The sequence below is a fragment of the Momordica charantia genome, assembly GCF_013281855.1.
Source record: "Momordica charantia cultivar OHB3-1 chromosome 3 unlocalized genomic scaffold, Mcharantia_2.0 BLBB01000003.1, whole genome shotgun sequence".
NCBI lineage: Eukaryota > Viridiplantae > Streptophyta > Magnoliopsida > Cucurbitales > Cucurbitaceae > Momordica > Momordica charantia.
This window is the reverse complement of record NW_028275161.1, coordinates 18,743,948-18,869,462: the sequence shown is the minus strand read 5'-3', so window position 1 is coordinate 18,869,462 and position 125,515 is coordinate 18,743,948. Positions and strand designations below refer to the sequence as shown.

Genomic DNA, 125,515 nt, shown 5'->3' with positions numbered 1-125,515 from the left:
ATTAAAAAAAAAAACAATCACCAAAAAACTTGTATCTCAAGATAGATTTCTTTTGGAATCTAAAAAAGAAAATATATATATATATATATATATAGAATTATTGGTAGAAGTTAGTACTACAATGACTCGAAATTGGTATCTATTAAAGAAGCCTCGGACTTCCCATATCGCTCGAGATTTGCTCGAGTGCTTCTGGCATCCGATTGTCTTGAAGTTGTGAAGCTGGTATCATAATGGAGGTGGAAATTTTGTGAGAGGCAGAAGGTCTTGATCTCTAAAACTCGAGGACTTTAGAGTTTCTTTAGGAAAATTTTCTTCATTCACTAAGAGAACTTAAATGGAGTGGCACATTGTTCGGCCAAATATGCTATTTTTTTTCAGGTCAAGTACTCTTCAAATATGCATGGCCTCACCTGTCAACCTTGATACCAATGGTTTTTTATCCCATCATAACAGGGTTATTTGTAAACCTATTTTTGTCTTTCGAAATTAAGTCAAAATTTTTTATTTTCCTAAATTGAAAGGAAAAAAAAAAGGATAAAAAACAATCACCCAAAAATTTGTCTATCAATAAATTTCCTTTGGTATTTGAAAAAAGAAAAAAAAAATTACTGGGAGCGTCAAGTGCACCATAAATTAAAAAAAAACAAATTAAATTAACAATCAAAATCTACGGCGGGAAGGCAGCGAAAGTGGATTAGATTACAAGGAGATGATACCAGGGCACATGATAAAACATTGGTTAAATATATTAATTTATTTACTTATCTAAACTCAAAAAAATTTATTGATCTATTAAATTATTGTTAAAAGAGTGATAAAGTGTTTTATTTTCTTTTAATTTCGTCAAGGTATTAGAAATATTGCAAAAACGAGTCTAATTTAACGATAATTGACATATACCTCCAACCACGAAGTTGTGAGTTCGATCCCTACCCCCACATGTTAGTATATAAAAAAAGGTATTAGAAATATTTTTAAAGTTCGTAATCCTACGAGGGAAGAGAAATAATGAAACAAGAAAATCGAAAAAAAATCATAATGTGCAGTAACAGCGTCGATTTTCAAGGAAAAAAAATATATGTATGCATGACCTTTACCTCCAACATCGCTGGTGGTTATTTATCCCATCATAACCGTCTAATCTATTACGATTTGTTAATAACGTATCTCTCAAGATAGATTTCCTTTGGTATTTAAAAATGAAAAAAGAAAATATATTTTTTAGAATTATTGATAGAAGTTAGTATTATTACGACCTTATAGAGTATCTTATAACAAAAACAACTTCGATTATGATACATATACCTACATATATGTATCATACATATACATACATACATATATACATACATACATATACCTTTTTGAAATTAGTGGTAGAGGTTAGTGTATTGTTATGAACTTACCCATAAAAGAGAGTATCTTGTAAAAAAACAACTTGAATTATTTTATTGTGCACAGTAATTTTTGTCAGGTAGTTATTTATCACCGCAATAATAGCATATACTAAAGTCGTATCAATTATCATTTAGACCACCGAGAATTATCTTATATGGAAGAGAGAAAAAACAAGAAAAACTAAAAAACAATTTATGTGCAAATAGCAACATCAGTTTTCAAGGAAACAATAAACGAATTATGTATGGCCTCCACTTGTCAACCTTGCTACCACGTGGTTATTATCCCACCATAACGGCTAGACTTGTGTTAACCTATTTTTGTCTTTCAAAATTAAGCCTTTTCTATTCTCCTAAATTGAAAGGAAAAAAGAAAACAATTACCCAAAAATTTGTCTATCAATAGATTTCCTTTTGTTTTTGGAAAAGGTAAAAAAATATATCTTTTTGGAATTATAGATAAAGGCTAGTGTTATTATGATCTTACTCGTAAAATGGAGTATCCTATAACAAAAACAACTTTAATTATTTTAAAGTGTAATGTATTGCCTTATATAATAAAATAAAAAAAATAAAAATACATTGTAATGTATCAAAATATGAAAAAAAAGGAAAAAAAACTTAGAAAAGGTAATTAAATTTTTGTCCAAAGAAAGAAATAAAAAAAATCTCATGGAAAATAGGTTGTATCTTACCTTCTTTCAATTGAAAAAGAAAAATATTCTAACAATAAGAATTAAATATAGAGTTTGTATTAAAAATTTAAAATTTAAATAGAGTGCGAGTAAAAATGATGTATAAATTAAAACCATATTTCTTTGTTAAAAATAAATAAATAGAGGAAGTAGATTACTCATCTGCCCATAGTAGCAATAATATATTGGAGCCTAACTACCAATCCAAGACACTTGAAAAAGTCTTTTAAGCGTAATTCAATGCCAACATAAAAAAGCAAAAAGAATTGTGTACCTTATAATTTGCGACTCTCCAATATTGTATACTTAAAAATGGAATATCCGTTCTAAAAAGAGAGAAAAAAAAAGGGGAAGAGGGAGAGACAAAAAGGAGAGGAGAAACTTCAAATGGTTTGTAAAAAAAACTAAAAAGATATTTGGTTAGATATATGAGTCTTAATAAAATAATAAAATAAAAGCCAAAAGCAATATTTATTTACATGTTATTAGGTCACGTCAGAGTGAGGAACATAATGATCTTGATCGTTCAGAGACATTTTATTTGAACATTTTATTTCTTCTAGGTGGCAATCTTAGAAATAGAATATGTACCATTCTGAAAAAAAAGTTTAAATGCTCTTTTGGTCCCTATCGTTTATGATATTCAATTATCGTACTAAAGTTGTATCAATTATTAAAAACAAGATTGTGAGGAAAAAAAGAAATACCTTACTCGTGAATTGTGACCTGTGAGAATATAAATTTGAAGAAAATCTGGATATACAGTGTGCAAGCAGTATGATCAGTTTCCAAGGAAGAAAAAATATATGCATGGTCTCCATCTGGCAACCTTTCTGTCAGGTGGTTATTTATCTCATTTATAACCGCCTCATATAAAGCAATTCATCAATTTATTTTTGTAGTCAATTTTGTTTTATTTTTCTAAAACTATATTATTCCTAAAAATCCAACGATAAAATAAAAACTTTAAAAATATTACGATAAAAAAAACCTCACACAAAAACTTACCTCAAGATAGCTTAATAGCTTTCCTTTGGTATTTAAAAAGAGTTTTTTTTTTTTTTTTTTTTTTTTTGGAATTATTGATACACAGAAAGCAGTGAGCATCCCGTGGGCCGTGGGTCATTAAATCAACAAATCAAACTCTACGGTGCGCACCTCATGGAGTATTGGGGAAAACCCATTTATCATATTTATAAAATAATTAAGAAAAACATTGGTTGATTTTATTAAGTTAATTACTTATTTCAACTAAAAAATATATATTAATCTATTCAATCAATCTTAAAAGAATGATCATTTTGTTTTTGAGTTGGTCAAGGTATTAATAATTTTAAATCTAGTAAGTTCAAATGTATTTGAATGGTAAGAGTTAAAAAGTGATGTTTTCCTTTTAATTTATAAATGAGGCTATCAATTTAGTACAATAACTCTTTTTTAATGAGTTTAATTTGTTTTCTATCACACTATATTATTTTATAGGTTGTGGGAGTGGGCAAGTAATATGAAGTTCATGAGTTTTTTATTTCATGGAATCTATTTTTGTCTTTCAAAATTAAAAAAAGAAAAATCTTTATGTGCAGTAGCAACGTCAGTTTTCAAGAAAAAAAAGTAAAAGAAATATGCATGATCTCCATCTGTCAATCTTGCTGTCAGGTGGTTATTTATCCCATCATAACCACTAGACTCGTAAATCTATTTTTTTTATTTCAAAATTAAGTCCTATTTTATTATCCTAAATTGAAATGAAAAAACATTTACCCAAAAACTTGTCTCTCAATAGATTTCCTTTGGTATGTGAAAAAAGTAAAAAAAAATATATATTTTTTGTAATTATAGGTAGAGCTTAGTGTTATTATGACCCGAGAGTATCTTATAACAAAAACAACTTCAATTACTTTGAAGTGTAATGTATTGCCTTATACAATAAAATTAAAAAATTAAAAAATCCTGTAATGCATCCAAAAGCATATAATAAAATAAAAAAATTAAGATATTTTGTTAGACCTGTGAGTCTTAATAAAATAATTATAAAAAAGGCCAAAAGCATCATTTATTTAAATATTATTGGGTCACGTCAGAGTGACGAACACAATGGTCTTGATCGTTCAAGAGACATTTTTTTTTCTATTGGGTCGTGTTAGAAATAGAATAAGTACCGTTCTAAAAAAAGTTTAAATACTCTTTTGGTTCCATGGTTTATGATATTCAATTATACTAAAATCATATCCATTATTTGTGATTTACTTTTATTAATTAACCAGTGGGTGGAGAAGGGAATAATATGGTGCAAACAATTATCGGAGGTTGGAAAAATCTCTATCGAACACAGTAAGATCAATTTTCAAGAAAGTTATTTAACCCATCATAACCATGTGATATAATACCATTTGTCAATCTATTTCTGCCTTTCAAAATTAAGTCAGTTTTTGTTTCATTTTTTTAAAACTACATCATTTTCAAAAAAGAAAACAAAATCCAACGATGAAATGAGAAGTTTTAAAATATTACTAATAAAATTAAAAGAAAAAAGAATCACCCAAACGAAAAGCTTTTCTTTGGTATTTAAAAAAAGAAAAAAAGAAAGAAATCTCTTTTTGAAATTATTGGTAGTGTTATTATATTATGACCTTACCCATAAAAAGAGTATCTTATATCCTCTTAAATGGATGTGTTTTCTCCCACGTTCTCCCATGTCTTGAAATATTCACAAAAACAACTCCAATTAATTTAACTTGGTAATGTAACAAAATATGCTAAAAAAATAAACAAATAAACCTTAGAAAAATTGATTCATGTTTTGTTCAAAGAAAGAAGTAAAGAATCGTATTGGAAACAGGTTTCAAACCACCTAGATCTTACCTTCTCTCCATTCAAAAAGACAAATATTCTAAAATAAAAAACTAAATAGAATTTAAATAGAGATGAAGTAAAAATTTACAAATTAAAACCATATTTCATTCCTAAAAATAAATAAATAGAGGAACTAAATTACTCCTCTGCACAAAGCAATAATATTTCCGAGCCTAGCTACCAATCCAAAACACTCGAAAAAGTCTAAGGTTTCAAACCAGCTAGTAAAGAATCTTAGAAAAAGTAGAGACCGAGAGAAATAAACAAGGAAAATAAAAAATCTTGATGTTGCTAAAAAAAAAAAACTGCATGGTCTTGGTTATTTAATCCAATTTTGTTTTATTTTCCTAAATTGAAACAAAAAATCACCCAAAAACACTTATCTATATATCTGTTTTTGAATTATTGGTGGAGATTAGTACTCAACTTATCCATAAAAGAGAATATCTTATAACAAAAACAAAATCAATTACTTTATCATGCACTCTCATGTTTTAAGGAAAAAAATAAAGAATATGTATGACCTCCACGTAGCAACTACGTGTCATATGCATATATTATAATCGTATCAATTATCTTCTAGGGAAGGGAGAGAAGAGATAGAGAAAGAAAAAAAATAAAAAAATCTAGATGTGGAGTAGCAGCTTTCAAGAAAAAAACTGCACGACCTCCACCTGACAACTCTGCTGTCAAAACGGAAAGGAAAAAAAATTCACCCAAAACTTTATATCTAAAAAAAATGAAAAATATATATATTGGTAGAGGTTAGTACTATTATGACCTTACCCTTAAAAAGATATTATCTTGTAACAAAAACAAGATCAATTATTTTATTGTTCAAATCTTTATGTGCAGTAGCATCATCAGTTTTCAAGGAAAATAATAAAAGAAATATGCATGGTCTCCATCTGTCAACCTTGCTACCAGGTGGTTATTTATCCCATCGTAACATCACCATTTGTAAATCTATTTTTAATTCTCCTAATTGAAGAGGAAAAAAAAACAATCATAAAAAAAAAAGAAATATATATATATATCATTTTGGAGGTTAGTGTTATTATAACCTTACCCATAAAAGAGAGTATCTTACGATAAAAACAGCACCTTCAATTAAAGTGTAATGTACTACCTTATATAATAAAATATATATAAAAAAAAAACCTTTTAATGTATCAAAATATGGACAAAAAAGGAAAAGAAGAACCTAGAAAATGTAATTCAATTTCTGTTCAAAGAAAGAAATAAAAAAAAGATCTGATTGAAAACAGATTTCAAACAACCTAGATCTCATGATTCTTATCTTCTTTCGATTCAAAAAGAGAAGTATTCTAACAAGAGGAATTAAATATAGAGTTTCTAGTACTTGAAGTTTTAAAAATTCAAAATTTAAATAGATTGTGAGTAAAAGTTTATAAATTAAAACGATATTTCATTCCTAAAAATAAATAAATAAAGGAACTAGATTAATCCTCTGCTCATAGTAGCAATAATATTTTGGAGCCTAGCTATCGATTCAAGACACTTGAAAAATTCTTTTAAACGTAACTCATTGCCAACATAAAATGCAAAAATAATTGTGTACCTTAGAATTTGTGACTCTCCAATATTAGTGTATGCGTAAAAATGGGAGATCCATTCCAAACGAGAGAAAAAGGGAGAGGAGAAACTTCAAATAGATTGTGAAAAAAACTAAAATATATTTGGTTAGCTCTATGTCTTAATAAAATAATTATAAAAAAACCAATTTAAATATTATTCGTCACATCAGAGTGAGGAGCATAATGGTCTAGATCGTTCAGAGACATTTTTTTTTTCTAGATGGGAATGCTAAAAATTGAATAACTAACGTTCTAAAAAAAGTTTAAATACTTTTTGGTAAAAAAAAAAAAAAAATACCTTACTCATGAATCGTGAGTCCGTGACTCAAAATTTCGATGTACAGTGTGCAAGCAGCATGATCAGCTTTCAAAGCAAAAAAATATATGCATGGTCTCCATCTGGCAACCTTTTTGTCAGGTGGTTATTTATCTCATTATAACCGCGTGATGTAACGCGATTTATCAATTTATTTTTATCTTTTAAAATTAAGCCAATTTTGTTATATTTTTCTAAAACTACATAATTTCCTAAAAGTATCCAACGATGAAATAAAAACTTTAAAAATATTAAAAAAAAAACCCTCACACAAAAACTTACCTCAACATAGCTTAATAGCTTTCCTTTGGTATTTAAAAAGAGAGGGAAAAAAAAATCTCTTTTGGAATTATTGATAGACACGGAAAGCAGTGAGCGTCCTGTGGGCCGTGGGCCGTTAAATCAACAAATCAAACTCTACGGTGCGCACCTCATGAAGTATTGAGGAAAACCCATTTATCATATTTATAAAATAATTAAGAAAAACATTGGTTGATTTTATTAAGTTAATTACTTATTTCAACTAAAAAATATATATTAATCTATTCAATCAATCTTAAAAGAATGATCATTTTTATTTTTAACTTGGTCTAAGGTATTAATAATTTTAAAGGTAGTAAGTTCAAATGTATTTGAACGGTAAGAGTTACAAAATGATGTTTCCTTTTAAGTTTATAAATGTATTCGATTAATTCTTTTTTAATTTCTTTTGTATTTTAATTTATTAAGTTCATTAGATTAAATGATTTCATTTTTATAGGTAATTGATAGTACTATTCATATTAAAAGATTATATTATTATTAATATAACGTCCTACAAAATTACAATGGCGTAGCAGTAAAATGTTAAAAAATGTTAATAATGATATGAAATTTATTTGGTTCCAAACCATTTTTTTTTTAAGAAAACAGTTTTATTAAGAGGCAGGTGAGAAGCATACATACTGTTTGATCACAAAAATGACAAAGCCCGCGAATCTTGGATTCGAACTGAAAAAAAAAAAAACACTTTGACGCCCAAGTCAGGAAGAATTTGAGGAGTATTTAGAGAGAAATATTGTATTTGCGTACTTGTAATTGGAGCAAATTATCGTTATCTTCTCCGATAGGTTCAGAATTTAAATAGTCGTGGAGTAAACCATATATTTAATTCCTAAAAATAAATAAACAGAAGAACTAGATTAGTCCTGTACCTACAGTAACAATAATGTTGGAAGGGTCGCTACCAGTCCAAGACACTGAAAAAAGTCGCATATAAAAATTGTCTACCTTTAAATTACTGTGATTCTGTAGGCTTGGATGAGTTTTTGGGAGAGAGAAAAAGGAGGTGAGAGATTGTAGGCAGGGACAGAAAGGGGTGGAGAAATTTCAAATAGTTTGTGAAAAAAACAAAGATATTTTTTTTATGAGTTTGTTTAAGTATTATTGGGCAAGAAGTACAATGACCCTAATGGTTCAGTAGCAATTTTTTTGCCCTCTAAATGGTATATATATAATCCATTTGGAATTATTGGTAGAGGTTAGTATTAACTATTGCGACCTTACCTAAAAGAGAGTATCTTATGACAAAAACAACGTCTCACATAGTAACTATGTTGTCATGTAGTTATTTATCATCACAATAATCACATGTGGTAGCGGCATTAATTTTCAAGAAAAACTTGAAAAAAAATGCATCGCCTCCCCCGACCATCTGGTTATTTGTCCTATCATAACGGCGTGATAACACGATTCGTCAACCTATTTCTTTCTTTCAAAATTAAGTCAATTTTGTTTTGTTTTCCTAAATTGAAAGAAAAAGGACAATCACCCAATGATTTGTCTCTCAAGATAAATTTCCTTTGGTATGAACGGAGGTGGAAATTTTGGGAGAGACAGAGATCTTGATCTCTGAAATTTGAGGGCTCGAGAGTTTTCTTTTAGAAGGTTGTCTTCATTCGCGAAACAAGGAACTTAAATGAAGTGTGAAAGGCCAAATATGCTGTTTTTTCCAAGTCAAGTACTCTTTGAATGCTGAGGGCCATGTGTGGATCCAATTTTAAAATGGCCCATTAATTTCTTTTTTTAGCCTATGTGGCAAGTTTTCATTTAATGAAAGCTTTCTTTTGAATTAAAAGAAAAGGAAAGTACTTTGTTCGATCCGTAACAAAAACAACTTCAATTACTTTTTTTGTGTACGATCATTTTTTATGGAAAAATAAATAAAGAATAGACATGTTATGCAGCAACTATGTTGTTAAGTAGTTATTTACTTAAAATGTATCAGTTATTTTATAGAAAAGAGAGAAGAGAGAGAATTATCTTAGATGCAAAAATAAATGAGATAAGGAACAAGAAAAACGAAAAAAAAAAAAATCTCGTGGGCATGCAACAACAACATCAATTTTCAAGAAAAAAGTAAAATAAATATGCATGGCTTCCACCTGTCAACTTGGTTGTCAGGTAGTTATTTATCTCATCACAACATAGTCATTTGTAAATCTATTTCTGTTTTTCAAAATTAAGTCAATTTTTTCTTTTATTTTCCTAGATTGAAAGGAAAAAGAAATCACCCAAAAAGCTTTTTTATAAATTCGAAATAATTCGATTAATTTTTTTAAATATTTAAATTGATTACTCGGTTTAGATGTATTTGAATGTTAATGATTTTTTTTTTCTAATTTATCAATTCAGTTTAATATAACTTTTTTTTTTTATGCGTTCAAGTGGGACTATTGTTCAAGTACATTTTGAGCGAACAAATTTTCACCTGCAAGAAAAGATAAATAAATATATGCATGACCTCTCCTTAGTAACTGTATTGTCACATGGTTTATTTATGACTACAATAATAGCATATACTAAAATCCTATCAATTATCTTCTAGGGAAGAAAGAAGAGAGAAGAAAAAAAAAAAAAACTAAAAAATCTCAATGTACAACAGCAGCATCAATTTTCTAGCAAAAAAATAAAAAATATATCCCAACAACATTGTTGTCAGGTGGTTATTTATCCCATCTTAATGTAATGCGATTTGTTAACCTACTTTTGTCTTTCAAAATTAAGCCATTTTTGTTTTGTTTTCTTAATTTGAAAGAAAAACAATCACCAAAAAACCTGTCTCTCAAGATAGATTTCCTTTGGTATCTAAAAAAGGAAAAAAAAAATCTTTTTAGAATTATGGGTAGAGATTACTATTATTATGTCCTTATTTATAAAAGAGAGTATCTTATGACAAAAGGAACTTCGACTACTTTAACTTGTCATGTATTGCCTTACCAAAAGAAGAAGAAAAAACTTGTAATTATCAAAATATGCTAAAAAATCTTAGAAAAGGTAATTCAATTTTTATTCAAAGAAGAAATAAACAAATCTTATTGAAAGCAGGTTCCAAACAACCTAGATCTTATCTTCTTTCCATGCAAAAGGAAAAATATTCTAACAATAAGAACTAATATAGAGTTTCTAGGATTTGAAGTTTTAAAAAGTCAAAATTTGAAGAAAGAAAAGAAAGTGAAAATTTTGATATCCAATCTGCAATGTATTTGTGCATGATCATTTAAAAAAAAAAACCAAATAAAGAATAATATACGTATGATAAGTAACTATTTTGTTGCGTGATTATTTATTCACCACAATAAATAAATAAATAAATATATATATATATATATATATATATATATATATATATATATATATATATATTTTATAGCTATCACCCATTGCCTATACTAAAATTGTATCAATCATCTTCTAGAGGAGAGAAAGAAACAAGAGGAAAAAAAAATCTTGAAATACATCAATTTTCAAAAAAGAAAAAAATATGCATGGCCTCCACCTGACAATTTTGTTGTTAGGTGGTTATGATTTATCAACCTATTTTTTGTCTTTTAAAATTAAGTAAAAACACGCATAAAATCTTTTTAGAATTATTGGCAGAAATTAGTATTATTATGGTCTCACCGATAAAAGAGAATACCTTATAAAAAACAACTATAATTACTTTAACTTGTATTGTAGTGCCTTAAATTTGAATGGGTATGTTAAAAAAAATAAAGGGATATAAAATACGATATTCATCCTTAGCAAAAAAAAAAAAAAAAAAACAACCTTACTCATGAATCTTTATTTGTGAGTACATAAATTTGAAGAAGACGATCAGTTTTGAAGAAAAAACAAATATATGTATGCGATTTGTCAAATCTATTTTTGTCTTTCAAAATTAAGTATTTTTTTTTTAAACTACGTTATTTAAAAGAAAAATCCAACAATCAAATGAAAACTTGAAAAAGAAGAAAGAAAAAAAAAACAAATTGAATCAACAATCAAACTCTACGGCGGAAGGCAGCGAAAGTGGATTAGATTACTAAGTACATTATACCAGGGCACCTGATAAAACATTGGTTTGATATATTAATTTAATTTAATTACTTATCTAAACTCAAAAAAATTATTAACCTATTAAATTCATGTTAAAATAGCTGGTGATAAAGTGTTTTTTCTTTAATTTGGTCCAAGGTATGAGTAATATTTTTAAAGGTGGTAAGTTAAAATGTATTTGAATAGTAGCAGAACAGATCTCCACGTCCAACCTACTTGTGCGAAGAAAAATAAATAAATAATATGTATGATTGTGTTATCAAATGGTTATTTATCACTGCAATAATAGCATATACTAAAATCGTATCAATTATCTTCCGTAATTATCTACTATTTACTAAAATCGTATAAATTATCTGGGATTTATTGAAATCATGTCATTTACTAAAATTGTATCACTTATTGTGATTTATTGAAAATTTGTATTAGGTGGAGGAAGAAGGGAATATGGTGACCACATTTGATCGACAATGGTAGTTGGCGTGGCAAAGTGGAAAAGAAGAAGAATGTGAGAACGGAGAAGGGAACAGAGAAGAAAAATAAAATTAAAATCAAGGAATAAAGAAGAAGAGAGGGAAGAAAAGAAAAGAAAATAAAGAAAATAAATTCTGGATACCCAACGTGCAATGTACATGTGCACAGTTATTTTTTTAAGAAAAAAACATAAAAAAAATAGGCATAATCTCCACGTAGCGTAGCGACTATGTTCGCAGATCATATACTAAAATTGAGGAGAGAAGAGAGAGAGAAACAAACAAGCTACAGCAGCATCATCAGTTTTCAAGAAAAAAAATGAAATGAAATACTGCATGCGTTCCACCCTATAATTTTGCTGTCAAGTGGTTATTTATCTCATCATAACCGTTTGATATAACGTGATCTATCAACCTATTTTTGTCTTTTAAAATTAGGTCAATTTTGTTTTATTTTCCTAAATTGAAAAGAGATAAACAATCATAAAAAAAACTTGGTGCATATATACGTATAAATTATCTTCTAGGGAGAGAGAGAAAGAAACAAGAAAAGTAAAAAGTCTCTTGATGGGTAGCAGCATCTGTTTTCAATGAAAAAAAAATTCATTGCTCCCACCTGGAAACTTTGCCGCGGTGGGATTTTTATCTTTCAACATTAAGTCAATTTTGTTTTATTTTCCTAAATTAAAAGAAAAAAACAATCATTCAAAAAGTTACTCTCAAGATATATTTTTTTGGTATCTCAAAAAAGGAAAATATATATATTTGGAATTATTGGTAGAGGTTAGTACTATTACGAACTTATCCGTAAAAGAAGATATCTTGTAACAAAAACAACTTCGATCATTTTATTGTGCACGATCATTTTTAAAAGAAAAAAATAAAGACTATGTATGATCTCCACGTAACAATCACATTCTCATATAAATATATTAAAATGAGTATCAATTATCCTCCACAAAAATGAGAGAGAGAAACAAAAAACAAAAAATAAAAAAATCTCTATGCGCAATAGTAACATCAGTTTTAAATGAAAAAAGAAATTGCATGGCTTCCACCTGGCAACTAACTTGCTACCAAATGGTTATTTATCTCATCATAACCCCCTCATATAACAACGTCATTTGTCAACCTATTTTTGTCTATTAAGTCATTTTTGTTTTATTTTCCTAAATTGAAAGAAAAACAATCCGTCAAAAAAAAAAAATATATATATATATATATATATATATATGGAATTATTGGTAGAGGTTAGTACTATTTGTGAAATTTCACGTAAAAGAGAGCATCTTATAAGAAGCAACTTTAATTATTTTATTGTGCACCATCATTTTTTAAAGAAAAAAGATAAAAGAATATGCATGATTTTCACGTAGTAACTACCTTAGCATGTAGATGAATATATTAAAATCGTATCAATTATCTCATAGGGGAGAGAGAGAGAAAGAAACTAGAAAAACAAAAAATCTCTATGTGCAGTAGTAGCAACAGTTTTCGAGGAAAAAAAACAATAAAAAATAAAAATAAACTGCATGGCTTCCACCTTACAACTTTGCTGCCAAGTGGTTATTTATCTTAACGTCTGATATACCGTGATCTGTCAACCTATTTTTGTCTTTCAAAATTAAGTCAGTTTTATTTTATTTTCTTAAACGGAAAGGAAAAACAACCACCAAAAGCTTGTCTCTCGGATAGATTTTCTTTTGGTATCTAAAAAAAGAATATATATATATATATATATATATACACACACACACACATACATGTATATAGTACTATTATCAACCTACCCATAAAAGATAGTATCTTATCACAAAAACAACTTCAATTATTTTATTGTGTAGGGTCACTTTTTAAAGAAAAATAAAGAATATGCATGATCTCCATGTAGCAACTACATTGTCACATGAATATATTAAAATAGTATCAATTATCTTCTACGGAGGAGGAAGAGAGAGAGAAAGAAACAAGAAAAATAAAAAATCTTCTATGTATAGTAGCAGCATCAGTTTTCAAGGAAAAAATGAAAAATAAAAAATAAAAATGGCATGGCTTCCATCGGGAAGCTTTACTACCAAGTAGTTATTTATCTCATTATAACAACCTGATCTTAATCTGTCAACCTATTTTTGTCTTTCAAAATTAAGTCAATTTTGTTTTATTTTCCTAAATTGAAAAAAAAAATTAAAAAACTATCACCAAAAGCTTGTCTCTCAGGATACATCTCCTTTTGGTATCTAAAAGACATATATATACATATATTTTTGGAATTATCGGTAGAAGTTAGTACTATTATCAACTTATTCATAAAATAGAGTATTTTATAACATAAACAACTTCAATTTTATTGTGCACAATCATTTTTTAAAGAAAAAAATAAAGAATATGCATGAGCTACTGGTAGTAACTATGTTGTTTACTAGTTGTTTATCACCACAATAATAGCATATACTAAAATCGTATAATTATGGCAAAAGAGAATTAGAGAGAAGAAATAAGGAAAACTAAAAAATCTCTATGTGCAGTGACAACATCAATTTTCGAAGAAAAATAAGTAAAAGAAATATGTATGGCCTCTACCTGTCAACCTTGCTGCCGAGGGTTATTTATTCCATTATAGCCACTAGATTTGTAAACCTATTTTTGTCTTTTAAAATTAAGTATTTTTTTATTCTTCTAAATTGAAAGAAAAAAAAATAATTACCCAAAAACTTGTCTATCAATAGACTTCCTTTGGTATTTGAAAAAGGTAAAAAAAAAAATATATTTTTGGAATCATAGGTAGATGTTAGTGTTATTACAACTTTGCCAGTTAAGAGAGTATCTTATCACAAAACAATTACTTCAATTACTTCAAAATGTAATGTATTATCCTATATAATAAAATAAAATAAAACTTGTAATGTATCAAAATATGGGAAAAAAAATCTTATGGAAAACAAAACTCATTTCCAACAGAAAAAGCAAAAAGAATTGTGTACCTTATATTTGTGACTCTCCAAGATTGTATACTTAAAAATGGAATATCCATTCCAAAAGAGAGAAAAAGGGAAGGTGAAAGGTCGTAGGGAGAGACAAAAAGGACAGGAGAAACTTCTAAAAGATATTTTGTTAGATGTATGGGTCTTAATAAAATAATAACAAAAAAAAAACCAAAAGCAACATTTATTATTGGATCACGTGAGAGTGAGGAGCATAATGATCTTGATCCGTCAGAGACAAATTATTTTTTTTCTTGGTGGTAGTGCTAAAAATAGAATATTATTATAAAAAAAAAAAGGGTCTAAATACTCTTTTAATTCCTATATTCAATGATATTCAATTATCCTACTAAAATTGTATGAGTTATTTGTGATGTATTTTTATCAATTAACGAGTGGGTGAAAGAGGGAATATGGTGCAAACAATTGTTGGTTGGAATAATCTCTATTGCACACATTATTATAAGTTTTCAAAAAGATTATTTATCACATCATAACGGTGATATAATACCATTTGCCCAACCTATTCTTGTCTTTCAAAATTGAGTCAGTTTCGTTTCATTTTTAAAAAACTACATTTTTTTTATAAATAAAAAGAAAAATCCAACGGTGAAACGAAAAGTTTGAGAATATTACTAATAAAATTGAAACAAAAAAAAAATACACAAAAACTTGTCTCAAGTCAAGATAGCTTCCGTTTGGTACTTAAAGATAAAAATCTATTTTTGGAATTATTGGTAGTGTTATTATATTTTGACCTTACCCATAAAATAGTATCTTATACCCTCTCAAATGGATGAGTTTTCTCCCATGTTCTCCCATATCTTGAAATATTAACAAAAACAACTCCAATTAATTTAACTTACAATCATATAATGTAACCAAATATGCTAAAAAAATATAAATAAATAAATAAACCTTAAAAAAAAAGTAATTACTGTTCAAAGAAAGAATTAAAGAATCTTATTCGAAACAGGTTTGAAACCACCTAGATCTCAAATTCTTTCAATTTAAAAAGACAAATATTAACATAAAAGAATTAAATATAGAGTTTCTAGGATTTGAAGTTTTAAAGATTCAGAATTTAAATAGAGATTGATTAAAAATTTATGAACTAAAACCATATTTCATTCCTAGAAATAAATAAATAGAGGAACTAGATTAGTCCTTGCCCATAGTAGCGAGCCTAACTATGAATCCAAAACACTCATGGCGACACCTTTAAATGATAAGGAAAAATAAAAACCGAAAAAATTGTGTATATTTTTGGAATTATTGGTAGAAGTTAGTACTATTATGAACTTACTTATAAAAGATAGTATCTTATCACAAAAACAACTTCAATTATTTTATTGTGTACAATCATTTTTTAAGAAAAATATAAAGAATATACATGATCTCCAATGTAGCAACTACATTATCAGATGAATATATTAGAATCGTATCAATTGTCTTCTAGGGGAAGAGAGAGAGAAAGAAATAAAATAAAAATAAAAAATCTCTATGCAACTTTGCTGCCAAGTGGTTATTTATCTCATCATAACCCCTGATATAATGTGATCTGTCAACCTATTTTTATTTTTCGAAATTAAATAAATTTTGTTTTATTTTCCTAAATTAAAAGAAAAAAACTATCACCAAAAACTTGTCTCTCAAGATAGATCTCCTTTTGGTATCTAAAAAAGAAAAAATATAAATATCTTTTTGGAATCATTGGTAGAGCTAGGTTAGTATTATTTTGAACTTATCCATAAAAGATATTATCTTATGACAAAATTTAAATAGAGCGGGAGTAAAAATCTATAAATTAAAACCATATTTAGGAACTAGATTAGTCCTCTGCCCATAGTAGCAATAATATTTCCCAGCCTAATTATGAATCCAAAACACTCATCGCCATCACCTTTAAATGATAAGGAAAAATAAAAACCAAACAAAAATTGTGTACATTTTAAGTTATGGATAGATATATATTTGTGATTTGTAAGTTGGATACATAAAAATAGGGACGATCCATTTTAGGGAGAGAAAAAAAATAGGCGAGAGATTATAGGGAGAGGAAATTGCAAATGGTTTGTGAAAGAAATTAAACTAAAAGATATTTTGATGGAATCAATAATAAAAAAGAGCCAAAAGCCAAATGGTAGCTCTAGAAATATAATAAATACTATTTTAAAAAATAGGTTTAAATACTATTTGCAATTATGGAAAGAGAGAAGAGAAAAGGAAAACAGAACGAAAATTTCGATGTGCACTATAGAAGCTGCACGATAAAAATATATATATATATATATATGCATGTCCTTCGTGTGGCAAATTTGGATTTACTAAATTTACTAAAACCATATAAATTATTAGCTACGATTTACTAAAGCCATATGAATTATTTGGATTTACTGAAATTTTATCACTTATTTGTGATTGATTAAAATTTGTGGAAGAGAAGAAGAATGTGGGAAGGAGAAGGGAACGGAGAGGAAAAGAAAAAGAAAGAGGAAGGAAGAAAGAAGAAGAGTGGGAAGAAAAGAAATTTGTGTTTGATCATTTTTTTTTAAGTTAAAAAGTAAGAATATGCATGATCTCCACGTAGCAAATAGGTTGTTAGGTGTGTATATACTAAAATCAAGAAACAAGAAAAATATAAAATCTTGATGTGCAGTAGTAGCATCAGTTTTCAAGAAAAAAAACAAAACTGCATGGCTTCCATCTGGCAACTTTGTTGTCAAGTGGTTATTTATCTCATCATAACCGCTTGATATAACGTGATTTTAGCAACCTACTTTTGTGTTTCAAACTTAGTCAATTTTGTTTTATTTCCCTAAATTGAAAGAAAAACAATCATCCAAAAACTTGGTGTGCATATGCTAAAATAGTATCAGTTATCTTCTAGGGAAAAGAGAAGTGAGAGAATGAAACAAGAAAAACGGTAAAAAAGTCTTCGAGTATAGAAGGAGCTTCAGTTTTAAAAAATTACAGGGTACAACTGCAGTTTTGCTGCGAGTGATTATTTATCTCATCATAATCGTCTGATATAATGTGATTTCTTAACCTATTTTTGTCTTTTAAAATGAAGTCAATTTTGTTTTATTTTCCTAAATTGAAAGAAAAAAATCACTCAAAAACTTATACCTCAAGATATATTTCCTTTGGAATCTAATAAAAACTATTTCAATTACTCAATTGTGCATGATCATTTTTAAAAGAAAAAAAATAAAGTATATGCATGATCTCCACGTAGCAACTACATTTTCAGGTGCGCCAGATATTAAAATAGTATCAATTATCTCATTGGAGAGAGGGAGAGAAAGAAACAAGAAAAATAAAAAATATCAGGGAACTGACAGCATCAGTTTTCGAAGAAAAATAAAAACGAAAATTGCATGGCTTCCACCTGGCAACTTTGCTATCCAGTGGTTATTTATCCTATCATATAATGTGATTTGTCAACCTATATTTGTCCTTCAAAATGAAGTCAATTTTGTTTTGGTTTCCTAAATTGAAAGAGGAAAAAACAATCACCCAAAAAACTTCTCTCAAGATAGATTTCTTTTGATATAAAAAAAGGAATATATATATATATATATATATATTCTTAAAATTATTGGTAGAGGTTAGTACTATTAAGAACTTACCCATAAAAGAGAGTATTTTGTAACAAAAACAACTTCAATTACTTTATTATGCATGGTCATTTTTTAAGGAAAAAATAAAGAAAATATGTATGATCTACACGTAGCAGTTATTTTGTCAGGTAGCTATTTATCACCACAATAATAGAGTACACTAAAATGGTATCAATTATCTTTCAGGGAGAGAATAGAGAGAATTATCTAATAGAAAAGAGACAGAGGAGAAAAAAAAATCTATATACAATAGCAGAATCAGTTTTCAAGGAAAAAAAAAGTAAAAGAAGTATGCATGGCTTCCACCTGTTAACATTGCTGTCAGGTGGTTATTTATCTCATCATAATCATAACAGTTTTTACTTGTAAACCTATTTTTCTCTTTTAAAATTAAGTATTTTTTTTATTCTCGTAAATTGAAAGGAAAAAAAAACAATCATCCAAGAAACTATATATATATATATATATATATATATATATATATCGTTTTGGAATTATTGGTAGAGGTTAGATGTTAGCGTTATTTCGAACTTTCCTATAAAAGTATCTTCTAACAAAAACAACTTCAATTACTTTGAAGTGTGATGCATTACCTTATATAATAAAATATAAAATAAAAAAAAACCCCTTGTCATGTATCATAACATGCTAGAAAAGGTAATTAAAAAAAATATCATTGAAAACAGGTTTCGAACAAACCTAGATCTTACCTTCTTTCAATTGAAAAAGAAAAATATTCTAACAATAAGAATTAAATATAGAGTTTGTATTAAAAATTTAAAATTTAAATAGAGTGCGAGTAAAAATGATGTATAAATTAAAACCATATTTCTTTGTTAAAAATAAATAAATAGAGGAAGTAGATTACTCATCTGCCCATAGTAGCAATAATATATTGGAGCCTAACTACCAATCCAAGACACTTGAAAAAGTCTTTTAAGCGTAATTCAATGCCAACGTAAAAAAGCAAAAAGAATTGTGTACCTTATAATTTGCGACTCTCCAATATTGTATACTTAAAAATGGAATATCCGTTCTAAAAAGAGAGAAAAAAAAAAGGGAAGAGGGAGAGACAAAAAGGAGAGGAGAAACTTCAAAATGGTTTGTAAAAAAAACTAAAAAGATATTTGGTTAGATCTATGAGTCTTAATAAAATAATAAAAATAAGAAAAAAAGTTACAATGATTTCCCGCGTGGCGAATCTTTCACTCTGCCTTCTTTCGAACATTTATTTCCATATTATGGAGCCACGTCAGAGTGAGAAAGAATAATGGTCTTAATCCTTTAGAAACAATTTATTTCCAAGTGGTAGTCTAGAAATAGAATAAGCATCGTTTTTTTAATGTTTAAATACTCTTTTGGTTCTTATAGTTCATGATATTCAATTATCATACTAAAATTGTATCAATTATTTGTGTTATAATTTTATCAATTAACAAGTGGGTGAATTTGGGAATATGGTGCAAACAATTGGAGGTTGGAAAAATCTCTATTGGATACACGACGATCAATTTTAAAGAAGGTTATTTATCACATCATACCGTGTGATATAATACCAATTGTCAACTTATTTTTGTCTTTTAAAATTAAGCCAGTTTTGTTTCATTCCTCTAAAAACTACACTATTTAAAAAAACTACGCTATTTAAAATAAAAATTCCAACGATGAAACGAAAAGTTTTAAAATGTTACTATTGGATGAAAAAAATCACCCAAAAACTTGTCTCAAGATAGCTTTCCTTTGATATTTGAAAAGGTGAAAAAAAAAATAAAAAACTCTCTTTTTGAAATTATTGGTAGTGTTATTATATTATGACCTTACCCTGAAAAAGTGTATCTTGTACCCTCTCAAATGGATTAGTTTTCTCCCATGTCTTGAAATATTAACAAGAACAACTCCAATTACTTTAAAATGTAATCATATATGCTAAAAAAATAAATAAATAAACCTTAGAAAAAGTAATTCAATTTTTGTTCAAAGAAAGAAATAAAGAATCTTATTGGAAACAGGTTTCGAACAACCTGGATCTTACTTCTTCCAATTCAAAAAGACAAATATTCTAACATAAAGAACTAAATATAGGGTTTCTAGGATTTGAAGGTCTAAAAATCCAGAATTTAAATAGGGATTGAGTAAAAGATTCACAAACTAAAATCATATATTAGTCCTAAAAATATATAAAATAGAGAAATTAAAGTTGAAAGTAGAAGGACCACCGTACGATGTTGTGAAATTAGAAATTAGAAATTACAGGAAAAACAAAAACACATTTAAACCTAAAACTTTTTACAATGTCCAGAACCAAACAAAAAACAAAACAAAACCGCATGTTTCATCTTACATTGCCACACTGCTGAAACATGCACCAGCAGCGGCAAACCACAAAGACAAAGCTGTAAATCCGACCCATCTCTTTGGCTAAGTTTAAGATAAACGTTATTTATAAACATAGCATACAATTTTCACATCAAACCCAGCTACCGAACATCGTCAAAAAGACCTTTAGCATGGCAACGAGCGAGCAACCAAAGAACAATGGCCTCGTTGTATGATTTCAAGCATCAGGTCACACGAATGATCGGTCTTGGTGCTGTTCTCGAGATGATTTGTACAAGTATGGATTAGCTCAAGCGGATAAATTCAAGTCCTTTGGCTTGTAGTAGCTTCCATCGACCCCCTCGGGCGCCTTAACTTGAGTTCGATATCAATGAGGAAGTAGCATTTAGTTTGCTCTCTAACATACAGAACGCTACCGTTCAATTTATTGAGAAGTCTACGTGACAGGTTTAACGCAAGGCCTTCCTGCGAGGTCCACTGCTGTCCTCCTCCAACCATATCTTGGATTAAATCAGGAGGCAGACCTTGACCTGGATGTGACATTCTAAATACAAACAAACCAAAACACATCATTCTCCCAATAGTTCTTATGCCTTTCACAAGTCGTCGCAAGATTATGAAGGAATACAGATTAAACAAGTGACCACTATTGCTACACATTATTCGATCGCGATCGAATAGGTAGCATACATGAAAAAAATCATGCCATAAATCAAAGAACAATTCTTTCACTATTGCTCACTATTAAAATTTTTTACAAATATCCTTTTAGAAAAAACAAATCTCCTCTCTCCGTCTATGCATGTTTCTCTTTCCTATCCGTCAAAAATTTTATGGTAGACCAATGGCCCAATAGAGAGTATTGTCCTGGATTAAAAGATTCGTACCCTCTTTTATCTTGGATATTTTTTTTATAACGGGGAGTCGAAGTTTTACTCCCCTATATCCAAGAGCAACTTGTGCCCGCACCAAGGCCCAGGAGATATCAAGGGTTTTTGGTATTAAGTTCACCGGAAAGTTCAAACTTGAGAACTATAACCAATATGATCAAGAGACCCCAAACCTAACCACTTCTCGATTTTTTATCTTAGATTTTCTTTTTCTAAGCAAATAAAGATGATGAAGATGATGAACAAAAAAGGGTGTATGCTAGTATGGCTTAGGAATAATGTTGCTTTGGATGACCTAACATTGCTATTTGGACAACTGTTTGTCCAAAGACAACAACAATTTCCATGATTATAGTACTAAGGACCCCTTGCCTAAATTAGATGTCGTGTTTTTATTTTCAGTTAAGACAGAAGCCAAAGAAGAATTTTGGTTCATCAAGCAACCTTCACACACATGCTGAATCAAACCCCAATATAGAAGTTAATATGCTAAAAATGTCTGCCAAGTTCCAAACATATAAACACAAGAGTAAAGACAAAGCTATACAAAGAGAATATGATATAAAATCTGAAAAAAAGGGACGAGTTATTAGAGTACCTGATCTGCAAGTGAATATGTTCATTTCCATCTTGGATAAGCTTCAAGCCAGACGAAATGTGGATTTCAACCCAACCGTCCGGAACAGGCGTGTGGCGTACTATGTTAAGTAAGAAATCTGACAAAACCAGCTGAAGCTTAATTTGATCGCCACAAAGAGATAACATTTTGATTTCTTGTGGAATTTCATGAAAAAGTTGTATGTTCTTCTCTCGGACAACCATCATTATTTGACAGATAATCGCATCCAAAACACTCCCGAGGAGAAATTCTTCTCTGCTTATCTCTACATGGCTGTTACAAACAGAAATGGAAATTTTCCTTAAATTTTGAAAAAAAAAAAAGAAGAGCTTCAAAAGTTCATGGCATGGTTGATGAACTAAAAAGAAACATCAAAAAATCACCAGCAGTAGAGAAAAAGGAATTTGTGTGTACTTACCCTCCTTCCAAACTTCTGAAATCCATATCCTCTATGATTGTCATGATTTGTCTCTCGCATGCATCACTAGTTTCAAGGAAGAGTTTCTGGTTTTCAGTAACCCCAGATTTTACAAGGAGTTCATGAGTAAATCTAAGGCCATTTAAAGGATTCTTCATCTCCTGCTTTATGTAGGTCAACTCCTTGAGCTGCAAAACGCCTTCCTTGTCCCTCGCCCAAATTCCTTTAGAGTCCTGTTCCAAGTTGGGCCCAGCAATTTGCAGGAAGCAGATACAACCAATGATATTTCCTTCTGCATCAGTTCTCTTGTTTGAGGTTACAAGCACCTCTGAAAACTTACCATTCTTATTGAAAAACCCTAATGGACACTTCTCGGTTTCTTCACCACCAATACCTTTATATAATAGGATCATAAACCTAGTGAGGGTATCTAAACCTTTCAACCTGCAGAAATTCCCAAAGATCTCCCCAGCTAACATTTTTCCTACAACTTCTTCTCTCCTCAAACCAGTAAGTTTTTCCATGGCTGCAGTCCATTCACAGCAGTAGCCATCCTTGTCTGAAACAAATATTGGTGGAATCAATGGATTCAGACTTTGAATAATAGTCTCATAGTCTCCCCGCAGACGAAGAAATTTATCCAGCATGGATTTCTCGGATGTAACATCTTGCCCAACAAAGCAAACCCCAACAATTTTGTTTGTGTAATCCCTACTTGTGCAAGCATTAACCACAATATACACAGTAGTGTTTTCTTTGTCAGTTCTGAAACTTCTCAATTTTATCTCCACATTTTTGTCTTCCTTACCTGAAAACACACAAAGACGATCAGATAACAATGGAGGGGGGAGAAAGAAAAAGAAGAGGGGATATTCCTATAAAACTTGGCAATCGGAATTATAGTTTATAAGGCCCAACTATCCCCTTGGAAGAAAATTGGTAGAACTCGTGATTTATAACTTTTTCTATCACACTAAAAGTCTTATATATTCAATTTTCTATTGCCATGCCTCTTGATTTTACTTTTTAGCAACTAATAATAAAAGCCCGCAATATCTACATTACCTTCCAGAGCATGGGAAAGTAAATCTTGAACAGTTCCACGGGAATCTTCGTGAACAATTTCATTAACCAGAAGTTTCCCCAAAGCTTCACTAGGTTGTAATCCCAAAAGTTCAGAAATTTTATCATTCCATCCATTGATCACACCAGTTGAATCAACCCCAAAAATTGGAACAGTTGCTGTTTCGATCAACCTAACCATTTCGCAAGCTACTGAACTGAGTTCAGAAATCTCAGTATCATGGTGCTGGACAGAACGTTCTGCCTTTGAATCACTGTCCCTAGTACTCAAAAAAGATTCCCTCATAATAATCTGCAATGAGTGAATGGCATTGATTTCTTGAACTTCCCAAGACATACTTTTACTCTTTACAACCTCAAGAAACGCTTTAAATGATGATCTTGGGTGCATTCTTCCTCCATCATCCTTATCATCTGGGTGATGTTTGGCTCCTCCCCATTGGACTTCCTTTGCAGCATGGGACCTGAACCAGAATAAAAAATCCTTTGAACTGATTTTTGCAGCTGCCATGCCACACACTGCATCGCCTAATAAAGCAGCTTCAGGGTACCCAGCATCAGCCAAACTATCCGTGCTCAGCCCCGTGGAATCCTCATAGTTCTTGTGTATCCACTCTGCAATATCTTTGACTTGTGCTTCGGTTGGAGTTACACCTACTAAACAACATGCCCCGTTATAGAGCAATGCGGCACCATCACACTTCACGAGATCCTTTATACTTGGAGATTTAGTCAGCAATGCATGTGGGGAGCCTCGGAGGAGCATGTCACAGAGTAAAGTTTGTGTCTTGAGAACCTTTTTCTCTGTTAATTGTACTGCCAATTGAAGCTCCATGTGGAGCTGCAGCCCAAATGCCTGCATGAGAAACTCGCAAGCATAACGAAGTGGGAAAGGGACATATCGTGGAGAAGTATGATGGCACACGACCAAGCCCCATAACCTTGTTGGCGAGTTATCACTGTTAATGACTACTGCCATGGCTAATGAGGCTATGGAGCCCATATTTGACATGTACTGCAAATGACAATTATGTGGTGCTCGAAGAGTTGAATTCACCAGACACAGAGGCTGCTTGAGCTCCTCGCTTTGAATGACCTGCACAGGCTTTGCGCGGCAATTGCAAATCATCCTCACTCGATTCTGCTTGAACAGAAAACGAGCAGCTTGAGGGATGTCTATGGCAGGATAATGCAGACCAAGATATGGCTCTAAGTCGGACCTTCTGAGTTCTGACACTACTTCACCATGTTCATCATCATGGAACTTATACACCATCACTCTATCATACCCTGTAAGCTTCTGGACATCTTCCACAACCGTGTCACATAGCACACCAATATCACCACCAGGTAGAGCCTGCAGCCTCGAAATCGCTCGAACCGCAAGCTTCTGCGAATGCACGGCCCCAGCAAGCGACAATGCAGGATCAATAGACCTTGCAGGCTCCAAATCAATCACAATCCCCACATCAATCCTATGCAGTATAGCATAAAACGGCTTCTGGTTTGTCCTAGAGTAGACCCAAACAGGATTCGACAGCGAAATCTCCCTCGCCGACGCCGCCTTTGCCAACGAAGCACCGGAGGGAGCCGTAAACAGAGTTCTCATATCAACACCGATCAAACCCTTACCCTGTGACGACTCGGATTCATTTTCCAGCCCCAACAGTTCAAAACAATTCTCACTATAGCTCACAATCTTAAACCCAGACTCCTCAATAGCAATCAAACAACCAAACGGTTGGACCAGGCCACCCCTCTGAATCCGAGCGAGATAGGAAGTTATTTGCTCTTCGGGTACGGATTGATGAGAAGCCTCAAGAACCGATCTCGAGTAGTTGAAGGACTCACCAGAGGCGTCGGATTGCTCAAATTTGCTCATAAGGCCAGCATCGGCATTGTACTGGGCAAGAGCCGCAGCTCCATCGCCGGTGCTGGTGGAGTGGCTGGGACGAGTGCTGTCGGCCGAGGAGGAGAAGGCGGCCATTCTCCGATCACCGCTTCGAATCTTCTCCATAAGGGTCGGATTTGGAAGGCGAAATAGTTGGTGTGGTTTCTATATGATGTTTGAGGAGAGGAACTGAGGTGGGGGGTGGAGATTTATCTTCATCACCGTTGTTGGCGCTTGAATTGCTCGATTTGTCGCGGCAAACAACAGAATCCGTGCGTCTCTTTCGAAATGGGAGCTACTTCGCTTTTGGATTTGATGTTCCCGAGAAGTGAGTTGTCGCGATGCTTTGTTGCGGCTCCATGATAATAATAACAATGAATCCATCTCCGGTTTTGGTTTCGAGTTTTTGATTTCGGTTTTGAGCTCAGAATTTTACGTGGTTTCTTTGCTTTTGGATTAGCCACGTTTTTACGTTCGCCAGTCCCCAGACCCTTCACTGTCTTCTTTTATGTCTTCCCCCTAGGCGCCTTCTTCTTCTTCTCTGCAGCCATGTCCACAGGTTTCGGACTCTTCAACTTTATCCATTATTATTATTATTATTATTATTATTATTATTATTATTATTATTATACCTCTTCAAAAGTGATTATTTTTTTTATTTTATTTTTAATTGTACTTTTTCTATCTCGACACTATATTCAATGTATTTTTTTGAAATGTAAACGTGACTTTATATTAAAAAATTTTTATTATGGGTAAAATTTGTGTTAGAATTTTTGAAATAAAAAATGAAATGATCTTTTTTTTAAAGTACAGTAATTAATATGAACATCTTAGAAGTATACCAACTAAATTAAAACAAAAATAAAACTATAGTGAGTAAAATAATATTTTTAACCTCCTTTTTCTTCTTCTTTCTTATTCTTATTATTATTTACTAGTTTCATATTATCATTATTTAAAATCTAATTTATGTTCCAAATTTTTTTTCCTCCACCAACATATAGTTATTCTTTAGAAGTTCGAGCTTGGTCTTGATCCTTATGTATGGTATTCATTCTCGTTCGAATACGTGCGTAGCCAGACTTCTTTCTTTTTAATGTTGCTCACTCCCTTTTTCATTCATCTGCTTAGGTAGATCTAAAAAAATCAGACTTAGAGAACAAATTCTAGAGCTAATTCGTACCAGAGATTCTAATCACTTCCATGGTAGTATGTGGATAGAAGGTATTATAACTTTCATCAAAATATCAATAACTTTATGCATTGAACTAAGAAAATAGAATTACAATTTTTCTTTAAGATAGAGAGACTAAAACTGCAAGAGAGAGAGAGAGAGAAAAAAAGAGAAATTTGGCCCACAGGAAGGAGAGGATGGATAGGGACAAGTCCACCAAGCATTTACTGAGAATTTGGTCCATCTTTTTCTTGTACTTTATGTGGTTGAGAACTTAAGATATTTTTTATTTTTAAATAAAGAAAAAATATGAAACACAATCACGTGATAGGGGACCTCTATCCAGACACCACCCTTTTAGTATCTATTTAAAGCATTCCTAGTACTCGGATTCCTTTTTTTCTTTTTTCCTTTTTTTCACAAATATCAAATAATATAATATCAGAGAAGACCCGTGTCAATTACCACTTTGATTAATTACATTTTTGCTTTCTCATTTTATAAACTTTTATTTTAGTACGTGTTGCTTACAAATATTTTACTAACATGCTTTGGAAATTTAATTTCTAAATTTTCTACTAAATACATATTCGAAAACACTTAAAATATATAATGCAATTATATTACAAATATCTTTTTATTTTTTAAATTACTAACCCAACCAATGCACCTTTGATTTCTCAAATTTTTAAGCTTCAACTTTTAGAGGATCTATTTTAAAATTTTAAAAATTATCAATTTAGCTTTTGTTGCCATCAATAACATAGATATCTTGAAACTTCAAATATGTATTTTAACGTAGTGACACGTTATGCATTAGACTCGTATACGTTTGGCTAAAATAGGATTTTTATTTATTTTACCATAGCTGAAACAGGTATTTAGTGGGTATAAGATTACGGGATTATCAATGAGCAAAATAATTATTTTCTTAAAAATTTAGGGAGCAAAGTAGTTACTCTTAAAAAAATTCAAGACTAAATAGATATTTTGAAAGTGTATAGATTAATTTTTTTTCTTTTCTTCTCTAATAATTCAGAAACTAAAATTCATACGTAAGTAAAATATAATAAACTTAAAAGTTAATTGACGAATCCAAACTTTAACCTATTTTTTATTTGGGTTTAAGGTTCTATCTTTTAACAAATTTATTTTTCAATTTTATACTTTTAAAAATATATGATGGTTTATCAAAACTTTTTTAGTTTTAAAATTGTAACCAAATTTAGAATTAAAAATATTGGAAATTGTTCTTTTAATTTTTAAAATTGAGCTAGAACTTAAGTAAAAAGTATTATTATTGTTTTCAAATGGATCTTAAACTTTTAGTTTCAATGTCTGCTTTTTACTTTTAACATTGTATTTCATATCTTGCAAAAAATAGATCAAATTAGAACATTGAAAAAAATAATAATTAAATAAATAACAAATCGGTGTTCAAAACTAAAGCCATATTTTAAACAAAATAAGAAACTTATATCACTTAGAATTTTAATTAGCTCATACAAGATTTGGCAACATAAACTTTAAGGTAAAAGTTAATATGTCATCCTCAATAGCTTATTTTATTTTATTTTTCTCCCTTTTTGTCTCTTTCTTTGAGAAAAAAAGGAAAATAAACCAATATTTTATTTGGTAGATTCTTATGGCTACTTCCCAACTTCATTGACAATGAATAAGTAGCAGAAGAATTTAATGTTCCTTTTCTTTCTATCCTATCGTCATATAATTCCTTTTGTTTGGATAATAAGAAAATTCTCACCTTTTTTCCATCTTCGCTACATTTCAACAAAGAAGATTGTTATAGGTAGGATATTAAATTTTTATCGATACGTCGATATTTCCATAACTTTACAAAATATAAAAATTTCATGTGCAAGAAACTCACTAATATTTCCATCATTGTTTTCATAAAATTGAGACCTTGACATTTAAATCGACATCAATATTTTAAACCTAAGTTATATCATTCTTCATATTATGTTTGTAATACAATAAATCACGTAAATACATACGTAGATGTGAAATTGTACTTTGGTCATCAACTTTAATAGTATAACTAAATAATAACAAAAAAAATTATAGTCTTTTTATTAGAAAAAAAAAATAATAATAATAATAACTGTGTATTTTGGTTGGTTAGTGATAAAAAACAAAAATATGGTTTTTAAGTATTTCCATATATGTTTTTTAAAGTAGTTTTGAAAATTGAAATAAAAAATTGTTCTAACTCATGTTTAGCAACATATTTGTAAACTAGTAGTTAGTTACAAAATATTTAATTTAATCTAAAATAATATTAATTAATTTATTAACATTTTTTTATAAATTTTGTATAATTATTTGTTTTATAATTTATAATATATTATATTTTTCATGTTTTAATTTAAATAAAAATAAAATAAGTTTATAACTTGAAATAATATATTTATAAAAAATATTATTTAAATTTTTAAATTTAATTATAAATTTTAAAGTTTCAAATTCAAAATCTAAAAGGTTAAGAATTCCACGTTAATAAAGGACAAAACTCATAGGTGGACTACTATTCAATTGGTTTTGTGATAGAAAATATTGATTCGAAAACATAAAAATCTTACTGTTTAGATTGCAGAATTCAAAAACAGTTTTAAAAAATAACTCTACCAATTGCATATTCACTTAATCAAATCTAAAAATAAGAGACAGAATTCAAATGAGCAACCATGCCCTTACTAATAACAAAAATTCAACCTACACCTGCACAAGTAAAGCAATACGTACACTAATTTTATGAACTCTCGTTGTTTAATAACTGGATAATCATTAGTGTCGGAAAAATAAAATAAAAAATGTTTATAAGAACGCAAAAATCAAAATGGTAAAACCATCGATGTGAAAACTAGCTAAAAAAAAAAGTATATTTGACCATTCTAAAAACTCATACCAAATCCATCGAAAAAAGCATAAACATCACAGCTGTAGTTCACTAATACAACAAATTTAAAATTTAGAATCTTTCGGAATAAGCAGCCAGGCAAGTTCCTGCTTTCCCTTTGACCACTTGCAATTGCTGCTTCACTAACCACATTCTTGACAGTTTTCAGAATAACTTCACACGTCTCAGTTCCTTTGTCTTGCTCTTGCCGAATTTTTCCAGAACTAAACCCTCTGCTGTGGGCAAAGAATTGGACACATGGCCTCAGCACCTAATTCTTCAGCATCGCCAATGAGAGTTGAGCAGACAGCCATGGCCCATCAAGGAACCATGGGCCAAGACTAATCCTTCGAGGGAATTGAAGAACTTGGTCCTGTTTCGATGGAAGATAGTCCATTACAACCTAACCTCTGCTGGAATGATTGGAGTTATTCATGCCTCTGCTTTGTCCTTTCAAACACTGAATCTTCAAATGATTTAAATGTCCCTAATACTGTTGGGTATATCAAGTTTATTTTGACCTGCCAACTTGAATGTGGCTCAATAGCTATCGGGTATCTACTCCTTATAGGTCGTAGGTCGGCTTAAATCCCTTCTCTTGTGCTTATGATGTAATATTTATCCCAAAAAGTTTACTTTTGACTTCCTTGATTTCTCTTTTCCATTCTCTTTCAGAAATGCAAGGCCAAACCTGCCATCTAGCTTTTTAGATTGCAGCTAATGTTAATGTACAAGACAAATAAGAAGAGAAGATGGAGGTATTGTAAAATTATGGACCCTACTTTGTAAACTTTTTCTCGCTGAAGATTCAGGAGTGAAGTAGACCATAAGCACTGCAGGTAAAATAAAATACTGTCAGTGCACTTTTTCAGACTGAATAAAAAATAATCCACGAGCTCCACCTTAACTTTCAATGCTACTGTCTACTGATTGGTTAGCTCAGCTGATGAGCTAATATACTTACCACAGACGCCTCAATTGGTAGCCCAGGTTACCACTATTTTGTCAAGAATCCTGCTATGTCAGAATACCACAGGTTAGATTGCCTAATATGATAGATCAATACAACAAGCTCATAACTTCAACATGCAAGGATTCCCAATTGGATACACCAGATGTGAAACTGGAATGCTAATTTCGTAAAGATTGGTCAATTGATAAACAACACTTTAGTATTTGGGTCACATGGCATGAAATAATCGATGATCATCGGCTACAGACAGGAGGAATGAGTAGTAAGATTCAGGGGATTGGAAAACAATTAAACTTTTCTTCATGAAATTATATATTATAAACTGTAAAACATCTATGATAGACTTGGATATCTTTGAATTTGATCAATTTAATTTTAATTACATGTCTACTCAACAATTTATAAAGTCAGCATGCAGGTTAGCCTTGAAAAGAACAGTTCGTGGTTATGTAACGGAACTTGAATACTGATGAAAGATAGAAAAACCATAGGGGCATATTAGAAATGCTCCTCAGTCCTCACTTTCATCACAAGAAAACTAAATCATAGCTTTGGTTTTTCAGTACTATGCCAATTATACTCAGGCTTCACAGGCAAATATGTTTAATTTGCAACAAATTCAACAAGAGGGAGGGGTGCAGAACAACCACCCCCCCCCCCCCCCCCCCCCCCCCAATAGATGGCAAATCCTCAGTGACATGGATAAACAGTTTATCTATACTCAGAAACATACCAGATGATCATGGCCACCAGTGTGCATCTGAATGGACAACGAAGAAATCTGCTTCATGTGTGGCTTTTGTTCTTCTTCCTCCAGTTCTTCTGGCTGATGCTCATGTTGTTGAAATAATTGCTGCTCTGTCTGGGAGACTGCTTGCGGCTGGAGGCTGAGTAAATGCTGCTGTTGCTGAGTTTGTTGCAATTGCTGCTGAATTTGATATTGCTGCTGTAATTGCACGTGCTCATAAGGATATTGTTGTTGAGACTGCAAATATTGATGTTGCATTTGCAGTTGCTGCTGGTGATACTGTTGCTGAAAAATCTGTGATTGTTGAAATTGCTGCTGCTGCAAAAGATACTGCTGCTGCTGCTGCTGGTAGTAATAATATTGCCACATCTGTTCATAGGTATGTGGGGCTTGACCACTCTGCCAATGACCATATTGCTCGTCATTTGGGGTAAGATATTGAGACTTCTCTTGAGTAAAACCTTGAGAAGGAAGTTGAGACTGAGAAGTAGTGGGGAAGTTCTGCTGCTGTGCAGATTGAATCTGATTGTGTTCTTGGCTGCTTCGTTCAATTTGTGGTTTTTGTGAAGCAATAGAATCAGAAGTATAATCTTGACCATCTGGTGCTTGACCAGATTTAGTTCCTTGGTAGTCTTGAGGAGAACCTTGCCACGTTCGATGAGGCCTTCTTCGTGAATGTCCCGGAAAATGGTGTTGGGATTCACGATGGAAGTTACCAGCATTACGTTTATGGTGCCATTTCCTATTTTCAGCTCCACGCATGTGAAACCGTGAAGGTTCTTGGGTGTGTATATGTTTATCATGACTCGGAGACGATGATGGACTAGCCACTTCATTAGAAATCCGGATGGAACCGGAAGATCTGATACCCAGTGGGTTGTGCATCAAAGCCCCTTCATCTGTATCGCTGACACTTTCACTAGACATGCTGTTTTCCAATGGAGCTTCCCCTTGGTGAGATGCTTTGGGGAGTAAATCTATTTTGTCATTATTCTTTGGGTTCAAAGAAAGATTCCCAATTGAAATATTTTTCAAGCTCTGTCCCAAACCATGACCATAGTCATCTTCTTTTGAGTTGTCCACAGGCATTGGTGATAATTCAACCCCATTTCCACCTTCTCCATAATGCTCAGGAACTTTTGGAGAAGTCTGCTGCACTCTTGCCTGTCCACTAATTTCAGCTTCTACAGAATTAATATGGTCAATTGTAGGCTCCTTCATATCGATATTGTGATTTCCGAGTGAGTAGGAAGTTGGTTCATTCCCATTGGCAGATTGGTCATTCTGGAAGTTTTGGCTTTCTAACGGAGACTGTTTATTGTCTTCTAAAGAGAGCTGAGTTGATGGATCAAAATCACCATCGTTGATTGGCTGGTTGGGTACAGTAGTATCTGCTGTTTGTTTTCCTCCCTTGGTAATTCTTAAGGCCTCTGTCCCTGGAATAGGGTCCTCATATGACATTGGTCTAATAGACTGTGGAAACAATTTTATATGCCGATTCCACACCTTCATTACATCATGGATGGTTCCACAAAGGTCAACTGCCTGCTGCCATAGAGAAGCGCTCAGTGCCAGATAAGTTAGCACGAACATAACCGTGTACTACAGATAAAGCACACAGCATCTGTTATGTACGTCAGATACAATATGAAAGTCATCAATAAGAAAGGAAATATAATAATATTGTATTTTTAAAAAGATATAGTTGCTCTTATGATCAGGACGGGTACTTTGATTTGGGACATTCAAGATAATATCGACTTCATTGAACTGAAACTGAAAGGAATTGGTTAGGTTGGAGCTATTGTTTTTAACATCCCCATCGCTTATTCCCTTTTTCTTTTATTTTATGAGATAGGAAATGAGATAATTTCATAGATACTTAGATGGTTATTTCCATTTCTAAAAACTTTCCGAAACAGCTATAAGGAACTTTTTGTGGTAAAGACTTAATGAAGAGGATGGAAGTAGATTACGGCCAAGCATGTTAGCAATCGGTTTGGTTGGTTTACAGGCAACAACTATCTCAGTTGCAGTAACTCCATGAACTTCATATCTAGTCACGAAATTCATGTGAGAATGGCTTCTTTCTCAAGGTTGGGGATGGAAGTAGAAGCAAACCTTGGCAAGATGGTTACCTCAAGATTTCTAATACCTTCCTTTGTCTTAAATTCACATTATAAGAGAATTTATGATATGTGGAATGGGAGCTTGGTCATAGAAGATATCTTAACAATGAAGAGACTACAGAGCGGCTCTGTTTCTTGATAAGTGGAGAATTGCGATAATTGTGTTACTGGTACCTAACCTTTTTCCTGAAATTCACTTTTCAGAAACTTTAAAATAGCCCAACAAGGTATTCTTTTAACTACTTTCTTGTGCGTTTGGAGAGCTTAGATTCCTAAGAAAATCAAAATTTTTCTTTGGACCTTGGTCCTTGAAAAACTCAATAGTTGTGGTTGAATCCAAAAGAGAGACCCAAATACAATTCTCTTCCATTAATAATTTTGAGAGAAATCTTAGGATTTGAGAAGACCTTTTAGCTCTTTCTTGTATACCTGCCTAAACTTTTCTACAACCAAGACTTTAATAACTTTATTCTGCATGGCTTTCTCAATGAAATGTTTCTTGGGGGAAAAAACGTTTGGCTGGAATACATCTAAAGGAAAGATTGCTTAGCACTCAATAGTGGTAAAAAAATAGATTATTTAACTTCTAGTTTAGGTCCCAAGTTTTTGTTTTTTTTTTTTTTGAAGGATCCTAGGTCACAAGTTAAATGATAGATAAGTACTGCATTGTGAATCACATTAAAAACAAACTGATAATTAAGCCCTCATGTGATAGCTATTCCGTTCTTTGTTTTCTGATTTTAAAAATTAAGCTTAGAAGCATTACTTTCACTTATCTGTTCCTTTATTTTGTATATGGTTTTTATAAACGTTTCCAAAATCTAGTCCAATTTTTTAAAACTAAAACAAGTAGTTTTCAAACTTGTTTTTGCTTTTGAAATTTGACTTAGGATTCAAATATGTTTTCAGGGGTGGTGAAACCCTTCCTAATAAAAGAATACAAAAACAAGCATAATTTTTAAAAACAGAAAACTAAAAACAAAGTGATTATCAAACCGCGTAGAAACATTTGTTTCTCATTAAAAGATCAAAGGAAATTTGACCTTTAAATACAGAGCTGAAATATCCTCTCTGTCTTGCTCGCTCCAGCCTTGAGATTCATCTTGAATGAGAGATATTGCATTAGCTACAATGGGATCAACTAAATTTATAAGCTTTGGTGCTCTGTGCATCATTACAAATTTTATAAGTTCCTGTAGAAGGGACAGAAGCCAAACATGAAGCTGAATAGAACTATGAAGCAGAAACTGAATTCAATCCCTTATATTAACCAGTAAAACTAGCTCCATAAGAAATATAAATACCTCGAGCAGTAATTTGCAGAGAGGTACATTTCTGATCCCATCTATTAAGACTTCCATAGCAGCATCTGCACTTCCTGTAATCTGTAAATCAAAGTTGGTAACTGCAAATCTAACAAGCATAACAAGAGAATTCTTGACCACAATAGAACAAATATAAAGAAGAAAAGTGTTTACAGATGAAGAACAGCAGACAATACAGAGGATCAAAGACATATAATACCAAACTTAAAGTCAGTTAAACCATACATTACCAGCAGGAATCATTTAAATATCTCCCAGAAAATTTTCAAATCTCCCCAAATAATCAACTTTTGTTGATTTCATAAATTTCATACCGTGTATTTAAGTCGAGAAAAATGAATATACAGAGATGGCAGAACATCCAATTTCTTCTTCATCAAAGCCATTTCCAGTGCTTCTCTGTAAACATTAAAAGCTGCTGTAGATTTTCCCTGCATCATTGAGAAGCAATAGTAGATCCCTAAGTCAATATTTAATCAAACCAAGTGAGTGCATGGAGTTAATTATATTCAACAACCAATCTGTTTCTCATACCATTCGTTTCTCCATATTAGCCTTCAATATAATATTTTCCACAAAGTTAGAATCTAAATCTGAATCTGCATCAAGCTGAAGAAAAGCAGAACGTGCACCAGATAAATCTCCTATTTGTTCCTTAAACCTTGAATTGAAGAGATGGATATCAGGAACTTTCTGCAACAAACACATAAGGATGGCCATAAGCATCACCAGTCATGTATAAAGCAATTGAGTCAAAGATTCCTATAAAGCGAGGAAGCAAAAGCTTCTAATATCCAATATAGCTAGACATTAAAACTTTATAAGAAGCTGGAGAGAATCACATTTTGATCAAAGAGTTACAAAAGCTTTTTCTAAATTTTTAGAGGGAGGTCATCAAGTAACGATCCTTGTCCTACCCATGTCAAAAAATAATAATAATTCTATTCTTAGCCTTCCAAAACTCCCAAAAAACCATGTAAACACCATTCCACCCAAAATATAACAGCCCTTTATTTAGTGGATAGGCACATAGATAAGTTCAAAGAGAAACCCTTCAACAAAAGGAGCATCGCTCATTAACAATCTTCCAAGGTTTCTCATGCTTACAAAGGAACAATCAAAGAACAGGCAATAAAAAGGTAAACAAGACAAGAGACTTTACTCATACAAGCAAACACAAGATTCATTGCAATAATAAATTACGATCATAAATATAGAACATAGAATACAATTCCCCATCATAAAAAGGTATACCTTAAGGAAAGTTTCTGTTGCACGCTCTAGAGCAAGCATTGCTATCTCTCTCCCACCCTTAGAATCCATAAACTCCGCATAGCGCATCCAAAACTCAGGATAATTAGCACAGGGAATTAAGCATCGCTCATAGAGTTTAACCGCCTGATAGAAAAGGGATCTTCAAATGAAACAAAAATAACCACAAGGAAAATGATGGTCTAAGCATCAGAATGATTCAAGACCATACCCAGTCAAAATCTCCATACATCTCAACAAAGTCCAGATAAGAATGCCAATTCTTCAGTTGATCAGCATCAAGTTTCTTTACATGAAAATATGTCCTCCTGATTTTACGCTCAAAGTGAACAACTTTTCCCTCCAGTTGACATGCTTCATCATAGAGTTTCTCTCCAGCATGCACATACTTCTCTAGTGCACTATACCTTGTCGTGGCATCAGTACACGTATCCAGTAGGTCTTTAATGACTGAAGCTACTTCAGAGTCTGTACAATAGATGGGGACTTCACCATCAGGCGAAGCTTCTAATTCCGTGTGCATAGAAGGATTGCACCCAGTGTCAGATTGGATACTCTCTTTGAGAGAAGCAGTCAACTTTCTAAAACTGACAGATGCAATACTGTCCATTAACTCTATTACTAAGTAAATGTACATCTAAGCAAGATATTGCATAACGCCAACAATATAGAAGGGAGACTTGCTTGCAGAAAAGTAACTCTTTTTCATGGCTTCCAGAATGTTCTATGATCTTCAACTTAATCATGTCAAGGAACCAAGAAGTATTAGAGAAAGAGCAACACACCTGCTGTGGTAATAAGACAACTTCTTGGTAGGAAATCTCAGAGTTTGGATGTAAATCAGAGCTAAAGAATCCCACTGCTGTTGAGATAGCTCAAACGCGATGTACTTGTCCCACAAGCTATAGCTTAAGTAGTCCTTTCCAACAAAGGATATTGCCCTCCTAAACAATCTGATAAATTTTGGAGTAATATCATTACTAAGTTTAGTTTTCTCCATTTGTTAAATCTGAAAAAAATAAAAACAGGAAGACTTGGAAAGGAAATGGACATGCAAAGTAGAGGCAGAAGAAAAGAAAAGCACCACAGGCTTTTTTTTTTTTCACCACAGGCATACTTGAAAAGTTAAAATATGCCAACAAGATAAAATTCTATGCAGTCCAGTGGGCACCCAGTTTTCATTTGCAGTAATAAAATTATCGATCAAAGGACAAAAGGGTTTTTATTTCAATCCCGCCAACACATGCATTTATATTGGGCGTTACCTTTTTGATTCACAGTTTGGAAACTCCTAGCACAGTACAAGGGACAAATGAATGTTAAAAGAACATATTATTCCTCCACTGCCTAGCACGAGGAAATCAACTAAATGAGAACAAAGGCCAAGATACAAACATAATCAATTAAATTCTACATTTACATCAAATAATCAGTCCTAGAAAACAAAATGGCATTTCAACCCATGCACGCCCTAAATCTCTAGATCATGCTATTTGTTGCTTCTACAGCTCACAGAAATTACCTACGAATGTCAGATGTATCTTCAAAAGCTGATATGCTGAAGCTACAGTAGTCAAACCAAATACTGACAGAGTAAGTTGCTGATTGAACTGCTTGTTCAAAGACTTGAACAGCCTTGTCAACAGAGCACAATCTTGTTTTAAGAGCTGCATACTTTCTCCAGTATCCATGGCACAGAGGAAACTCAGACAAGAAGGAATCATATACCAAAGATATTTTATCAATGTCATCCTGCATTTATAGTAAATAACATATCGGGCTGAGAAATCCAACAAACCGCAGAAATAAATGGACTAAAATTCCAAGTAATGGCTGGAGTTATGAAGATAAACATATAATAGTGTGTAACTGTAAAAAGTAAGTCAATTGTACAAGATAGCCGAAAATGAGTCCCAAGTTTATTTCATTACAGTCAATCAAGAAATAAATATCTTCTACCAGAAGAAATGGTATCATGTGGACCTGTGGTTCAAACTTCAGCATGAAAACAAATAACTAAACGGCTTAAAACCGATATCAATATGCTTTGAATAATTCAGACAGAAGAAAAGATAATTTGGTCGTAAAAGCGATGTTCGCACCATTAAAGTGCTATGTGCAAGCAAGTGAACAAAAAATTGAGGTTTATAACTCCCTGAAAGATTCGGTTTATAAGATGCAGCTCAACGGCCCACGAAACCCTTTTGGAGAAAAACTTACAGGATACTTTTTCTCAGTCTCCGAAATAAGCGAAGTCCAATCATCAAAATCTAATCCTCGTCTGGGAACACCTTCATGAAGTTTGGACTCATCTAAACCAACTGCATAAAGAAACAAATATTTAGCAGCCATAACACTAAAAATCCTCAAGTTTCTCTGGAAAAATAAACAACTAAGAGTTGAAATCGAACTTCAGCAAAAGTTTCGAATTTCTTTAAATAAAGCGAGAAACACGCAACGCTGTGGGCTATTTACATCTCAGATATGAAACCATATTTCGAGCTTATAGCAGAAATAGATTAAGTCCAATGACTAGCGGCTCCCATTTTCCACCCCACCACCAATTAAAAGTGGAGAGGAAAATGTGAAAAACTTCTTATACACACTGCACGAAATCTATCGACCTTTTAGAGCTGTAATATAAACAAATACAAGAAAACCCCATTCCCTTTGTATACAATAAATTGCTTACTCCGGACTGCTACAATCTCAAGCTAGAGCATACACTTATTTTCAGTTAAGGAGAGAACACCTTTAGAATAACTCTTTCTGCAGTAGAATACGGCATGGGCTCAAGAAAACGATAATTTTTAAGATGAATTTTGGAGAGAAAGGTAACTGTTTGTACATAAAGCGCACACCTGCGGATTCGGATTCAATTGGTTGAGCTTTTGTGGTGGAATTATCGAGAAGTTGAATGTCATTTGCCATGGCAATGACTCTGCTTTGGCATAACAATCAGACGAACGAGACTAGCAGAATCACCGAAACGTAACGAAAAGGACCTCAATACCCCAATACCCTTGAACAGAAAATTTCTGGAATTTTTTTTTTTCCTTTAATTACTGTTTTAAGTATTTTCTCATATGAAAATTCTTCATTTTATATATTTTCGTTTTTAACAAGTCGATTATACTTAAATCTTATTTTTCAAAAATACTTGATTTATCACCCCTTCTAATGGATGGTGGAACAAGTTATTTTAAAAAAATAAATTTATGTATAGTTGATTTTTTCAAATGACTGTACAAGTGATACCAAAATTTTCAAACATAATCAATATCAATTAAAAGGTAAATAATTTTCGTAATGGCAAAAGTCTCACAAATACCTCCTTAGTCTATAAACTTTAAAATTCGAGTGTGATACTTCTCCTAACTTGAAGAATGTATTGAATAACTATTTTAATTTTCAATCTTAAGTATAACAAGTATTTATTATTGCTGTTATTATCTTGATAAAGTCTCACAAGTATTTATTAATATTTAAAAGTATAATAACTTATTTTAAATCGTGTAATTTGAAATTTGATAAATAATTTTAAGTTATTTATCTTGTTCAGACACTTTAAATGAAAGTAATCAAATTTGTTGTTTGGATTAAAAAAAATGAAAGAAAAAGAAATCCATTGGTGAGTGAAAAAAAAAAAATTTATTAATATTGATTTTTAATCTTAACTTATTAATTAAAAAAAGGTAATTGTAATGGGTAGCAAAAATATTTGATCTATTTCAAAAAATGTCATAGTTTTTCAAAATTTCAAATATAGCAAAATATTTGATTTTTTTTTTCGAAATTTTTATTATTCCAATTTTACCCTTATGATATCTGATATATGCCTGATCTATATCGATATCTGATATACATATGATGTATATCATATATCAAATCTATATCTGATATACATCTAATGTAAATTTGTATATGATATACATCAAATATATATCTAACGTACATCCGAGGTAACTCTGATATACATTTGATGTACCTCTAATATACAATATCAGATGTACCAATGATATACATTATCAGATATATCACTGATATACATAAAATGTACGTGTTATACATATAATATATATATCTGATGTATTTATAATGTATGATATACTAAATATATTTCCAAGTGATATACTAAGTACATTTGCAACTGATATACTAAATATAAGGTATATCAAATGTTTAATTTTTAGTGGTATATCAGTTGTTTAAATTATAGTTTACCATTTCAATTTGTTGATTAATATACTAATATTATCAATAATGTTGATTACTATATCACTACTATTTATTCAATATTAATATTCATTAGATACTAAATATAAGGAATATCAACGGTTTAAATTTATAAAGTATATCAAAAATTTAACTTGTCTTTTTGGACGTGCATGGTCCACGTAAACCTTTTATATTTCAAAAATAAATAAAAAAATTTTGCATCATTGTTTTCATCTAAAAAAAATATTTGATATAATAGTATTATATCAACACACATGTATTATAGTTATATTAGTAGATACAATGGTTATATCAGAGGTATATAAGTGGTAAATTAGAAACATATTAAGTATATATATCAAATATATATTAGTGTCATATTAGTGTTAAATCATATAAGAAATTATATCAGGAGATACCATAGTTATATCAGTGGTATATCAATGGTAAATTAGATACATTACATATATATGTGTTGTATCAGTGTGGTAAATCAATGGTTATTATACGTATATCAGTGGTAAGACATGTTAGAAGTTGAGTAGATATCATGGTTATTCTAGAAGTAAATCAATATTATATCACTGATATATCAAAGATATATATCAGTGTCAGATATATATCAGATATATTAAAAGGTGAATTTGTAATTTTATAATTAGACCTTCGTTTTTTCTGAAAAAAATAATATATTTGAAAAAATTAAATGTAGTTGCTATTTTGCTTATTTTACTAAATTATTTTGCCATATTATTTGCAAGTGTACCTTAAAAAAATTAAAGTATGACAACTTTTTAGGTAAAAATACGATAAAAAAATTTGTGTAGTACAACATGTTTTGAGAAGAGGTTCAAACTTTGAACTATCTATAAATGGTAAAAAACACGAAAAAGTTAATGAATAATTTAAATTGAGATTCTATGAAATTTTGCCACATTCGATCATTAGGTTGTTTTTAAATTATATTTTCTTTAGTACATCAACCTAGGTGGATTTTTTTTAATTTTTTTTCTTTTGAGACATATCAAAGTGGAGATTTAAATCAACTACATATTTAGGAGGAAATATATGCTTTTTGTTTTGTTTTTGTTTTTCTTTTTATTTTATTGAGGAAGCCTTAATTGAATTATTTATATTAAAATTCAACTATTTTCTGACAAAAATGAAACCCATTTGAAATCCGTTAGCAAAATCTAATCTAGGTCAACCAATGTGATGGAATGACAGCTGGCCCCTCAATCACGCAACTCCGGGCAGCTGCCTCTGGATCTTCGGTTAGGCGAGGCTTCGCCAATTGAATCAAAACAAAATCAGAGAATCCAGAATCAAGAATCGAGATCTTCATTCGGAGTGCGAATCTGAGAGAACGTAGAAGAAGCTGAACCAGCCAACGGAAGAAGTGGGAAATGGTTTGTTTATCTCTTTCTTCTGCTACTTCACTTCACACTCTCTCTCTCTACAAAACCAAGCTCTCCGCTCCTCTCTCTCTAAGATCCCCACCTCTGCATGCAAAGCTCTCGCTCAACCCCGCCGTTAAACGGAGTTCTATCTGTTACAATCCGCTCAGGTACATTCTGGCTCCGGAATCATGTCAGTTCGAGTGAGTAGCGATTACGGGTTTAAATGATTGTAATTGTTCGAAGGATAATTGTTTGACCAGGTTTGCCGTCGGAAACGAGGGGATTGCGACGGCGGCGATTAACAAGAGGAGGAGCCGTGGTTTAACTACTGTTTGTTACGCTATGCCTCTTACTGCTCGCAATATTCAGTGGATCTCTACTATTTCTTATGTGTAATTATCCTCTCTCTCTCCTCTCTCTCTCTCTATCGTGTGTAGTTGGACACAAGTGCTTTAAGCGAAGATGTGGGAGATAAACATCATTGCGTCTAATGTATGATCTTATTAAGTTTTTCAAATTGTGCTTTTTAAATTATCGATGTTTTGCTCCCTCAAACTGTGGATTTTGCGACTTTCAATCTTCGAGGCATGATTCTATAGAATCACCGCGGAATGCTCAATTTTAACCAACACCCGGATGAGTTTTTAAATGTTTTGTTCCGATTCATTTGCATTCGCAAGGTAATTTATTGCGTTAAAGTAGATAATTCAAACATCATAGATTTCTTCTACAGGGTTTTAATGCTCGCAAGGGGGACGGGGATTCAGAAGTCATTTATTGTTCCGCTATTTGCCCTTCAGGCACCTGCAAGTGTTATATCGTGGATTAAGTAAGACTTTCGATAACTCTCTATATGTTACTGTCCCCTTTCCCTTCTGATCACGCATATACATTGATCATCTTCAAGAAGTTTAGTTTAAGATTTTCTCTGTAGAATGCTTAAGGCTGTCTATCAGTATCTAACATCAAGATTTCTGAGCTATTAGTTCTAACTGGCTTAATTTTTTGGTTCTGGCTTCAATTTCAGAGGAGAATACGGCATTTGGACCGCATTTTTGGCACTTCTTGTTCGACTGTTCTTCTTCATACCTGGTATATTCTGTCACCCGAGTTACCTCTCAGTATCATCTGGTGAATTTCATTGCTGGTTTTTACGATTCACTTCATTTTGAAAGGAACTTAGTTTATAGCTTAACTCTTTAACTTGTTGGTTTGAACCTCATTTTATGCAATTAACTGTAAGCATTCCACTTTGAACAATTCACAATGAAAAGAAAATTCATGGGAAGTCCGATGCTGGATTCTTTTGGATTGTAGGTGAACTGGAGATACCATTCATCTCATTGCTTCTGGTGATCGTGGCCCCATATCAAGTCCAGAACTTAAGGTAAATACTTAAACTCTTAATGAGATTGAGCTTCATAATTGTTCCAATCTCAGCATTTATTATTATCTGTCATTTGCAGGGGAACTCAAGAAGGGAGCATTATCTCATTACTGATTGCAGCATTTTTGGCTTTCCAGCATTTCTCTCGAGCTGGCAGCTTTCGGAGAGCATTTGACCAGAATTCAATAGTTGCAACAGCAGCAGTCGTTTGTGTTACTGCTGCCTCATTCCTCCTTGTGATCTGAATTCCTTGGTCACTTTCAAGTAAACCTTGTGGTTAAGTGTTCATTAAATACTATTGGTGTACATGTAATAGTTACACAACAGTCACAATGTACAAACCTTTCCTTTTTATGTTGATAAATGACTTTAAAGAAGCTTCCCCTTTCTTCGTTTTTGGACCAATCATCAAAATTATTTATAACTTTACTCCCAAGCTCCAATTGGTAAAATATCAATCTTTCAATTTAGAAAGATCATCCAGAAGTTATTATTGTTTTTTGTTCTTTTTGTCCCTGGAATGTTATGTGGGAGGGGATGATCTGAAGGTTGACTTCTAACTTCCAATCACGAGTGTGTCACTGTCACATTTGTTGTCTAGGTGTTTGGATAAATATTTAGATTTTGATCTCAATCATCATCCGCCTCATATTTGTGATCACATGGGATCGAATCTAGATAATTATTATTATTTTTCCTTCTTTAATAATATCGTTTTTAGTCTATATGCAAGTTTGTGAAACGTACCTTCTATCATCAACTTTTTGTTGTATAATTTGTAGATTACATACCGAACAATCTTAAATTCGACAAAGTTGTCTTTCATAGATAAAACTGAATCAACTCATGTGCATGCCGAAGCCCGAGTACAATGCCTCTTCCCTGGAAAACCAACCTAAAAGCTTCCAAATGGAATTGACTTATCTATATCCTTTTATTGGCTAAAAAGCTTCCAAAATGGAATTGACTTATCTACTATATCCTTTTATTCTCTAACAATGTAAAATATTGTATAGCTAGCAAATAACCTATGTGTTTCTTTAATCTACTGATGTATGTTCTTGTGGACTTCTTAGTTTTCTAATGCATAATTTCATGTATTACAGCAATAGCTTGCTGTATAATCTCTTTTTATCGTATTGGTGTCTAACAATGCAAAAATGTGCAGCAAATAAGCGGTTGCCATCTCACTGTGGAGAGAAGAAGTGAGATTTCTTCTGCTTACAGACGATTTGCCACAAGCAAACCCAAAAGGCAAGTCATGGCCAAGAGCAGCAGCGATCGGTTTGTTATTGAAGTGGCTGAGCTGGGCATGCCTGATGGTTCTGCACCATAAATAGACGAATCTGTGGGCGTGTCCATAGTCGGGTTTGTCATGGTTGGTGGTGTCGGTGTTGGGATTGTGGTGGCCGGTGGTGTTGGTGTTGGGATTGCAGGCGCCGGCGGCGTTGGTGTTGGGATGGCTGGTGGAGTGGGGCTGTGAAAAAGTACATAGAGGAATTAGTTCCTTTTTCTTAATAGCTTTGATTTTTCTTACTTCAGTGATTATCTTTTCAATAATATTAATAAATATAACTTGGTAAACTAATACCGTTCATATTTTTGAGAGAATTATATACAGTCCTACTGTTGCAAAATGAATAAAGGAGATGTTAAGGAATTACCTTGGTATGGCTCTGGGTGTTGCATAATGACAGTTACCGTTACCTGCAATTATATAGAAAAGACAGTTAACAAAAATTATGATAGACTAATTTAGGAGATTTTATTTCACCTTTGAGCCTTGACTTTGTTCTATAATCTAGATGATAGGATATGATCCTTTTTAGGGAAACGGTGCCACTATCGGCAAGTTTCTTTCACTTTTGCATGATACCATCTCTTACTAGGAAAGGAAAATGAGAGAGAAAGTAGAGAATAGGATCCTTATAAAAGGTTCAGGTTGTCTGAAAAGTAGCAGCATTACACCACAATTGGATTAACTACAAAGGAAAGTACAATTTGTGATTAAAGAAAAGTTATTATTACTTTGTGACATAGTCAATTTCTATTGGATCAAAAATATTACTCGTCTTAAGCTAAGTTTTGTTGTTTATGACAGGCATGGTTCAAATTTCTCTTGAAAATTTTCTGCTACAACTGAAAACAGAGGGATTATATTCAGAAAGGTGAAAATGCCATACTTGGGTCTGTATTGATGAGTTGAGCTGTTCCTCCAAAAACACAGCTAGTAGCCGCTGGATTCTTCTGGTAATAGTCATTGAAGGCATAAGAAGCATGGTCCTTTACAGTGTTTGGTTGATAGCAGCTCCCACCCGGCTGAAGTGCCGAGCAATCTGCCCCGCCATAGCCACAGGCATAGTCAAGAGCCACCTGCAGAGCAGTTGGGGAAGCTGTAGAGCTTGCAATACACCATGATCCTCCACCTGAGTTTCCAGGCCCTGTGGTGGGGTTGGCATTGGGGTCTACTGAGTTTGGAACGGGTGTGGAAGTTGGATTTACTACAGGAGTTGGAGTTGTTCCTGTTGTTGTTGGGTTAACAATAGGGATGTTATCCAATTGAGTGAAATGCACAGAAGGAGAGAAGGGTGCTCTATCTTCTTCACTCTGCAGAGGTATGTCTTCTTTATTTGCTTCTTGTAAGGGTGGTTTCTCTGCAAAACTTGAACCTGAAAACATCTAAACTGCATCAGTTTTTACCTTTTTATGTGTCAGATTTGCTGCAATTACTGAAATACGAGTAATTCAAATTTGCTGCATTCTTGGATAGAATTCCTTTTCACATTCCAATCGGTTTTCATTTTGTCGCATCAATTTAGCATTATTATTTTGGATTCTCTTTTAGAAGTTATTAAGTTGACAAAGTTAGTATTGTCTAAACTAAAAAATAAAAAATAAAAAAAGATGCATCCATCACAGTAGAGAACACCTTCCATGCATTTGAATTGCATAAAAAGAAAAATCCTACATGCAATGGATTTGATAACATCTATGATAGAAACCATTTCAAACAGGGATCAATCTTTGTCAACTCCAAATTAAAACTGTAAGTGTAAAATATGAAGAAAGGACTAGAATCATTTCCATATTAACAAAATATGCCATTCTGCTTGCAGGCATTGATATATCACCATTACCTGAGCATAGGAAGAAGAAGGTTGAGAGAGAGAACAGTGCCAAATGCCTCAGAATATTGGAACCCATTATTCCTTCAAGTTGCTGGTGAGCTCTGCTTTGTCTGTGGTTTCTTCTTCTTGGATATAGTAATAATAATGACAGAGAAGCCAAGATTTAATAAAATAGAGCAAATGAGAGAGCAGACTATAACTGTCACTGAACAGGAGTTAGTTCTCTTTTCACTGTAAATATTTTATTCATAAAACTTAAGAATCAAAGCTTTATTGGATCACCAAGAGATGGAAAGAAGAGAGGAAGAATATAAGAAAACTTGAGAAAGCAGGCAATGGAGTAGTTGGATACCACAAGCAAGAGAAAGTGCAAAAAAGAAGAAAAAAAAGTACACACACAGAGAGGCAAAATGACAATATTTTTTAAGCTTATTTCTGGTCTTTCTATTAAAAACCATAAATTTGTGATTATTGATATCAATGTCGTTTGGTTGATAATTTGGAAAACAAAATTAGAAAGATGAGTATTGAATAGAAAGCCGAGAGTGAAGCGGGATAATTTTCTGTTTTTGGAAGTCATAAGTTTGGTTAAGGTATAAAGTATGATATATATCATCGGCCAAAAGATTTTTAACGAATAATATTGTCTACTAAGCTTGCTGAGTGATACGTTCAAATGGGAATATAATGATACCTTGTAACGAAGAATATGCAGAGGCACATGAAAAAGTAGGCTAATTTAAATTGTGTTTTTTTTTTTTAGTTTTTAAATTATGGAAAAACTGGTTGCATTGAAAATAATATATTTTATATCTCGTTTTAAAAAAAGCTTCCATAGCCGTTTGCAAAATGATTTAGGAAATTTTCATTTGTGCTAATTATCAGAACTAAGCTTTTGACTTAATTTTTTTCTCCTTTAATAAATGATAATGACTTTAATAAATGATAATGAATTGAGCTAATAATACAATTAAAGGGGAAATTTTTTTAATATAGAATGCAATAGAATCGGTACTGCCAAATTTTATTTGTTTTTTTTTTGGGCTTTTTACACTCAGTTGGATAATATTCACTTTCTATTTCATGTTTTTTTTTTAATTATATTCACAATTTCTTTTTCTTGTGTTCCATTTTTTAGGTATGTGGTATGATCATTTGGCTCAACTTTAAAAATGAAAATTAATGGTTTAAAAGTACTTTTTTAGTTTTTAAAATTTAGATACGAAATATAAATTGTAAAATAAAGAAATTAGATATGGAATGATCATCGGATGAGTTCTAGAAAATTAATATTACGGAAAAACAAGCAAATAAATTTTTTTAAAGTTAAAATAACCTTTTTGGTTCAGGTTTGGAGAGTAATTCTATTTAGCTGGTTGGTTTCAAATTATGACATCTTTACCTCAAAAGTTTAAAAAATTCTTCATTTTGATCTTTGATACTTTATATTAAAATAAAGTAAATTGTTAATTTGAGTCTAGTTCAATTTTATTTTATTTTAAATAACTGACGTAGAAGTTAAAAAAAATTATTCTACCCTTCTCCTTTCCCTACCCCTGCCAACAACTCCAGCTGCACTCCAACACCACCTCTCCCATCGGCCCCACTCCATCGTCACTCTCTCGTGTACTTTTTGATTCGAATAGATGCATTTTTCTCGAAAAATCAAAATTGATATTTTTAAAGATTCTTTTCATCGGTGCCCATAGAACTAGTTCAATCAATTTGATTTTTCCTTTTTTTAGTACAATATGGGGAGTCAGGGAATCAAATTCACGACTTTCTTTTGGACATATTGCCCTAACAGGTTGGTCAATTATTTTGGTTTAATTTTATAAGAATTAGAATAAAAATATTAATAATCTTGGCTGAATTTTTAAATTAGTTTTTTCTTGAAAAGAACCTTGTCTAAAATTACACAATTTTTAACCTTCTCTGAGTATTACGATTGTCAAAACTTTCAAAATATCTACTTTAATTTTAAATTATTTTTATAAAAACAAATCATTATCTTTATTTTAATAAATATTTGTTGAGTATGTATGTACTACTGTCTCATAATTTGGCTAAAAATGGTGAGAAAATAATAGTAGGAAACAAAATAATTATTTTCTAAATTAAAATTTAAAATAAACATTTTAAAAGATCGAAACTGAGAAGGTTTCATATAGCAAAACACCGAACCCACTCCCTAATATGAATAAAGTTTCTTCATTACATCCAAAGAGTATAAACCAAGCAAAATGGCAATTGTGAACATGAATGAATGAGGTGTTTCTGCCTGAACGAAGGTATAAATTTACATTTCTTCAAGCTGACGAATTCTCAAACAATCTGAAGTTCCAGAACATTTGACTAGTGTCACTTATAACCATTTACAACAAGCAAACAGGAAGATTCAAGTTTTCTTAAAAATATCACATAAAAGATATTCCTATGCCCTCTAATTGCTTAAAAGAAGGGCTTATTAGATGCAAAACTTCTCTATGGTTCTTGTCTGCACCTCTCAGTGAATCTACATTGAGATTTGTTCCGAATCCTAATGAACTCATGGCTGGATAAACTGATTTTGAACCACTTTCATGCCCTGAGCTTTCACGAAATTGAGAGATCTCACAACAAGAAACTTAAGAGGGAAGAGCAACGAAAGGCCAAGCGAAAGAATACCGACCGTGCACGTGGAAACCCGTCTTATCCTTGATGAAGGATGGAGCAGTGTGAAAGGCGCTTAGTGACATCACTCCATGCTGCAGTAAAGGGGACATTCTTGTTAGGTGAGGTTGACCAGATTCCTATCATTCTTTTGAGGGTAATTTACTCTACCTGGGAAGTTTTGGAAGTCGGGCTCGATTCCATTTCCATTTATATCTTTATGATTTGGAGTGACATACTTCCCAACAGTGACAGCGACACCAGATCCATCATGAAGTTCGAAAACCGACTGAATTAAGCCCTTTAATTGAAGGTAAAGCATCAATTGTAACAAAGCTTATCTCAGGTCGTTACTAAAAGTTCAATTTACTAAGTTCGGATTGCTAACTCAACTAGATAAGAAGGGGGAAAAACTCAAAAAACAAAGATGTAAAAGATAATTCTGAAGGTAGAAAGAAGCCACATGTAAACTTCCCAGCACATCGAAAAGAATTTATTCGTATGAAAATTTCAAATTGTTGATATTAACATAAGAAATAAAGATGCTAAAGCCGAGGTTAAGATCTTAAACCTTGCCATAAGTTCTTTCACCCACCAGAACAGCTCTGCAATTATCATGCAGCGAGGAAGCAACCTGCAATAAGAACGACTAAACTAGTAAAATATATAAGTTCCAAAAGTTATCCACATGTTATTAGGTTGACCGAGGTGCTCACAATTTCACTTGCACTTGCAGTTTTTTGGTTCACCAGAACCTGCATGGATTGTAGTCGAGAGCTTTCTAATTTAGTCCATACATTGAAAAGTATATGCCTAATGATCAGTGTAACTTTTAGTATGAAACAAATTGTGACTAACCGTGATCAAACAAATTAATTCACACTGCTGGAAATTAATGATTGAAAATTCAAATATTAGTCAGAATTAGACTTTGCAGGAGAAGAGGAAGTTCTAGTACGACTGTTTTCTAAAATGAAATTTTATTAAAGCTGACTTTCAAAGTTCTTATCCAAGGAATGTCAAGAACATGGGTACTATATATTTTTTTATACAGATGATTAATTGAAACTGGTCCATTCAAATTGTTACTTCATCATCTTAGCTAGATGACTGCTTCAGTGAGTTTCATTCTCATTCGTCTATAGATATTGAATAACTATCACTTAAATGCTTGTGTCAGCATAAATACCTTCCAAAGGGTTAGAACAGAAACAAAGTAACCAGACCCAACGAAATTCAGTTTCATTAGCTATGTTAACCACATTAAAAAGAATGATGAATTCTCGCTTTTAGAAGCCATCAGATAATAGCAAACCTAAAACTTTATGGAGCTGAAATGAGAAGCCATCCAGCTTTTTCATATGTGATTAAAGCAAATATAGTTCATAATGAAACATTACCACGACTGGAGCCGTAACTAAAGGTCCAGTGTCTGCAATAACAGTTTTTTGGTATTGAGGATCCCTTCCAACAGTATAGATAACCTGGACATATATCAACCAGGAGAAATTACCAAATATACAATTGATATATAAGGTTGAACAAGTCATCATATCATCATTTTCTTTGTAAATCAGAAAAAAACAGCTCCAGTTTATATCGAAGAGTACCACACCAGATTTCTTGTCTTAAGCAGCAAGACTAAAGAAATCCATTATATTGAAGAGTAAAAACAGAGAAATTATTGGTCATGAAGGGTTATTTTTCGTTATATTAAAAAGATGCTTGGAAGTAAGCTCATTTAGGTATAATAACAACATCTCTGGTTCAAGTCATGAATGTAATCAAGCATCAATCAAATGCGTTGGCCTAAAATAATTCACATTTGTTATCCATGTTTCATCAACTCGAGAAATTACAATCCAATTCGTTCAGGAATTTAAGCATGGGAATGGTCAGAGCAAACACCTCAAAGTATTTGATACCTAGAAAATATTACAAATAAGTTACAGGGAAAAATAGAAGATAAATTCATATACCGTGCTTCCTTCATTCAGAAATAGCTTTGCAATTTCAATTCCAGCCTGAAAAAAGCATCAGGTACAATTGGTTCAATCTAAAACATATTAGATACACACACACACACATAAATATATTCACATATATATTTGTGAAGAAAGTCATAATTTTCCTTCTACTTGAGAATTCACAGAGGGGAAAATTTTGGCCAACTATATTACAAATACCACCTGCACCAGTCCACCAAGATTATCTCTGAGATCCAAAATGAAATATGAAGCACCCATGTCCTCAAGACGCTTCATTGCTGAAACAATTATACCTTATTATTACCAGAAATCATCCATAGAAACAATTCAGATCTACATATTGTACATAGGTTTATGTTCTGTATATAACATTCATAAAAGATTGCAATCTATAACTTAATAAACTTTCAAGTGGGTATTGATTTGTTTTGTCCTGCTTTATTTAACAGCTCCAATACAACAACCAATAAATTAAAATAGTGTTCTATAGTCTTTCCTTCACTCTTGTTTTCCAAAGCCATGACACATACAGTCAATCAATATAGATTGATCCAATATAACACCTATGTAAGGTACTTTCCAGCTTTTGGGTTTGTTAGGAAGTTGGAACTAAAGGGCTTCAATTGAATACAATTGATAAAATTGAATTGAATTGATTCTTAAATCCATGTTAAATTTGGTGCTAAACTGAAAAATAGAAATGAATTGAAAGAGATGAACCTGCTTATAAATATACCCAATTTCAACGAAAATATACCTGTACCATTTTAGTTATGTGAAAATCAAAATGAACTATCTAAAATATATCTTCCATAATTTAGGGGCAGAAATATTCCAAGAGGAAAAGAAAGAAGTAAAGATGTATTGAAGTATACGGAGGTCTCAACTTACAAGAATTAAAATCCATACAAGTCTCTGCCCTATGTTAAAGGAACTGGATCTTTTATATTAAAATCCTAAATTCAATGAGATAGAATTGAATTCCTAAAATGTTTCTTGTACAACGAACCTCTTATGATCCATGAGTTATTTGTGGAATTGTAAAAGAAAGAAAATTTTCATATTAGGTGATTGAATTAATTAGACAATTACCAGTAACCAAGTCTTTTTTAGCCAATGCATTGAACTCCTTTAGGCGAATGTACCCAACAGAAGAGGCAAAGTCCATTTGCTCTAGGCGGTAAAAGACAGGGGTTCGAGCAAGAACTTGTCTTTGGACTTGCATACTTTCTACTGGTCCACAGTTGCCATGCTTGACCTATAAAAAATGCATCCTGGATGATTGAAAGAAATACAAAAAGAAGAAAAGTTAACAAGGCATTTTATCAAATTGAAACCAATATGTGATAACTACCTTAACAGTCACAAGTGTTTCATTAGGGCCCTGTAGTAATGAGGATACTTCAAACGCTGATTTCCCTCTGGCATCCACTCCATTAACAGCTAAAATTTCATCTCCCTAACAGAAGGAGGAAAAGAACAAAAGAAAAAAGTGATTGAAAGTGCACAACACTATGTCACAGTATAAGATCCTGAATTAGCAAGTGATAAAAATGAAAATAACCACGTGCAAAAAACAGAAAGATTTCTGCTGGAAGATTAACTAATTTGATTATCATTGTTTCTGATGAAACTAATATGATGAATCCACTAGTTGAAAGATTGTTTTCAGAACAGTTTCTAAAGGTGGCTTGTAGAGTTTAAGTTTGTAGTGCACCTAAAACTATTGTCTAAAAATTTGTGAATGTCAAATGAAGAACTTCAAGCATTCTAAAGAGCAGGTAACCCATAAGCACATATCAAATTACAACAAGAGAAAACAATTTTTTAAATATAGTTGACTGAACATGTTTTAGTAAATTTTTTGTTCTAAAACACAAAAGACAATCTTGAAAAACAGATCAGTGTTGAGATAATGAACAGAAAAAATAGATTTTGCAGGTAGCATGGTCATTGATCAAACTTGGCAGAATCATAGGAGTCAAATGTTTTTCCCAGAAGCATAGAAGTGAACAAATTTTAAAAATCAGATCAGTAGTTGTTACTTCAGTTACCTGTCTAACGCCCGCGGAATGTGCAGGACCATCTAATAAGAGTCCTAGTACCTTTATTTTAATGCCTCCATTATCATCTGGAACTTCCCTAAGGTTTATTCCGATACCAGTCATGTCATACCTCGCCATCTTGGAGAACTTCCAAAAAAGAAACAGAAATGCAATACAGACCATGAATAAGTTAAAAAAATTGCCGGAAAAGGAACTTAATTTAACGGAACACAGAACCAACCTTTTAGATGGGTCATTCCAATTTGACCAGTTTCTTGAAGCATCAAACATCTCAAAGAAGAAAAATGAAAATATAAAAGTGAAAGATAGTGTTACCTCTGCAGGGGGAAGAAAACGGGTATAAGGATCGCCCAAGCTGGCCAACATTTTCCGGATGATATTGTGAGCCTTTGATCGACTTTGGATTGAAATATTCATTATGTCGTCTTGCTTTTGCTGAAAGCATCAATAGCTGTGCTCATTAAGACATGCTTGCAACGACATTCGTTTTTAACAATTGATTTCTTCGGCAGAATCTCATAGTATTCGAGTCGGGATAGATTATAACTTATGAGGACTTAATTTAGAAATTATAATAAATTTACCCACTAGCCTTCCATTGATTTCGATTACTGGCTCAACATAATGACATCAAATACTATATCAGTAAATGTTACACATAGCGAGTGTAAACATCAAATACGCACGCATTAATTTACCCTATAACTGCGTAAACTGGCACACGATTGGCAGACATGAAGTAAGAACTTGGCCAAGTCGGAGAGGCCAGGGGGAAGTTTTACCTTCCAGGCTTCGGGGGACCAGCGATGACGACCAGCATCTAGAAAGCTATCATTCACAATTTCCCAAGCCTCTCGTACGATATCCTCGTTAGTCGCCGGCGAGGACCCCGTCTCAGAGTTTCCAAATTCACGTAGCTCGTCTTCATTACAAGACGAATCGTAGGTCGAGGGCGAAGAAGACGGCAAAGAATCAGCTGACAGAGAAAAAGTTTCCACAGACGAATAATCCAACGCAACAGATAATGGGGAGTGGAAGAGAAGGCCAAAAGAGAGCACTCCCGATACAGCTCCGATCAGCGTTTTATCGACCAAGGTAGCAGAATTAGCGGAGGTCCTGTTCTGAGAGTTGATGAAGGTGATAAACGGCGGAGGCTTGGGAAGCTGGAAGTGGAAGGGGGAGAGGGAGTTGAAGAAGAAGATGACATTCGTCATCTCCTGCTTCCCGCGGTCTGAGCTCTGCTTTGATATCAACCGCGATTTTTGCTTTGTACCAACTAATTGCTCCTCAATATATAATGTAATAATAGATGTATTATCCCCACACATTCTCATTTTTTCATTTTTTATTTTTTTAAGTATAACATGTCGGGACGAGGATCTAATTCACAACTTTTGATTAGATATATAACAATTACTACTGAAATATACTCACTTTGGCAGATGAATTCATTTATATTTTTATAAAATAAGAATGTCGTCATTAACATAGTTCGATTGGTTAGACAATTATTTACAACTGAACTATCTCGACCATTTCTGAATCCTTTGAATTCCCACATTTTATATACATATATACATACACATATATATATATATATATATATATATATATTAGCCTATCTAATTAGGAGGACGACTCTCAATCTTATATTAGAAAGCACCTTCGATCATAATGATCATTCAATCATTCGTCTGAAAAATATTTTGGAAAAATAAAAATGTGTACAAAAGTACTAAATAAACAATTTTCATATCAAACTTCAAAATCATTTTTCTTTCCAAATATTTGTAAACAAAAATTACAAATCTATCAAAACTTATAAAAGTCCTTCTAAACAATAATGGGAGATATATGTATATGTATATGTTATAATCTCTACTAATCAAAGCCAAATTAAGTGTAGTTTACTGATTTAGATATGTATATCTGATCACAGGATCATCAGTTCAAGTTTTTACACCAAATGTTGTTGTACTAAAAAAGAGTCTCTAAGATTTGAGTAATATTTCAATTTAGTCATTAAGTTTTAAATTTATTTAATCTAGTCTCTTACATCTTAACAGATTTCAATTATATTCTTTAAGTTGGTCAATGTTAAAAGTCAATATGAATATTTCAACGATTGAGGTATTATGCTTATTTCCTAAAGTTTGGAGGTTCAATATTCTACCTCATATTTGTTGTAATTAAAAAAAATTGGAGACGAAAGTCCGTTAATGAAGAGATAAAGGTTTCTATATTTGTCCTCAAGTTTTTAAGATGTTGGTAGAAATTTCCACGTTTACTTTTTGAGTGACTTATTTTACCTTCAAATTTATATAAATTTATCGATCATTAAGTCGTGCAAATTTATTATTACCCAATTTTAAAATTTACATAGGGAAGTTGAAAATTTTAAAAGGGAGGAATTAAATTAATTTTCTAAAAGAATAGAGATGGAATTAGAAAAAAAAAATCAAAGCAACTCAGTGATAATTATTGTGAGTTTAGAAACGAAAAAATTGCTAGGATACAAATAAATGTAGCATTTATTAAAAATACAAATAAAAAACCACTTGAATTGCAATGATTCGATGGAAGGGCTAAGATGTCAATTTCAACTTGCAAAAATGGAACTGAAAAATGTTAATTTAATTCAACATCCGGTAATTGTTATGACAGAAATGGAATTGAAAAAAAGTAGGCCCGACGGCGAGGATTGGAGCCACTCCACTCACCAGCTCCTGCTTCTACATGGATAACGCCGGCGGCTCCGGTTAGCAGCGGCGGAGCTTCGACGCGGCCGCCACAGCAGAGCATATTAACCACTCTCTCTGTGGAATCTCAGCAGTCGCGAAGTTCTTCATCGCAGTTTTCCAGTGGCCCTCTCACTGACGCCGCTGATCATTCCCTACCGCCCATGTCGACTGCTTTAGTTCGACGCATCGCCTTTCTTCGCTGGTAAGCTCAAGTTCTCCTTAATTTTGCTCCACTTGCTTGCATCTAGATCCGCATAAAACGGACTTTAGTATATGAGCATAGCTTGCTCGTTGATGAACGGATCCTAAGAGTTCTCGAAACGTGGATATATGTTGGACGGACTAATGAAAGAATCTTGCGTAAAAAATTCGTGCAATTCGGTTATCTTCATCGTAGATTCTGCTGGCTGTATCTTCTCTTTAGTGTAATATTGGTGATTTTAGTTAAGCCGAACACTGTCAATGATATTTCATGGGAATTTGAGTGAATTTGAACTTAAACGAATGGCGAGCCAATAGGAAATATGCTAGTTTTGGTCATTCTCGATGGATTGTTCAAGCCGGAGAGCAGGCGGCTCCTGGATAGGTATGAGATTGCTCGAGATTGCAATTTGCAATCTGCCATTTATTTATTTATATATTTCGAGTTTTATTTTCTAATTTAGTAAGATTTTGTTGTTTCTTGTTATATATCTTATTTTCCCCTCCTTTTCTTTCTTCTGACATACTGTCGTTTCTCTCAATTTTCTTTCAAGGACAACGTGTTATCGCTTTAAGGATACCATATGTATCTTTGACCAAACATCGGCAACGTTTTTGTCTGAATTGAAATTCCACTTGAAATTCTTTTATTTTCCACATCTTAGCACATCGAGAATATAAATATCCAATTTAGCGTCAATTCAATCTACTTATGAAAATACTATTTCAACGGAGATTTACTTATGAAAATCTCATAGGTGAGATAGGTCAGGATCATGTCCCCTCTACATCAGAACCATACTGTTCCAGCCAGAAATTTCCAAGATCGGTACTATTTTTCATCGGCAGAATATGCTTCATGCTATGAATAAATTATCTTGCTTGTATTTTTTCTTCCCTAACTGTATAAAAGTCTTTTCACTTGTACAAGTAGTCGTTATCTCAGCAGATGTTTCAGTTTCATGCACTCTTCATGGTCCCTGTAGTTTTCACCACCAGCATCATCCCAAGTTCACTTAATTGCATTTATTACTTCAGCTGGGCTTTTTAAGGAATTGTTGATGGTTTGTCAAAAGTTTTGGAACTTTTGTTTTTAATGACTACGTATAAGAATCAGTTACTAGCGCCATTCTGAAATGGAAGAAAGGGAAAGATAAAATGCTAATATTGGAAAAGAGCACTCGCTTTGAATTTGATTTTATACTATCTCCCATTTATATTTACAATGAGCTATTGTCATATTCATCCTATTTTTATTACTTCCGTTACTATCCAAGCGATCTTTATCATGCATCCTTTACATTTGACACCATCCTGTCAATTTTGCGTCCATTATGTAGTTTCCACTCAGTGTAGTCAATCAAACGAAGAGAAGAATTTGCATGGCCATATTCAGTTAGACTATTTAGTTTTATTTTATTATATTTATTTATTTATTTTGGGGGTGGGGGGTTGGTTGCATTTCTAGAACTAGAATATTCTTGTTTCGCTGATGATATGTTGTTTTCCAGATCCTACTTCTTATCAGGATACCAATTTAAGGAAATGGATGGTGGTAGCGTGGAGAAACCAGAAGCCCACAAACCCTGTCACAAGGATGCCGCACTTGGATGTGATCTTTGGACAGATGGGCTTATCTGTGCTTTTGAATATATTGGTAGACCAAAGAAATCAATTGATTCTAAATCCAGGTCCAAGATGCCTGATACGCAACAAATGAATAGTGAATTTCCAACCACACGAATACCTACAACTGAACTGAATAATGGTAATGGCAATACACGTGGGAGGAAAAGATTACTAGAACCCACATCCTCAGACGATCTGAAGAGCCAATGTGGCCAGTTTTGTGAAAGAGAAAGATTTGAAAGCAATAGTTGGTTACCTATAGGATGGGCCAGAATATCAGAGCTGGTTCAAACAATACAAGTAGATGCTGAATGGGCCTCAATGTCGTGTGACGTCATGGATGAAGAAGATGACCTTACAGTTGCAGATCTTGCAGCACCTTATTGGAAGCGTCCCGCCGGACCTATATGGTGGTGCCACGTTTCTGCATGCCACCCTTCGGTTGAGGCGTGGCTCAGAACTGCTCACTGGTTGCATCCTGCCATTAGTTTGGCTTTAAGAGATGAGAGTCGACTGATAAGCGACCGCATGAAGCATCTTTTCTATGAGGTGGAAATCCCCCTAGTTTTAATGCTATTTGAGTGTTAATATACATATGGTAATAAGAAGCCTTTTTTACTTGCAGAGAATTAATCACAAGAAGAAATTTAATCGTTAATATTAAGTAACATGAGATACATGATAAGTGTGCACATGCTAGTTGCAACCTGCTATAAATAATTGTCTTCTTTCCAATTAACGAAATGTGGATATATCATACAATTATCTCTATGAGAATCTCCCACTTTCAGTTGCTAATGTTCAGGCTTTTCACTACGTTCGTGGATGTTATGAGTCAATTCAATTCAAATGTTTATAAGTTGTTGTAATTATATTAATAAATCTGTATATAACTAAAATAATAATTGGCTGACGAGTCATACCCTGAATAATGACAAGTAATCATTTCTAATAATCATGGTTTCAGATTTTTATGGATTGCTCTTTTTGAGTTATTAACCATTTATTTTTTTGACTTCTAGTCAGGTCCCAGTTAGGGTGGCTGGAGGACTTCTATTTGAACTACTAGGACAATCTGCTGGTGATCCATTGAGTGACGAGGATGACATTCCCGTTGTACTTCGGTCTTGGCAAGCTCAGAACTTCCTGATAACGTCACTGCATGTTAAAGGACCGATATCAAACATAAATGCTTTGGGCATCACAGAAGTTCAGGTTGTTTTCCATTAAGGAAATCATTCATTTTGCCTCATTGCACTGGAAAAGTTGTACACTTATATTACTATTTTTCTGATTTTTCTTCCTGTTTAACCTCTGGCTAGGAGCTTCTGATAATAGGAGGTTACAATTCACCAAGAACGGTACATGAAGTTATAGCACATCTGGCTTGCCGTCTTACAAGATGGGATGATAGGTAATAACTTCATTTTAAGAAGTTGAAAATGCAGTTTCATAGTCGGCCGTTCAATAATTATTATATATTCATGGATAAAATTAATTTTCCTTCATCATATGTTAACTATACATAAATTATACGGCTATTTTTTCTGTGTATAGTAATAGATTAATCTGTATGGTTGACAAAGATGCCAGAATGATTTTTTCTAAATATGTGTCTTCTCCTCTAAAAGAGTATAATATTTTTCTGAAAATAAAGGTTCATGATAGTTATATGTCAAGAGGTCCAAAACCATTAGGCATCTTCCTTGACTCGAGTCTTGTTTCTGGTGTCAAATATTCCACAATACCATGACCAATGTATTAAATTGTTAAACCTTATATCTTTAATTATTCCTTTTCTAACAGGTTATTTCGAAAATCTATATTTGGAGCAGCAGATGAGATTGAACTGAAATTTATGGACAGGTTTTTATCTTGCATATCATCTATTATAGTGATAACTGATATCAAAATGGTTTATCTCTTTTATCTGCATTTTCTCATTAATACTCTCCTTGATCCTTTTTCCCATTTATATATAGGAGAAACCATGAAGATATGCATCTGTTTAGTATAATCTTGAATCAAGAAATCAGAAAATTATCAAGACAGGTATGCTGCCTCCTCACTGCACTCAATAGTCGTGGAAAAATTTCCTTGATTTCTGTTGTTCTAAATAATATTGCCATTGATTCATATGTTGGTTGAGATTTCTCCGGTAGTTGCTTGCAATAAAGAACATTTTTGGAATTGTGTCGTTTCAGTTCTGCTTTATTCTTTAGTTTGGAGAGGAGCAAGTTAAAGATCAAGTTCGTTCAAAATAGAGTCGAGGCATTTACTTCCTGGGCTAAGAATGTTAAATCTTTATAATCTGTTTTATACTTCCTCCTCAGTCTAAGACACACACAATTACGTATCGGAAACACGACTCACCTTGGCACTTCTTTCTCCACTTCTTAGAGATACTTTAGTTAGTTATGGTGAAATTTTGTTTTATTTTCTTTTTATCCTTCGATGGATGAAAGGACAAAGCAGTGATCTTGTGTATGTACATCTCTCTTTTGAAACAAATATACTTCATTTCTATTGCAGGTTATCAGAGTAAAATGGTCACTGCATGCGAGAGAGGAGATTGTATATGAGCTACTTCAACATCTACGAGGATATGTGACAAAAAGCTTATTGGAGAGCATAAGAAAGAGTACTAGGCAAATGATTGAAGAGCAAGAAGCAGTTCGTGATCGTTTATTCACCATTCAAGATGTCATGCAGAGTAATGTTCGTGCATGGTTACAGGTATTTGATTCTATAATAATTTAATGAGGATATTTCAATGGCCTTTTGCTATCTACTCTTTTTTTAATTTTATATTTTTGAAAATAAGGGATACTAAGAATGCACTCAATTTGTGTTTGACAGACTACTAAATTTCTGAAAATGATTTTTAAGAATAGCAATCTATGTGGAAACATCCTTTCGAGTTTCGATGTTATCTATTTCTGCGGCATGCTTGTTTTCAATTTCTTTGTGGCTAAATTATAAAAAATACTCCTGAGTTTTGGCATTTGTTTAAAATACCTCTATCCTTTCAAAAGTTTCAATACTACTTTTACCTTTCATAAAAATGAGTAAACATTTGCTAATATTTTGAACGGAAAGTTGATGTAGCAGAATTTGAAACAATGTGGCAATTAACGTGGAGGTGTCTTTCGTATTTTCTATCTTTTCAGACTTATTTCCGTATTTTCTCTCTTTTCAGACTTATTTCTACATTTTCTCTCTTTTCCAACTCAATTTTGCCGTAAAAGCCTCCTTCCTCCCTTGTCAACAGGGTTTGCTTCTCTATTAATCTACCCAATTTTGCCCTAATCTCCCTTTTAAAAACGATAGCTTCTTCCACATTCTCTCTTTTCAAACTTAATCCAAACAAACTTTCACATTAATTGACCTATCGTTTCAAATTATCTCACGTCAACTTTTCGTTCAAAATATTAGCAGACATTTGCTCAAAGGATATTTTTGAAACTTTTATGAAAGGTATTTGTAGTATTGAAACTTTTGAAATAGTAGATGTGTTTTTGAAACAAAAGTTAAAGTTCAGAGGTTTTTTTTTATTTAACCTTTATTTTTTAATCAGACGGAGCCACAGTCTACATGAATCAAACAAATGGCCTGTCAAATGAAAAACACCTCTTGTGAAAATCTGACGGGTTCCATCTTTCTCACAACAATTTTCCAGGATAAAAGCCTCCGAGTAACTCATAACTTGGCGGTTTTCGGTGGCTGTGGCCTTGTTCTTTCCATAATAACTGGGCTGTTCGGAATCAATGTAGATGGAATCCCTGGATCGCAGGACACGCCATATGCATTCGGGTTATTCGCAGCAATCCTATTCTTCTTGGGGATTGTACTAATGGTAGGGGGGCTGATTTACCTTGGCTTGAAGAAGCCCATGGCAGAAGATCTGGTTGAAGTCAGGAAGCTGGAACTACAAGAGTTGGTTAAAATGTTTCAGCATGAGGCAGAAACTCATGCTCAGGTACGGAAATCTCGTACTCGCAATAATATGACTCCTACTGCAAGAGATGTTTTCACAGCTGATGCAGATTATGTACTCATCGAATAAAGATGGCGACTCCATAAATGATGGAGATGGAGTATGACGTGTTGACGTGACGAGTGGTAGATTGTCTAACAACTGCAAGTTTCTGACAAATAGAGATGATGCTCAAGGGCAGCCTTGTTTTGTGTATTTCTTGGCTATAAAGAAGAGAGAGTAACAGCCCATGCAAGGTATTGTTTAACTAAAGCATAAGTATATTATTTGGATAGATGTCATAGCATATTATATAGGTAATTTATAATGAATAGCTAAAATATTTGCCATATTTGCAAATATAACCACAACTTTTAGGCTTTGCAAATATGGCAAAATATTTGAAATTTAACTTTGATTTTTTAGTTATCCTGATTACACCCTTCCAAATTTTCAAATATATCATTGTGATATTAGCATTCATATCAGATATGTCAAGTCTATAGTTGGTAGATAATACTCATAATCAGGTATATTACTGTTATTGATTCCTTTATTCCTTTAGTAATAAAACAAATCAAGTATATCAATAATATATAACCATTAATATCAAATATTTTTTTTTTGAAACACCATTAATATTAAATATAGAAAACATGCATTTAGGTTATTTATCTAAAATCTATAAATAACATAACACAATTCAATAAGATAAATTGAGCAGGATAAAGAAATAATATATTAGAAATATTATTGGCATATCAACATTCATATCAAGTAATGAAATTCATTAGTACATCAGCACTCATAATCAAGTAGAGAGGTAAGGTATATCATTGTTTATCCATATTTGGGTTCTGTTTTCATTAAGTGTATATTGAACTTTTGCTTTCCTTCTTTGTAGGCTGAGCCTTCATATTTTGCCATTTTTATAGTTGCTACTTTTGTAAGTGCCCCTATTATATATGTATAAGTAGATTTTTAGATTTTTTTTCCTTTCTTTTTCAAGGGTGAAAGGATTCAAGCTTTTTACCTCTAGAGAGGTAAATAATGGACTAATTGAGATGTTCATTTTCAGCCAGTAAGCAGAAGTACGTATAAACATAAATAATAAAATATCATCTAGTGGCTCATTATCTCTGTCAAAGAAATCTGGCACGTGAAATTGACTTGAAAATCTTATTTATTTATTTAGAATAGAACTGTTCTCGTACCTCAAATGAACTAATGAGGTGGTGCCAAGAGTCTCAAGGAATATCACTAATTAAGGTACAGGGAAACTCTTAATTTTTGCCGTTAACTTAAGTGTAGTTCAACTAATTGTATATCCCCCACCAAAAAATCGTCCGTTCGAATTGTCATTATCACGTGTACTTTTAAAAACTCATAATTTCTGCTTTAATTTGACATAATAAAAAGGTTATGTTATATTGAAATTGTAAATTTAGTGTTCATACTTTAAAAATGGTATCTACGTTCTATACCTTCAAAAATTTTAATTACATAATTAAATGTTAGATTATAGTTTGGTTGGAAACACTATTAATAAGATCTTGAGAACTGCTCTTCTACTCGATTATTGGATTACACTTTTTACGTTTACGTTCATCAAACCATTTGTAAAGTAAATTTCAAGAGAAGAATACTGAAATCACTTTTCACATCATTAAAGTCACTTGGGACATGTTTGAAATAAATTTTACCCCAACTAAAATCATTTTTATCATTGCAAAAATGATAAAAATCACTTTTATTCAGATATAACATTTCACAAAGTAATTTTAGAAAATGGTAAAAGAACTTCCAAACATGTTCTAAGGCTCGCGTTAAAGCATACCCTCCTGATTTTATCTTTCTGTCTTCTAATCTAATATTCAAAGTTGCCGATCATAAAGAGAATTTTTTCACCCTTTTTCAAAAAACAACAGTACTGGCAGCCCTACGTTTAAAAACCTGCTCGATCCTCATGTAGTGTAGCCAATAACCACAAACATCAAAAGGCCAAGAAAAAAAAAAATTAAGACATTGATTCAGAAAATCTGGTAACTCCACATTTAACATAATCTCACAATGCACCACATCTGCTCAAATCCAAAAATCAGGTTTAGCCGAAGGCACACAGCAGAATATGAGCGGAATATACAACACATGAGGCTATTGATAACTCAACATTAATCATCTTTTATCAAAACACCAGGTTATCTCAACCTGATTCTTTTCCCCCTTTTCCGGGTAGGACTCACTCACTTTTATCAGCCAAACATATCATTTAAGAAGAGATCTTGCTAGATGTTCGCGAGCTGTGGCCAATGCCTGACTTATTGTCTGCAAGAGCAGGAGCGAGAAACAACTTTTAAAGATGCTGGAAAATATAAGGGAGAAAAGTGAAAGGAAAAAGAATCTGAATTATTTTATTGTGTACCTGTTCAGACAAAGGAGCACCAGTGTCAATGCTATGACTTGCGACCTTCCCTGCAATGACATTTGCATCTGTCTCGAGAATAATGCTGCACGAAAGAAAAAAAAAACCATTAAAACACTAATAGAAAAGAGTAACCACTTTCTTCTGCAATTAACGTGGTTCCATAATGCCAACATGATTTGTAAAACGAAAGTATAATACTACTGCATTGCAATTTTAAAAAAGCAAAGTGATAATTCCCTTCACAAGGGGCAGTGAAAACGGCAAACCACTTGGATATTCAGTTGAAAAGGAATCTATTCTAGAATAACCTTGAGGAATAAATCAGTAAAATTAAATTGTTTGTAGTTTCCATTAGAATTTGGTTACCAGTACACATGTGAAGAGGAGTTTTAAATAATTACAAAAAGCAATTGGTAACTTTCTGATCTCATGAATAAAACAACCATTGGTAAAATTATCCGTTTGAGTTAATCCACGCAAGGCCTCTATTATCCGGTTATGTGTTCACTTATTTTTTTGTGGTTGGCGTTGGCAAAGAGAGGGTCCATCAAGTTGAGCCACCTAAAGTTGAGCCACCTAAACTCTAGCAACCAGACAAAAATTTTAAAGAAGTAAACATATACGTCAACCTCAATATCACTCAATTGGTTAAACATATATCCTCGAGATTTGAATCCTCGTCCCTACATATGGTTGAACCAAAAAAAATAAATAAGTAAACCAGAGATTTTGTTTGTTGGGATTTATGTTTCGTTATATAATGTCATCTACCATTATCATCATAATTTTTTTTTTGATATCCGTGTGTTTGGGCCAGCTTGCGAGCACCTCGACTATTCACGGGCCAACCACCTGACCCTACTACATTTGGTTGATAAGGAAACTCGTAGGATATTAAATCGTAGGTAGGTGGCCACCATGGTTTGAACTCATTCCTTCTAAGTCCTTTGCTATTTACATTGACCCTCGTTGACCACTTGAGCCATCCCATGATGGTTACCATTATCATCATAATTACCAGAAGTTTTTCTATAAACTTGTGTAAACAATTCACTAGTGACATAATCGAAATGGAGAGGTGAGACGGCCAAATCTCTTATCCAGCAACAAACCACCATGTCAAGATAAACCAGTACTTCAACAGGTGACAATCTCTTAGACTATTTTATAGCAGTTTCGCAACTACAATGAACGCATATTCCTCATTCATCTACAAATTTTTTTCCACGTATTCATGAAACTATTCTTTCCTGATGAGTAATGACATTTAAGTACTGCTACCATAGATTATTGCGATATAATCATCTAACAACCCATGCTTCCATTTTCATGTTTGCAATAGGCATGGCCATGAACTTAAAGAGGGTAGTAAATGTAAAAATGGCACAATCAAAGTACAGAAGATTGATCAATAGAAGGAAATAGAAGAACGGGTAACACAATTGAAATGCAGCAAATGAAGGTATGAGGAAATAAGCTAATGAGACATACCCTCCGTCAATAATTTCATCGAGACATAGTAAAATGAGGTCCAAGTTCTCAAGTGCCTCCTTCTTTTCTACATTACCCCTGGAATAGAAGAAACAAAGATAAATATCTAAGAACACTATGATCAAGAACAGTAGTACGGGCCAGCACATAAGGATCCAAAAAATGAAAATAGTCTCAAGACCTAAGAAGAATGCCCACAGCATCAAAAAATCCCTGAAGAACGGATGCTAAAATGAGCTCATTTTCATCTTCTCCACCCGTAACAAAAAAATGAAGGTCTTGAACAAACTTGTAAACCACTATATTGTTTTCAAACATTGCTATCTCCGCTGTATAAGAACAGTAGATACCAAGTTAGCATGTAGAAAAGGAATTTTCCAATCATATAAGGCATAAAAAGCATTGTATTCTACAAAATGTTACTAGACTGGTAGTGGTAGATGGTCTAACAGCATGTGGAGATTTTTTTTTTTTTTTTTTTTTTTTTGGGATACGAATGCTGAGAACAAAATAGACTTTCAAAGTCGAATGACTAACCCGTGCTACTAATAGTCACGATAATGTGATTGAAAAAATAATTCTTATTCTTATTTCTTATGATACAAAACAATGATTATGGATAAACCAAATCAAATAATTTTACTAAAAGATTCAGAAGCTACTTTATTGTGATTAAAATGACATTGAAATTGAATTAAATAGGAGGAGCTGATATGATTAAGGACAAAGACTAAAAGAAAAAACAGTTAAAGACTGATACATGAAAAAGTAACAACCCTCTGTTCGAGCATTCGTCTTCTGAGTTTTGGTGAAAACGGCTTTCTCAAAAGCTTCCTTTGCACTATTTGTAGGCCAGTCATCTGAATAATACTTGACAGCTACACGTTTCCCTTCGGAATCCAAAAGAAGAATGTTTTTAATGGAAGGGCAAGATTCCTGTATATAGTAAAGCAAAAGGGTTAGAATTGGGGGAATAGCCTTTTCCTGAGCACCAGATGTTTTTTCCCCCGAAATAATTGTCACCGCTAACTGGTCTGAGGGCCAAAAGACCTAATTCACCAAGCAACATTCATAAACTATAAATTAAGCTACAATACAACAGAATTTGAGATTGCGAAGCCCTCTGAATGAGCTTCACAAACATTCTTATAGAGCATACAGCTATACTAATCAAGATCCTCCCAGTTGCTTCAACTATTGTCACTAAAATCTATAAACGAAATAAAATGAACCGAGAAATTGAGTTTCATAGAGTGAGATTAACTTAGAATTAGGATTTTTCCAGGTGAAATGTAAAAATCTTGCAGTCATCGGCTAGATTCATAGAAAAGGCACAAACTCGACCCGAAGGAAGTAATGCGCAGACAATTCAAATCTTTCAAAGAAATTAGCAAGATCTATCTAAGCAAAGACAATAATACGCATCAAATTATCGAGTTCATAGATCGATCTGTGCCTACGAACACATTATTAAAGTGAGCTCAGAAGCCAGATCTACTAAAACATCAACAAATCCGACGTCCAAAATCGTCGAACATAACTGTGTAACTAGAATAAAACTTCACAATCCGAGGATCAAACTTCGTCCCGGAAAACCCACAGGTAGTTACTACAAGACATTTCTAAAAGCTGAACTTGACGGAGAGAGAATCAGGCGAAAAAGTAACAGAAGTATGAAACAAAGACACAATTAGTTCAAGATGAAGAAAGAAACTGACCATGTGGTTTGTGAAAATTTTCCCGGGAAATTACTCTTCGTGAATTCGGACGCCGTCGGATCGCTCTCGCGTTACAGACGAAGCCACAGGACGAAAACCGAAAAAAGGGACTCTGTTCAAATACTTTGGCGACTCCGGCAGGTCCCCGAAGTAAACTAATATACAAAACGAGGCCCTCACTTTTCCATAATTAAAATTTTACCCGTTTCTTTAAATATTTATGTTTCCGACCACTTTGTTATGGCCATGGTCCATTTGAAGTTTTAGTGTATGTTGTACATGATATTGTACAACAAGGATAAGACTTTAATATTAACCCCGAACATAAGACATGAGCCAACAAGGATAATTATAATTCCAAAAACGCGTGATTGATCGATGGAGACTGAATTTTGCCAACACATCTGCTGCTTTGTTGAGAACGCAAGGTAGGTAATTGAATGAAATGAATGAAAAAAGTAGGCTAGCTGCTTGATGTCGAAAATTTAATTGGATTCATCTCCGTTGGACGAAGGCTCTCCGTCAAGAAGTATAATTGAGGTGAGTGAATTAGATTCGACAAGGAGGAGACTACAATTGATTCGACAAGAATGACTCGAAATTCAGCCAGCAAAACAGTGTAGATGAAAATTGATCCTGCTACCTGAATTTTGTCCCAAAGAAGAACCCCAACTAAGTGCCACTGAATTGCCCTCCACAAGTTCCATTGACATTTAATTTGGGATAGCCAATGAGAGGTGGATTCTAGACTTGGGGAGTCCCTATACTCGAAGAAGCTTTCGAATATGTTGCTAACTGTTTTGAGGCACTTCTAAAATTTTCGGAATTAGTTCCAATCCAATTGCACTTTAGGTTAATATCATGGAGATGTTTTTCATGAATTCATTGTTTCGATTTGTCCATAGAACCAAACAAGTAATGACCGCTATGTCCCATTCTTTAAACTACATTTAAAGAAACATTTGGTAATGTTACGACTTTACAAATATTTTATATATGATATTAAATTAAATTTCAGCACATGAAATATCAAATGCTAATTAATTTAGAATTTCAAGTAAAAGGGAGAAGATCAAAAGTCAAAAGTTAAAATTTGAAAATTGTCCAATTAAATTTGGGAGGGAGAAAATATTTATACCATTACTTTCTTTCCAACTCAACATAATATATATATATATATATATATATATATATATATAATACAAATAGGTATTTTCGACATATCCATATAAAAAAGTTAATTTTAGGTATTTTCCGCATATCTATATTAAAAGTTAATTTAAAATGTGGCATGTGACATCAACTTATTTTGAGAGTTACCAACCTAAATATAACTCAATTAGTTTAAACACATATTTTCAATCGAGTTATCATGAGTTTGAATCTACAACCCACGTGTTGTAGTAAAAAAAAAAAAACAAAAAACAAATTGAGAGTTAAATTGTAAAATTATAAAATTCTAAGATATTATTTCCAACACCCTTGGTCATACATCCCAAGACTTTTGTTACTCAACTAATTGGTGGAATTAAAAAAAAATTATTCTCTCTTTTTTACCATATTTTAAATCCACAAACTCACCCCCTTTAATATGAAAATCGGTAATCTCACAATGAAAAGACCACATGTTCCAAATTCAAATGTAATATACTAAAAAAGAAAAGAAAAGAAAACACACACATATACAGCACTATACCATTCCATCAATGAATCCTACCCTGAAATCTCTGAACTCAAAAAAATATATAATATATAATTTACTAAAATATGAATTTAGTAGTTAGTACAACAAATTCTACCAAAAAAAAAATGCTGGAACAAGAAGTCTGTTAAAACTTCCGTTTCTGAACATTCACAACTACAAATTTTGAATAGTCAGTTCCTGACTTGTGACTTCTACAACCAACAATTCAAGAAGGAAAAAAAACCATATATAATCCGACAGAACCTATAAAAAAGCAACCATTTGTGTCTGTAATAACAGCCATTTCAAACATAAATTTCCACAAACCCGTTTTGGATGCCTTTCTTCAACCACCATTTGTTTGTTTCTCTTCATACACTCAGTAGCTTTGCCAAATGAGTAGTCCATTGTGGTGGATAAATCTATAAGTTCTTTATGTAAAATCCCATCTTCTTTTTCTTCTTCTTCCACAAGAATTTGACAATTTCATTAAATAATTGTTTCCTCGTATGATCCAAGCCGCAGGTTTTCAGCTCAGCTACTGCCTGTGTCAGTGATTTGAAAATTTCTGGTTTTAGGTCAATTTATGAGATCAGAAGTCTAGAATAATCAGATAAATTTTCATCTCATAGCTACAAATAAGTGAGAAGAAACCACTTAGAGTATTAGTTTCTCCTCCAATTAATATATTTTGAACTCATAAGAGAAAGTCAATCCAATAATAGATTGGCTATGACCCGTTTGGTAATATTTCCATTTCACCTTTTTAGAAAAAGTTACAACATGTTTTATAAACATTTCCTTCTCTTTAATCTTCTTTTTTTTTCCCTTCAAAGTTCAGTGATTAATTTAGTTTTTTCATATTATATATACAACTTATGAGCTAAAAACAATAAAGGAATAATAAAATCCTTAATGTTTTGAAAATTTAGGAACAAGGGAAAAAATTATTCCAAAAATAGGATGAAATAAAAAGAATCGTTATTGACACAAGTTCTTAAAAAAAAAGGAATGGGTTGCAAATTCGATCTCTGGCTATCAATCAAATGGTCCAGAGTACAGCGGATGATTTCAAAAATATAGTTAAAGAAAGTAACAGTTTTCGTATGCAACAGTTTTAGAAAGATTCATTAATCTATTCAAAAACTGGAACATGAGACAGAACTCAACTAAAAAACAAAGAAACTAACATAGGAATGCTACTGAGAAAACAGGATCAGCCAAAACCCTGCTCCTAAAATGGTGTCTTTGGTACTCCCAACCATGGAAATTGCGAAAACTTCCAACAAGTTTCTTTAAAGTCTATTAATATTCATGGGGTTTCATCTCAGAACCAATTGACAATGAGAGGAGTAGTTCATGTCTATTATAAACCTAGGTAAGGTCCCTTCTTTTATCAATGTGGGATCCTTGACAATGTCATGTTTAAACATGTTACGAGACAAATACTCATGGCTAGAACCAAACGGACTAGACTGTTAATTAAACTTTTCTATCATATACTAAGTTTTCCAAAGATGTTAAATCAAGATCTGTCACATTTTCTTCCCACTTCTCTCAAGTACACATTGCCAAATTCATTGACATGGCTCACAGCACAACCAGAATTACTTCACCCTGTTTTTGAAATTTAACTAAGAATTGAAATGTGTTTTTAAGAAACGTGTACGTCGTAAAGATACCTATGAGAAAACAAGCATGATTTGTTAAACGAAATCATTATCAAACGGGCTTTCATTTTTGGGTTATGAAATCAAATAATTTCTTGTTCATTTTAGGAACAAAATGCAGAACAAAGAACATGATTACTCCTTAGTAGTAGAGAAAGCAACGTTACCTCATGTTGGCACAGGCTTCTGCAGCAACGCCGTCAAGTAAACTTCTCCGTTCTTCAACCCGCCGGAGTCGGTCTTACTCGCCGTGGCCCACTTCACCTTCCGGTACCCCAACTTTGTGATCAATGGAGAGTAAATTTTATCAAGATCCGCCCCTTTGCTGAAGAAATGATCAAACCAAAGGTAACCCCCAACTCTCAACACTCTATCCAGATCATAAAACAAAAACTCCATCGATTGCACCGGAATCCACCGGTTCACGGCGTGGCCACACCGAACCAGATCCATCACTCCGTCAAAAATGGGCAGCCGCTGCTGCAGCGGCACGTGCAGTGGCACCAACCCCCTAAGCGCCGCGACCTCGTTGTATGGCGCGCCCAGGTTCATAGTCGTAGTGACCATAGTGACATTATAGAGCTTCATTCGGGCGGCGAAAGTGGCGGTGCCGCCGCCGATATCGAGGCCGAGGCGGAGAACAGAGTTCGCCGCCTTCGCAATCTGCAGCAATTGGGGGATCGGGAGGTCCAATTCGGTCTTGTAGGTCATAAATTTGGTGGTTTCCTGAGACGGATCAAACCCTAAATTCGGATTCAATCGGTTCAAACACGCAAAACCCTTACACGAATATTTCCCCCAAATAACATTGGACTCCGGAAGCGAAGAAGCGAACGGATTCTGGGGCAAAGAAGAAGAGGGTTTTTGAGGGGTTTTGGCAAAGCACCGCCGGCGAGGAAGCGGATGACACCCACGAAGAATCAAAGCCTCCGCGAGATCGGAATCGGAAGGGCAAATCGAAAACGGAGTATAATTCATGAACCGATGAAGAAGCTCGGGATTTCCATGGCAAGAGGAAGCAATTGGGGAAAACTGTGAGTAAAGAACGAGATCTGAAGGGATAGACAGTTTGACTTTCGATGTGGAGGCCGCCGCCGTCGGGTGGAGGCGGGTGAGGTGATTGATGGTGGCGCGTATGGTCTGAAGCTGCCGGATTAGATGGTCGGGAACTGGCTGAGAAACAGGGGATTTAGTGGATTGAAGAGTAGAAGAGAGATGGTAGAGAGAGAGAATATTGGTCGCCACCATGGCCACGAGTAGAAGCAAATTCAAGCCCATAGTGAAACCCATTACCCAAAATTTCGTCGTTCTCTGCTTTTTTCTCCCACACTGATCTTCCACTCTATGGAGCCTTCACTGCCATGGCTTCGCTTCACAGACAATCTCGTAATGCCACTACAGAAGGGGGGGGGGCTGTGGTCCGCTGCGGCGCGTTCAACGAGACCAATCTTGGTAGAATGCTGTTCCACCGTTCGATTGTGGATCTGGAGGCCGAGGTGGGGATCCGACGGTGGGGAACTGCATGTTGTATCATTTAATGACTTTTTTGTTTGTCTGTGACTTGTTTGGGTTGTTTTTTCTTCTTGCTGCATAATAATGGGAAATAATTAATTGTAGGAATTAAAAAATTGAATAGATTTGTGTAAAGAAACAGAGAGGCACGTGAATTTAGGGCAACTTGTTACTTGTCTTTAAAGCAAATCTCATGCAGATTTCTGTTTATTTATTTATTTATTGCTATTTAAATAATTCCACGTAATAAAGTATTGATGTATTTAGATTATTTAAATGCCGAAAAGTAATAAGGGGGTTGAAACGATTCATGGAAGTACGAGAACAATTTGGGATCGTGAATATATTCTTTTTATTTTTTCGGATATTTTGTTTTTAGAGCCTATTTCAGAAATGGGAAAATTTGTGAATAATTTTGGCTCTTTATTTTTCATAATTTCAAAAATGTGAATAACAACTTATTAGATTTTAATAACTGTTAGATTATACTTTATTTTTTCTCTTGAGTTTAATAGGTGGAGATGAAGATTCAAGCTTCTCAGTTCTGCTTATCAAAAATGGCCTCAGCGCGGCTCAACAAAGCAACAGTACCGTCCTACCTATTTAGAGTTTGAGAATAGGCTAGGTCAAAGACGTCGCGTCCCGGATGCTAAGTTTAGGAGTTTGAGCCTAAAATTAAATTACTAAAATTTATGAGATAAAAGCTATAATTTCTCCTATTTCTTATTCAATAAGAGAAATTGTAAAATCAAATTCTAACTAGTTACAAAATAATTTTTCTTAAATCGTAAAATACTATTTATTTTTTTATTTTTTCACCCATATAATTTTGATCGTCATAACTACTTTTAAGGATTTTCATACTTCAAAAATTGGATTTGTTTGAAAGCAATTCAACAAGTTCACGGTAGACCGAAAAGAAATTTGACATTTAACAGAAGAGATAGAGATTGTATCGAATGAAACATATCAAAGAACGGGCAAACAAAGTAGCACATGTAGCTCAATGGATTGCAAATGGACGGAAGAGTAGAATTCTATCCCTCCTAATTGGCTGGACTTCTTAATTTCCTCTGATTTGAGTTCTATTTAAGATGTATTTTTTTTCTTAAAAAAATTGAGTTTACAGCTTCGAGGCAGGGGGGACGCCAACTACCCAGATTCTAGTGGTTTTTTTAATTTATTATTAAATTTAAATATTATTTCATACTCCTATTTTGACTCCAAAACAATATTTTGACCTCTATAATTTTTTAAAAATAATCATTTTGATTCTTATTTACTAAACTCATACCCAAAAAAATGTTTGAATTTAAATTTACGACTATATTTCAAAAAATTCTGTGTTAAATTTTAATCAAAATAAATTAGATAAAAATAAAAATTACAAGATTAAAATAGTCAAAGTACATAGATCAAAACAAAGCTTGCAAAAATACATCGATTAAAATGAACAAAAAGGAAAACTTTAAAAATACATGGATCAAAATGAATTAAACCTGAAAGTACAAGTCCAAAATAATATTTCAACTTTTATTATTATTATTATTATTATTTCTTTTTGAAGAATCTATTATTATATTTTGAGAGAGAGATTTCAAGTGGTTGTCTCTAAAGACAATTTTCCATAAAGCAAGCTTCCAGTTCTCGGTTACTCAGTTTCAAGATGCTCTTGCTTAATGGCGTCTGATTTCTAAGCACCTTTCTAGTTCTTTTTTTTTTTTTTTGACACTAAAGAATGTTTAGTGAGTAGATGCTGTTTGGTGAGTTCAAAGTAAACTAAAAGTTCTTTTGCAAATTTTCCTTCAGCGACCGGAATCGAAAAAGCACCCTTGATCCTGCCCCATCCCGCTGTTCATTCCGAGCAGAAAACGGGACGACCATCCTAATCAATGGTGAGAACAGGAACAGGGAATGCAATAGCTGCAGAAAGAAATCCTCAACTTTGAGGGAAATGCATGATAATCTGAGTTAATCAGCTGTAAGTGTAACTATATCATCACAAAAACATTTGAATGAATACCTTCCAATAAAGTTGTCAATATCTACTACTTCAATCTATTATGCATATCATATTTGGCAAGTCAGGAAGACTGCAGTATATGGTAAAGGAAACCAAGAAGTTTATAGATAGAGATTGAATGAATACAATTGCAAAGCTAATTACACAATACGATACCACCAAGTTGTTTTCGTCGAAGCAAGGGGCGACAAGGCTGGAACAGTCAGACCAGTCTGCTCCGCTGATGCCTCCTTTACCACGACTCAGCTCCCTTGGTGACACCAAAAGTTATAGCAACGAGGGCAAGGACTGACTGCAAGTGCAAGGAAAGAGGAAGCACAACTTCAAACTTTGGATTTCGGAGTTTTAATTTGAAAAGTTACAATCGGTTCATTCTTATAATCTTATCATCTACATACTTATTGAGGTATTATTATTGTTATTGTTTCGAAGATAGGTAATAAGAAATACTATTCATATATCATAGCTACTTACAGCGATTACGCATGCTACATATCCAGGCTTTTCTCGGTAATCCACTCGTACAAAGAGTACGATAAAAGCTCCAACATACCAAGGAATGCCACCAAGAAAGAACCCAATTACAAACCTGACAAAAAATTATTATATTTTTTATTTAATCATCAACGTGTTGGAACATGAGTGTAGAGAAATGGGGAGTTACAAATGTGAACTTACAAGAACCAGCCCATGCCAATGCCACAGCAAGGAAGACGGGCTTCTTGATAAGGTCTTCCCTCAATAATAGCATAACCTTGAACTACAAGAAACAAAAGCATTAAAGAGGTTGATGGATAAAGTCCCTACCATTGAACATAAAGATATAAATTTATACACCTACGCACAGACACAAATGCGCATACATGATTGACCAAATTAAGTATTTAGTTCTTTTTTGAAAGAAAAGGAAAAGTTATTTCACAAGGAAACACTTGCATGAGAGCAGAACAGTGCATTCAACTTTCAACGCACATCTTTAATTAATGTCAGTATCAACAGAATTATATAATCTTATTGCCACTGATTTGCTGTAGATTTGCAATGAGCAAGATGCTGGGTGTTATAAATTCTCTCACTAGCAAGACATATAGATTGAAATATCTGGCAAGTGATACCCCTTTCACTTTTGGGGGTGAAAAGCAGTCAGTTATATGATTCAGTCTCAGTTCTATCAGAAAGAAATCGGTGGAATTTTATACCAAGGTTACATTGGGAGGACAAAGCAATTACAGTCTTCAAAGAAATATCACTTTCATGAATCATGATAAACACATTCTAAGCAATCCCTTCAAAAATGAATTTGGTATATCAATGCTGTATTCTCATTGGGTGATGCCCAAGAGACTTCCGGAAATCAGTGTCCCAAAGAAGATTAAGTTGTTAGTATGGTCCCTGCTGCATGGAAAAGCTAACACCATGAAAGAAACTCAGGTACTAGTAATAATTAGTACATCATTACATGTGATGCAAGTACAGTAATGAAGATCAGGATACAGCTCCTCATGATGTGCGAGTTTTCCAAAAAGTGGTAATGGAACTTCCCAATTACTTTTAATTTCCAACCGGCCTTCCTCTAAATACATGAGATTTTATCCAAAAAGTGCTTTTAGGCTATCATTACCAGGCAAGAGCCAACGCACTGAAAGATTTAGAAAGGAAAACGGGGAAAAACAAAAGAAACTCCCCCATCGACACAAACCATGGAAAGAGAATAACTCCAAAAGACCTTATGCAAGGCACTCCGCGAAAAGGAAACTAAAATATAACTTTCCTAAAATTTTCACATGATATTTTCCTCTCTTAAAAAGATTCATTCATTCTCTCTAACCATACATCCCATAAAATGGCTCTAGTAACATGCAGACCATTCTTCTCCAGCTAAAGAGACGCTGTCTTCCATATAACTAGATGCTAGCCACTACCCAAGGTCAGACCTTCTCCAGGTAGTTCTTCAAAATCTTCTCTATCTTCTACCTTAGAATCTTCTCTATCTCCTTTAACACTTTCCTAGGCACCATAGACACAGAAAATAAGTGATGAGGCATGTTCAAGAGACCGCCCTTCTCCAAACTCTCTGGAAGAATTTCATGCTAACCATAATATGGAAGAATAGAGACGTAGAATGAAAAGAACCATTAGGATTCTTTTTTTTTTTTTTTTTTTTTGATAAACACCATTTGGATTCTTAATAACAACTTCAAAGAGGTTGCGGAATTTTAAGAGAGAGCACCCTGTTTCTAGTAGCTAGGTGGTACCGGTAATCTCAAAGTAGAGAGTTCTGCAGGTATTCTCCTTTTTTAAAATTCAAGTCAATCGGAAATTTTCTTTTTGTGATCTCCATGACAAAGGGGAGAGATGTATTTCCCAAACTCTCTCCTCCTTCCTCTCTTGCACAGAAACTGCCATGTCCTCATACCAGATACAAACTCAAGACTAAAAATCCTACCCTGTTGCTACCAAGATCATCATTAATTCAATAAGTCGGCCCTTGAACCATTCAACTACACTTTACTAGAGGACGATAATCAAAATTAGAGAGCGATGATCAAACCAAATATTGGAATATTATTCATACATTCATACCATTAGATCAATAGCCCAGCCCAAGCATCCAATGAAGCAAATCAATGGAAACCACAGTGAGCATCAGAAACCCATTTAAAAACCCATCAAACCAAAGGATACGGATATGTGGAAAGAAATAACAAGCAAAATCATCATGATCATTGATCAAGACCATAAGAAATACAGTCAATTCCTAAACAAAGCAAATAATTCGTGTATACCCTTCAAACAAGATTATTTCAGCAAAATTTCGGCACAAACTCCTCCGACATCGTTCTTTAGCTTCTGAATTCGTAACTAATCTACCAAAATTCAAACCATAAAAATATCCTCCAAATTCATGAACATAGGTGAGTTATTTACCCGGGACGGCTTGGTAACCCAGATGTCCATGGTAATATGGGTGAGGGCCAGAAACTCGGGGCGGCGCAACCGGTTGAGGGAAACCAACGACAGAATGGGGTTGCGGCTGCGGCTGCGGCTGTGAGGCAGAAGGATAATAGTTTGCGACACCCTGAAACGTACCGTAATGGTATTGACTCTGTGGATCGCCCAATACCGCGCTGTTTTTCCCGTCGCCACTCATAATTCTTTTGCAGAAGAAGAGAAAACCAGAATCAAATACGGTCTGTTGAATATCACGGCGACGGCGAGGGTCCCGTCGTCGCTTCTTTCACCTTCTTCTGCGATTTCGCCGGAAAATTTTGGAGCGAGGGAGGGAGCAATGGCGGAAAGAGAGTGGTTGTTTCCGGCTATATAAAGTAGACGGCGGTTTCCGGTTTCGGTGAATTGTAGTTGTACAGCTGGCAGTATTTGCTCAAACCGGGCGCGGGAGAGAGAGAATCGGAGCCCCATTTAGCTTCTAATATTTGCGTTGATTATTTATTTATATTTAATCTTTTAAATAATTCCATTCTGATTTTTTGATTGATAAAAAACACTATATTAATAAAAAAAACTACGACCACTGAGGGTTGTTTGTTTTTCGACGTCTTTAGATAGTCTAGAATTTTAGGTGTCCGAAATTTTAGATGTCCGTCATTATTTGAATAGCTACATTTGTTTTGTTGTATTTATTTATGAGAATTTTGTAAATTTATATAATGTTCCAAAAATGTCATTACAAATAGTGTAATTTGTACATTAATTTAATATAATTTTTATTTATATAGTAGATTTTTTTAAAATTAATTTAATATTTTGGTTGTTTATATTAATTGGATATATATATTAATTTTTGTATGTTATTAGGTAGAATTCATATTAATAAAGACTCTTTTAATAGGAATGCATATAAATTTCATTTTCATATAATTAATGTTATTTGAGATCAAATTCATTTATTATATTATCAAATTATATTATTTTAAGAAAAAAAATATCAAATGTAAGTAGATAATTAAAAAAGATATTAATTATATTATCAAATTATATTATTTTAAGAAAAAAAATATCAAATGTAAGTAGATAATTAAAAAAGATATTAATTATATTATCAAATTATATTATTTTAAGAAGAAAAATATCAAATGTTAGTCGATAATTAAAAAAGATATTGCTTTCAAATTATGGATTTAAAATAATATATATTATTCATAATTCGTTCAAAATATTAAAAGTAAATAGATATATTATATAATTTAATTGAAGTTTATTTTATAGGTACATGTAATATATAAATATACTTAATTGCATTATCCTTCCCATGTGGACATTCTAGAATACCCAGACATCTTAAAAGCTCAAAAAAACCTTTGTTTTAGTACCCATCCACTTTTTCATCGACTTTGTCCAAAGGACATAAAATCCCAAAAACAAATAAACAATTAGAAATGACACGTTTTGCCAATAAAAATAGCTTGTTTGTTTACAAAAACAAGGAATATGAATAAATTTTTTTCACAAAGTCACAACATCTCAACCTTATTCAATGTTGTCCAGGGAAATTGGAGACTAAAGCTGGCCCATTAAAACGCGTAAAATCCACCCCCTAAGAAAAACTATGACTGCTATTATTTTTTATTAATTACAAATTTTGAATTGAGACTAGTAAGTGATTTCAAAACAAAAGACTAGTATGTTTAACCGGAGACCCATCTCTTCTGCATTCTGCCACCTTTATATTGTAATTGAACTGAAAATTAAAATTTACAGAAGATGATTTTTTTTCATTTGTTTGTGACTTAACATTAAGTCTAGCATCTTACATTTCAAAAATTAGTATACCATTTAGCTTTTTCTAGAACAACTATTTACCATCTATTTGGAATAAAGAGAGTTGAAATATTAAAACGAAGTATTTGAAAACGAGAAAATTGCAATTTACATTAGTGGTCGGGGACAATGATGTTGAGCCATAAATTTCTAGAAGCTTCCACACAATTTTTAGTATAACATAATCACATTCATTCCAAATTCCAAACAAAATAAAAGGGTTCAAATAGATCTAAAATCATGTAATGTAGACCTTGAATTGAAAATTTTAGGCCAATAACGTCCATATTTAACCAACTAGCAACTAGGTAAAAGTTAGAAACAAACAGTCTACATTCTTTTACTCTTCTACAAACAGAAATTCAATAAAACACAAGTGAAGTTCTAATGACATTTAGTACATATTAATGTGTGACTAATTATAATCTGCATCCGAAAAAATGTAAAGCCTGAAATTAAAATTGCTACAAATAATATGCCTGTGCATGAAATTTAAGAATAAAATTGTGAAAAATAATCTCGTTGAACCATACCTCGCCTTGGCAGACACATCCAAACTGTTTCGAATTGAAATTTATAGCCAATAATTAAATTAATAGATCCGAAAGTACCCATATATTCTATTGCACCCCTGCAACACCAACAACTATTTCCTTCAATAATAAAACCAAAGGTGGCATCGTATTGATTTGTTAAATTAAAGCCAAAAATTCCTCTTTAATAAATCTCGGTTCTACATAAAACAAAATCGAAGAGAAAACATCCCTGACAAAGCAATAATCAAAGACAAGTTTGGAGTTCTGAAATACTAAGGTAGCAAGATTAAGGAGAGCATTATAACCATGGAAAAACCACTAACACAGCCATAACAGAAGGAATCCGGGAGCAAGCCTACAGCCTTCTTCCTCTCCTACCACCCTTTCTGCGGGTGCTGTCTGTCGGAATTGGAGTCACATCCTCTGAAAAAACATATCAAACAGCACGTGGAAAGGAATTAGCTTGTAGATATTTTCAACAGAATACAGTAATGAGAGTTTAAGTGCAAAGTTGAATGTGTGTATTATGTTCTGAATCAATCATTGGCATGGAGAAAAGGGCTTCACCTATACGACCAATCCTCATTCCAGAACGGGCAAGGGCACGTAGTGCAGACTGGGCACCTGGACCAGGCGTTTTGGTCTTGTTTCCTCCAGTGGCACGCAGTTTAATGTGGAGGGCAGTAATACCAAGCTCCTGATTGGTAAAAAACATGGCCTCAATGATGTAATATATTCATTGACGAAACAAATAGTTCAAGAAAATGGGATTTCACAAGCTGGAAAAAGAAATTTTGGAACTAGTACGAATATAATGACTAAGATTGAGAAAGGGAGTTGTTAATAAACAGTACTAAGCATTAACAGAGGATGAAACCTTGCATCTCTGAGAAACATCCTGTGCTGCAAGCATAGCTGCATATGGGGACGACTCATCCCTGTCAGCTTTCACCTTCATACCACCTAAAGTTGATCAAAATACAAAATTACACTTCCAGGTAATAATAGTAACAAAATAATACCCTTACACACCCAGTTTATAGTTCACTACTGACACTCCATTTTAACAGTATTGAAAAAAATACAGTAAACTACTTGATGGTTTCACCTGTGATGCGGACAAGGGTTTCCCTCCCAGAAAGATCAGTCACATGCTGTAGTTGAAACAACAAATTTATCATTCTGTCAACGAATGAGCAATCAAATAATATGCATCTTTCAACTTACGATAAATGTATCATTAAATGAGGCAAAAATGTGAGCCACGCCGAAAACATGCTCGCCTTCCCTCACAGAAGGTCCAAGAGTCACAGTTTCTTCCTTGGGCTCCCTGGTCTTTCTCCTTCCAGACTATGAAATCCAGAACAAAAACAAAAGTAAAGATTCATGTATTTTAAAGATAAGCTAATGCAGAAACTTACTATAGTAAGTCATAAAGAAACAAAATGAAGTCAATTTAACACAGATAGGTATTCTCTGATTTCCCATATGAACAAAGAGAGGCATGGATTAAAAACAAGAGACTGCAGCCACACAGTTACAGGCGTGAATTCCTTTACAACCTAACCGCCACTAAGTGACACAATCCTTCAAATCCACAAGTTAAAGGACAGTCTCCAGGCAAACCCTAAAGCAAATGGGGTAAAGCCAATACATTCATAGTGGTCCATCGACTAAGATACAGATCTTAAACCTAGGCCTTGATGACAATAAAGATATAATCATATGCCCAATCAAGCTCGGGATTTCATACTCCTATTTTCAACGAATTTAGAAGCCGAGACGGAAAGATATCACGACAAAATAAAGCTTCAAAGAACTTCGCCACAAATCTCCACTAAACCACCCATTATTGTTATGGTGGAACCAGATTACAAATGGAATAACATAAAGTCCTCGGATAGATCTACTCACCATGTTTTCCAAAAGACGAAAACGAAGTAGCCGCTTTGTGGAGCTCTACGTCGCCTGCAGAAATCCTTCGTGCGAGGAGAAGGGTTCGCGGCTGTCGGCCAAAATATATAGGGAATGGGAAAATAGGGTTTTTCATGTTGGGCTTGGGCCTTTACCTGTAAGTTGAATTAGGGTTTTTCCTGTTGGGCTTGGGCCTTTGGCTTCAAGTTGATTTACTGAAATACTCTGCCATTTGTGCCATAAGTGACCCATACACGGTATAGTAGGAATTTTTGGATAATATGATTTTTTGGAATAATAATTAGTAAAATATAGTTTTTTTTTATTCATTTTTATTTTAGTTCAATGAGGGAACGTGAATGTGAACCTTATCTGTTGATCAAATATATAATATACCTTAACTAGTATTAGTTAATTATTAAAATAAAGTTGTCTTGAAGATAGATATAATAGTAAAGTATTTAATTAGATGAGATTATTACGTGATTATAGTAAAATATAATATTAGTAGAGTTCGCTAAATTTGTCAAAAAAAAAAAAAAAAAAGAACAACATTAGTCATGGGTGTTCCATCAATGTTTGTCATCTACCATTTTAGTTGTTCCAAGAGAGTTTTGCATGTTGATCACATTCACAGAGATATTACTAAAAGTTGAATGGAAGTAAATTATTAAAAAAAAAAATTTCAAAGATATTACAATTATAACTCAACCGGTGAAATAACTAGTTATTTCTTGAAGGTTTGAATCTCTACTCTCACACCTAAACCAAATATATATATATATATATGTACACATTGCTGCAAAAGTATTTATAGATTTTTTTTTTCAAAATAGAAGTATTTATAATTTGATAGATTATTAGTTGATATATCTAATTTTATAATTAAAAATAAAGTGATATATTATTTTGTTTAATGAACTCACACCATTCTTAATATGTCAAATAATACATGATAGTAGTATGAAAAATTATCCTTCTATTTACCCACCAAACATGATCTACAAAAGCCAACATTAGAGACATTAAGAGGTCATGAGTTCAAATTCTCACCTCAATTGTTGTTCTAATATATATATATATATATATATATATATATATATATAAATAACATGATCTACAAAATCATATATTCAAAATATGCTTAAAAAAAATAAAGAAAAAAGAACATGCCTTTATAAAAAAAAATCATTAAATTATTTCTTAAATCTAAATTGTTCTTAAATTATTTCGACATACTCTTTTAATTTAATAACAGAGAAATTAAATCAAGAGATACATATGCATATTTTTTTCATAACGGAGAGTCGGAATTTTTGCTCCCCTATACTTCGAGGCACCCACACTAGCCTCAAGTTTCGGATCTGAAAAAAATCAACAGTTTTTGGTATTAAGCTCATCGAAAGGTTTGAACTTAAGATCTCTCTAAGGTAAGGAGGCTAAGAGACCTCAATTCCTTACCAACCAAGTTGTCCTGGGAAGGGATACATATGCATCTATTACAAAAAAAAAAAAACAAAAAACAAAAAGAAATCAAAATCAAAATCAAAATCAAAATCAAAATTATGGTAAAAAAAAATAAAAATAAATCTATTCAACAAATAATACAGATGAATAGAAAAAAAAAACATCATTAAAAAAGTGTAGTGTACATCATTCGGATCTTCTATAAATCAAGCAATTTCAGCATATTATTTTATTAGACACGGACAAAACTAATCCTATTTTCTGAAAGTATATCCAATTCCAAAACTATCCTGACATTTTCCCTCAAAGTTACAAACCCACGCAACCCCAATAACGAAAATAAAAAATAAAGGAAAGAAAACAGGTTGCAGAATGTACAAAATTGGGAATTATGGGCAAGAAATTGGAAAGCTATGCTGAAATAAGGCCAACATAGCCTGCAATCAGTGCCAATATGGAGGATACAGTATACGCCCCGGCAACAATGAAGGGCTCTTTGATGCCACATAACTCCAGGTGGTGATGAAATGGCACCATTTGGAAAATGCGACGCCCAATTCCCTGCAACTTTTTTGTCATCTTGAAGTATACTACCTAAAATTTTAAGTACTGTTAGATGTCAAATGCAACAAGTTTACAAGAACATGAGACTATGTCCAGCCAATACATTTTAAAAATCTTTTCTCCGATTTTTAGAATCGAAAGACTACGTATGAAAAGTTATAGCATACCATTGGTCCCTCACAGAGAAAATTCCAAGGTCTGCCACTAGCAAGAGCTTGGACCAATAGGTTTAAATATTATTTTAATCCCTCTACTTTCAGCTTAAGTTCATTTTGGTTCATGTACTTTCTAAATGTCCATTTTAGTCCATGTACTTTCAATGTTGGTTCATTTTAATCCTTGTACTTTCAAAAATGTTCATTTTGGTCATTATACTATTAAAAAGTGACCAATTTGACCCCTGACCTTTGCAAAATATTAACACAAATTTTATACACAATACAAATTTATTACTATATTTCAGGAAAAAAAAATTGTGAGTGAAGTGTCATGCTAGAATTTTTGTCAAAAGAGATGAAAAATAAAAATGAAGGGACCAAAATGGTCATTTCTTAAAGATACAAGGATCAAAACAAATGTTTCAAAAGTATAGGGACTAAAATGGCCCAAAGATTAAAATATAGAGACCAAAATAAACGTTTAAGAGTACAAAGATCAAAATGAATCAAAGACAAAGTTACCCCTTTCGTGATTAATTCTCCTTGGGTTATGGACATGAGCCAACTTACACGCACTTCGACTAATCTCACGAGACAACTGTTTGACCCTACTACAATTGGTTACCAACGTAACTCGTAAGATATTAAATCCTAGATAGATGGCCATGATGGTTTGAACTCATTCCCTCTAAGCCTTTTACAATTTACATTGACCTTTATTAACCACTGGACTAAACCATGATAGCTTACGGGCGTGTATTTCTTGTTTACCCTTTTGTGTACTATTCATATATGAAATATAAATCATAATCAACGAAAACTTTTGTTTCTTATTCAAGAAAAAAGTTGGCTTATTTCTCATTTCAGAGAAGCATAGAGAGAAGAAAATGGAACAGCCAGTAAGAATAAAAATCATACCTGCATGATAACTGACGATGTTTCTAATACGAAGACTAGAGAAGAAATGAATAGTGGGAAAAACATTCCACTACAAGCAGCCATTGCAGCTAATGCTCCACCAAGTGCAAAGGATCCAGTATCACCCATGAATACAGAGGCCTTAAATCTGTTGTGCAAAAGAAAACCAACACACGCTCCAGACATTGATGCTCCAAATATAGAAAGGTCTGAATTGAAATTGCAATACAAATCAGTATTTCAGTATCATAAACTAAGAAACTCTCATAATGCAGAATGATTGATTTCTAGGACCAATTTGTAAACTTAGATCCAGTTTCTTGCCTCAAAAATTATGTTGGATAGTATTTACCAGATTGCAGAATTTTATAACGTAACAGAGTCCAGTTGAAGAATATTACCAGTTGCAGAATTTTTTAGCTTACACCTAATCTCCCTCCCTCTCTCTCTCTCACGCACCATAATTAACCCTTTCAAACAAAAGCGAAGATTTCTGCACTTTATCCTGACTCCTACTGTACTATTGCAATCAAATGAGACCCAAGGAAGATTTACACACACTACATATTAACATTTTCACATGTTAAAAAGCATACCACATTATGCGAACTCCTAGCATATAATTGTGGTTAAATGAGATGCAAGAAAGATTTGGCACCACGTGAAACTTTGCAGGGAAAAAACATTTCAATAAATTTTCATTATTTTATAACAGCACCATATGTCCCAAATACATACATAAAAAATGTTGAAAAGATCTCAGCTTGTAAAGATAGTGCTAGGAATGCAATTAGGCGTAATTGTTAGGAATAATATTAGATAGCAAGGGCATATTAGTTATTAACCAAGAAGTTGGTTATAAACCAAGGTGGGAGGGGGATGAAGGTGGTCGTGGATTAGTTGGTTTAGGCTTTAGGATCCTCAGGTGTTGAGAGGTTCCAAATATCTTGAATACTCGGGTTGTTATTGTACTTCCTTATCTTTTACGTTTCAATAAAACTATAGTTCTTCAGTTTTTATTACATAGTTTCTTTAAACAATAAATAAAAGACAAAAGAAGAAAAAAGCTCAAGGGTGTTGTACTAACCAGAAGATATTGGAAGCACTGCAATAGCCATACCGATGAAAGCCAAGGCAGCAGTTCCGCCAGCTAATCCATCAAGACCATCGGTCAGGTTTATTCCATTTCCCATGGAGACAAAACAAAACGAAGTCAACCACATATAGCATTTTCCAAGGAATACAAGGCCAATAGGTGCAGGCATAGGAATCAACATTTTCCTGCATTTCAAGTCAAAGGTTCGGTTCACTAAAAGTGAAAAATTTTATCTTTGGTAATGGTAGCACGGAAAAGGCCAAAATCAACAAACATGACATGCGTTGTCAAAATAACCAGCAAAAAAAGCTTACATTCCATTATAAGTAATATTTAATGAACAGAAAAATTAAAACAGTAATTTGGATGCATGCCATCACACTATACAAAATTTATGGCTAATAAGCCAGACATCTAGCTTTCAAGCATTCAAAATCCTTATCTAATTAATTAACGAGATTTGGAAAGCAAAAATACTGCAAAAATTAGGAAACCTTATTCGATCAAATGCAGGGCGAGAACAAGCAAGGAAACAAGAGAATAAATTGAGTACAGGTTAACAAAAAGACATGCCTTGAAATCAAGAGGCGGGGTATTTCCAAATGCTGTAGACAGTCTAATTCTTACTAAAAATAACAATGACATGACATAATTTCTTTTCTCCAGCATCCAGCCAAAATTTTCAGAACTTACAACTAAAAGTTATATACAATTGTCCAACGAAGGCAAAAACCTGCTTATAAGATACAAACTAAGTTCCCCAATGCTTTAAATAGAACACTGAGGTTTGTAGAAGCATAACGGTTGTTCATATAGCAAGCAACATCTGTAGAAAATTTCACTGGTACTAATATTAAATAACTCGCAATTAATCAGGTTAATTAATTACAAAACCAAAAAGTTTTACAGTTTTTTCTAATCTATAGTTCCAGGACCATTTATTAGGTACTTGACATTGCCGGAAGACTCTTCAGGTTGAAAGGCATCCCAGTTTAGGATATCCTATATGCTACATTCACGTAACATATGCACTATTTGGTTATGACTATTTGCATCGGTGCGTGTATATGTCTCTGCTCTGCATTGGTTCCTCATAAAATGCAAACTTTAAGGTCATTTTCCAAGCTCAGTAACATTCATGATACGCTTAGTTATTTTCTTTTAAAGGTTTATCAGTGCGAGTATAGATATGTGAGTTACCATCAGAAAATGGTGGTCAGATTAGTACAAGAAAGTATACATGCTGTAAGGAGATGATAAACTTGCGTCTTGGAGCCAAAAAGAAAACCACATTCCAACAGCTACCTGTAAATACCAACGGAAGAAAACTTATTCAGGCCATGAAAAATGCACCTAGTTTGTATAGGGAGGTGGGGTTAATAAGTCTCACCTGCAGCAAAATTTTGATCCATGCAGACAAACCACAATTGTGACTCTTGATTAGGCTTAAGATATCATCTACTAGTCCAATACCTAAAAATGCTATAGTTGCCACTGATGCTCCCGAAACTTCAGCAGAAGAAAAATCAGTAAAGCGTTTAGCAACAGCTATGCCAATTGGCACAAAAAACAATCCACCCATAGTAGGTGTCTTTCTCTTTAACGCGTGTCTAACAGGTCTTTCTTGCCTCGTAATTTGGTAAACCTTAAGCTGATACAGTAGTGGAACACAAATATAGCCTGCACATGAGGCTAAAAAGGCCGATGTCAAAAAAGGGCCAGTCAAGTGAAATGGTCCTAAAGGAAGTCGAACGATTCGCCATGCACACCAATCCACATAGATAAGAAGGATCATCAAGAAAACTATCAGTCCTGTATTTGTAAAAAGCCCATGCCTGATCCTGAATACAACCACAATAAGACCAATGTCAGACCAGAAAAAAGAGCATGCTGATCACTCATGAGATGAGCTATTCACAGTTTATAACCATTTAGATAGAAAACATAAATCACGCAAATAAACTGAAATATGGGAATGAACACGCAGGATAGAATAAATGCTAGCTAAAATGTTGAACTTATTAACAAATAAGATAAATATAGGTTTGGGCACTTATCCTTTTCTTTCTTTCCCCCAAGGCATCCTTTTTTAACTTCATATTAAGTACTGCAACCCCAAGAAAAATAATCAAGATCAAAACTTTGACCTTCTACAATCTAGAACTTCCGCAACATATTGCAAATATTGGTGGATGGTCTCATTCTCTGCAACCCAATTATAGACAAAGATTTGCATGAAAACTTCATACGTCTTTCCAACAACCAATTTCTAGCATTCCAAGGAACTATGAGTCTGCAACTAACAGCCGATGTAAAAAGCACAAAATGATCTTACCGTCCTATGTCAACTAGTCTTAACTAGCAATTACAAGTACATTGCGATTACGATACCAAAGGAACAACAATAATATCAGATGGATAAGACAGGATGAGATTTTAATGAAAATTCTCAATGACTTTGTAGAACACCTAAGGTTAAAGATGATATGAATAGCAAATTAATTTATTGCTCATACAGTGTAGAACATGAAAACAAGTTGAGTAAATGAAATGGAGTATAATGGAAAGGAAAATTTTACAAATGAACTTGTTATCACTTATCAGCAGGTGTTTTGCTGTTTTTTCATTGATTAATAATTATAAAGTGTAAACAAGTACATGAGGACAAAGTAAACCTCTCAACTCATTTCTATCAAAGTAAATAACTCATAGATCCATCACCTGTGTTTCTGACGTCCTCTACTAAGCATTGCCATACGGTGAGCAGTCACCGTCAGAGCATCATTGTGTTGCACTGAAACAGTTGGCAAATCAACATCTGAAACTGGATTTAGTATGATCTCTGGATCGCTATCTTCACCATCACTGGATGGAAGCGCATATCCAGTAGCCCCCTCATGGTCACTGAAGTTGTCAAGCGAGGGGATGTCAAAATCAAACGAATCCTAAAGAAAGTTAAATGCATATTAGTATAATGATGTTAAATCTTTTGCACTAACAAAAACGAACCACTTTCCTTCTCTAATTTCCAGCAATGTCATTCCAACGCTATGAAGCCTAGCCTAACCCTCAATGCAGGAGTGAAACTAGTCTGACACTGTTTAGGTAACACTTTCAAAATATTTATTTTCCGAATAACAGCCCATGAAACATTACTTTTTGAAACATCACTTTAACCATAGTTATCCAGTATATGATTAGCATGGCTTTAAACACGGATGACGTCCATTAAGTTATCAAATATCGCTGTCATGTTGACCTCAGAACTTCATATCAGCATGTGCAACACTCAATCCTCCTAATAAAATTTAATCAAACACAATAACGGATGTATATAGACCTGATCGAAGGCTTTAACTTCAGTAAAACTACGTGGTCTATGGTATCGAGTCGTATGAACCTTCGACGCTCTTATCTGCACATAAGAAGCAAATTTAAGAATCCAAGCATCCAATCAAATTTTTGCTCAAACCAACCTATGTTAAAATAGCAACATCGTTTTTGTATGAAATGAAGTTTTTCATAACAAACAACACTGAACATTACAAAACAATATACGCCCGCAGCAAGGTTAAAAATAACAACTAATGCTACTGATGATCATTCCGATTGAAATATTGCTTTTCTTATATTCTCAATCGGGCTTCGGAAGTGTCTCTCTGTTTTGCCTTACTAATTACATCCTTGTGTATCTGATAACTTCCTAAGCCCGTACAATTCACCGCAAAAATAAATTCTCTCGAAATCAAACAAGGATTGATCACCACAAAACAGATAACAGCAAGCTGGAAATGATAAAATGAAGAACTAACATTGACGCCGTAATACGAATCGGCACAGAAGCACGTCGTCGAAGAATTGGTGAAGTTCCTTGCATGTGCGGCTATGGCGAACTGCGGCGGCCATCGGAAATGCCATGAACGACGGTGGTGGTCGCGGAGACGAAGATTCGAAGTCTGGGAACGAGACAGCATCGTTACAAACGAGGAAGTCGACGATCCGAAGCATCAGATCTGCGAATCGGGAAGGTGGGAGAAGAGAACAAGGACGTTAAAAAATGAAGATTGAAGGAGATATTCGAATTCAAAGCATTTCGCAGCTCCTGTGCAGCCATGGTTCGGTCGCGGGAATTTAACAACGCTGGTAACTGCCACGCGCCTCCTTGCGCGTGGGACAATGGGTGGAACATGAACCCAACATGCACAAAATTGATTAGCCGAAGTTTCAGAGGCGGCCGATTTTGAGATGCCGCGAAATGAAGAGGACTTAGGATGAGAAATGGGCGCCGTTGCGTCCGATGTGACCTCGGTTGAGCAGCACCAAAATTGGATTATATGTTTTATTTTTAGGCTAAATATATATTTTAGATAAAATATATTTTTGATTCCTGAAGGTAGATTTCGTTAGTATCCAGAAAATCAGGTGGAGAGGAAGTGAGAACCAGGTGAAGGATGAAGAGGGAAGAGAGAGGGAGAGAAATGCCACATCAGCATTGCGTTTGTGAGATTAACGGAATGTTAATCCGATGGACTTTTATAATCATTTTCTAAAGGTCAGGGATCAAATAAAAATCTATCTTCAAATTCGTGAACCAAAAATATATTTTACCATATATTTTACTACATAATATTCGAATTTTTTAAAGATTATAAATATATGTTTTAGTATGTTTTTTGTTAAGTAATAAAAAAATAGCATGTGGTTTTTCTATTTGGTTCTTATTGTTTAACCTTTATTCGGTTAAAATTGGTTGATGATAAATTTACATGTCGTTGTGGGTAAAATGAAGTTCTTTGAGTCGTGCGCATAAGCTACAAGGGTTAAGATCAATGGGTCAATTCGTTGACGAATCCAACCTTCAGTGTCTCAAAATCTAAAGATAAATCAAGGAATATGAATTCTCTTTATGCTACAAAAATCATAATTATTGTTATGCTTCGTACAAACTCAAATTTGATATCAGATTATGTGCGGTAGCATCGCACTAATGTGTAACCTCTTTATTTTTGCAAGTTAAGTCGAAGCTCTTTATTCGATAAAAATTGTTCGGATTTGATTATTGTATTATGTCAAATTTAAGCATTAACCTGCCATGATATTTAATGAGGTTGCATACATATATATAATAAATTAAGCCATGTAAGAAAAAAAATTTCGTAATTCCACGTTCGATTTTTTTTAGATTTTAGCAAAAATTTTGATATTTATTATTTTAGATGGTCTAATTCCTCTAAATTTCTATCAATTTGATAAGATATGTCAAAGCGTTCTCATCAATTAATTTTAAAATGTACCGACATGAAATGTATAATCGAAACTCTAAATTGAAACTTTTAAATAGGGACCAAATTAAAAAAAAAACATTCAAATATTAACAACTATATATATATATAATCTTTAAAACAAAAGTTGTCCGTATTATTTTAAAAATTTTAATTTAATCTTTTTGTTTTGATATCATTCAACTGTACTATTTTTATCGGTAATGTTAGACTAATGATATTATATGTTGCCAACGTTGGTATGATGATTGGTAGGTCAATTAAAAATTTGAGGAAATTTTATAATATTTAAAAAATAATGATAAATTTTGATAATGGATTATAAACCTCTTATTTAGACTTAATATTTTTTTTCTTTTTTAGTACATCTAGACTTAATTACTCCTCTGATTTTCTATCAACTCACTTGTTTTCATATCATGTAAATTTGATTATTGATCTAACATTTGCATACTATACAAAAAACCATAAATTGTATAATTAAAAAAAGTATTAAAATTAAATGTGAGGGGCTAAATGTAAAAATATTAAAACATTATTAATTAAAAAATATATTTAGTCAGTATATGATTAAATCCTAATTTTAATTATTATACTTTAATGCATTTGTTTTAATGAGTTAAATTGGTTAGAGTTCAAATAGTTATGATACAATTATGTCAAGAGTTTGAATGCTAGCCTTGTATTTTAAATATTATTATTATTATTATTATTATTATTATTATTATTATATATAGGAATAAATATTATATTATATTACATATTTTTTTAAAGGAAAGCAACTTTATTAAGCCTGAAGCAAATGCTAAAATCTTGAGCCAATTACAAATGTCCCTTCTAGAATCATGAATGATCCATATGAGAAAGTGTGAAGAACAGACACCAAAAGCCTTCATTAGCGAAGGCGCGCATTCGAAGCTAACTTGTGAGTCTAAAATCAACACATATAAATGTTCGTAACTGATAAACATCCATAATACGATATCTTGTCATATTGATGTGCAAAGGGGGGATTATTGAATGTGATATTGGTTGAATCAAAGTCAACTATTTTTTTCAAAGGTAAATTAGAAATATGGTTATAGCGAATTTTTACGATTTTTTGAATTGTCGATAATGGTTGTTGAATTTGTATAATTCTATTTTACCTAATTTGTATGACTCATACATCAATTACGCATTGAATTATTATTCACTCTCAATCAAACATCGTTTAAATTTAAGGATAACGACTTTTTTAGGCACCTAATTACTACAAATTCGTTAAAATAGTGACTCTTTTACGATGGGATCCGTATAAAAATTATCAATCTACCCATAATCATGTATTTTTTAAGTTTAACCTACTAGATACAATTATGTATGTAGTTTGTACATGTCCGAAACACCTTTACTTAAAATTTTTTTTAAATACAATGGTAGGGAGTGAAAATTTAAACTCACAACCTCTTGATGAGAGATAATACCAATTACCGTTGAGCTAAATTCAGGTTGACGCATTTACTTAAAAGTTAAACATAATAACATGTCTTAATATCACACCAACCATCTTAATTAAGATAACATGTTGCTAGTATATATGTACAGTACAGGGGTTCGACACTTGGCTATAATTGTTAGCGGGACATAATTTGATTGTCGAATTCAAGTATTTTTAATTTTTTTTTAATACAACAAAAAAAGAAAAACAAAGCAAATTAGGAAATACAGTACAAACATTCGAGAGTTAGGACAGAAAGTAGCTCTGACGGCCAACCCTCCAACCAAACTCTATCTTCGTGATGAAGAAGAGTTCTTCGTACAAGTAGATGTGCCGCAACGTTGCCTTCCTTCTTAGTAAACGAGACGCACAGCTAACCCACCACAGGTAAATGTCATTTCACAAGTGAAATCATCCCCCCAGTTTCCTAAATATCCTCTAAATCTTTGTTTAAAACTGAAAAATTCTATATGAATCAGTTTCCAAATGCAGCGGACGAATTCCAACCTCCGAAGCCAAAACGACTCCTTCCGCAACAGCCAACGCTTCAGCCTCATCCACCGAAGTCACAACCTTAAGGTATTTCGTCTTTGAAGCTATAACCTGCCATCTGAAATCTCGAATAATAATATCCATACCTACAGTAGAATCTAACAAAGAAACGACAGTATCTATGATTTTTAAAATTGAAAGTTTTGTCTTCCATTCCATACAGGGAAAAAAATGTGCAACTAATTTCCCTATTACTTTTTTATTCAACATATTGTTACAGGACAAAAAATAGACAATTAGACTGAATAGCCTTTTCTAAAGGCCAACTATGAAATGTATCACCAACTCCAAATTAATTTTATGTTTTCTAACAATTTGCTTATGTCACTTTTGCATGAAATTACAAATTACCCTTGTTATCTTATCTCTTGTTTTCTCTGCTCTTTCCTCCTCCTCTCAACTATCTCTTTCTCTCTCTTATTCATTCTTCCATTTCTCGGCACATTCTTTTCCTCTCTGTGTGATTTGATTTTTTTTTCACTATCAGATTTTTCAAGAACGTGCACTCATCTCTCTCCCTCTCTCTTTCTTCCATTTTTTTCTACACAACATCCCATTCGATTTTTTGTTTTCCTTTGATTTTCGATTTTTTGTTTTGATTTGGAAGACATGCACTTTTCTCTCTCCTCTCTCTTCCTTATTTTTCATTCGTCTCCTCTCAATCTTGCTTGATTCCAGTGTTGGAGCTTAAAATTCAAAAAACAAAATAACAAATACACAGCACACAAAAGAACGGGTCACACTAAAAGAGAGGTAAAAACTTGACAAATAACACCAAGAACAAAGTGTTTACACAAACCCCCCACATAAAAAAAATAGAACACACAAAAAAAGGCTATTGCTCCTGTCGCTCTCACTCCTCTCGCTCTCGACGTATGTCTCTCATCAGAAAAAAAATCGTAAATGGAGCTTGTTGCTTGTTTTTTCAGAGAAGGTGAAGAAAAAATAATGGGAATGGGAAGAGGCGGGGGTGATAAGGAGGAAGATATCAAGAAATATTTAGGGTTTTTTTATAATGAGTAAATAAAAGAGAGAAAGTTGGTTGAATTTTTCAAGAAAGAGAGAATTTATAACGATACGAGCGAAGGAATAGGAGAGAGAAAGGGGGAGAAAGTAATAAATTGGAGAAAAATGAAGAGGATAAATATGTATTTTCACACAAAATTGATGTCAGCAAATATTTAATGAAGAAAGGGACCACATCTCATTTCATAATGCATTTGAAAAAGGCTATTTAGCCTGATTGTAAAAAAAAAAATGTGCAACTAATTTCCATATTACTTTTTTATTCAACATATTGTTATGCACCCTCTATATATATAGTTTTTGTTAGTGGGATGGAAATTAGAATCTATAATCATCGTGATACATATTTAAAACAACTGAATTATGCTCAAGTTTACATTAAAATTATAATCTACAATCATCGTGATATGTACTTTAAACGGTTGAATTATGCTCAAGTTGACATTATGTACTAGCACTATAATCTCTCAATGTCACAAATCATTAATTATTCACGTTGAAATAAATCACCTCACTACTACTAAAAACACCACCTCACTTGTGTATGTCCATTTTTTGTCGATTATTAATTAGTTTTACAGTAAACACTAAACTCGATTAAAACTTAAGAAACTAATGTAAAATTTTGGCCAAAATGAATATAGTTGGGCGGTAATTGGCATATATCTTTGTCTTCAATCAAGAATATCAATTAAAATCGAAAAAAACCAAATGATATTTATCAATTCAATTATCCTATCTTTTAATATTTTCGATTATACCTATTAAGTCATTTGAAAAATTTGTTTTTTTTTCTTTTTACTTTTAATTTTTTTTAAAGAACCCATTTGATAAGTATAATTCACTGACAATCTTAAGGACTAAATTGATAATTATCTAAAATATAACATATTGTTTTATATATTTAACCAACTATATATAAAAAAATGTCTACCCGACAGTACATATATTTATTCACTTTACTATCATGTATTCAATTTGACGTGTGATCTTTAACATTAAAAAACTATTATAAAAGTATAATGATCCTTATTTAGATGTCTGAAGTTCTTCATTTCTACATTTGATGTAGTAAAAAAACTTGTCAAATAAAAAAGATGTTAAAGAAAAACTATATTTATTTTAAATAGTGTAGAAATAGGGATTCAAACTTACCACACTTAACCAATTAGTTATACTCAACTTAGCAACTAAAAAAATTTATTACAAATGTAAAATCAAATAAATAAAAAGTAGTATAATAGTAACAAAGGTTTGAAAATGTTGAAGTCTAATTTAATGGAAATATGATAAAATATCAATGCCAATAATATTTATATAAAAATTAGAAAAATAAAAAATCATAAAAAATATTTAAATGGACAAATAACTATTTTTGTATTTATTTATTTTTTTTGATAAAGAATACTTTTATATTGATAAATAAATTAAGTACGAGTAATAATATGATATGATATACACATATATATATATATATATTACTATATTTTGTTGATATTTTTCATATTTTATCCAATTTTCTGTGGTATAATAGAAATATCGATTTCTGAACCGATTGACCTAGGCGCAGACGGCTACTTAATATGATGGTTACGTTGCAGTAGTTGAATTTTTCCAGTTGAAAATGAGAAAGAAAAGGAAAAGAGAAAAGAAAAAAAAAGTATAATTTGACCTACATTTGTCTTCCCATTTAAAATTGGAGCACTGTGTAAATTAACCTGGTCTCCGAACTGCCTTCCGCGCGCAGAGGAAGTCGACGATCCAGTAACAATGAGTTCTGCAAGCGCTCTTCGAGAACTACAGCGCGAGCTGGAGGCGAAAGCCAACGAGCTCAGCAAGCTACAGAAAGGCAAGCCTCCAATTGATTTTCGCTCCCCCCTGTTCCCACCACTTGCACGATTTATCGAAACTTTAATATTTCAATTAGATTACTGTGTCGAATGTTCTATCTGGATTCTGTACAATCAACTTACTTTCACAAAAACCCTAACAGTTGATGGATGTATCAGATATTGCGAAGAACCACCAAGTGAGGAAGAAATACACTATTCAGCTGGGTGAGAATGAGCTCGTCCTTAAGGTTTTGACACACCTTCACAACCTTTTTTTTTCTCTCGTAGATTAAAGTATATGGTTGTTCGTAGTTCAATAGCGAGGAGGTGAAGGACGACAATTTTGGTGACCTGGGTATTTCTGTCCGTGCAGAAGTGTTGCAAAGAGCACTATTGATTTTATCGATTTTTTTCCCGTTTCAGTCTAGATTTTCCCGTGTTATAATTAATTATTGTATTGTAGTAGAATTAAGAGGTCACAGGGGCCGATTGTGTCAAGGGGATGTTTTTCACTTGATATAAAATGTAGCTCAGATTATGAAACTTTTTTTTGTTTAATTTATTTGATTTGGTATACAATGAGAAATTCAAAGCTTTCTTATCAATGTATCTTTTTTTTTTTATCAGACAAATTGATTTCTACTAGCTGTGAACATGTTCTTTCTTGCTTGGCTTGTTTGCTTGCATGCGCAGGAATTGGATCTACTGAATGATGATGCAAATGTGTATAAACTGATTGGTCCAGTACTCGTGAAGCAGGATCTGGCAGAAGCAAATGCGAACGTTCGCAAGCGAATAGACTACATCTCTGCTGAATTGTATGTTTTTTCATTTGTTTTTTTTTCTGTTAGTTTTTGCAGTTAATGGATAGTAGTGACTCTAATACCATAGCTCTAATCATTTGAAAACCATTATCTAACTAACTACTAATGGGATTTTTTTGAAGTCTATGATTCTTCTGTCATTTAAATTTCTCTTATATCTCTCAGTTATCAAGTTGTTACTTTGTTTTGAACGATAATATCATGTCTGGTACCAATTATCCACTATCCAGAAAACATTACTTGGTAACATTCAAGCAAAATCCTAGACTATTTTGGTAGAAGCCATTGACTTTCTCATCTTTATTTTAGTTTTTATGAGATAATATATACTTCCAAACAAGAAAGAAGGGTTATTAGCTAGAGGGTAGAGGGTAGAGAGAAACTTTGCCAAAGGACATTATTAAAATAAAACCTTCCGAATCAAGGATGATAAATGGAATACTGTTATTACCAAAATCTTTCCTCATCTTTTCTCCAATGCCTATATTTTTTCTTTCTGAACCTGACCAAAATTGGTTGGAGATAGCATCTCTGCCAGGGAAAGGTTGTTAGGAGGATAGGGTCCTCAGGTTTTGAAGATGCAAGTTTATGGATGGAATTCTGAATAATATGCCTAAAGTTCAACTATTTTTTTTTCAATATCCGGTCGACCAAGTTTGGCTTCCTACTACTGCCTTCTAGTTTCAAATAGTTCTGCTTCCTCTTTTGTTAGCGATCTTTTTGACCACACCAAGATATGACTGATCCAAAGCCTCCTAAGTAACTTTTGAGAGAGAGGGCACAGGAATAAGTTCACAGAGAACATCCTCACTCTAGGCCATGGTGTAAGCATTAAACTACACCTTCCTTCTATCATTCCTTCCATAGAGTTTTTGACAAAGTTAATGACAAACACCTTGTACTCCATAGAGCTTTTAACTGCTAAGTGAAAAGTAGCAATTGGAACAACAAGGGGGAGAGAAAGAATACGTAATACAACGAGCCAACAGGCAGATGAATAAGGTGCTAATGAGAGAGGAAGAGGGAGTGAAAGCCATAAGATAGACTTATCGCAATGCTTCATTTGTGTTTTATCACCAACTATGAGAACTGTGCCTATATGAATAATATCAATAGTTTACTTGCAAGGTTTCATGAATCAAATTAATGTTAGAGCTCATATGTTTAGGAAAGTTTTGATAACAATCATAATCTATAAACTTCAACTTTTGAGTTTAGTGGTAATTTAACATGGTATTAGAATGAGAGTGAGAGGGCTCAAATTCAAATCTCTACAATAGTGCAATGTAATCTTTTCCCATTTCGTGTAATAGTCTACATGTTAGACCTTGTATAGTAGTTCTTTTTAGGGGAGTAGAGGTAAGGTTTCATTAATCAAATTAATATTTGAGCTCACATGTGGACGGGAGTATTGGTAATGTACTAAAAGAGATTAAATATATTCCTAACTTATCAACTTACACTTTTGAGTCTAGTGGTAATTAACATGGTATTAGAATGAAAGATATTAGGTTTAAATCTCTATAATGTCATCTTATCCCCATTTAATGTATAGTCCACACGTTATATGTTGTGTGCTAATATTCGAGCAGACACTATGAGGGAATATTTAGTATGTCAAATAATTACATCTATCTTAGCTTATTAACTTAAACTTTTGAGTTGAACTATGATTTAACATGATATTAGAGCAGGAATTCCTTATTTCAAGCCTTACAATGTCATTTCCTCTTAAATGATTAATATTAATAATTATTTATTGGGCCTCGTAAATAAATAATATTTTGAGCTCACATGTATTGGGAATGTTAGAATGTATTGAAAAAGAATTAAATATACTCTAATTTGTACTAAAAAAAAACTCCAATCTATTAGCGACGTTTTGGTTAAGAAAATGAGCTTAAAAAAAAGAGGTGGGTAGGTAGATTAGAAAGTGAGCTAAACATAAGAAGAGCTAGAGTGAAAGGAGGAGATTTAACAAGAGTGCCGAGTTAGACCATCAATAAGAAATAGGAAGTGAGAGATTTATTAACGGAGAGAGAAAGTTTACCTTTTATTTTGGGTGCTAATTTTCCAGATCGATATTCTTGCATTTTACTCTATTAGTCGCAGCAATCTTCTTCTACCGTGGTAATATAGTTTTCTTGTATCAGTCACGATTTTTATGAACTTTAATTAAATGATATTTCTCAATTAGGAAACGTCTTGATTCAGCCCTTCAAGATTTGGAAGAGAAGCAAAATAGCAAGAGAGATGCGGTTTGTACTTTTCATACTTCTATAGATCTTAAAGCTAAGTAGCTAACCCTTTTGGTGATATTTGCAGGACCCAAGGAAAGCAATAAATTTTTTTCTTTTTTGTGCTTGATTCTTGCTTGTTTGTTGGATAATCCATAAATGATTTTACTTGTTTTTAGAAATTATGAATTCAAAACTATCATTGTTTGACCTAGTGGTCAATAAAAGCCTATGTAAATAGTAAAAGTCTTAGAGGGAATGGATTCTAACTATAGTGATGACTTTACGCAGGATCTATACATAGGTTGTATAATTGTGTCATTGAGTTTCAAGGGTTCAAACCATGGTGGCCACCTATATAGGATAATCTCACAAGTTCCTTGGGAAACAAATGTAGTAGGATTAGACGGTTATCTTAGAGAGATGCGGTTTGTTCTTTTTGTATTTCTATAGATCTTAAAGCTAATCTTTTTGGTGATATTTGCAAGACCCCAAGGAAAGCAATCAATTTTTTTCTTTCTTGTGCTTGATTGTTGATTCTTGCTTGTTTGTTGGAGAATCCACAAATGATTACTTGTTTTTAGAAACGATGAATACAAAACTATCCTTGTTCGACCTAGTGGTCAATAAAAGCCTATGTAAATAGTGAAAGTCTTAGAGGGAATGAATTCAAACTATGGTGATGACTTTATGCAGGATCTATACATTGGTTGTGTAATTGTGTCATTGAGTTTCCAGGGTTCAAACCATGGTGGCCACCTACATGGGGTTTAAATCGCATGAGTTACTTTGGCAATCAAATGTAGTAGGATTAGACGATTGTCTCGTGTAGGGGTGCAAGAGAAACTGACCCAACCGATCGAAACCGACGTCGAATTGATTTTCGTTTTGGGTTGGTCCAGAGCCAAACGAGTACATGTAAGAACATATGCTTGAAATCCCTCTCCATCATCACACCACTTGGCCTAGGCCCATATTATTTGAAGCCCACCTTCCGCCTTCAAAACCAGCCCTCTTTCCATGTAAATATGCCTAAAATTCCTCCCCGAATACCAAAATCCCAAAAATAGAAAATCCCAGAGTTGTCACCTCCTCCTCACAATCTTCTCTCTTCAAAGTTCAAATACCCAAATCTTCTTATTCCTGAAATCTCTCTCCAAATACTCAAATCCCAAAAATAGCCGAATCACACCGGTGGAATCTCGTCATCTCCTTCCTGATCCATGAAACCCCATAGGTGAGATCTCAAAATCAATGAAATACAAAACCAAATAGAGTGTAGACTCTCTCCAGGAAATGTCTGGTTGGCTCTTTCCTTAATCTTCTCTTATCTCCTGGGTTATGATTATGGTTGAAAAAACCCAGCCTAGTTTTGAGATTGATGGAAAAAGAAAAAAATGGAGAAAGAGACCGTTGAATCAATTTAGTGAGGCAAAAATGACCTAAATCCGCACAACCGACCTTGAAGTCGTACAGATAGATCCGAACCTGCGCAACATTGGCATTTGATTACCTAAACAGTTAAACCGCCTAAACAAACCAACGGGTTCGATCGGTGCGGTTTCTGTCAATTAGGCGGTTAGGCTCGGTTTCAAATTATTTTCTTTAAAAATTATCGGTTCGGTTTCGGTTTCACCTTTAAACCGAACCGATTACACCCCTAATCTTGTGAGAATAGTTGAGATGTGCGCAAACCGGTACAAATGCTGACAGTTATAAGGAAGATGAATACACAAAACAAATGTAAAATGTGTCTTGTGAAAAAAATTTTGAAAACAAGGGAATTTTATTTTAAACCACAGGTAAATTGAGAAAATAAGATGTTTTCTGAGCATTCTCCTTCATCCCCTCTCTCCTTGATGTGAAACTAAGTTGGAGATGCATGGCCTTCCCCTGCCCACTACCTTATATCTAGGTTGAACTCATGGTAGTAATAGTTGAAGTTGCTTTGGAGTTGTGCGTCAAAAGCCCTTTTTTGAAACCTTTGGTTAGAAAGAAAACATCGGTGTTTTGAAGATAAGTCCTCGTCTTTTGACTCTTTTGTTACAATGTACATCCTCTCTTTTTGACTCTTTTTAGGTTGTTTCATTTTGCTCCTTTGTTTGGTGAAACGTTTTCTTATAAAAAAAGTTGGACTGGATAGTGGTTTTTGGAACTTTCCCATGTTTAAGTTGAAGTTGTTGTTTTAAGTCAAATGGAAACCCTCTATCAAACTTAATTGGAGTAAGAAAGAAACTAAATCGAAGTCCTTTGCAATCGAAACAATTGACAACCAGGTTTACTTTTTTTCTCTAGTTCAGGTGATGAGTTTAAGTATTATGTGAAAGCTTGTTTAGATTGAAGTTAAGGCAATAGTGCAGAACCCAATATGTTGGGTCTTGGATCAAGTGGAAAAGGCTATCTACCTGAACAGTGGAAAAAATGAAGCTATCATACTGGCATGGAATGTTTTTCTGCTGATGAATTTCTGAGTGTAATGCTTAAAATTAAGAATAGGCCGACTAGGAATAATAGGCTTCTTTTGCCACAATTGTCCCTGATGACAGAAAACTTCTGTCATATTTCAGTACCATTTGTTAATTGTTTAGCATAAACCTTTTCTGCTGTGGATAAACTAGTCAGATACTTTTCAAATCAATTGCTTATTGTTGGTTTGCTGTCTTGCAGATATTGAAGTTACAGCAGAGGATTCAATCTCTGCAGGCTGGAAAAGCTAAAGCGTAACATGTTTTATTCGTTGTTTTTCAGCTGTACGTCCTAAATTTCTGTCTATCTTTTTCAATCTCTCTTGTACCAGTTAATTATGCGCTTGCTCACTCAAAAGCTTGACTCTATCTAATTAGTTCGATTTTGATAATAGATATGTGCATTGCGTCTGTTGAACTTCCATACTCCTTGCAAAGTATTTGATGACAACTTGGCATCTCCAAAAAAAATATTTACCATTTGTAATTTCAAATTTGACAAGAATTTGGCATCCCAAAAAAAAAGGCATCGATGATAAACTGCTTCTGAATTTCAAGGGTGGGTATATATGGGGACGGTGGTTTTATCCACCCTAGGTTGGTGTCTGCCACTCTTTGGTCTGAATGGACTTTTGCTATTGACTGTTGTATGTGCTCTTATCTTTTACTCCGCCTGGTAGTTCATTTCCTTCACAGCTTAATGGTGGTTCCATACACCTTGTTGCCCATCTTTTAGTCTACCTATTATTGCTCTAGGTAATGATCATCCCCATTTTAGTCTGACTAAAACCTTTTCAGTTCAGATGGTTTTTGCTTTATAGAAAATAACTTGAGTATTTAGGCTAGCTTACATACATCTCTTAGGATATTTAATTTATTAGATAGGTCACCACTATCTAATACACACGTTTCTTATCAAAGAAAAAAAAAGATAGGTCACCACTATGGTATGAACCCATTTTGAATTCAAACTTTTCCCCTTTCAATAATTCTTTGTGATTGAAAGCAACAGAGGTTGTCAAATTGGATAGAACAATCAGGTGCCAACCATACAAGATTGGTGGCTCATAAAGCTTTTCAGACCACTTTCTGTCCCCATTCAGTGATTACCTGAAATAAAAATCCAGAAATCGAATGTTTTAGGTTGTGGGTGTAATTTACCGGAAATCCCTCATCTATTTGTCCCGGTTTCTAGACTTGACTTCTTTGCTCTCTGAAGTTTTAGAATATATCATTTCTATAGTAATTTGCAAAATATTAAATATCCTACCAAACACCACCACAAGCATCTTCACTTTCAGGAAGCTAGACATTCCGTTGAAAGCTCCTTCGATTGAAGAGAAGCCTTCTAGGGAAGGGGAGTTTCTTCTTTTGGAATGAGTGGCTTTTGAAGGAGAAGGAAAGAAAGAGGAGAGACAGAGAAGGGACCATTTGGAGGGCACTGCCCTGGTGATGATTAGATCAGATAGCAATGCAGTTGAGGTGACCATGGTGGAAGGGAAGGAGAGTGGCCTTAATTATTTATGGCATACTTCCCAAATTACTTTTCGAGTCTAATGATTTCTCTTTTTGAATCGCCTTGGCTTTATCTCTTCATTTTGATTTTAAGCCGTGACAAAATTAAAGTATGATGTGGTAATTGACATAGAATCCATTTGGCGACCAAGCAAGGAGGTCCAGGTATTGCGAATCATTGTGCATGTGATCAAATCATTCTGCTGCCTTTGTGCATGTGCTGGTGCAGATCCCAAACCTCCTACCCCCTAACGCAGACCATCTTTTTTTGTATGGTTTTAGTGGCTTGTTAGCTTGATTTTCAACATAGACCACATTCCCCTAGAAGCTTCTGCCCACAAACTAGGATTTTTCTGATTGATGTCACTCAGGGATTGGAAGTTGTGATGGTTGTCCAATCTCCCATCCTTACCGAACAACCCCGAAAGAGACATGAAAGAAACCACTCCCAAGTAATTTGAGGTATTAGGATCCTTCATTTGAGTATTTTTGTAAAAGCCTAAACCAACTAAACAATTACCTACCTTCATCTCATCCTACTCCCTCTACTTATAACTAATTACTTGACTAATAACTAATATGTCCTTATTGACCTATTAATATTTTATTATTACCCGAAGGGAAAGGGCATTCTTATTATCAAGACAATGTGTCAAAAATGGTTTACAGCACCACATGGAAAAACCATTAGGCGTATGCATGCTTTATTATTAGACAACATACAGTAGTAAACTTATCCCTAAATTTTACCAGTTCAAATCATTCTGTGAACAATTAATTAAATGGATGATAGCGTTTTTGAACTTGAGGCAGTTGGATAGTGGTAGCATTACGGATTGGATCTGATTTGTCATTCTTTTCAACCAATGGAATGGACAATGGCAGTATATTGTATTGTCTCTCTGGGCTTCTACTCAATTGAGAAATAAGTTCACCCCCAGTATTTGTGGTTCATAGCCAAATGCGCTTAGCCCCACTTCATTTCAACTGAGTTTGTTCTTAGAGGTACCTCAAAGAAAGCAGTACCTGCTATCCCAAGATCAAGATGTGGGGTGAGTGAGAAAAGTGGACAAAAGTAATTGGGGTTTGGAATAAGAACCAGAGATGCTAAGTGTTGTGGGCATGCTTGTCCAGGGTGTGTTACCCATGGCCGCATGTCCAAACCATCCTCACCACTCGCTTTCCTTTCATGTCTTTAAAGCTTTCTAGTGTAATTTTCTTGTATCGGGTTTTTGAGGTTGTAGGTGGAATTTGGCCGAGCGGCTTTGGAACTAGGCGTGTATTAGTAAGATAGGTAAGCACGCCAAATTTCAAGCCAATCGGAGTTCACACGGGCCCTGTAGGCCACCGAGTGACTCCTCGCCACTTAGGACGTCTACACCTGCCACACCAAAAATGCCTTATAATGTACCTTAGGGGGGACCAAGTAGTCATCAAACCTCCCCCCGACCAAGTGTTGTATACTTTCTTGCAATCAAAGCTTTCTTGCATCCAATGTCTACAATGCTTGTTTTAAAGATGTTTTCAACTGTTTTTCTCTCTCACGTTTTCTAAAACTAATTTTCTCCTAAAACGTGAGCGGAGGCTAGACCCACGACCGAGATTGTCCGCAACTTACAGTTTTTCCCGACTGACTTGCTCGTTTGAGCTAGAGCAAGTGCCGCACAATCGCTCGAGCTGCTTTGAAAAGGTGTGATTGTGACACTAAGCTCTTTATCGTCCTAGCGTCGAGTTATTTTAATGCAATCTCCCCTGCACTGTGGTCACCGCATTCGAGTTTAACCCAACAGCCTAGGATGTTTCGGTGTAATTTACTCAGGACCTCACCATATGGAACCGTTGACGAAGAAAGGCATGAAATAAGAGTATAACAGCCCGTGGTTTCGACTTGTATACTCATAGTCCTGAAGAATAATCACATGAATATGTCTAAGGTTAGCTCCAAAGTTCACTGTCACAAAGCAAATGGGCTGCCAACTTTTTACTGCTCACTCTGTCTTTGCAAATTAGATATCTATGTATACAACAAGAAGGTAGCAGCACGCGTAAGGTACTTGGTATTTGATTTTTGACTTTGTGGTCTTCATATCTGATCATTATATCAACTACAATAGCACTAAGGCAAGGCAGGCTTTCCCACGTGAAGGAGGATAAAAACACTTTCGGTTTTTCTTTTCTTTATTTCTCTATCATTCTCAATAGTGAAAAGGAAAATTTCTTTAACTTCTTGTGGTTGTTGCTTTGTGAATTGTATAGATAAATTCTAACTTCTCTTTCTCTCTCTCTAGAAATGGGTGGAACAAGCTTTGAAATGTTGGAGCCTTTACTTTCTTATGCTTTGAATTTAATTCACTCCATTCATACCTGTTCTTTAGTTCAACAATGGATTGAACTAGTATTGATGTCTTATCTATTTTTTAAGTACAACGTATAGAGGTGGAGAATCTAACTCACGATCTTTTAGTTGGAAAAAATGTCTTAATTAGTTACATTATGCTCAGGTTGGCAATAATAAATATCTTATTTATTGAGCAATTGACACTCTACTCATATCTTTAATAGGCAGGAATGAGGCGAAAGTTTAAACTTTGGATGAAAGTCTTAAATAGGTTTTATTTTGTCACGTAGCTATGCAAGCTGGTTCGGACACGAATTACAAAACAAAAGAAAAAACGTAGTTTGAACTATTTTTGGCAGGTTTATGACTTTGATGTACATGAGTTTAATCCTTTGTATTTGTTTGTCTTAATTTTTCTTTTCTGGTTTACATATAGTTTTGGTCGTTGATATTTTTTTTTTCCTTTGGCTTCATCTGATGGTGGTTGACAAGGTTTATGTCGGTAAAAATATCGAGATCTCAAACCTGCATTGGCTGTTGATCAATCAAATGATCGGTCGATCAAAGAGCTTTGCCCAATTTTATGGAGATGTCTAGAAAATATCGATTGTTTGAAAAAATTTAATATAAAAAATTCATAATAAATATTTAAACTAACAAATAAACCCCCATTTTTAGGCAAGTTAGAAACTTTTATTAATCAATATTATGTTCACATTATTATGTTTTGTTGATTTTCTTTTTAATATTTTGTCGATTTTTTTAGCGTTACAATAAAAATGTCTATTCATTTCCTATGTAATTCAAAGACAAAAAAAAAAAAAAAATTAAAACCAAGCAGTAGTAATCATAACTCAATAATCTCTCCCTTAAGAGCTTAATTATATATATATATATATATATATATATATATGCTCTTAAGAATATATATATATTTTCTTTTGACAAGAAAAAAAAAGGCTTGAGGATATGATATCTGAATAGCATGATGCCATCCTTGAAATTTTCATGCAATGATCCATGCTTGAGCTTGTCGTACGTCATTATCCCAATCTTTTTTCATTCTTGGAGACGTACGATTATGCAATGATGTTTCTCTACGACTGTAGATCTTGTTTAGAGGACTACTTTAAGATATTTTATTTTATTTTTAGCGATTTATCCGGGTTAAAGTAGAATTTTTGTTTGCTTGAAAATTATTATTATTATTATTAAAATGAAGATATTTACATCTAACCAATTTGAGAATGACTCTGTTGTGGAAGCATATTTATTGGTTTCTTTGAGATTGAAAGTTCAACTTCCTATTCCTATTCAATTACGGAACTCGGAAAAAAATAGTCACTTGAATGTATATTTTTGTTGAATCCTCATTTTAAAAATTGCGATTAGAAAATTTGAATATGCATAATAAATTAAAGACGTGAATTTATAATTTTTATTTGAAGAAAAGAAGGAATAAGTTTAAGAAACTGGTTTATTTGTAAGTTTATGATTTCAAAGTTAGTAAGAGTTGAAGAAATAAGATTTCAAAAACTTGAATTTACTCCCACAGCAAAATTAAAATTCACAACTTCAAATTAACAGACCCACAAATTACAAAATAATTGAAATTGAGAGTTTCTTAATAAGAATCCAATTTCTCCAATCTCCAAATGAAATTAGATAGTGAAATTCCACGTAGGATTGAAAATGGGAGACCAAGCTGATGCAATCCTATTTGCTTTCAAGTGGAGACATTGCATCATCAACAAAAATGTCAATCTTTCACAAAATCATTTCAGCACTCAAATCAAACTCAATCAAATAATTTTTTGCAAATTAATCACATTTCTTAACTCTAATTAAAAAATTAGTTATTCAATCTCCATTCATGCAATTATTGCACTAAAAAAATTATAATTAAAAATAATTCGGTAATTTTTTCCTAAATTGGAATAACTTTTCAAACTCAACTTAATTTAATCTTCCAAAGTTAAGATATAAACAATGAAAGAAAAAAAAAAGTTAGTTTATCATACATCAATTAAAATCGCCTAATATTCGACCACCAAAACAACAATAATTTTGGTGGTTGATATTCAACCCTCTAAACAATATAAACAACAATTAAAGTTCGGTTCATACGTAATCAATGTCTAACTTCTTTCTAAAACTAGCCGTTTTAATAATATACACATAGATATAGTTAGATTAATAGAGTAATTTGATTCGACTTAGCTATAATACATAATAACTATATATAGTCTGATTAAACTATCACTATCACTATAATCATATCGAAAACACGGACTAACCATGATCTATCGAATTTCATAATATATAATCAAAAGTATTGTTTTGTGACACATCAAAATCGTAAGCTCGTTTTGGGGGTTCGAGGACTAGGATGTTACAAATTTATGTTTTTGTTGATTTTTCTTTTTTGCATGTCGACCACATTAATTAATTAAATACAACCCCCACCCAATTTCCATTATATTTGCATGCAAACCCCTCTACCTCCTTATCATGTAATGGGAATTGTGTGAGTCTTCATAATTATAAATTTATAATACAAGGGTTTTTTTTCCCTAAAAAAATTTGTTTCGAGTATTTGCTTTCAAATATATCAAAATCTGTCCAACAGGTAATAATAATAATAATAGAGAGAGATTATAACACATGATGAATTATATCTTTTATTTTTTTTATTTTTTTGAATGTTTTCAAATGAGTGTGTTTAATTAGGTGCAATTGTCCACTCAAGTGCGTGAAATTATTAGTTGAGAATTCTTTTAAAACCCACTCCTCTACGGATTTTGTACGTTGTTGTTATTGGGGTGAGCAAATCATGCATGATCTGGACTATGATAGATTGCTATGACTAATTTTGATTCCATTGCATATTTAGATGTATGTATATTTTTTAGAAGTTGTTTTCTTTTAACTTTATGAAACTTATAAATTTAATTAGTTTTTATTATGTTCTTTGTTATAATTGGGGTTTTTTTTTTTTTTAATTTGATTAATGGTCACATAACAGTTTCCACATCTAGATGTATCGAAAATATATACTTCAACGAGTTAAAAAAAGGCTCAATTTTTATAATTTTTAGTAGTGGTACATTTTCCATAGATATGAAATTAGGAGCTATCTACTTATTTCACTAGAGCAACATAAAATAGAAGCTAGATTCAACTATCAGCAAAATATCTCATCTTGTCATCCTTTTAGTTGCATTTGGAAGACAAATCGAGAGACAAGAAAATTACTCACACAATGACCCTTTCAAAGAAAGGAAAGCTAGCTAGGGGAAATATCACCAAATAGGGGGAAAGGGACACTAGCCTTTATTTAAGAAGAAATGCAATTTCACCAATAGGGGGAAAAACCTTGATGGCTTCTAAAAGTGTACTCTGATCAATCCAACTCAACCAATACGAATTGGGTTAAGTTGAATTTGGTTCAAATAAATGAAACTTTATGGATTGAGTTAGTTCAAGGGTTCACTTATAAGAATTAACTTTATGGATTGAGTTAGTTCAAGGGTTCACTTATAAGAATTTGAGTTAAATCGAACAACATGAATTTATTATATTAACAGAACAATTTCTTTTACTTACCATAAAATTAAACATATATTAAACTATCATGAGTTGGCTCATTGGTCCAAAGGAGCGAAGGTAAACCAAAAAGAGTTTAGAGAGAATAGATTCTCATGATGGACACCTAACTAGGAATTAATTTCTCATGTGTTTTCTTGAAAACCAAATGTAGTAGGGTCAAGCGGTTGTTTCGTGAAATTAGTCCAAGTGTGCGCACAAACTATCTCAGTTAAATATTTCACGGTTGGGTTCATTATTTAATAAGGATTATTTGAGTCGAATAAATTTACAATCCGAACAATTGGATTGGACGTAAGAAGTATACTTCAACCCAACCTAATCCAACACCCATAAACACCCCGTGGCTAAATCTTGGCTCGAACGGGAACAACCCTTCATGTGCCACTACTCAAAAAGAGCCTCTTAAGTTGGATATGACCTATACACCATGCCAATTAGGCCCCAATATTCTACCCTAGGTAGCGAGTACTTGTTATCTAGACCCTTGGCTTTTTGAATTTTATTTGTTAAGGCATGCCATATATATTATTGAAGGAAAGGAAACAACTTTTTTCTTCGTCCCTTTTCATTGTTATTTAGTGATACAAGTCAATCTCTCGAGTCTTTTCACTTTAAAATGCTCTTTGTGGTTCTAGTCTTTAGTTTCATATATATTTTTCACATTTAATGCACATTGACATTAATTCCATCTCTCAACCATCTTTTATTGAAATTTGAAAATCTTTTTTTATAGTTAAATTGTTTAAAGTGTGTTTAATTTTAAGCATACTTCCAACAAAAACTACTTCACTTAGGAAAAATAATATTTATCAACAAATACTTTAAATATTATAATTTACATTTTTAAAACTACTTTCAAATGTATATAGTTTTATGCTACTTTCAAATAAGAAAGAGATCAAGTGCCTTTGACACAACTTTCTAACATAGATTTGATTTTGCTACTAAAACACACCAGTGAACTATCCGAACATCTTTTGATTGGTTAGAAGTTCGAATTCCCCATTCTTATTTTTAATATAATATTCTTAAAATAATTTTCTTCCCCCTCAGCCACAAATAAATCTACAATTGATACTTCACTATATATCTATTAGTATTAATTAAAATTAGAATTTTTTTATTCTTCCTAAGAGAGGAATCAAAATTTTAGTTTCACATTGGCTCCTAGTCTACATCATAAATACAAAAAGCAAAATAGTTAAGGTCTGGCCTCTCTCAAGTCTCAACCACATAAATAGAATGACACTATCATCAACTAAAAACAAAATCCAATTTGATAACAACTGCATTTTAATAAGTTTTTTCTTTTTTTGTATTTTAAAAATAGCAACTTATTTTTCTGATTATTATTATTTTTGTATATATTTTTATAGACACCTTCGAATTACCAACCATATTAAAAAAAAAGTATCAAAAAACTATGTTTTTAAAAAAATTCCAAAAGAACAATTTATTTTAATAAAAGTTCTAAAAGAAAAATTTATTCTTCCCTCCCAGCCAAGAGATTCATTTTTTTACTACCATAGTCGCTAAGCTAACTAGCCTACAACGTAAATATAATAAGCAAATACTTAAAACGTTTTGACTAGCCCTATTAATGAGAAACAAAGCCTAACTATTTAAGATTTGTTCAATTATACCATTTCATTTTTAGCTTCTCCCTCTCGAACAAATAAATCGTTATCAATCCAATGAAGTTAAAAGAAAAAAAAAGGAACATTTTGATTTTATCCAATGGGCAAGAGAATCAAGTTTTAGCTCCACATTGGCTACTAGTCAACATCAAAAACAAATATAAGAATAAGGCAAGAGTTAAGGATTTGGTGTGTGATCTTTTGAACCACAAAAAAAATTGGGACCATAAGAGTTTTGAAGTTCAATAACTCAACAATATTGGAGAGAGAATATGATTTATGAAAATGGTGGATGCTGGTCCCTTATCTGCCCTGCCCCAAACTTTAGCGCTTGGTTTGTGCCACCCTCATATGATTTAGAATCTTGAATAATATTAAGGTGTTTATCGGTCAGCATCTATCTTTTATGTTGACTATAAATAAAAAAAAAAATTAATTTTTTTTTAAACTTTTTCTTTTTGAAAAATAAAAAGCATTCCCTATTCTCTTCGTAAAAAATTTAGCGATGGTGAAGATAAAGTACTAGTCCGTAAGCACCTAAATATTTTTCATATTTAGTAGACAACTAATTTTTTTCTTTAAAAATATTATATAACAAATTGGAAAAATACAAATCTCGATTATTTAGAGATGTAGAGATATCTTAAATATTAACGTCGGTATAATCGGAAAAATTTAGGATGAAGGCAGTAGTAATTAACCTCAAATAGCAGTAAGTCTTAAAGTGTTTATATAATATTTGACTTTTTAAGGCTAAGAAACATTTGAATTGTTTATGTTTTTCTTTTTTGATTTTTATTTACGTCACGTGTTCTTTTAATATTTACATTAGAAGAGTTTTTTCCTTTCTTTCTTTTTTAAGAAATGAAAATGATAATACATATAGTTTTTGTTGAAAGTTAAGTGAGAGAAGGCGAATAAAATTTTGGGAAAAAGTCAATTTTATTCTTGTGCTAAATTGAAGTCAATTTAAAAGTTCTAATCTTATGGAGTTCAACTATTGACTTCTTATCCTCAAAATTAATATCGAAAGGTTGCTTAGATAAAATAATCCCATATAGGTACTTCGACTTATACAAAGATAAATAAATCCTTATTTTGGATTAATACAAGACTGCATTTACACCTAAAAAAGTTTTATATACATATATAAATTCACGTCTCTAAAATCTCTCTTAAAAATATAGATTCAAATAACACGGTAATGATTAAAATGGACTTTACAGATCTTTTAATTATTCAGGTTTCATAATCATTTTATTTTTTTTATTTTAAAAAATTAAGCTTGAAACTACTATTTTTATTCCTGTATTTCTTTATTTTGTTACCTGCTTTTTTCATAATGTTTTCAAAATAATTCAAATTTTGAAGGAAAAAAAAAAGAATAGTTTACAAAATTTTGTTTTGGATTTCTTTTTAAAATTTGACTAGAAATACAAATGCGTTTAAATAAATATTATTCTAAATTAAATTAGGACAAAATTGATGATGGGGAACTAAAAATAAAATGATAATTTGGCATCAAGAAAGTTGGAAATGGGAGAGAATCATGGGAGCTTCCAAAGAAAGAGAGTGCTACCCACCATTTCACACGCGCCTTTCCCCAACTGCTCCCAAAATCAATCTCAACCGTCCGATTATCACCCCCAAAAAAGAACAAAAAATAAAAGAAAATAATATTAAAGAAAGCGTATTCATTCACGTACATCACGCGCACTGCACGTGAACCTTTGATTTCCCAACCCCCCCATTCATCAGCACCATTTCTCAATTTCCCTGCGCTTGTGCCTTCTAGTTCCAGCCAGAAGAACAAAAAAATAAAAATAAAAAATAAAAAAAAGGCTCCCTTAAATTATTAATTTTATGTGCCACTTCTTCAAATTCTTCCCGCGCTTCATTCTCCCCATATATATTTAAAAGGCCAGGAGAGGAAATCCCGTGGTGGTCTGAGAGAGAATTATAAGTTTAATTAAAAAAAAATGCCATGTTCTTCTTCCAGCTGCTTCTGCACGAAGCACTTCTTCAAGCGCTTCTTCACCCATGAGGAGTTCCAAATGGCGGACGGCGTTCTCCACACTACTTTCTTTGCCCCTCATCTCTTGCCCTCCCTCGGCGCCACCATCAATCAAACAACCAAGCTCCGTAAACGCATCGTTTCCCCTTTCGACCCCCGCTATCGGTACGTATGCAACGTCCCGCAATACTTGTCTACACACTCGTCGGTATAAACTTTGCTTTATTACTCTATTTAATTATCTTTCCAACTATATTCACTTTTCTTTAAACAATACCTACTCTCTACTTTCTTGAAATTGTCTTTTATCCTTTTTAAAAGTACATGATTTAGAAAATTAACGAGTTATCAAGAGAATAAAGATCTTTTATTCCTCTCTCCTGGCTAATGCTGATTAAGTAGATGGATAAACATGGGTTGTTTTAATTAGAATATATTTTGTGTGTGGGGTATTGAATTTTATTTCAGAGCTTGGGAGATGTGGCTGGTGGTTCTGGTGATCTATTCAGCATGGATTTGTCCATTTGAGTTTGCGTTTCTTCCTTACAAGCAAAATGCTCTCTTCATCTTCGACCACATCGTCAATGCCTTCTTCGCCGTCGATATCCTTTTAACTTTCTTCGTCGCCTATCTCGATACCCACTCCTATCTTCTCGTCGACAACCCCAAAAGAATTGCACTCAGGTGAGTGAGATGAATTTAAAAATAATGAGTTCTGAATAAATAGAATATTATTTTAAATGATTATTTTTTGGTTATAGGTATTTATCTACGTGGTTCGTTTTCGACGTGTGCTCGACCGCGCCGTTGCAGTCGATAAGTTTCTTGTTCACGAACCGGAGCGGGGAAGTTGGGTTCAAGCTTCTGAACATGCTCCGGCTATGGCGCCTCCGACGGGTCAGCTCTCTCTTCGCAAGGTCATTTCTGATATGATATTTTCTTTATTATTTTACTTTCTTTTATTCTTTAAAAATATTTGCTTAAAGCAGTCCATTTGATACGTTTTGAAAAATTATATAGAAATTTTATAAATAATAAAAATATATTTTTTTTCTTCTCCCATGAATAAAAACATTATTTTATAATTATTGAATTTATGAACGTTGGAATCATATCATTTTATTTTTCTTTATTAAAAAAGAAGAAACAGAAACAAGAATGAAAACCTAACTAAATAGGTCCTAATTTTCATCTCGAGCTTCGACTGAGCTGTCTCCGTTTTCGGTTGCTTTGTTTTTTAGGCTAGAGAAGGACATCCGGTTCAATTATTTCTGGACCCGTTGCACAAAGCTCATTTCTGTAAGCATCCATCAATTATCACTTTATCTTGCCTCACCTTTTTATTTTTATTTTTAATAATAATTAGGCACCAACTAATCACTTAAAAGATAACCGTTCAAAAATTGACAACTATTTATTTTCTTGAAAAATGAAAAATCTCTCTTATCTCGTGGTTCTCATATTTTTCTCTCTTAATTATTGAAAAAATAATTATGGCCAATAAAAATACTCAATTAGTTAAATCCCTAGATTATTTTGTATTAAAGAAAAATACATATCTATACAATGGCCATCAAACCTAAACTAACCCTTTCTACAGTCCAGAGACAAACAAGAGAGGGGAGAGAGACTTTTTAATATTTTTTAAAAAAATAAAACACCAACAGAAAAAATTTCGTAGTGGGTACCTAAAAAGTATAATTTATATTCTTTTTATATTAGTCTCTTTCAATGACATTTAATAGAAAATATAAAAGTTGATATACGGAAGTTCTAAAAAGATGCATGAATTTCTAAAATTTTCTATTAAGGATCTCACATTGAAAAAATAAGGATTTGATCAATGGTTTATAATATAAATAGCCACTCTTCTAATTTTGAGATGGAACTTTATAAATATTGATAGCTTCTGCTAACTACGAGCGCGGTTTGTTGTTGTGGTGGTACGATGACAGGTTACATTATTTGCAGTGCACTGTGCAGGGTGCTTCAATTTCGTAATAGCAGACAAATATCCAGACCCAAAAAGGACATGGATTGGTGCAGTGAACCCAAATTTTAAGAACGACAGCCGATGGAACCTCTACATAACTTCAATTTACTGGTCCATCACCACCTTAACCACCACTGGCTATGGCGATCTCCACGCTGAGAACCCTAGAGAGATGCTCTTCGACATCTTCTATATGCTCTTCAACTTAGGTTTGACTTCGTATCTTATCGGAAACATGACCAATCTCGTCGTCCACTGGACTAGCCGCACACGAAACTTCGTACGCTCCCGTCTCTTTATCCTTTCTCATGCATTGCATGCATTTAGGACTAGACGATTTTATTTTTAGTTTTATGTTTTCGACTTAAACTCATTCTGATGATCTCATGCACATGGATACTCTTGCATTGTTATTTAATTTTTACCTTTTTTTTAATATTTAAATGAAATTGATTGACTTTTAGAAATTAAGAAAATGAGTAGTATTCATGTAAAATTAAATATTTTTCTCTTAAACACATCTTACATGAAAATACTTTTAGATCTTGACGGATGATCACCTTTTTTGTGCTCACGTAAAAATTGAAGTAAACTACTTTTCCATATCCAAAGTATTTTTATAAACAAAATTCGAATAGGGCCAGTGATTGCTTTTTTGTTCTTTTGTTTAATCTATTTTTCTAACAAAATATATTATTTCTAGAATTTAAAAAACGTAGATAAATTTCCTATTTCACCATTTTTTACTCATAAAAGGTATAATAAATATGTAAAATTAACATAATAAAATAATTTTTATTATTCTAATTTTCAGATAAAACCTTATTACATTTTTAAAATTTTTTAAAATTTTAAAAACAAAAAATAATAAAAAATGATTGTTGAACATGAACAAGAATGTTATCAATCCAGTTCGTTGATACGGAGGTTTTCTTTCTTTCTTTTTTTTTTTTTCTTTGGCAGAGGGATTCGGTTCGAGCTGCAACAGAGTTTGCATCGAGAAACCAGCTACCGGGTCGGATTCAAGATCAGATGTTGTCACACATATGTCTGAAGTTCAAAACCGAGGGGCTGAAACAACAAGACACCTTGAACGACCTTCCAAAAGCCATTAGAGCTTCCATAGCTCACTATCTCTTCTACCCCATTCTTCTTCAGGTCTATCTTTTTCAAGGAGTTTCTCATGACTTTCTTTTCCAACTGGTAAATTTTCTCTCTTAAGCTAAGTTTTTATTAATTTGTTTTCAAAAAGAGAAAATTATAAGCCTTTTTGGTTTCTAGTAATTTAATAACCATGCATATTTTGAGATCAAATCTTTTGGCCTGTCATTTTCTTCCCCATTTCATATTAATAGTCCTAAACCCAAATAGCCCACTTATAGAAAGACAATATTAATAAAAAAAATTTATTTAAACTGCTCCCCCCTAATAAAGTTGTATTATCTGAGAGATAGATTTAACATATCAGTTTAAGTTTTTGAATTGATGGATGATTTATAATTTATGTATTTTAAATTTATGGATAGTCTAATAGTAATAATCAACTTTGTATATAAGGTATCAGATGTGGAGGCTGAGTACTTTCCACCAAAGGAAGATGTTATACTCCAAAATGAGGCTCAAACTGATCTTTATGTATTGGTCTCAGGCAGTGTGGTGAGTAGGAAGCTTAATTAATTTCATCTTAATTTCTAAAATTTTCTTTGGAAAAATGCCCCATTTTGCTAACATTATTATTGATTCCAACTGCAGGATCTAATATCCAATATTGATGGGCATGATCGAGTATGTACTCAAATATATAATTTTATTTTTTATTTTTTATAACATAGGTTATGGGACAAAATATTAATCTCTGTCTCTAAATTTAAAATAATTATATGTATTTTGTGTTTCCATAGGTTATGGGACAAGCAACAGCAGGAGACATGTTTGGAGAGTTGGGAGTGTTGTGTCAAAGGCCACAGCCTTTCACAGTTCGAACCACAAAGCTTTCACAAATTTTAAGGCTCAAGAGAACTTCTTTGTTGTACATAATACAATCAAATACAGAAGATGGCAACTTTATAATGAACAACTTTTTCATGGTAACTAATTTTGACCATTTGAGCAAATTGTTAAAATAAAATTATATTTTCCTTTTTGTTGAGTAGAAACTAACAAATTTTGTTGCATGATATATATTGGCAGAAAATGAAGCAATATGAAAGAATGGGCAATATATGCAGTAGTTTAGATGAATATAGAATAGAGTTTGATGAGCTAGAAGGAGCTGAAAGGGACATTTTTCCTCAAAACAAACAAGCAAGATCAAATGGGGGTCCTTCAGATTTTGTAGTCTCCTCCTTAGAAAATTTGTCAACCGCGACGGCCTCTTGCTCGAGTGTCGTCTCTAGACAAACCAAGAGAAGGGTTACCATACACATGCTGCCTCGACATGGAACCGAAGAAGTTAAAAGTCAATATGGAAAGTTAATATTTATCCCTGATTCAATAGAAGAGCTCCGCAAGATGGCGAGTATGTGTTAGAATCTCTGGCTCTGATATCATGTTGAATTATTATGACTACGTGAGCGAAAAAATTAAATACGGAGTTTGATTTTATTGTTTGGTTGGCGCAGGTGAAAAGTTTGGAGGAGAAATGGCTACAAAAATGTTGAGTGCAGATAATGCGGAAATTGATGATATAAGTGTGATTCGTGATGGTGACCATTTGTTTCTTCTTTATAATGATATTGAAAATGTGGTCTCAAATGAGCCATAATATTTCTTTTTATAACTTTTTCTTCCCTTATAATTTTCTTATTTCATTTTTCTTTTTTTTGGTTGACAACACAGGGTAGGCTAATGCAAAAGCTTGTAACTTTGAGGCTAGTTGTTAATATTTTCCACCAAAATCTGACAACCAATTTGTCTCTTGAGGGAAAAATGTCATTCATCAAATCATTATGTCTTGTCCATATAGGAATTTTTTTGAAAATATAGTATTCAATTTTGGGTGTCGAAAATTAATTAAATAATTAAATTTATCATAATCCAATTGCTTCAAGTTTTCATTTTGTGAAAATAAATGTTCTTCAAAGTTTTTTATTCCCCCCTTTTTTTTTTGTCTCTTAGCATTTGTTGATGAGCAATTAACATTAGATTCTATTCTCTTTTATGGGATGTGTTGGAACCCATTGTTTGGGCTTTTAATAACAAAGTGTAAAGAGCAAGATTTTAAGATACCCATTTTTTGTATGAGTGTAAAGAGCAAGATTTTAAGATACCCATTTTGTAAATGTGATTAAAGAGTAAGATTTAAGATACCCAATGTGTATTCATCCTAACCACTCGAAATAATACGATAGATTATTCTACTTTTGATTTTCTATTATGTAAAAAATAAGATTATTTTTTCAGGGGATAGTCATGACCATATTTAGAATTTGTTGGAAATTAAGTAGTTGAGAAAGTCTTCCACTCGAGATGAGTCTCTAAGATGAGTTTGAGTGGCATATTTATGTTTGGTACGTGAATTTTTTTTATATATCTCAAACTACAAATCATTTAAATTATGTAAACTAAAATTTTTAAAATTTTACCTCGCAAGCTTTTATTTTTTTACAAATTATAAACGTATAAAAAAACACACATGCTACCTATGTAAACTTAAATTTTCACGAAGAGGGATTACACAAACTCGAGCTTGATCAAATCCTCTTCACTTCTTTGGAGTTGACGACACACACTGAGCTGTCCAAAATGCCTACTTCACCATTATCTTTAAACTTTTCAAATTTACCGTACACCTCTATCCTTATATAACAGTAGAAAACAACGTAACAAGTTATTAAAATGATGCAACAAGAATAAACTCTACCATGCGATATTTCATTTTAATGATGCGAAAAGAAAAATGACGGTGTCAAATCAGAAATGCAGATTTTGAAATAGATATTCGTTTGAAGGAGGGTGAGATGGAAGAAGTTGTAATAATCCATCTTTTTTGGAGAGTGTGGGAGGGAAAAAGAATATAACTTCTTACAAATTCCTTTGATTTATAGAAAGGAGTGCTCTAACTTCACATGCTGATGTTGATCATATGGACCATTTTAATTTTGTTGATATAACAGAAACAAAATCAAAAGGTTTTCTAATAAGTTGGGTGACCTGATTCTCATGCTCTCAACCATTACTTTTAGAGGATCTAAGAGTAGTGGCTCTGCAAGATTCTCTCCCACTTTTTGTACTTCCTTTTAATAAAGTAAATTAACAGTAAAAATTAAATAGTTATTTTTGGAAAAGAAAGATTTGAACTTATGATGAGACAATATCAATTATTAATGAATTAAGTTCGTGATTTAATAAAAAAAATAGTTTTATAATTAACCAAATTTAACAAATTTTGTTATGACCCAGAAGACTTAGTTTGAGATTTTTTAAATTTTTTCTGGAGAGCGGTAAATGTTCGGATCAATTTGTGCACACTTCGATATTAATCTCACGTGAAATTTTAGCAATAAAGACCAGATTAAGAAAAATCTCGAAGATGGAAAGCCATTTAGTATATAGACTATATCAATATGTCTTATCTTGGTTAGATTCTACAAATGAAGATTACAAAAAGAAAAAAAAAAAGGTAAGAGAAATATGCATAGTATTCCATAATTTGTCTTATCTTTTAATGATACTGAAAAAAAAAAGGCTTTTTTACCTCTCAGTTTTTTTCTTTCCATTTCTTTGGAGAACTGTTTCTGTATGTTCACACATTGATTGACTAGACAAAATGTTCTTTTTTGAGTATATGTTTGACCTATCTTTTCTTTATTAGTAGAAAAGTGGAAGTGATTTTGTAACCTTATCATGGTGTTTGATGTATAGTTAAAAACATTATTCTAAAATTTTGAGTATTAAGAGGAAAAAAAAAGACTTTTTAAAATCATTTTCCAAATTTTTATTAGAAATAGGGAAAAAAACCAAATAAAAATATTTTTAGATGAAATAATTTATATTTTAAAAAAGGTATTTATTAGAAATGTGTTTTACTTAGAAATATTGTTGTTAAGGATTATACCAAATTTGACTCAAAAGGAAAAGAACACGATGATGGATTAGTCTATTTAAGAAATGACCACGTAAAAAATAATGTTTTAAATTTTCATCCAGTCGATGTATTCGTAGTTCTTTGTCCACTTAACTCATGATACGAGAGGAGGGATCATTTTCAAATGGAGAATATTTTTCAAGTCACCAAAAGAAATAAGAATAATCCATTTTACTTAGCTTTGATATGATAGAGAAATATTCTTTTAATATTTCTTCTGAGAATACCCTTTTCATATATAGTTCATTTTCTTCTTTATTTATATCCAATGATATGTGTATATATATCAATCATGAAAGAACTTTTCAATGATAAAGGAGTTGAAAAAAAAAATGAAGAGAATATAATCACATATGGTTTTGTTGCAAAAACGATAATCTATCAAAACATATGATTGGATCAAATTAGGTACACAAATAAATAATTAAAAAAAATACATGTTATTAAAGGAAAGAATTTGTACTCTTCATCCATGATAAGATAAGAACTTAGAGATATTTTAAATTACAATAAAACTTTTCTCTGAATATATCAAGTCAAATTTACTCGAAGATACTTATATTTCACACTATATATAGCTAGATGATGATGCTCTAATAAAGAATTCGACTGTCAAACCGAGCATAGTTCTAGTGGTCAAGACATCTATGTTGATAACAAGACTATCTTGATGTGTTAATTTTTTTGAATTTAGAGGATTGTTATAGACATCAATGAGTACTAAAATGTTGATTTCGAAATAAAAGGAAAAAACGTTTGTTATAGTTTTATTTTAATTATGGATTTAGTTCATTTTTAGCCACTTCTCCGTATATTTTACTGTCAAATTATTAAAAATAAAACATTGTTGATTATTATGTGTTTTATTTTTAAAGTTATTTTTGTAATATTTTATCTCAATTATAAAATATTCAACTGGGCCTATGTTAGGGCAGGTCGAATAGCTGGGGCAACTCTCTAGAGTGGGCCTAATCTGGGCTTGACCCATCTAATCGTTCAAAGGCCCGAACTTTTCTCTTTGGTTTTGTAGGCCTTTAAATTGAATGTTTTTTTAATACCTTTTTTAGAAAGAAAAATTATAATATATTTTTAGTTATTAGTTTGTGAGAAGACAAATTTATGCCATTTCGACAATTTTGATATTAATATATATATATATATATAATACATGATTTTTATTATTTAGTCATAAAGTAAATCTAATTGTATTTATTAAAAATTAATCTACTGTACAAAGTTCAATTAATTTTACCCGTAATAGGTTTTCTTTAACTAATCAATACTAATTCTATAATTAAATTAATAATGGGTTTTAAATTGTATTTTGAAATTGTCATAGGTTTTAATTCTATAATTGTGTTATCAAAAAGAAAAAATTGTATTTTGAAATTAAAAATATATGTAATCAATTATTAATATAACAACATTATCTAATTGGTTCAAATATAAATATAACCCATCTATATCTCCTTATTTTTTCACAATTCTTTTTTTGTTTTAATAGAATTTCCATGGGTTCTCTTCTCAATCAAAGCATGCTAGCTCATGAACGGTAGAATTTAAAGTATATGGAGTGAAGAGAAAACCAACAACAAGACCTTGCCTTTGAAAGGCTTGGAGTTCATTGATAAAATCTTAGAGTTCATTTGCCATATGCTCGTCACGGACAAGAAGATTCCAAAGGATTAAGAAATTATCAACCTCGGCCTATAATGGATGAAGACCAATTTCATGCACTCTCTAGATATCTTTGATGATAGATAACACTTATGCGAGCTCGATGGAAACAGTTAAGAAAGACAATTCTACCACTACCACTGGTTAAAAAGAAATATTATTTCGTAAAATTTTACGAAACTGTCCCCATACTGATAGTAATATTTGAGACATGGAGAAACATTACAATTCATACAAAAATCTATCATTCCAGACAAGTTTAAATGTATAATATACAACTACAAATATTTGCAAACATTGGAGATGAAGGAACAAAATATTATAATTTCCCTGATGAATGTCAACTCATAATTAAAGCAAACAAAAAAATAATAAATTATATCTCTGTTTTACCCATGATGTCATGTCTGTTGTCCTAATGTTTCGGACCAATTCATATATTTCTTGCATAAGAAGGATCTCTCATCACACTGGCGGTTCACATGCAACATTTTATAGTAATTGAGAGCTAAAAGAATATTAATTAATTAATTAATTAAATAAAGAGCTAATATATTTTCAAGCTTAAGATGACACCGTAACATTTCTATAGAGTATATAAATTCAAATGTGTTTGGGCGCGGGTTCAACATCTTTAGCTTAAGAAGTACGAGTTTAGGTGCGATATTTAAATTTTTGTGTAGGGTATTAAATCTTTGTCGATATTTAAATCGTATTTTCTTATGTCATCCATAAGTTCAACATTAACTTGAGGGATGAAACGTCAAAGTAGACAAAATATAAAAATATACCAACAAAAAATATCACGAATATGAACGAGATATTAATATTAATAATTTTTAATTTATTTAAAAATTGTGAAATTATTTACTTTTATAATCTTTATAAATGTTGACACTTTTATAAAATTGAGACATCTATCCATGTTCATCGACATTAACATTTAAAACCTCGAATCTAAATTTGATATATTAAATGTAAATCTAGAAGAACTGTATTTTGAAGTGCACAGGTTTTGAAAGTCACGGGATTAAACCATATATAAGTTACATGAATTTAAAGTTTTGAAACTTTATCTTATTTTATATCAACACATGATTAGATGGGATGTTTTAGCACAATGGGTTATGTAAAGATGATAATGACTGCCTACCAAAATTATGTCCATCTTTTGTTCACTTTTCAAACTTCTTGTGGAATAGAAATGCTTCTGGCAATGATGAGAAATGCCAATTTCTTATATGTTTGTAACCATTCCATTTGTCTTATAAAATCCCAAGTTTTGTTAAAGATTTACATGCTGCTTTCTTAGAAATTGGATTACACAACTTTACTAGAAAACCAATCTAAAGATCACTTCCATCTCTCACTCTCTAATCATTTCCATGTGGCCATACTTAGCCTCTACTCTCTATTTGGATCAATCTTTTTAGGCATTCATTTTGCCGTTCTGGAAATTTAAGCATTTGTTTGGTTTGAAGGAGAAGTGGGGAAAGAAAATCGAATAAACAGTTCAGCGGTAAAACCTAAACATTTGTCAAGTATTTGTTTTTCTTGTTTTCATTTTTCTTTCAGAAACATATTCTCGAGATGGTATAGAAATTTTGTAAACAATAAAAACAAGTTTCTTGTTTCTTGTTTCTATTTTCAATTTGTTTAACTGTTTTGTCATTTTTGAATATATAAATATTGGGGACTAGACAATTCAATTCTTGTTTGTCAAATGGATCCTTAATTTCTCACGAAATAAAAAGAAATCGAGAGACAGTATCCAAGACATTAAAACAATAGAAAATTAGGAGAAGAAGCGCATTTTGCGCATAATGTTGAGCATGGAAGGTAAAAAGAAAGGTGATAAAAGAGATTGTTTTTGACTATTTTGAAGTGGTCATATTGCAATCATCATGATGCTAACACCTCACCAGTTCCATTTACTTTTGTAAATCCTCCCTTTCAAAAGCTACGCTCATTTTCTTTAAAAATTTAATTTTGATTCCCAACTTTTAGTGTTCTATAAATTCACAAAAAATATAATATTATTATTTAAATTGTTAAACTGTGTCTAACAGAGATTCTTGTCATTAATATTTTATTTCTCCTCTTAAGGTTGGAGGTTCAAATTTTTCATCCTTATATTTATTGTACTAAAAAAAATATTTTCGTACCTTCATTGAAAATTTGAAAAATGGGGTCACTTCCACCATCTCTAGATTGTTATTGTCAAAATCAGAAAATGGATCGGATACCAAACTATGAGAGCTAGAAATTGGAAAATTTTCAAATGCTGGTTCAATTTGGTGAATCCTGTGGGTGTAGAGTCTGGAAGGAACTCAATCAAAGGGATTGGGTGGGCCCAAAATCCAAAAACTTTAAAATACAAAGTTTTTAATTTTTTTTTTCCATCATCTTTTTGGGCATAGTCTAAGTGGAGATGATAATGTTGGTCTTTATACATAATTTTATGATTGAAAATGGTGAAACTTTTGTCATAATGGAGAGTTTAGCTTCAAAGAGAATCATTAAGAAGTAGGTAACTGAGGAATTGAGGTTGTTTTTCCTTAACAAATTTGTTCTCATCTTCTTAAATTTGATGTTGAATTACTATCAGATTCCTCTTTTCAAAATTTTGACCCAAATATTAATATTGTATTTTTTTAGTTCAATAGTCTAATGTAGACCGATACATATGTTTTAAGTAGTTTAGTTATGTTCTAATTGGTTGATTTGATTTTATCCAATTTTTCTTGGTTTATTTATATACTTAATCATTTTTCTTCTTTAAATACGGTTCTTAAATTTGATTTTTTATTTCTATATTTCAATTTTTATTTTAAGCTTCAAAATGAACCATATGAAATAAGAATAAAATGATGTTGTAAAACTTGGAAAACAAAATCTACTAGTTTAATATGGATACTAATTCATTATCAAAACATCAACTTTTACAAGTGGCTACATCACAATCCTAAAAGATATTCTTAGAGCAAAAACCAAGAATCAAAACTAACAAAATTTTAATGTTTTTTTTCCTCTCTTTTTCAAAATCCACACTACAATGCCTTAATCCTAGTGGAAATGAACATGAAGATGAGTTGCTTTCAATTGGGAGAACCATAATAATACACATTAAAATGAAGACATTGATAATAAACTTAGAGCTTAAAATCTCCCACTCTTCCCATCATTATCCAATTCAAGATCAAGACTTTTTTTTCTTTCTAATTTCTTTGTTCTCTCTTTAATAATCATCTTTCCCTCTAAAGCAAGGGGTACCCCACATCCAAACATGGCCTTTTTGGGCGGCAAGAACCGGAGGGCAGACACTGCAGAGCTCGCTAATGTCAGCCCTTCATCATTCCCCCTTCACCATTCTTCTTTTCTTCCAAACCCCTTTTCAATCGACAAAGTTTTCTCAGTATATAACCAATGCGATTCCACCATCGCCATTCCTATTCAAACTGTATCGCTGTTCAAAATCATCCGATTCTGAGCCCAAGGGATGAGGGTCTGTGCTTGATTTTCGTTCTGTTTTTGTTTTGTTTTAATGTGTGATTTGATATTGAAGAATGAGAAATTTTCATAATCTGGAACTCGCCGCCGTGAGTTTTTGCAATGCTCTTCTTCTGCCATTAGTTCAAGGCTCGGCACATGAAGGGCTGCAGAAAGCTAGGGGTCAGAGGAGCATTGGAGACGGGCATGAGAGGGTAAGGCTTAAACTAATTCTTCTTTGATTTTAACTTCTGAAGAGATGAGAAATTGAATCTGGTGATGATTTTGCAGCTGAGCCATCAAAAGAGATTTGACATTCAACTCCATGGATTGCTCCTCTGGGCTTCAATGGGGTTTCTGATGCCTGTTGGGATTCTTGCAATTAGAATGTCTGGTCGGCTGGCTCGTGGGTCGACTCAGTTAAAGGTCTTCTTCTACCTCCATGTTGTTCTGCAGGTAAACTAGCTCTTGATTCTTCTCCAAATTGTTAATGAATATTGTGTACCTGAGAAGAAGATGATGTTATTGTTAGTGCTTAAAATGCAACCATTGTTGGTCTTGAATTTTATAAGAACATAATCATGCCCAGCCATGTTGTTTCATCATAGCTTTCCCCACTTTTTATTTTTTTTTTTATTTTCCTTCTTTAGTTCTGCTGACCAAAATTTAGTGGTAGCTAAGTTAAACAATTCATACTTGAATAGCAAGAAAAATATGATAATTAGTAGTACTCCTCATGATAGTTCCCATGTCTCCAATAAGCAGAAGCTACTTCTCTCTCTCTTTCTAAGAGTAAATTGTAATGGTTACTCTTGCATCTAAGGTCTCATCAAAGACTATTCCTTTTTAACAATCCTACCTTGAAAAGATAAGGGAGCTAACAAGGGTTTACAATATAAGTGGGCTACTCCTCTCATTGCCACGAATATAAATATGGTATCAGAGTCCAAAAACTCAAATGAGCATCCGGTTCAAAAATAGGATCCGACCAAAATCAATGAGTCAAAAGAGCCACAATCTCGAGGGCCACGAATATTAATA

At 32.7% G+C, this 125,515-nt stretch overlaps 14 protein-coding genes across 32 annotated transcripts in view; 5 read left to right on the top strand and 9 right to left on the bottom strand.

Moving 5' to 3' along the window:
• Nucleotides 1-20,495: 20,495 nt before the first annotated feature.
• Nucleotides 20,496-26,101, bottom strand: LOC111010794 (phytochrome E). Its single transcript, XM_022284352.2, has 4 exons — nt 23,628-26,101; nt 22,563-23,370; nt 22,124-22,417; nt 20,496-21,179 (listed from the first exon to the last, which is right to left on the bottom strand). The coding sequence occupies exons 1-4, from the start codon at nt 25,660-25,662 to the stop codon at nt 20,939-20,941; spliced, it is 3,378 nt and encodes a 1,125-aa protein (XP_022140044.2). The 5' UTR covers nt 25,663-26,101; the 3' UTR covers nt 20,496-20,938.
• A 3,487-nt stretch (nt 26,102-29,588) lies between these two features.
• Nucleotides 29,589-39,098, bottom strand: PRP39-2 (Tetratricopeptide repeat (TPR)-like superfamily protein). Of its 12 annotated transcripts, none has more exons than XR_015789746.1 (14): nt 38,926-39,080; nt 38,298-38,398; nt 37,600-37,829; nt 36,863-37,030; nt 36,289-36,664; nt 36,060-36,203; nt 35,340-35,498; nt 35,120-35,236; nt 34,785-34,865; nt 34,524-34,673; nt 31,337-32,953; nt 30,595-30,647; nt 30,413-30,463; nt 29,589-30,328 (listed from the first exon to the last, which is right to left on the bottom strand). XR_015789746.1 is itself a non-coding variant. In XM_088121735.1 (13 exons), exons 1-12 carry the CDS (start codon nt 38,999-39,001, stop codon nt 30,636-30,638), a joined length of 3,231 nt encoding a protein of 1,076 aa, XP_087977861.1. In that variant the 5' UTR covers nt 39,002-39,080; the 3' UTR covers nt 29,589-30,463; nt 30,595-30,635. The 12 variants fall into 12 exon arrangements, 6 of the variants coding, with proteins under 6 accessions (XP_087977861.1, XP_087977862.1, XP_087977863.1 ...); XR_015789744.1 differs by having other exon boundaries at nt 29,589-30,321; XR_015789748.1 differs by having other exon boundaries at nt 30,595-30,644; nt 38,926-39,079.
• A 2,373-nt stretch (nt 39,099-41,471) lies between these two features.
• On the top strand, nt 41,472-43,470 carry LOC111010803 (cold-regulated 413 inner membrane protein 1, chloroplastic). The gene is made up of 6 exons (XM_022284361.2): nt 41,472-41,862; nt 41,956-42,087; nt 42,429-42,524; nt 42,723-42,787; nt 43,013-43,082; nt 43,162-43,470. The coding sequence occupies exons 1-6, from the start codon at nt 41,702-41,704 to the stop codon at nt 43,325-43,327; spliced, it is 690 nt and encodes a 229-aa protein (XP_022140053.1). The 5' UTR covers nt 41,472-41,701; the 3' UTR covers nt 43,328-43,470.
• An 833-nt stretch (nt 43,471-44,303) lies between these two features.
• On the bottom strand, nt 44,304-46,351 carry LOC111010802 (uncharacterized). Its single transcript, XM_022284360.2, has 4 exons — nt 46,220-46,351; nt 45,266-45,751; nt 44,747-44,789; nt 44,304-44,559 (listed from the first exon to the last, which is right to left on the bottom strand). Exons 1-4 carry the CDS (start codon nt 46,284-46,286, stop codon nt 44,304-44,306), a joined length of 852 nt encoding a protein of 283 aa, XP_022140052.1. The 5' UTR covers nt 46,287-46,351.
• A 2,118-nt stretch (nt 46,352-48,469) lies between these two features.
• LOC111010931 (Peptidase S41 family protein) lies at nt 48,470-54,197 on the bottom strand. Of its 3 annotated transcripts, none has more exons than XM_088122006.1 (13): nt 53,699-54,197; nt 53,232-53,351; nt 52,905-53,042; nt 52,205-52,309; nt 51,943-52,108; nt 51,052-51,128; nt 50,842-50,886; nt 50,263-50,346; nt 49,579-49,617; nt 49,434-49,496; nt 49,034-49,151; nt 48,882-48,957; nt 48,470-48,797 (listed from the first exon to the last, which is right to left on the bottom strand). In XM_088122006.1, the coding sequence occupies exons 1-12, from the start codon at nt 54,128-54,130 to the stop codon at nt 48,902-48,904; spliced, it is 1,443 nt and encodes a 480-aa protein (XP_087978132.1). In that variant the 5' UTR covers nt 54,131-54,197; the 3' UTR covers nt 48,470-48,797; nt 48,882-48,901. The 3 variants fall into 3 exon arrangements, with proteins under 3 accessions (XP_087978132.1, XP_022140206.1, XP_087978133.1); XM_022284514.2 differs by having other exon boundaries at nt 49,034-49,163; nt 53,699-54,196; XM_088122007.1 differs by lacking the exons at nt 48,470-48,797; nt 48,882-48,957; nt 49,034-49,151; nt 49,434-49,496 and having other exon boundaries at nt 49,579-49,675.
• Nucleotides 54,198-55,562: 1,365 nt separating this feature from the next.
• On the top strand, nt 55,563-62,596 carry LOC111010914 (uncharacterized). Of its 5 annotated transcripts, none has more exons than XR_015789882.1 (10): nt 55,563-55,859; nt 56,617-56,687; nt 57,370-58,036; nt 58,514-58,702; nt 58,810-58,901; nt 59,294-59,353; nt 59,470-59,539; nt 60,020-60,223; nt 61,167-61,720; nt 62,473-62,596. XR_015789882.1 is itself a non-coding variant. In XM_088121989.1 (10 exons), the coding sequence occupies exons 2-10, from the start codon at nt 56,635-56,637 to the stop codon at nt 61,568-61,570; spliced, it is 1,650 nt and encodes a 549-aa protein (XP_087978115.1). In that variant the 5' UTR covers nt 55,563-55,859; nt 56,617-56,634; the 3' UTR covers nt 61,571-62,077. The 5 variants fall into 5 exon arrangements, 3 of the variants coding, with proteins under 3 accessions (XP_087978115.1, XP_087978114.1, XP_022140184.1); XR_015789881.1 differs by having other exon boundaries at nt 62,368-62,596; XM_088121989.1 differs by lacking the exon at nt 62,473-62,596 and having other exon boundaries at nt 61,167-61,466; nt 61,556-62,077.
• An 896-nt stretch (nt 62,597-63,492) lies between these two features.
• LOC111010622 (coatomer subunit zeta-1) lies at nt 63,493-67,256 on the bottom strand. Its single transcript, XM_022284100.2, has 6 exons — nt 67,098-67,256; nt 66,156-66,315; nt 65,561-65,708; nt 65,380-65,457; nt 63,886-63,970; nt 63,493-63,788 (listed from the first exon to the last, which is right to left on the bottom strand). The coding sequence occupies exons 1-6, from the start codon at nt 67,098-67,100 to the stop codon at nt 63,729-63,731; spliced, it is 534 nt and encodes a 177-aa protein (XP_022139792.1). The 5' UTR covers nt 67,101-67,256; the 3' UTR covers nt 63,493-63,728.
• Nucleotides 67,257-68,830: 1,574 nt separating this feature from the next.
• On the bottom strand, nt 68,831-71,838 carry LOC111010688 (S-adenosyl-L-methionine-dependent methyltransferases superfamily protein). The gene is made up of 2 exons (XM_088121327.1): nt 70,619-71,838; nt 68,831-69,326 (listed from the first exon to the last, which is right to left on the bottom strand). The coding sequence occupies exon 1, from the start codon at nt 71,739-71,741 to the stop codon at nt 70,620-70,622; it is 1,122 nt and encodes a 373-aa protein (XP_087977453.1). The 5' UTR covers nt 71,742-71,838; the 3' UTR covers nt 68,831-69,326; nt 70,619.
• A 2,121-nt stretch (nt 71,839-73,959) lies between these two features.
• On the bottom strand, nt 73,960-77,304 carry LOC111010965 (large ribosomal subunit protein eL20z). Its single transcript, XM_022284565.2, has 4 exons — nt 76,915-77,304; nt 74,665-74,746; nt 74,461-74,575; nt 73,960-74,278 (listed from the first exon to the last, which is right to left on the bottom strand). Exons 1-4 carry the CDS (start codon nt 77,135-77,137, stop codon nt 74,219-74,221), a joined length of 480 nt encoding a protein of 159 aa, XP_022140257.1. The 5' UTR covers nt 77,138-77,304; the 3' UTR covers nt 73,960-74,218.
• A 2,123-nt stretch (nt 77,305-79,427) lies between these two features.
• On the bottom strand, nt 79,428-81,358 carry LOC111010956 (small ribosomal subunit protein uS11y). The gene is made up of 6 exons (XM_022284551.2): nt 81,216-81,358; nt 80,529-80,651; nt 80,410-80,455; nt 80,179-80,264; nt 79,869-79,998; nt 79,428-79,724 (listed from the first exon to the last, which is right to left on the bottom strand). The coding sequence occupies exons 1-6, from the start codon at nt 81,216-81,218 to the stop codon at nt 79,657-79,659; spliced, it is 456 nt and encodes a 151-aa protein (XP_022140243.1). The 5' UTR covers nt 81,219-81,358; the 3' UTR covers nt 79,428-79,656.
• A 1,472-nt stretch (nt 81,359-82,830) lies between these two features.
• TRANS11 (translocase 11) lies at nt 82,831-89,907 on the bottom strand. The gene is made up of 8 exons (XM_022284404.2): nt 89,231-89,907; nt 88,759-88,833; nt 88,140-88,363; nt 86,809-87,259; nt 86,659-86,723; nt 85,410-85,603; nt 84,323-84,531; nt 82,831-83,276 (listed from the first exon to the last, which is right to left on the bottom strand). Exons 1-8 carry the CDS (start codon nt 89,390-89,392, stop codon nt 83,094-83,096), a joined length of 1,563 nt encoding a protein of 520 aa, XP_022140096.1. The 5' UTR covers nt 89,393-89,907; the 3' UTR covers nt 82,831-83,093.
• A 5,490-nt stretch (nt 89,908-95,397) lies between these two features.
• On the top strand, nt 95,398-101,538 carry LOC111010879 (prefoldin subunit 6). Its single transcript, XM_022284457.2, has 5 exons — nt 95,398-95,607; nt 95,768-95,838; nt 96,284-96,408; nt 98,612-98,672; nt 101,319-101,538. Exons 1-5 carry the CDS (start codon nt 95,529-95,531, stop codon nt 101,373-101,375), a joined length of 393 nt encoding a protein of 130 aa, XP_022140149.1. The 5' UTR covers nt 95,398-95,528; the 3' UTR covers nt 101,376-101,538.
• Nucleotides 101,539-111,982: 10,444 nt separating this feature from the next.
• On the top strand, nt 111,983-117,182 carry LOC111010685 (potassium channel KAT3). Of its 2 annotated transcripts, none has more exons than XM_088121990.1 (11): nt 111,983-112,394; nt 112,698-112,913; nt 112,991-113,126; nt 113,471-113,528; nt 114,201-114,502; nt 115,186-115,425; nt 115,780-115,878; nt 115,975-116,007; nt 116,124-116,309; nt 116,413-116,740; nt 116,844-117,182. In XM_088121990.1, the coding sequence occupies exons 1-11, from the start codon at nt 112,195-112,197 to the stop codon at nt 116,984-116,986; spliced, it is 1,941 nt and encodes a 646-aa protein (XP_087978116.1). In that variant the 5' UTR covers nt 111,983-112,194; the 3' UTR covers nt 116,987-117,182. The 2 variants fall into 2 exon arrangements, with proteins under 2 accessions (XP_087978116.1, XP_022139881.1); XM_022284189.2 differs by having other exon boundaries at nt 111,984-112,394; nt 112,991-113,146; nt 114,185-114,502.
• A 7,017-nt stretch (nt 117,183-124,199) lies between these two features.
• The window catches only part of LOC111010690 (Cytochrome b561/ferric reductase transmembrane protein family), a 2,688-nt gene continuing 1,372 nt past the window's right edge, over nt 124,200-125,515 (top strand). The window contains exons 1-2 of the mRNA XM_022284194.2: nt 124,200-124,689; nt 124,766-124,930. Of these exons, the coding sequence (XP_022139886.1) occupies nt 124,552-124,689; nt 124,766-124,930 (303 nt within the window). The 5' untranslated portion in view covers nt 124,200-124,551. The remainder of the gene's footprint in view (nt 124,690-124,765; nt 124,931-125,515) is intronic.

Excerpts from the sequence above, each read along its gene's own strand:
- LOC111010914 (XM_088121988.1), top strand. The coding sequence starts at position 56,635 with ATGTCCCCTCTACATCAGAACCATACTGTTCCAGCCAGAAATTTCCAA. Across the intron at positions 58,037-58,513 it reads TGAAGCATCTTTTCTATGAG|GTCCCAGTTAGGGTGGCTGG; the intron begins GTGGAAATCCCC and ends ACTTCTAGTCAG. Across the intron at positions 59,354-59,469 it reads GAACTGAAATTTATGGACAG|GAGAAACCATGAAGATATGC; the intron begins GTTTTTATCTTG and ends ATTTATATATAG.
- PRP39-2 (XM_088121734.1), bottom strand. The coding sequence starts at position 39,001 with ATGACATTCAACTTCTCGATAATTCCACCACAAAAGCTCAACCAATTG. Across the intron at positions 36,204-36,288 it reads TGTATGGAGATTTTGACTGG|GCGGTTAAACTCTATGAGCG; the intron begins GTATGGTCTTGA and ends CTTTTCTATCAG. Across the intron at positions 34,866-35,119 it reads TTTCTCGACTTAAATACACG|ATTACAGGAAGTGCAGATGC; the intron begins GTATGAAATTTA and ends TTTGATTTACAG.
- LOC111010956 (XM_022284551.2), bottom strand. Across the intron at positions 79,999-80,178 it reads ATGTTTCTCAGAGATGCAAG|GAGCTTGGTATTACTGCCCT; the intron begins GTTTCATCCTCT and ends TTTACCAATCAG. Across the intron at positions 79,725-79,868 it reads AATGAGGATTGGTCGTATAG|AGGATGTGACTCCAATTCCG; the intron begins GTGAAGCCCTTT and ends ATGTTTTTTCAG.
- LOC111010685 (XM_022284189.2), top strand. The coding sequence starts at position 112,195 with ATGCCATGTTCTTCTTCCAGCTGCTTCTGCACGAAGCACTTCTTCAAG. Across the intron at positions 113,529-114,184 it reads GTTGCACAAAGCTCATTTCT|GTTACATTATTTGCAGTGCA; the intron begins GTAAGCATCCAT and ends GTACGATGACAG. Across the intron at positions 116,008-116,123 it reads ATATTGATGGGCATGATCGA|GTTATGGGACAAGCAACAGC; the intron begins GTATGTACTCAA and ends GTGTTTCCATAG.
- LOC111010688 (XM_088121327.1), bottom strand. The coding sequence starts at position 71,741 with ATGGGTTTCACTATGGGCTTGAATTTGCTTCTACTCGTGGCCATGGTG.
- LOC111010802 (XM_022284360.2), bottom strand. The coding sequence starts at position 46,286 with ATGGGTTCCAATATTCTGAGGCATTTGGCACTGTTCTCTCTCTCAACC. Across the intron at positions 45,752-46,219 it reads CTTCTTCTTCCTATGCTCAG|GTTCAAGTTTTGCAGAGAAA; the intron begins GTAATGGTGATA and ends AGATGTTTTCAG. Across the intron at positions 44,560-44,746 it reads ACACCCAGAGCCATACCAAG|CCCCACTCCACCAGCCATCC; the intron begins GTAATTCCTTAA and ends ACTTTTTCACAG.
- LOC111010794 (XM_022284352.2), bottom strand. The coding sequence starts at position 25,662 with ATGGAGAAGATTCGAAGCGGTGATCGGAGAATGGCCGCCTTCTCCTCC. Across the intron at positions 23,371-23,627 it reads ACTTTCCCATGCTCTGGAAG|GTAAGGAAGACAAAAATGTG; the intron begins GTAATGTAGATA and ends GTGTGTTTTCAG. Across the intron at positions 22,418-22,562 it reads TTCAGAAGTTTGGAAGGAGG|CCATGTAGAGATAAGCAGAG; the intron begins GTAAGTACACAC and ends TGTTTGTAACAG.
- LOC111010879 (XM_022284457.2), top strand. The coding sequence starts at position 95,529 with ATGAGTTCTGCAAGCGCTCTTCGAGAACTACAGCGCGAGCTGGAGGCG. Across the intron at positions 95,608-95,767 it reads GCTCAGCAAGCTACAGAAAG|ATATTGCGAAGAACCACCAA; the intron begins GCAAGCCTCCAA and ends TGGATGTATCAG. Across the intron at positions 98,673-101,318 it reads AAAATAGCAAGAGAGATGCG|ATATTGAAGTTACAGCAGAG; the intron begins GTTTGTACTTTT and ends GCTGTCTTGCAG.
- LOC111010803 (XM_022284361.2), top strand. The coding sequence starts at position 41,702 with ATGGTTTGTTTATCTCTTTCTTCTGCTACTTCACTTCACACTCTCTCT. Across the intron at positions 41,863-41,955 it reads ATCTGTTACAATCCGCTCAG|GTTTGCCGTCGGAAACGAGG; the intron begins GTACATTCTGGC and ends TTGTTTGACCAG. Across the intron at positions 42,788-43,012 it reads ACTGTTCTTCTTCATACCTG|GTGAACTGGAGATACCATTC; the intron begins GTATATTCTGTC and ends TTTGGATTGTAG.
- LOC111010931 (XM_022284514.2), bottom strand. The coding sequence starts at position 54,130 with ATGACGAATGTCATCTTCTTCTTCAACTCCCTCTCCCCCTTCCACTTC. Across the intron at positions 53,352-53,698 it reads GGTCCCCCGAAGCCTGGAAG|CAAAAGCAAGACGACATAAT; the intron begins GTAAAACTTCCC and ends TGATGCTTTCAG. Across the intron at positions 53,043-53,231 it reads GTTTTCTTCCCCCTGCAGAG|TTCTCCAAGATGGCGAGGTA; the intron begins GTAACACTATCT and ends CTTTTTTGGAAG.
- TRANS11 (XM_022284404.2), bottom strand. The coding sequence starts at position 89,392 with ATGCTGTCTCGTTCCCAGACTTCGAATCTTCGTCTCCGCGACCACCAC. Across the intron at positions 85,604-86,658 it reads TTATCATCTCCTTACAGCAT|GAAAATGTTGATTCCTATGC; the intron begins GTATACTTTCTT and ends CTTGAAATGCAG. Across the intron at positions 83,277-84,322 it reads CATCGTCAGTTATCATGCAG|GTAGTATACTTCAAGATGAC; the intron begins GTATGATTTTTA and ends TTAAAATTTTAG.
- LOC111010965 (XM_022284565.2), bottom strand. The coding sequence starts at position 77,137 with ATGAGTGGCGACGGGAAAAACAGCGCGGTATTGGGCGATCCACAGAGT. Across the intron at positions 74,576-74,664 it reads ATTGGCATGGGCTGGTTCTT|GTTTGTAATTGGGTTCTTTC; the intron begins GTAAGTTCACAT and ends ATTTTTTGTCAG. Across the intron at positions 74,279-74,460 it reads ATGTAGCATGCGTAATCGCT|TCAGTCCTTGCCCTCGTTGC; the intron begins GTAAGTAGCTAT and ends TTGCACTTGCAG.
- LOC111010622 (XM_022284100.2), bottom strand. Across the intron at positions 63,971-65,379 it reads GATGAAATTATTGACGGAGG|CATTATTCTCGAGACAGATG; the intron begins GTATGTCTCATT and ends TCTTTCGTGCAG. Across the intron at positions 63,789-63,885 it reads GTGCTCCTTTGTCTGAACAG|ACAATAAGTCAGGCATTGGC; the intron begins GTACACAATAAA and ends CTGCTCTTGCAG.